General features: G+C 38.1%; 1 long non-coding RNA gene across 2 annotated transcripts; it reads right to left on the bottom strand.

Moving 5' to 3' along the window:
• Positions 1-5,560: 5,560 nt before the first annotated feature.
• LOC118153559 (uncharacterized) lies at positions 5,561-68,468 on the bottom strand. 2 transcript variants are annotated; one of them, XR_008481206.2, is made up of 4 exons: positions 67,157-68,468; positions 57,706-57,796; positions 56,276-56,582; positions 5,561-7,288 (listed from the first exon to the last, which is right to left on the bottom strand). It is a non-coding gene; the product is annotated as an uncharacterized LOC118153559 (long non-coding RNA). The 2 variants fall into 2 exon arrangements; XR_013536317.1 differs by lacking the exon at positions 5,561-7,288 and adding an exon at positions 53,007-55,301.
• Between the last annotated feature and the right edge of the window lie 53,428 nt (positions 68,469-121,896).

Raw genomic sequence — 121,896 nt, 5'->3', positions numbered from 1 at the left:
CATCCATTTTTCTTCCTGACCTTTCCTATAACTATGCTTTTGTTACATTTTCTCTTTCGAGAAGGTCACAAGGAGGGGCCCTAGTCTTAGTCCTCAGTCCTTAGTCAGCATGCCACACTTCGGATTATTTTCTCTTTATCTTTCCTCCACCCAATAGAGTTTAACTCTCCTGGATGTCAATTTTCTCCCTAATAAACATCCTACACACTAAACAACTCAGAGTCAGAGTGTATCTGGGATATACTTCATGAGGTTGGTGCAAATATTATATCCATTTTACAGCTGAGCAAACTGACAGTAAGATTAAATTGTCTTCCCAAGATGCTGTAGTAAAGAGATGAGAGAACCAGGAGGTAAACCCAGAAAGCTTGACTTCTGAGCCTCTACCACAACAGCGTCACTAACAAACCAAGGCTATTTTAAAAGGGGGCGCTTAAAAACAAGGATCAGTGATTTGATTCTGCCCCAGGAAACCTCTGGATAGCTCCTGGGATCCTTATCTGCAGAATAAAAGAAAGCAGGATCGGGCAGAAACAGAAATTGAGCTGCCATGAAGTTCCAACAGAGGTCTCAGCCAGTGGGGCTCTCAAGAGCTGAAGTAGCCCTTTAGTTGGGGTAATGGGCCTGGGCCTTTATGTCCCCACAGTGATCAGTTACTGGGTGCAGGCTGCCCTTGACAGGAGATCTGACCTAAGGGGCATCTTCTGTAGCCTTTCCACGAATGGAGAATAAGTTCTCAGTTCCTGAATGGAGATTTAGCTGGACATCACAGCATTCACCCCAGAGTTGTTCGAGGGTGACCACATTCCAGTGATTAGCCTACAGACACTTGCTCAATAAGATAAAGCCATTTAACAGCACTTATAATAGGATAGAGCATTCCTTTTTATTGTTGTTAGTGAGCTTGGTAGCAGTGATTAGGAGTGCCTGGGCATGATGAAAATATAATACCCTGTAACCTGATCATACCCACAGGCTGATGGGCCCTCATCAAATACCTGCTACTAAAGCATTGTCCAACTATTTAACTATTATTGATTTAGCCTCTCCCTAAATAACATTAAACTATTCAAATAGATGACATAATTCAAATGAACAGTAAAATTAAAGATGTATACATACTAGCAAGCACTTAAGGAAGGAATTATACCAATACACTACAATCTCTTTCAGAATATTATAAGCAGAGATAATATTTCCTCATTCTATAAAGCCACCATTATCTTAACACCAAAATCAGACAAATTTTACAAGAAAAGAAAGCTATAGACTGATAACTCTTGTGAGCATAGATGGAAAAATCCTAAACAAAATTTTAGCAAGTCAAATCCAATAATGTATAATGAGAATTATAGACCATGACCAAGTGGGAATTATTTCATGTATACAAGCTGGTTGAACATTCAAAAATCAGCTAATATAATCCATCACATTGATAGGCTAGAAAAAATCACATGATCATATCAATAGCTAAGGAAATGGCATTTGGCAAAATGCAATACCAATTTATGATAAAATCTCTCAGTAAACTAGGAAGAGAGGGAACTTCCTCAACCTGATAAAGAATATCCACAAAAAACCTTACGGTCAACATTACAGTTAATGTTAAGATACTAGAAACTTTACCACCAAGATTGGGAACAAGACAAGGATGTCACTTCTCGCCACTCCTTCTCAACATTGTACTGGAAGTCCTCTCTAATGCAGTAGGACAAGATAAGGAAATAAGAAGTATACCAATTTGGAAGTAAGAAATAAAACTATCTTTGTTCAGAAATGGCATCATTGTCTATGCAGAAAATCCAAAAGAATCAAAATACAACTTTCAAAACTGGTAAGTGATGATAACCAAGTTGCAGGATACATGGTTAATATACAAAAGCCAATTGCTCTCCTAAATACCCGCAATTAACAAGTGGGATTTGAAATTAAAAGCACGATGACATTTACATTAGCATCCCAATAAATACAATATTTACACACAAATTTAATAAAATATAAGATCTACATGAGGAAAACTACAAGCTGATTTTAAAAAATCAAAGAACTAAATAACTGGAGAGCTATTTCATGTTAGTGAATAGGAAAACCTCAATCTAAAGTTTATACAGAAAGACAAATGACCCAGAATAGCCAACACAATACTGAAGAAGAGCAAAGCTCGAAGACAGACACTACCCAAATTCATGACTTACAGTAAAGATACAGTAATCAAGACAGTGATATATTGTTGAAAGAATAGACAAGTAGATTAGTAGAACACAATAGAGATCCCAGAAACAGACATTCATCAATACAGTCAATCTTTGACAAAGGGCCAGAGACAATAAGAAAAAGTAAAGACAGTCTTTTCAACAAATGGGTCTGAAATAACTGGACCTCCATCTACAAAAAACATCTGAATCTATATACAGACCTTATATCCTTCACAAAAATTAACTCAAAATGGACTATAGACCTCAATGCAAAACACAAAAATTTAAAAGATAACATAGGATAAAACAAAAATGACCTTGCATGTGGAGATGACCTTTTGCTACAAATCAAAGGCATGACCCATGAGAGAAATAACTGATAGCCTGAATTTAATTAAAATGGAAAACTTCTACTCTGAAAAGATAATGTTAGAAGAATGAGAAAATAAGCCACAAACTGGAAGAAAATGTTTGTAAAAGACATATGATAGATGAAAGTAAACCAAAATATTGAAAGAACTCTTTAAACTCAACAATAAGAAAACAACCCAGTTTAAAAATGAGCCAAAGACCTTACAGAACACCTCACCAAAGAAGATATAGAGATGGCAAATAAGAATATGGAAAAATCCTCCATATTGTATGTCATCAGGAATATCCAGATAAAAATAAGATATGACTGCACACTTATTAGAGTGGCCAAAATCCAGAACACTAACACTAAATGCCAGTAAAGGCACGCAGCAACAGGAATTCTCATTCACTTCTGGTGGGAATGAATAATGGTACAGCCACTTTGGAAGATGGTTTGGCAATTTCTCACAAAACTAAACGTACTCTTATAAGATCCCGCAATCATGCTCTTGTCTACCTACAGGACTTCAAAACTTATGTCCATGCACATATATGCTTATAGAAGTTTTATTCATAATGGCCAAAACATTGGCTTTGGAAGCAACAAAGATATCCTTAGGTAGGGGAATGGATAGATAAACTGTGGTAAACACAGACAACAGAATATCATTCAGCACTAAAGAAAACTGAGCTATGAAGCCATGAAAAGGCATGGAGGAATCTTACATGCATCTTAATAAGTGAAGGAAGCCAATATTAAGACTACATACTGTATGATTTTAATTACATGACATTCTGAAAAAAGGCAAAGCTAAGCAAACAGTAAGAGGATTAGTAGTTGCTAAAGGGTCGGGGTAGAGGGAGGGATGAATAGGCAGAGTACAGATTTTTAGGGCAGTAAAAATACTCTGTGTGTATCCACTGCAATAATGGATATATGTCATTATACATTTGTCCAAACTCATAGATCCACAATACCAAAAGTCAACCCTAATGTAAACTATGGAGTTTGGGTGATTATAATGTGTCAATGTAATAAATATACTACTCTGGTGGGAATGTTTGTAATGGAGGAAACTGTGCAAGTGTCAGGGCAGGGGATACATAAGAAATCTCTATACCTTCTCCTTAATGTTGCTGTGAACCTGAAACTTCTCTTTTAAAAGTCTATCCTATAACTAACAGTAATATGTGTATATGTATAACATATTGCTGCTAACTGTAGATTTTAACTATGCACATACTTACATAAACATATACTATTTTTTCACTATCAGCTCTCAATTCATCATACCAGTGAGCTATGAATTGATGCAGTGTGTGCTTTGGAGGTTCAGCCTCAGGTTACATGTCCCAGCTTCCCCACTCCCTTTTGTACAAAAGGAGGTAGCAAGTTCTCCTCATATTTGAAATAGCAGTTTAAAGATAAAATACAATTTCACTTAAATATTTATTTTTCTTATTTTTCTAGAGATCTTTTAAACATCTGGCCTTTTTGAGGGGAGGGAAATAAGAGTTCCAGCTAACAGACCAGAATTTTGTAAACAGATATTTCATTTTTAGTGAAAGCAGGCCTGGGGATCCTGGAAACCCTTATCTTAGTGGACATGAATCTGTTTACTCTTTGTTCAAATAAAGTTGGTTATAAGCTGTTCATTGCTTCTGGACACAAAAGTACTAGAACTCTGATTCCTTATACATAAGCCCCAGCAGAGGCAGGCTTTTGCAGTGAGGGGCAGGACTTTGGGTGGGGGATGTGTATGGTTATGGACATCTGGGCAGTCCACTGAGTGGGGAGCTTCTGACCACAAGGGGAGGCACTAGGTGAAGGCAGATTCTGAAGGCACTGCTATCATTCTTTGAATTGTGGTCAAGATGACATCTTGGGAGGATATGATTAAGCCAGATACATTGACAAAGTAAATAAAGTCATAACTAAAAAGATTTATTTAAAAGATTAAAAGAAAGTTTATAACCTGCTGCAGTAGACACTGCAATCTTTCTTCAAGAAAGTACTTGTTGTCCAGCTCCTGGGAGTGTGGTTAGCAGATGCCCTTCAGCTTTCAGTATCTTCATGGACTGCCTCAATGGCAGAGATCTGCCCTGTTGCAGTTCACAGTCCTTCCCGGGGCAGGCCACATGCAGTGATTAACTGACATGAGGATATCAAGGCCTGGCCATCTCAGCCCAATTAGGTGCAACTCTGAAGGGCCACTCTAGCTCCAGAGCTTCATGTGGGGTTGGCCATGGCTGTCTTTAGGACTGCACTACTTTTGACTTCCCTCACTTCTCACTCCTTTATCCCGCCCCCCCATCACAGCATTCACTTTCTGGGAAACCTAAGCTGTGACCAGAGCTAAGATAATACAGTGCTCAGTAGCCAATTTCGTTTTGGTCATTCTCCAGCCAGTGTTAGAATTCCTTTTTAACACTATTTTTGGGTGGAACCCTCTCTATTTATTATTCCATCTTTGGACCACTATAACAGAGAACACTGAAATAAGTAAGTGGGACCACATTAAAATTTAAAACTTCTGTTTGTCAACAGAGTATTAAAGAGTTAAAAAGAAAGTATTGGAATAAAACAAGATTGGGGGAAAATATAAATCTGTATCTTTCATATATTTAAAAAACCCCTGCAAATTAATAAGAAAAAGACAGACTCCGCAATAGAAACATATACAAAAGACTTGAGCAGACATTTCGTAAAAGATGAAATCAAAAAGTAAATAAATGTGAAAAGTCGCTAGACTTCACTAGTTGTCAGGAAAATGAAAATTAAAATTTCACAGTGAACTACACAGTCACCAAAACTAAAATGAAAAAACAGAAAATACTATCTTTTGTTGAATATGTCAAGCAACTGGAAAGAACATATGTTGCTAATATGGTGCAATCATTTGAGAATGCTGGGTATATATATATATATATATATATATATATATATCCAATGATCTAGCAACACCACTGCAAGGTATGTATCCAATAGGAATAATAAGCAAGACAGGAAAACAATCTAATATCTACCAACAGTAGAACAGACAAATAAATAATACAGACATATAGTGGGATACTATACAGCCGTGAAAATGAACAATCACCACACATGAAACTGCCTCATGCGGATTAATCTTACAAGCATAATATTGAACAAGAGAAGCCAGCTTTTTAAAAGGACATCTCATATCAGTTCAATAATAAAGTTCAAAAACTGACCAAACTAATTTTTAGTGTTAGAAATCAGGGTACCCCTTGGGAGGGGATAGTTTATGGAAAGAAGTATAAGAGAAACTTCTGGAATGTTAACAATATGCTGTTTCTTAATCTGGGTGCTGTTTACACAAGTGTCCTCAGTTTAGGAAAATTCAGTGAGCTGTATTTTTTATTAAGTGTGTACTATCCATAGTACTTCAATAGAAAGGATTATTTCAAAATTAACTTGTAGAATGAATATTTGTTATTTAATTACAGTGAATCTAGGTTCATTTTAGACAGTAATTGCTATTTTACAGTAGTGGCTTCACCAAGTTGTTGCCTTTTTCCATTTCTTTCACATGAATATTGATTTCATTAATAGTCAGGTATTATAGTAATGAGCATAAGCACATAAAAAGGGCAACTAGATTCCATCATTCCAAGGTGTGTGATGATTTTGAGACCACTTTGCTGAGGTATAATTGACACACAGTAAGTTACCCTGTTTTGAATATGCAATTGAAAAGTTTTGATACAAATGCATATAGCCACGCATCATTTAACAACAAGGATATATTCTGAGAAACGCATCCTTAGGCAGTTTCATCACTGTGTGAACATCACAGAGTGGACTGACACAAACCTAGGTGGTATAGCCTACTACACACGTATGCTATACAGTATTGCCGTTGCTCGTAGGCTACAAACCTGTACAGTATATTACTGCACTGACTAGTGTAAGGAAATAGTAATATAATGGTATTTGTGCAATAGAAATTTGTTTTGGCTCCACAATAACCTTATGAGACAGATGTCAAATATGTAGTTTATCATTGACCAAATGTTATTATGTGGTACATGACTGTATTTGTAAAACTGTCAGCACAATTAACATGGTGAACACACACATTACTCTCAGAAGTTTCCGTGCGCCATTTTGCAATCTTTCTATCCTGTCCTTCTACCATCATATTATACATACTCTTTGTTTAGCTTATTTTACTTTGAGCTTTACATATGTGTTATGTGTCTCAGTGGTTCATTCCTTTTTATTTCTGTAGGATTACAATGTATGTATATACTAAGATTTGTGTACCTATTTGCCTCTTGATGGACACTTGGGTTGTTTCCAATTTTTCATAATCACAAACCTGCTCTGAATATTAAAATCTTTGTATAAATATAGGCTTTCTTTTTGCTTGGGTAAATACCATGGAGCGGAATGGTTAGATCATAACGGTAGGCATATTTTCAACACTTGTTTGTCACTTGTTTGGAAGTGGCTTGCAACCACCACCTTTATCTTTAGAATAATTGGTCTATTCCATTTTGCTTTCTGAGTGGTACTTTTCTACCCTCTGATTATCTGATTACCTTTCTTAGAAAAAGAGTTGTATAAGGAGTTGTTTCTACTTACTATTTTGTAGTAAATCTGCTTCCCTGTGGAAAACTGAAGCTATCTTCTTTGTAGTGAGTTGTAAATGCAGAGGCATCTCTGGATTGGAAGTGTTTAACTTTTTTGTCTGTTTGCAGGTTCCATATTCCTTGGAAGAGTAAAGACATTTTCTCCTCTTAATAACGTTTGTTAAATTTTTATTTAAATTTTCCTTTCCTCATTCATAGCATTATACCCCTGATATCTGAATAAAACAGAAATGTATTAACAAAAGAAGACTGGGCAATATTTAAAATACCTTCTTGAAATAAGCAAGGATTAGGAAGAGAGTGACTAGCGTTGTCCCAAGTGTTCATACTTGTTTACTGACTAGAAAGGAATTGCACAAGAAGTCCTAACTCTAGAAGATATGGTATCTGTGCTGTATACCCAGACATACCTCCCACCAATGGATGATGGGAACAGCACACGTGCCGCTCCAAGGACAGAAGACAGCTCCCGTATTGGTCCACACAATCTGACATCCCTTTCTATTGGTAGGACTGACTCAAACTTATTTCAGGCAGAAAGGGTGGATGGAAAATATAATGAAGCCAATTTGGGGATATGTTTGTTGGCTAGGAAAGAACATGATCATCTAGAAGATTGTGTCCAGATCATGGTCAAAACACTGATGACCACCAGCAGAAGTTATCACTCATGGGAACAGGCCTTAAGGGAAAATTACATAGTGTGGGACTCGCAGGATATTTTTATACAAATTAAATCAAATTAAAATCAAAAACAATGATTATCTTCACATGAGAATGAGAGTAATATAAAATCGGCCTCAGAGATGCCCTTTACCTGGTACTATGAAAAAAGTATGTCTGCTTCTAACCATGAAATAACACTTTATCTGCTCTCTGGATCTCATCCTATTCCTCTTAAATCTATTTTCTTTTTTAAAAGCAGATTTGAGATATAATTGCATACTACAAAAGTCATTCATTTAATAATTACATACTATAAAATTCATTCATTTAAACCATACAATGAAATGTTTTTAGTATATTCACAGAGTTGTGCAAATGTCAGCACAATACAATTTTGGAACATTGCATATTTTAAAAAAAACAAAACATGTCCACTGGCAGTCACTCCCTATTTCTTTTTCCCCTAGCCTCTGGCAACAGCTAGTCTACCTTCTGTCTCTATAGATTTGCCTATTCCAGCTTTTCACACAAATGGAATCACATAATAGATGGTGTTTTGTGATGAGCTTCTTCCATTAAGTATAATGCTTTCAAGATTCATATTCATATTGTGTTACATCAGTACTTCGTTACTTTTTATTGATGAATATGTCATTATGTGAATATACCATATTTTGTTTATCCATTCATCAGTTGATAAACAATTGAATTATTTCCACACTTTACCAAGAATACTGCTACTTTGAGCACTTGATGAGTTTTTGTATAGAAGTTTTTTTTCTTTCTCTCAAGTATATACTTAGGAATGGAATTTCTGGGTTATATCACAGCTCTGGGAAATGCCAAACTGATTTAAAGCGTGACTGCACCGTATCTCATTCCCATCACCAATGGATAATGGTTCCAATCTCTCTATATTCTTTCTGATACTTATCATTTTCTATCTTTTCTTATTCTACCTATGCTAATGGGTATAAAGTGGGATCTCTTAGTGGATTTAATTTGCGTTTTTCCAATGACTAATGATGGTGAGCATCTTTTCATGTTTTTATTAGTCATTTGCATATCTTGTTTGTAGTAATGTCTATGCAAATTATTTACCTATTTTTAACTTACTTTTCAATACTGAGTTGTAAGAGCTCTCCGTATATGCTAGGTACGTGTCTCTTTTTACAAATTTGATTTGCAAATATTTCCTTTCATGCAGTGGCTATCTTTTCACTTTCTTGATTGTATTATTTGCTGCACAAAAGATTTTGATTATAATAAAGTACAATTTACCTGCTTTTTATTTTGTCATTTGTGTTTTTGGTGTTATATCTAAACAATCATTGCCTAAGTCAAGGCCACAAATATTTATTCCAAGACTACTTCTAAGAATTGAGAGTTCACACTCTTAAATTAGGTCTATGATTCATTTTGAGTTAAAGTTTTGTATTTTGTGAAGTAGGAATACAGCCTCATGATTTTTGCATGTGGATATCCAGTTCTCCCATGACTGTTTGTTGAAAAACTGTTCTTTCTGCATTGGCTTGCCTTGCTATCTTTGTTTAAAAGTCAGTTGAGCATAAATTATAAGGGTTTATTTGTAAACTCTAGATTCTATTCCATTGAGATAGATAGACAGACAGACAGACAGACAGACAGGTAGACAGATATCCTTACAACAGTACATGCTATCTCAATTGCTATGGCGTTGTTTTGAAATTTGGAAACTGGAATTCTTCAATTTTGTTTTTCTAGGATTGGTTTGACTATTCTAGGTTTCTTGTATTTCCACATGAATTTTGCAATCAATTGTTAATTTTTGTGAAAAGCAAAGTGGGATTTTCTTTTCTATAAGAAAGCCCATTAGAATTGCTGCATTCAGTATCTCAATTACTTTAAGGCATATTGTCATCTTAAAAATATTAAGTCTTCTGGCTGGGCACAGTGGCTCGTGCCTGTAATCCCAGCACTTTGGGAGGCCGAGGTGTGCAGATCATGAGGTCAGGAGTTTGAGATCAGCCTGCCCAACATGGTGAAACCCCGTCTCTACTAAAAATATTAAAAATTAGCCAGGTGTGGTGGCAGGTGCCTGTAATCCCAGCTCCAGAGGCTGAGGCAGGAGAATCGCTTGAACCCAGGAGGCAGAGGTTGCAGTGAGCTGTAATCGTGCCATTGCACGCCTGCCTGGGCAACAGTGAGACTCTGTCTCAAAAAAAAAAAAAGGTCTTCTAATATGCGAACACAATATATCTTTACATTTCATTGGCTCTTAATTTTTTCAGCAATATTTTTTAATTTTCAGCTCACAAGCTTTTAAGCTTTTGCCAAATTTATTTTGAATATTACAGCATTGAAAAAAATTGTATTTTTTTGAGTTAGAAAGAGCTCCCATTTTTCTATACTTTGAAAGAGATTGTGAAGGATTGGTTTTTATTATTTTTGGATGCTCAGTAGAATTCACCAGTGAAACCAACTGGTGAATTTGAAAATTTTGTGGAAAGTTTTTTAATTTAATAATTCAACTTTTTATACATAAATTCAGATTTTCTATTTCTTCTTCAGTCAGTTTTGATAGTTTGTGTCTTTCTAAAAATTTGTCCATTTGACCTAAATTACTTACTTTGCTGGCATAGAATTGCCTATAGATGCCTTGACAATCCTTTTTATTTCCGTAAGGTTAGTGGTGGTATGTCCCCTCTTATTCCTGACTTTAGTAATTTGAGTGTTCTTTTTTTTATTTTGTCAGTCTAAAAGAAATTTGTCAAATGTGTTGATCTTTTTAAATAATTTTTGTTTCATTGGTTTTTTTCTTTTGTCTAATTCTTCTCTAGTCTTTACTGTTTCCCTTTGTGCTAGCTCTGGGTTTAATTTGCTCTTCTTTTTCTAGTTTCTTAAAGTGGAAGACAAAGTTATTGAATTTTTTAAATATTTGCATTTATACCCATAACTTTCCATGTGAGTTCTCCTTAACTGTACACCATACATTTGGTATACTGTGTTTTTGTTTTTATTTATGTCAATTTTTAAATTTCTCTTGGATTTTCTTCCTTGACACATTAGTTATTTAGGGGTATGCTGTTTAGTTTCCGCATATGAGTGCACTTCCTGAATTTCCTTCTGTTATTGATTTCTAATTTGATTCCTTTGTGATCAGAGAATGTATTTGATATGATTCTAAACTTTTCAATCTATTGATAATCTGTTTTATGGCTGACTGCATGGTCTATTATAGAAAATGCTCCATATGTGCTTTTGAAGACTACGTATTCTGCTGTGTTTGAGTGCAGAGTTCTATAGAGATCTATTGGGTCTAGTTACAGTGTTATTCAAGTTGTTTATACTCCTGTTGATCTTCTGCTTTCTTGTTCAGTCCATTATTAAAAGTGGGTTATTGAAATCTCCAGTTGTTATTGCTGAATTGTCTATTTTTTCCTTCAATTCTGTCAGTTTTTGCTTTTTGTATTTGGGGGCTCTGTTTTAGATGCATACAGGTATGTAATTGTTATATCTTCATGGTGAATTAGTCTTTTATCATTGTAATGTGTCTGTATTCGTCTGTTTTCCTGCGGCTGATAAAGACATACCCAAGACTGGGAAGAAAAAGAGGTTTAATTGGACTGAGAGTTCCACATGGCTGGGGAGGCCTCAGAATCATGGCAGGAAGTAAAAGGCACTTCTTTCTTTCTTTCTTTCTTTTTTTTTGAGACGGAGTTTCGCTCCTGTTACCCAGGCTGGAGTGCAATGGCGCAATCTCGGCTCACTGCAAACTCCGCCTCCTGGGTTCAGGCAATTCTCCTGCCTCAGCCTCCCGAGTAGCTGGGACTACAGGCACGCCACCATGCCCAGCTAATTTTTTGTATTTTTAATAGGGACGGGGTTTCACCACATTGACCAGGATGGTCTCGATCTCTTGACCTCGTGATCCACCTGCCTCAGCCTCCCAAAGTGCTGGGATTACAGGTGTGAGCCACTGCGCCCGGCCCAAGGCACTTCTTACATGGTGACAGCAAGAGAAAACAAGGCAGATGAAATAGCAGAAACTCCTGATAAAACCATCAGATCTTGTAAGACTTATTTACTACCATGAGAACAGTATGGGGAAAACTGCCCCCATGATTCAAGTTATCTCCCACTGGGTCCCTCCCACCACACATGGGAATTATGTGAGTACAATTCAAGATGAGATTTGGGTGGAGACACAGTCAAGCCATATCAGTGTTTCTCCTTATTTCTAGGAACATTTTTGTTTTATTATCTATATTGTCTGATATAAATTACCAGACTAACAATCATTCACTTCATGTATCTTATAGTTGTTTTTTGGATGGTGTAACTTTTATTTGTTTTACTTTTGACCTATGTTTAATCTAAAGTGTGCTTTCTCACAGATAGAATCCAGTTGGAGCTTCTTTGTTACTTTTTAATCCAGTCTAAAAATCTGACTTTTGATTGGATTGTTGAATCCATTTACATTTAATATTATCATTACATACTTGGATTTTACCTCCATTTTGCATTTTTTCTATATGTTTCATTTCAACTTTGCTACTCTGTTTTCTGCCAGCTTTACTGAGGTATAAAAAATTGCACACATTTAACATAGACAATTTGATGAGTTTGGACATATGGATACACTTAGGATAATATTGCCACAGTTAAGGTAATAAGTATATTCATCACCTCCAAAAGTTTTCTTGTGACTGCTTGCTTAATGCATAATATGATATTACTAATTATAGGCACTGTGTTGTACAGCAGGCCTCTAGAACTTACTCATTAGTATAAATATAAATTTATATCTGTTGAACAACTCCCCATTTCTACCTCTCTCATCCTCTGTCAGCCACCATTCAATTTTTTACTTCTGTAAGTTTGATTTTTTGACACCTTATAAGTGGAATCATGTGGTATTTATCCTTCTGTGCTTGACTTATTTAACTTAGCATAATGTTTTAAAGAAATATCAACATTATCACAAATGGCAGATATCTTTCTTTTTAAGGCTGAATAATGTTCCATCATATGTATATACAGTTGACCCTTAAACAACACAGGTTTGGACTGTGCAAGTTCAGTTATAAGTGGATTTTTTCAACCAATGAGGGTAAAAAACACAGTAATTACTTCCACCAAGATGGTAGAATAGTAACAGATCCAGAGCGTAGTTCCCAGTGAGAGCAACACAGAAGGCTAGTGATCTTCACATTTCCAACCAAGGTATGAGGTTCATCTCCATGGGACTGGTTAGACAGTGAGTATAGCCCAAGGAGGGCAAACCGAGGCAGTGTGGGACACAGCCTCACCAGGGAAGTGCAACAGGTGGAGGGCCCTCCCTCCTACCCAATGGAAGCCATCAGGGGATGTCTCTGACCGAGGCAGTGTGGGACACAGCCTCACCAGGGAAGTGCAACGGGCAGAGGGCCCTCCCTCCTACCCAATGGAAGCCATCAGGGGATGTCTCTGACCGAGGCAGTGTGGGACACAGCCTCACCAGGGAAGTGCAACAGGCAGAGAGCCCTCCCTCCTACCCAATGGAAGCCATCAGGGGATGTCTCTGGTCATGCCGCAGTTCCAGTTCAGATGCTGCACTTCTCCTGCGGTCTTTCCAACCCACAGACCAGGGGATTCCCACCTGCCAACAGGTGCCGCAGACTTCCAGGGCAAATCTGGGTGGTCGATTCAGCCGGCATGGCAAGTTCCCAGCACAGACCTGAGCAGCTGTTTTGACTGGCACCTGGAGTGCCTGCAGACAGAGTTGCCCTTACCTCTGAGAGAAAGGGGGCAGAAGGTGGGGAGCCAGGTGATCTGGCTCTGTGGGTCCCACCCCCACAGAGACCAGCAAACTGAATCCCACTGGCTTGGGATTTTCACAGCCAGCACAGCAGTCTGCACTCAACCCTGGACAGTCAAGGTCAGTGTGGGGAGGTATGTCCCCCATTACTGGGGGACATCTCTAACCTTACCTGTGTAAACAAAAGCACTGGAGGGAGCACATGGCAGCTCAACAACACCTCTGCAGACAGACTGTGACTAGACTCCCTCCTTAGGGGGCAGAGCATCTCTGAAAAAAGGCAGCAGCCTGTCAGGGACTTATAAATAAAGCCACATCTCCCTGGGACAGAGCACCAGGGAAAAGGAGCGGTTGTGAGTTCCACTGCAGGAGACTTAAACGTCCCTGCCTGGCATCTCTGAAGGAGCAATGGAGCTCCCAGCACAGCACTTGACCTTTGAAAAGGGACAGACTGTCTCCTCAAATGCCTCCCTGACACCTGTATATCCAAAGAGTCATCTCATACAGGAAAGCTCTGGCTGATATCTGGTGGTACCCTTCTGGGATGAAGCTACCAGAGGAAGGACAAGCAGCAATCCTTGCTGTTCTGCAGCCCCTGTGGATGATCCCCAGGCAAGCAGGGTCTGAAGTGAACCTCCAGCAGTCCTACAGCAGAGGGCCAGACCATTAGAAGGAAAACTAAAAAACAGAAAGAAATAGCCTCAACAACAACAAAAAGGATGTCCACTCAGAGACCCCGACTGAAGTCACCAACTTCAAAGATCAAAGGTAGATAAATCCAGGAAGATGGGAAGAAACCAGTGCAAAAAGGATGAAAACACCAAAAACCAGAATGTCTCTCCTCCAACGGGTCACAACTCCTCACCAGCATTGGAACCAAACTGTACAGAGAATGAGCTTGATGAACTGACAGAAGAAGGCTTCAGAAGGTGGGTAATAACAAACTTCTCTGAGCTAAAGGAACATGTTATAACCCAATGCAAAGAAACTAAGAACCTTGAAAAAAAGGTTTGATGAAATGCTAACTAGAATAACCAGCTTAGAGAAGAACATAAACAAATCGATGGTGCTGAAAAACACAGCATGAGAACATCACAAAGCGTACACAAGTTTCAATAGCTGAATCCATCAAGCAGAAGAAAGGATATTGGAGATTGAAGATCAACTCAGTGAAAGAAATAAGAAGGCAAGATCAGAGAAAAAAGAGTGAAAAGAAAGGAACAAAGCCTCCAAGAAATATGGAATTATGTGAAAAAACCTAATCTACATTTGATTGGTATACCTGAATGTGACAGGAGAATCAATCCAAGCTGGAAAACACTCTTCAGGATATTATCCAGGAGAACTTTCACCACCTAGCAAGACAGGCCAACATTCAAATCCAGGAAATACAGAGAACAGCACAAAGATATTCCTCAAGAAGAGCAATGCCAAGGCACATAATCATCAGATTCACCAGGATTGAAATGAAGGAAAAAATGCTAAGGGAAGCCAGGTTGGGTTACCCACAAAGGGAAGCCCATCAGACTCACAGTGGATCTCTCAGCAGAAACCCTACAAGCCAGAAGAAAGTGGGGGCCAATATTCAACATCCTTAAAGAAAAGAACTTTCAACTCTGAATTTCATATCCAGCCAAACTAAGTTCATAAGTGAAGGATAAATAAAATCATTTACAGACAAGCAATTGCTGAGAGATTTCATCACCACCAGGCCTGTTTTACAAGAGCTCCTGAAGGAAGCACTAAACATGGAAAGGAACAACCAGTACCAGCCACTGCAAAAATGTACCAAATGGAAAAGACCATCAAAGCAATGAAGAAACTGTGTCAACTAATGAGGAAAACAATGAGTTAGTATCAAAATGGCAGAATCAAATTCACACATAACAATATTAATCTTAAACGTAAATGGGCTAAATGCTGCAAACAAACCACACAGACTGGCAAATTGGATAAAAAGTCAAGATCCATCAGTGTGCTGTATTCAGGAGACACATCTCACGTGCAAAGACACACATAGACTCAAAATAAAGGGATGGACGAAGATTTACCAAGCAAATGGAGAGAAAAAAAAAGCATGGGTTGCAATCCTAGTCTCTGATAAAACGAACTTTAAATGAACAAAGATCAAAAGAGACAAAGAAGGGCATTACATAATGGTAAAGGGATCAACACAACAAGAAGACCTAACTATCCTAAATATATATATATATACCCAGTACAGGAGCACCCAGATACATAAAGCAAGTTCTTAATGACCTACAAAGAGACTTAGACTCCCACACAATAATAGTGGGAAACTTTAACACTCCACTGTCAATATTAGACAGATCAATGAGACAGAAAATTAACAAGGACATCCAGGACTGGAACTGAAATCTGGACCAAGTGGACAGGATCTAATAGACATCTACAGAACTCTCCACCCCAAATCCACAGAATATCTATTCTTCTCAGCACACTTACTCTAAAATTGACCACATAATTAGAAGTAAATCACTCCTCAGCAAATGCAAAAGAACAGAAATCATAACAACCAGTCTCTAGGTTCACAGTGCAATCAAATTAGAACTCAGGATTAAGAAACTCATGCAAACATACACAACTGCATGAAAACTGAACCTGCTCCTGAATGACTACTGGAAAAATAATGAAATGAAGGCAGAAATAAGATGTTCTTCGAAACCAATGATAATGAAGACACAACATACCACAATTTCTGGGACACATTTAAAGCAGCGTCTAGAGGGAAATTTATAGCACTAAATGCCCACATGAGAACTGAGGAAAGATCTAAATTGACACCCTATCATCAAAACTAAAAGAACTAGAGTAGCAAGACCAAAAAAAAAAAAAATTCAAAAGCTAGCAGAAGACAAGAAATGACTAAGATCAGAGCAGAATTGAAGGAGATAGAGACACAAAACACCCTTCAAAAAAAATCAATAAATACAGGACCTGGTTTATTTGTTGAAAACATCATTTTTGTTGAAACATTATTTTTGTTGAAAACATCAACAAAAATAGATAGACCACCAGCCAGAATAACAAAAAAGGAAAGAGAGAATAATTGAATAAATGCAATAAAAAAATGATAAAGGGGATATCACCACCAATTCCACAGAAATACAAACTACCATCAGAGATTACTACCAACAACTCTATGCACATAAGCCAATGAATCTAGAAGAAATGGATAAATTCCTGGACACTTACACCCTCCCAAGACTAAACCACGAAGAAGTTTAATCCCTGAATAGACTAATAAGAAGGTCTGAAGTTGAGGTAGCAATTAATAACCTACCAGTCAAAAAAAGTCCAGCTCCAGGCAGGTTCACAGACAAATTCTACCAGACATGCAAAGAGGAGCTGTTACCATTCCTTCTGAAACTATTCCAAACAATAAAAAAGAGGGAATCCTCCCTAACTCATGTTATGAGACCATCATCATCCTGATACCAAAACCTGGCAGACACACAACTATAAAAGAGAATTTCAGGCCAATATCCATGATGAACATCAGTGCAAAAATCTTCAATCAAATACTGGCAAACCAAATGCAACACCACGTCAGAAAGCTTATCCATCACGATCAAGTAGGCTTCATCCCGGGGATGCAAAGCTGGTTCAACATACACAAATCTATAAATGTAATCCATCACATAAACAGAACCAAAGACAAAAACCATGATTGTCTCAATAGATGCAGAGAAGGTTTTTGACAAAAGTTAACAGCTTTTTATGCTAAAAACTCTCGATAAACTAAGTATCGATGGAATGTATCTCAAAATAATAAAAGCTATCCATGACAAGCCCTCAACCAGTATCATACTGAATGGGCAAAAACTGGAAGCATTCCCTTTGAAAAGTGGCACTAGTTAAGGGTGCCCTCTCTCACCATTCCTATTCAACAAAGTATTGGAAATTCTAGCCAGAGCAATCAGGCAAGAAAAAGAAATAAAAGGTATTCACTTAGGAAAAGAGGAAGTCAAATTGTCTCTAATTGCAGATGATATGATTGTATTTTCAGAAAAGCCCATCATCTCAGCCCAGAATCATCTTAAGATGATAAGCAACTTCAGCAGTCTCAGGATATAAAATCAATGTGCAAAAATCACAAGCATTTCTATACACCAATAACAGACTTAAAGAGAGCCAAATCATGAGTGAACTCCCATTCACAATCGCTGCAAAGAGAATAAAATACCTAGGAATACAACTAACAAAGGACGTGAAGGACCTCTTCAAGGAGAAATACAAACCACTGCTCAAGGAAATAAGAGAGGACATACAAATGGAAAAACACTCCATGCTCATGGTTAGGAAGAATTAATATTGTGAAAATGGCCATACTGCCCAAAGTAATTTATAAATTCAATGCTATCCCCATCAAGCTACCATTGACCTTCTTCACGGAACTGGAAAAAACCACCTTAAACTCCATATGGAACCAAAAAAGAGCGTGTATAGCCAAGACAATCCTAAGCAAAAAGAACAAAGCTGGAGGCATCATGCTACCTGACTTCAGACTATACCATAAGGCTATAGTAATCAAAACAGCATGGTACTGGTATCAAACAAAGATATAGACCAATGGAACAGAACAAAGGCCTCAGAAGTAATGCCACACACCTACAACCATCTGATCCTTGACAAGCCTGATAAAAACAAGCAATGGGGGAAGGATTCCCTGTTTAATAAATGGTGTTAGGAAAACTGACCATTTATTTCAGCAGAAAGCTGAAACTGGACCCCTTCAAAAATTACACCCTATACAAAAATTAACTCCAGATGGATTAAAGATTTAAACATAAGGCCTAATGCCATAAAAACCCTAGAAGAAAACATAGGCAGTACCATTCAGGACATAGGCATAGGCAAGGACTTCATGACTAAAATACCAAAAGCATTGGGAACAAAAGCCAAAATAGACAAATAGGATCTAATTAAAATTAAAACTTCTGCACAGCAAAAGAAACAATCACTGGAGTGAACCAGCAACCAAGAGAATGGGAAAAAATTTTGCAAGCTACCCATCTGACAAAGGGCTAATATTCAGAATCTACAAAGAACTAAAACAAATTTACAAGGAAAAAACCAAACAACCTCATCAAAAAGTGGGTAAGGGATATGAACAAGCACTTTTCAAAACAAGATGTTTATGTGGCCAACAAACATATGAAAAAATGCTCATCCTCACTGGTCACTAGAGAAATGCAAATCAAAACCACACTGAGATATCATCTCATGCCAGTTAGAATGGCAGTCATTAAAAAATCTGGAGGCAGGAGATGCTGGAGAGGATATGGAGAAATAGGAACGCTTTTACACTGTTGGTGGGAGTGTAAATTAGTTCAACCATTGTGGAACAGAGTGGCAATTCCTCAGGTATCTAGAAATAGAAATACTATTTGACCCAGCAATCCCATTACTGGGTATATACACAAAGGATTATAAATTGTTCTATTATAGAGACACATGCACACATATGTTCATTGTGGCATTGTTTACAATAGCAAAGACTTGGAACGAACCCAAATGTCCATCAAGGATAGACTAGATAAAGAAAATGTGGCACATATACACCATGGAATACTATGCAGCCATAAAAAAGGATGAGTTCATGTCCTTTGCAGGGACATGAATGAATCTGGAAACCATCATTCTCAGCAAACTGACACAAGAACAGAAAACCAAACACTACATGTTCTCATTCATAAGTGGGTGTTGAACAATAAGAACACATGGACACAGGGAGGAGAATATTACCCACTGGGGTATGTTGGGGTGTGGAGGGCTAGGAGAGCAGTAGCTGTGGGTGGGAAGATTGGGGACATTTGGGGAAATATCTAATATAAGTGATGGGGTGATGAAGGGAGCAAACCATGGCATGTATATACCTATGTAACAATCCTGCAAGAGCTCACATGTTCCCCAGAACTTAAAGAATAATAAATATATATATATAATTATATAATCTAAAGCCTGTTTATATAAAGGGCCTAATTTTCATACAAAACTAAATATGCACATATTTTGGTATCCTTTCTTTTTAATACCTTTATTAAGATATAATTTACATACCACAAAATCCACTGATTTAGAATATAAAGTTCAAACGTTTCAGTATATTCACAGAATTATATAATCACTCGATTAGCATCATCTAATTAGCAGATATCCACGTATTCCCTCCTCAGACCTTCACAACCACTCATCTACTTTCTGTCCTTACATATTTTCCTATTGTAAACATCTCATATAAGTGAAATCACATAATATGTGTCTCTTGTAGCTGACTTCTTTCACTGAGAATAATATTTTCAAAGTCCCTCCAAAAACATTCAATGGAGAAAGGACAGTCTTCAACAAATGGTCATAAGAAAGATGAGTATCCACATAAAAAAAATGAAATTGGACCTGTATACCATCTATAAGAGTTTATGAATAATGGATTAAAGATCTAAGCGTAAGACTTCAAACTTTGAAATTCTTAGAAAAAGTCACAGAAGGAAAATATTATAACATTGCATTTGGCAGTGATTTCTTGCATAAGACACCAAAAGCACAGGTAGGAAAAGTAAAAATAGATAAATTTGGCTACATCAAAATTTAAAATGTCTGCATCAAAGGACACAATCAGTAGAATGAAAAGGCAACCTACAGAATGGGAGAAAGTTTCCATTCTGCAGAAAATTTGCAAAACATATGTCAGATAAAGGGTTAATATCCAGAATATATAAAGAATTCTTGTAACTAAATACTACCCCCAAAAAGCAATAAAAACCCAAAAATGAATAAAAACCAAAACCCAAAACAGTCTGATTTTTAAAATATACAAAGATCTTGAATAGCTATTTACCTAAAGATGGTACACAAATAGCCAAAAACACGTGAAAAATGGTAAACATCACTAATCATTAGAGAAATACAAATCAAAGCCACAAGGATATATCACCTCATACCCATTAGAATGGCTACTATATAATTCTTTATAATTATATTATACATATATATATTTTAAAATGAGAAAACAACTATTGATGAGGATGTGGGGAATTGGAGACCTTGTGCACTGTTGGTGGAAATGTAAAACTGTACAGCCACTATGGAAAACTGTATGACAGTTTCTCAAAAAATTAAAATTGGAATTACTATACGATTCAGTAATGACATTTATGGATATATATCCCAAAACATTGAAAGAGGGTCTTGAAGTGATATTTGCACATCCATGTTCGTAGCAGCATTATTTATAATAGCCAAAAATTGGAAGTAACTTAAGTGCCCATTAACCAATGAATGGATAAACAAATTGTGGAACATACATACAACAGAATATTATTCAGCATTAAAAAAGGAAGAAAATTCTGACATGCTATAACAGGAACAAACCTTGAAGACATATTTTGAGTGAAAAAAGTCAGTCTCTCTCCCTCTCTCTCTCACACACACGCGCGCACACACACACACACACACAATATTGTATGATTCTACTTACATTAGGTATGTAGTATAGTCAATTTCATAGAAACAGAAAATAGAATAGTGCTTGTCAAGGGCTCAGGGAGGGGCAATGAGGAATTGCTGTTTAATGGGTGTAGAGTTTCAGTTTTGCAAAATGAAAAAGTTTTCCAAGTAGATTGCACAGCATTATGGATGCATTTTTACACTAATGAGCTATATACTTAAAAATAGTTGAGCCTGTAATCCCAGCACTTTGGGAGGCCGAGGCGGGTGGATCACGAAATCAAGAGATCGAGACCATCCTGGTCAACATGGTGAAACCCCGTCTCTACTAAAGATACAAAAAATTAGCTGGGCATGGTGGCACGTGCCTGTAATCCCAGCTACTCAGGAGGCTGAGGCAGGAGAATTGCCTGAACCCAGGAGGCAGAGGTTGTGGTGAGCCAAGATCGCGTCATTGCACTCCAGCCTGGGTAACAAGAGCGAAACTCCGTCTCAAAAAAAAAATAGTTGATATAGTAAATTTTATATGTATTTTACCACAATTAAAAAATTAAAAAGGGAGCAAGCTATGCAGAACAGGCTATGAGGTAGCTCTTGTAGAAATAGAAACCATCCCTATCAAGGGAACATGATTCTGTATATGTAAATCTGAAAATACTGTCACTCTGTCAAAGACAGGAGATCGAATGCTTAGCACCAACAAAAGATAGGATTGTGGGAGATTCCCTATAGAAATTTAATGGCTCACCTGGGAAGAACTTGAGGTTTTATTATGAATGTTGGTGCTCAAGTGAAAAAAGATTCATTTAACACTCTTATTCTACCATTGGGGTTACTGGGAGCTTAAGAGCTGGCTTCTCCCACCCCCTCACATCAAGTCAGAACCACACTGTTGACACACTATATAGATGTACATAATACAGGCAGCCCTCAGTATCTATGGGTTCTGCATCCATGCATTTAACCCACCACAGATGGAAAACGTTCCAAAAAATCGCATCTAGACTCAACATATATAGACGTTTTTCCTTGCCCTTATTCCCTAAATAATTAAATGTAACAACTATTTATATAGCATTTACATGGTATTCAGTATTAGAAGTAATCTGGAGATTATTTGACATATACAGGAAGATTTGCAGAGGTTATATGAAAATACTACAACATCTATATCAGGGTCTTGAGCATAACTAGATTAAGACTTTCATAGGCAGTCTTGGATGCAATCCTCCACAGACTGAGGAATGACTGTGGTCCCATGCAGTCTTGCCACTCATTGAAGAGTTATATTGGAAACAGATCTACCTAAATATCAGGAAGCTTACATCTACAGCCTGGAATCACAAATCTAGACTTTCATTCTCTCAATATTGAATAAGCATAAAACCAACATCACGAATAAGGACTACCAAGACGAACATGTAGAAAATCCAACCCTGGAAGCTGAAGTGTTACTACAAGAACAAAGGAGAATTTGTCGGCACCAACATTTGAATTTATAATGACAGACAGTTCATCCATAAAATAAGAACAAAATGCCATGAAGAAATAAAGAGCAATAAAAATGCCTAGGATTTTAAAACATAGAAATAATAGAAGAACTTGAACATAAAGTTGAGGAAATTTCAAAGAACATAGAGCAAAATAAAAATGGAAATTATGAATGAAAAGAATTAGATACATAGGTCCAATGGCCAGTTAACAAGTACCATAAAGATAGATTTCAGAAATGGGCACATAAAAACGTTTTCTTCTTGTAAGGGAAGATGTTTAGGGTCTTCTCTTTATCCCTGGAATTTATACATTTCATCTAGATGTTTCTATAACTTTTCATTATTCTTCAAAGTTACATGTGGGATATTTTAATTTGAAGACTTAAATATTGCTTTGGTTATGTTTTTTTTTTTGTTAATTCCTTGAGTTTCCCTTCTCCTTTTCCCTCTCTTTTTGATCTCAGATTGAAATTAGATTTTGTTGAACTGTCATTTAACTCTCACTTTTCTCATATATTTCTTCTCCATTTTGTTGGGGAAGATATTCCTCAATTCTATCTTCCAGATGACTAATTCTAACTCTACAGTGTTCTGCCTTGTTATTTATCCATTTCCTCAGTTTTTTACGTTTGATAAGGAAGTTTAGAGTATTTTTAGCTTTTCATTTTCAAAATTTGTTTTCAATCTCTACTATTCTTTAGTGGAATCAGTATCCTTTCACATTTCTTCAAGTCTTATCTATTTTGTGTATTGTATTTATTTCAGCCAGATCAGTTGTTTCATTTGTTTGATTTTTTTTTTTTTTGAGCAACAACTGACTCTGAATAAAATAGATACAATGCATGAAATAGGTAAGACTTGAAGAGATGTGAAAAGATGTTGAGTCCATAAAAGGACAGTAGGCTTTGTGCACCCCAAAGTACATTATCCAAACTCTGCTGCATAGTTACATGTCACAGAGCTTGGGATGAAGTAGATACTAAGTAATAGTGACAAGGAAACACATTCAATCTCTTTAAAATATACCAGTCCTTGAATAATAATTTCTCTACATTGATTGTAGTGGGGAGAAAACAATAACAGGGATGGTTTCTGGATTATGAGATCCCAGAAGCATAATAAATTAACCAGATAACTTGAAAGTCTTAGAAGATAATTTTAACACACCAAGAAACAGCTATTCTCCCCTTATTTGATGGGAAAGGATGGACACTGTAAAGACACGTAAGCTCTTGTGTGACTTCTACTCAGGGCCTATGCACAGTGCTCCATGATTTTGTAGCCTCTCAATCTCCAATAGCCATAGGATACCCTGAGCTGAACAGAAAAGGTCTGGAGAAGCTGTTGCTATAAATTTGCAATTCCACTGGGAGTCCACTACCCTGACAGATCAATCAGAGGAAAGACACAGCCAACTGTGAATTTCTTGTTTGGGAAAAAGAGTGTCAATAGAGAAAATGGCAATATTAAACAAAAAGAAAATATGAACGGCATTGTAAACAGGGAAGGAGAGGTACACACTAATTGCTGGAGTACAAATGTGTACTAAAAATTATCTTCAAATAAACTAGAATACTCAATTTCTTTAAAATGTAGCCAAGTATTCCTACCTCTGTCTGAAATCCATTTGACCTGTTATATTTTTTTAAAATATTAAATAATAAAAACACCCTCAATTCACTTTTGTTTGTATGTGCTTCATAAGAAAGTCAAATCAATTTGGATTATTTTGGGCTACAAATAACCGAAAACACAAATCATGGAAGCTCAAACAAGATGCAGGGCCATTTTTCTGTCACGAAAATAAATCCAGGGGTACATCAAGCAATGACATTCAGAAACCCAAGGATTTTTGCTTATTTGTTTGTTCATTTCTCAGCTTCACCATACTTAACACTGGCTTCCATTCACAAGAATATGACATGGCCATAGCCAGCACATCTCCGCTGTTGCTCTAGCCATCACATCTGTATTCCAGGCAAGAGAAAGGAGAAGGGAAGTAAAGGAAAACAGATACATGTTTCAGTTTTGTCAGCCCCTTCTATAGAACATTTTCCAAAAACCCTACCAATAACAACCCTTTTGGATTTTATTTGTTACGTGTATCTGCAACGGAGACTGTGAGATGTAGAATTTTAGTTAAGTGCATTGTCACTCCCAATAATATAAAAATTCTATTAGGAAAAGGCAAAAGAAAAGGGTAGATAAATGGTGTTTAGGCAACTAGCATCCCACCCATGTATACACTACAAAAGTAGCCATATAGAAATAATCCTTATTTGTTACATTATAATTTTCATAAGATTTATATGCCAGTGTACCTGCCTTGGCATTTTCTAATAGTTTTGGGATCAATTACCATTTAGTGATTAGTCTCTGGCTCAGTACTTTCACATATATTATTTCACATACTTCTTTTTTTTTTTTTTTTTTTTGAGTTGGAGTTTCGCTCTTGTTACCCAGGCTGGAGTGCAATGGCGCGATCTCGGCTCACCGCTACCTCCACCTCCTGGGTTCAAGCAATTCTCCTGCCTCAGCCTCCAGAGTAGCTGGGACTACAGGCGTGCGCCACTATGCTCAGCTGATTTTTTGTATTTTTAGTAGAGACGGGGTTTCAACACGTTGACCAGGATGGTCTCAATCTCTTGACCTCGTGACCCACCCACCTCGGCCTCCCAAAGTGCTGGAATTACAGGCGTGAGCTACCTCGCCCAGCCTATTTCACATACTTCTTAAAACAACCTTGTGAACTTAGATCTTATTATCATCAATTTACAAATTAGAACAGAGGTTTAGTGTGATTAAAGATTTTGTCTAATGATACAAGGTTAGGAAATGCCAGAATTAAATCACCCAATTCTAATTTCAAGACTATTTCCACGATATTACCTCTCCTGGCAGAGTTTATATTTCCTTCTCAGGGTCTGTCTTGCAGCAGGGAATTATGTAATGAATCCCTGACTACCATCTTATCCATCCGGCTTAGTTTCCTCAAGCTCATTAGCTAAAAAGTATTTATCTCTTTTATAGTGTTTAGAAAAACCACCAAAATGTCTATGTATCAAAAATAGCAAAAAAATATCAAATCATAGGTAGAAAATATTAAGTCCTATGGCAAAGAGATATGTAGAAAGAAAGCACTTAATTTGTATTGACTTAAATTTCCTATGCAATTGACTTAGTTTTTATTAATTTATTCAACATGACTGCCAGTAAAGTGAATCTCTATAAAGAATTGGCCAGCTGTAATGATGCACGTCTGAGAAGTTACAGATACATCCTTAGTTAATGGTAGAGATTGACCTCCTTGCTCTTAGGTACTCAGAAACATCTGAGTACTCAGATTTCATGAACACAACTTTCTTTGAAGTACTCTGATTTTTGATATACAAACAAACAAATAACAGTCATGAGTATTTCAGCCTGGGGCAGCTGGTAAGGAGAATTACCCAAAGAAGCATATTAGATGCAGTAGATTTCAACCTCAAAATATCTGTCTATGAAGTTTGCTCCCAGGTGAATCTAAATTAAAACTACAAGATGATTTGAACAAAATATGGAAAATAGGAGCGAGATTAAGGGGCAAATAATGGAGGATTGCTAGAGGCCTTGTCTATTAAGAAACATAATTGATATTGATTAACACTTAGATCAATAGAAAAAGTGTTAAGTAATTCAGAGGAAATGTATAAGGGAAAAGAAACATATGTATATATAAACCTCAAACACTGAAAAAGTACCGTGTCAGTCACATTAAAGGCAGCATATAAAAAGAAACAAGAAAACATCAAAAAAAGAGTACATTTTTAAACACAAGATGTTAGAAAAATGATCAAATACGTCAGTTATCAAAATAGATATGAATAAAATTGCTATCTGGTTAAATATGAGAATGAAAAGCATTTTTTTCTTTATATATGCTGAAAAGGAACAGTAAAAGATTTTTTAAAAAACAACTTCATTTTCAATGAAATAAGGAAAAGAAACCTGCCAAAAATAAAAACTATAAGGTAGATGTGCCCATAAACAGTGCTACAGCTGACACAGAACCCTTCAGACACCGATCAGGAAACAGGTTTCCTGCCTGATGTGGCACAGTATTCAAAGGCCTGTCTTGTGGTTCTTTGCTAGTAGTAAAATCAAACTCTGTGGACTGGGCATGGCAAAAGGCAAATGATGTCCCTCAAGAGACCCAACCTGAAACCAATAAACACCAGGAAAGGTAAAGTTGAAGGACAAATACATATGCCATTTCTAATTGTCTATGACCTATCCTGGTAGTCCAGAGACTGCTGGAGGTGAGACACAGCCAAGAAGCAGAAGAGAAAGTCATCCCTCGGTTTCAGCACAGGGGGTGTGACTAAATATGCACCACTGTGAGCTACCCAGAAATGGAAAGGGCTGTGCACAGGATTAGAAAAAAAAAAAAAAGATTTGGTGAAGGGTTCAAAAAAACAGATTCAAACAGAAATTTCAAGCTGTTCCAATTTCTGACCCTTTCAGGGGTAAGTAACAAGAAGAAAAGAACCAGTTATGGACTTATAAACAGAAACACAATGTAAAATAAGGGAAGAAATATCAGCCAAAGACAGAGGAAGCACACACAACCTAGAGAAACTAAGGAAACCCAACAAACAGATTGCCATAGTAAGACAAATTATAAATGAAGAATAGCACAAAACGTAAATATTCAAATAACAGGAGGAAGTAAAAAGTAAGCCTTCTAAAAAGAAGATTAAAAAATTAAAAAATAGACAAGAATGGAGGCATGAGAAGTTCCACAGATCTGCTCCCTAGCCAAACAATCATAACTGGTGAAAATTATTATTTTTTAATGTAACGTCTTTGAAAATTGTTCTAAGGGCATGCAGAAAATGAACAAACATTTTTTAAGTCTACTTTTAAATCTTGGTAAGAACACTGAGAATTTGAGGCACTTGAGCCATGACCTCCCTACTCCCAGTTCAGCATGACAGAAGCTTCAGTTCCCAGTAAAGGGTTACTATATCTCCCCAGTAGGAGCAGACTACCAGTATTTACCATCCCCTCCCAATTTCATGCAACAGAGGCTAAATTTCAGGCTAGTGCAGCCAAGAGTTTACATACTCCATTCTTTCATTCAGGCCCCACTCACAGTACTGAAGCTCTGCCCCAGGCTCAGCAGGCTGAAGTTACCAGGCCCCTAACACCCTCATTCCAGCTCACTCACAGGGTAGAGGTTCCACACTGTGAGAAGCTAGCTAAGAAGACCAAGAGCTATTTATTGCTACTTAATCAGGAATGTTACTCCACGAGAGGAAAGAGTCTTGTTCCCACCATCTTCTCTGGAGGAGTAGCTCAGAGATATTTCCCAGGAAGACAGGCAGACCATAAGGACAGAGAACACCTAACCTCTCCTCAAAGGAACTGACTTTCTATAAAACAGACTATGGGGAATTTCAAGCCTAAAGGCACTTTCAAAAAGAGAAGACTTTGATTGTAAAGTTTAACTTTTTGAAAGCAACAAGCTAAACTATACACCAGATAGATTGTCAGAGACAACTAGAGAAACAGCCAAGAAGTCATTTACTGTGGTCAGAGCAAACCTAAAAGATTGGCCTATAACCTAACCCTGCAAAGAGATTCAAGTTTAATTGGAGAGACTATGGATTCATCTATGTCCAAGGGTACTGATGATAACAGCAGAGCGATCTGATGGCAATTAGAGAAGCCTAACAGCTGGGTATGATAGTAATAAAAGCCGATAGCTTAACAGAGAGATCAGGGGAAGAGATATTCCAGAAAAGCTCTGGTAAAACAACTGTCACCAGAGGGTGCCTGTGTATGTGCTCAAGGCTGTGCCTTCTGAAGAGCAATATTTGAGGCCTCACAGCAGAAGGAGGAATAGGCTTCACTAAAATAGTCCAGACATGTCATCAAACAAATAAGCAAACAGCAACAATAAAAATAATATGCCCTACAGGAGGAATCAATAATCAGAGTTGCTAAAATATATTATCTAAATACTCAGTTAAAAAAATAAGACATACAAGAAACAGAACATATACAGAAAAACAAAGGCAGAAATAGCTTGAGAAAGGGCCTAGATGTCTGACTTAACAAAAACTTCAAAACAGCCACTATAAATATGTTCAGATAGATAGACAGACACACATATATTACAATGATGAAATCCACACTTGAAGCAAGAAAAGGTACCAAAAAACAATTTTCAAAAAACTGTGACTACAGAAAAATCTTGATGAAATTACACAAGTGAAAAGGGCAAAAATTCTAGAATATTGGAAGTTGAAACAGAAGATATATCTCATACACACAATCAAATTCTCTGATGAAGAGAATAAGAAAAAAAATGAAAAAATATATAATACAAGAAACCTTGCTTGAAAGAAGGATATGAATCTGCTGCTTTAAAAAGATTTGTTCCGGGAAAAACAAGCAACACCATAATGAAGTTAATGGATTTCAAAGAAAATGGAATGATCATATGCACATCCATATTCTCTTTGCCCAGTGGAAGAAACATTTAGTCTAACAGAAGTATTTTTCAATTTAAATTTTAAAAAATAAATTCTAAATAACTTTGAAAAAAGAGGAAAACAAAACTGAATTTCTACACACTGGCAGAATAGACATATAGATCAATGGAACAGAATGAAAAGTTCAGGGAAAAAACTCATGTAACTACGGGGAAATGATTTTTGGCAAGTGTGTCAACATCAGTCAATGGAGAAAAAAAAGAGTCTCTTTCACAGTGCTGGGACAATGGATATCCACAAGCAAAAGAGTGAAGTCAAATCCTTACCTCACATTATATGCCCAAATTAACTTCAAATAAATCAAAGACTGAAATATCAGAGCTAAAACCATAAAAACCCTTAGCAAAAAACATGGAGATAAATCTTCAAGTCCTTGAATCTAGCAATGGTTTCTTAGATATGACACCAAAGGCATTAGCAACAAAAGAAAAAAAATAGATTGAACTTCATAAAATTAAATTAGTTTTGCATTAAACAACATTATCAAGAAAGTAAAAAGACAATCCACAGAATGGGATAAAATATTTCCAAATCATATGTCTGAAAAGGGTCTAGTATCCAAAAAATATAAAGAAGTCTTACAACTCAACAACAGAAAATGACTCAATTTAAAAATGGGGAAATGATTGAATGATATTTCTCTAAAGAATATGTAGAGATAACAAACATGTACATGGAAAGATATGCAACATCACTAGTTGCTAGGGAAATGAAAATCAAAACCACAATGAGACACAGCCTCACACTCACTAGGATATGGTTATATGGCTATAATAAATTTATAAAATGGAAAATAACAAGGATTACTGAGCATGTGGAGAATAGGAATTCTTGTACATTGCTGGAGGGCATGTAAATGGTACACCCACTGTAGAAAAAATCTGGAAGTTCCTCAATAAGTTGAACATAGAATGAGTATATATGACTCAGCAATTCTACTTCAAAAGAAGTGAAAACAGGTATTCAGACCAAAACTTGTATGTGAATATTCGAAGCCTCTCATTTACAATAGTCTCCGTTGTTTCCAAAATCAGATAGTTGGACTAGTTTATACCAAGGGTCCCTTCCAACACTTGCTTTTGTAATCATTATGTACATGAGCACTACTGCCATTAACAACAGTCTTTTTTTCTTTCTTTAAGAAAGTAAGATTGCCTCACACAGGGGTTACATTTTATGTTTTTAACCTCAAAGAGACATTGGAAGTGTGGGCAGATTGGAAATGTGGATCTCATTCATTGTTAGGTAATCACTGGCAGAGTAGTTGGTAATTTTTCACATATGGTCTCCTCTCTTTCCCTTATGTAAGTGTTTCAATATCTCTTTCCAGAGAGATAAATATATTCAAAATTTAGGCTCTAAGCACTATATCAGCTGTCACTTCAATTTGAGAACCTCAGGTATTATTATGTAAGAAGAAGCCTGCCTGCTCTTCTTAATACTTTTCCTTAATCTCTAATTTCTGGAATATAAGTGGAATATAAGAGTTCTGACTTGAAGGTGAAAAATCATTGTGATCTGGTTTATGAACTGACAACACAGAAATGCAAATGGGGAGATTGGTAAGGTAAAACATTTTATCCATAATCAGAAAGTCCATCCTTACCAATTCCAGTTTCATGAAACTGCTCTCCAAGGGCTGCACTCCTTTCAATCCAACAATTACCTAGCCTGGTACAAAGGTAGGTCTGGATTTAAGCAAGGGAGAACATTTGCCTCCATTTCATCCCTGGATAATCAAAACCTCAACCAAAAGATTGTCTTTGGTCAAATGAAGAATGCTCACTTTTGCTGCCTCCCAAGAAAATGACCTCGTTTGTATTTGTGATGGAACTGTGGAAAGAGTTTGTCGCTTCCCAGCTTTTACTTTTCAAAGGCTCACTGACGTTCTCCAAGCTCCATAATAGTTTTCAGTTCCAACCCGTTAGTTCTGAGACAGCTTTACAAAGCCATTACAGGGAAGACAGAAAACAGCAATCCACGTCTCCCCTTTGTGGACAAAACAGAATCGAATCATCTTCAGAGGGTAGAAAAACCACATGAACTCAGACTGCTCAAATAATCCAGTGCATCCTAGACAATCTGAAACCAACACGCCTAATGCAACACGGATAATTTATGAGACACTGTCAGGGAAAAAGAATAGCATGAAAAGTAACTTAAAGTTCAAGAAAGCCCACACTCCACTGCTGGGGGTAACCCCGCGCAGGGCTCCACAATGTTCCCGCATTGTTTTGTGCTGACTGCGCCCAGCTCGCGGGGCTTTTCATCGGCTCTTAAATCCACTGCTGCTCAAGCATGAAATATCTTTGGATTCCATTAAAAAAAAAAATGTGCTAACAAGCTGTTAGACCACATTTTACAACAAACGCATCAAACTGATGACTTAGCTTCAAAAATATGAACTAACCGAAATAATAAAGGCTTTGTAGAACTTGGATAAATGAAGTGATTACCTCACAGTGAGGGAGATCTGTGGGGCCCATCACTATGTAATCAAAAGAATAAGTTCCTGGTCCTCAGAGGAACATTCAAAATGCTCTGCCTTTGCCTCCCTACAGTCCTGAGCCCAAAGAGTTTGGACAGGAGGAAAAACAACACAGGTACAAAAAAAGAAGCAGGCAGGGGTAGGAGAAAGAAAGAAGTTCAGTCAGTTCTTTGATTAACAAGACTTCTTGCTGGACTTAAGTACAAACAGCTGCCTAGACTCCAACAGCCAAGCCTAAATCTAAACACTCCACTGTTTACATAACCCAAACTTAATCAAGCGACCATCTAATCCACCAATTTAAAGTATCCCTAAGAGTTTCAGTGTAATGTTGGTTTTCTTGCAAGCCCAGTCCATCAACAACCTGTTTAAAAATGCCAGCGATTGCAGCTCTGTTTCCATTCTTGCAGCATCTCCTGCCTGGTCATGCTCCAGGGATGTTTAGGAGAGAATTGTTAGATGATGCGGGGTCATAAAGTACTTCCTGTTATTCTTTGGTTGGCATAGTGCACTGTATTTGTTTATGAAATCCAGAGTCGAGGTTGTATTTGTAAGAAAGTTTGGTTTGCTAAGGTATAATTTTATAGCAATATTGTTACTAATAAAGAAACACACTTTTGTCAGAAACTGGACAACTGCACATCAAAAAATATCACAGGAGATGTGCTCTGGGGTGACCAGTGAAGGTAATTTTCATGAGGAAAAGGATGAGAAAAGGGAACTTATCATGATAGATACTAGAAAAAGGAAAATGCTCGTGAATATGAACTGAGGCTAAAATGTCAAATACCAGCGGAGGCTAAAATCAAAGAACTTAGCTGGGTTCCAGTGTAAGGCAGTCAATACGGAACCACGGAGACTATGGCAGGTTTCCATCTAAAGAAGGTACATGCAACCTAACTCCAACCCACTTAAAACAAAATGAAACATGTACTGAGACATAATTCACATACCATGTAATTTACACATTTAATGTATGCAAATCATTTTTAGTATAGTCACAGATTTTTGTAACCGTGATCACAATCACTTTTAGAACATTCTCATTCCCCAAAAGAAATCTCGCGGCCGGGCACGGTGGCTCACGCCTGTAATCCCAGCACTTTGGGAGGCCGAGGCGAGTGGATCACGAGATCAAGAGATCGAGACCATCCTGGTCAACGTGGTGAAACCCCGTCCCTAATAAAAATTACAAAAAATTAGATGGGCACAGTGGCACGTGCCTGTAATCCCAGCTACTCAGGAGGCTGAGGCAGGAGAATTGCCTGAACCCAGGAGGCGGAGGTTGCGGTGAGCCGAGATTGCGCCATTGCACTCCAGCCTGGGTAACAAGAGCGAAACTCCATCTCAAAAAAAAAAAAAAAGAAAGAAACAAATCTCGCATACGCTTTAGCAATCTCTCCCTCATATCCCTCCAAATGCCCAGCCCTGGGAAACCACTAATCTATTATCTCTACAGATTGGCCTATTCTGGATATTTCATATAAATGAAATCATTCAATACCTGGTCTTTTGTAACTTGTTTCTTTCATTCAGCATAATTTTTTTAAGGATTCTGACTAATTTTTTGCCACAAATGAGGCCCAGTGTGGCCAGATCTTTCAAATTTTCAGCGAATTTGGAAATAGGGATTCTTATGTGAAATTTCCCAATGATAAATATTGGCCTCTAATTCAGATTAGATGCACACTGTACAGTCTTCCCCACAGTGAAAACCAAACAAATATACCTGTCCACTGATTTCATACACAGACCACAATTTTGTTCCCTCTGGGGTTCATGAGACAGAGGGAGGGGAAAAGAAAGGGTGAAGCAAAATTAAAGAAGGCAGGAAAGGGTCTAACACACCTAGGCAAGAAATAAAGATGGCAAGATCTGGAGGGGAGAGGTGAGAGACTTCTCATAGAGCAAGCAGTCCGATTCTGAATTTGGTTAGTCTGGGAAAAGCTCAGTAGACACCATGACCCTCCACAGCCTCAGCCAGGCTTGCTATGTATGACTCTGCCCTGGGAGCAGGGCATCTGGGGTATCAAGAGCAGGATCTTACTTAGCTGCCCATATAGGCCCTAAAAAAAACAGCATGTCTCTAGAGAGAATGAGAGTCTGGCACTTTTAATAAGGTAATTCATTAATTCTTTGTGTTTAATTATCTCTGTAAAACCTAAACTCTTGAGGAAATGATGCTAGATGTTAAGTACCCAGAGAAAAAGAGAGAAAAGAGTTTCTCGCCAGGCGTGGTGGCTCAAGCCTGTAATCCCAGCACTTTGGGAGGCCGAGGCTGGTGGATCACGAGGTCAAGAGATCGAGACCATCCTGGTCAACATAGTGAAACCTCGTCTCTACTAAAAATACAAAAAATTAGCTGGGCACGGTGGTGCGTGCCTGTAATCCCAGCTACTCAGGAGGCTGAGGCAGGAGAATTGCCTGAACCCAGGAGGCGGAGGTTGCAGTGAGCCGAGATTGCGACATTGCACTCCAGCCTGGGTAACAAGAGTGAAACTCCAACTCAAAAAAAAAAAAAAAGTTTCTCAAGGAAAGGAGAAGCAAATGGAGTGGAAAAGGAAGGACCTCCAGACTGGAAAAGCAGGGCTAGTTGGTGGGTCCCACTGAGAGCATCATGGAAAAACCTCAGAGGAGAATAGCTGCTTATCTAGAAAGCGGCATATGGGGTTACCAATGTAAGTTAAGAATTCCTATGCTGAAATTTATCATGGCGCAAAAGCGAGTCCTTTAAGTCCCATGAGGGCTTAGCTAGGAGAGAAGATTGGCAGAATCTTGATGGCCTGGAGTAGAGGAGGCTCTTGGCTCTTCTGGTTTGATATACGATTTTCTGGGAAGATTATTTCAATATATTCTATACTATACGTACTACACGGGCACACCTTATTTTATTGCATTTGTCTTTGTTGCGTTTTTCACATATTGCATTTTTACAAACAGAAGGTTTTTAGCAACCCTGCATCCAGCAAGTCTATCGGTGCTGTTTTCCAAGCAGCATGTGCACACTTTGTGTCTCTGTGTTACATTTTGGTAATTCTCACAATATTTCAAACTTTTTCATATTTTTGTATCTGTTATATTAATCTGTGATCAGTGATCTTTGGTGTTACTATTTTAATTCTTCTGGGGCACCACTAACCACGACTATAAAAGACACTGAACTTAATCCATAAATGTCGTGGAGCAGTTATAACTGCTCCACCAAGAGGCTGTTCCTCTGTCTCTCTCCTGTTCTGGCCTCTTTTTTCTCTGAGACACAATACTGAAATTAGAGTGATTAATAACATATGGCCTCTAAGTGATCAGGTGGAAGGAAGAGTTGTAAGTCTCTCACTTGAAATCAAAAGCTAGAAATGATTAAGCTTAGTGAGGAAGACACATCAAAAGTCCAGATAGGCCAAAAATTAGCTAAGTTGTATCAGTTAGCTAAGTTGTTAATGCAAAGGAAAAGTTTTTGGAAGGAATTAAAAGTGCTATTCCAGTAAACATACAAATGACAACAAAGAGAAAAAGCTGTGTTGCTGATATAGGGAAAGTTTGAGTGGTCTGGATTAAAGATCAAATAAGCTACAATATTTCCTTAAGCCTCCGCTTAATTCAGCTTAATTCAGAGCAAGACTTCCACCTCCTTCAATTCTAGGAAGTCTGAGAGAAGTGAGGCAAACGCACAAGAGAAGTTGGAAGCTAGCGGAGGTTTGCTCATCAGGCTAAAGAAGCTATCTTAAGGTGAAGCAGCAAGTGCTGATGGAGAAGCTACAGCAAGTTACTCAGATCTAGTGAAGATAATCGATAAAGGTGGCTACTCTAAACAGATTTTTGAATGGAGATGAAGTCTCCTTGTCATGAAGAAAATGTCATACAGGACCTTCATAGTTAAGAGAAGCCAAAGCCTGGCTTCAAAGGTTCAAAGAACAGGCTGACTCTCTTCTTGGGGTTAATTCGACTGGTGACTTTAGATTGAAGTCAATGCTTATTTATCATTCTGAAATGTCTAGGGCCCTTAATAAATATACTGACCTACTCTGCCTGTGCTCTAGAAATGAAACAACAAAGCCTAAATGATAGAACATCTGTTTATAGCATGGTTTACTGAAAATTGTAAACCCACTGTTGAAATTTGCTACTCAGATAAAAAGATTTGTTTCAAAATCAGTGACAATGCCTCTGGTCACTCAAGAGTTCTGATGGAGACTTACAAAGAGCTGAATGTTGTTGCCATGTCTGCTAACACAATGTCCAATCTATAGCCCATGGATCAAGGAATAAGTTTGATTTACAAGACTTATTATCTAGGAAATACATTTTTAAGGTTATAGTTGCAATAGATAATGACTTCTTTGATAGATCTGGGCAAAATAAGTTGCGAATCTTCTGAAAAAGACTCATCATTCTAGATGTCATTAAGAACATTCACAATTCATGGGAGGAGGTCAAAATATCAATGTTAATACGAGTTTAGAAGTTGACTCCAATCTTTATGGATGACTTGAAGGGTTTCAAAACTTCAGTGAAGAAAGTAATTGCAGATGTGACAGAAACAGCAACAGGACTGGAATTAGAAGTGGAGCCTGCAGGAGTGACTGAATTGCTGCAATCTCTTGATAAAACTTTTTCTGATAAGGAGCTTCTCATGGATGAGCAAAGAAGGTCTTTTCTTAAGACAGAATATACTCCTGGTGAAGATGCTCTGAATATTCTTGAAATAACAAAGGACTTAGAGTATTACGTAAATTTAGTTGATAAGGCAATGGCAGGGTTTGAGAGGACTCCAGTTTTGAAAGAAGTTTTGCAATGGGTAAAATGCTATCAACATCACATGCTACAGAGAAATCTTTTGTAAAAGGAAGACCCAATTAATGTAGCAAACTTTATTGCTGTCTTATTTTAAGAAATTGCTCACAAGTAGGTGTTGAACAATGAGAACACATGGACACAGAGAGGGGAACATCACACACCAGGGCCTGTTGGGGGGTGGAGGGGTAATAAGGGAGAGATAGCAGGGTGTGGGGGTATTGGGGAGGGATATAATTAGGAGAAATACCTAATGTAGATGATGGGGGAATGGATGCAGCAAACCACCATGGCATGTATATACCTATGTAACAATCCTGCACGATCTGCACATGTACCCCAGAACTTAAAATGTAATAAAAAAAGGGAAAAAAGGAAAAAAGAAATTGCCACAGCCACTCCAGCCTGCAGCAACCACAATCCTATCAGTCAGCAGCCATCAACATCAAGGCAAGACCCTCTACCAACACAGAGTGTGACTCCATGATTGTTAGCATTTTTTAGCAATAAAGTATTTCCAATTAGGGCATGCATTTTTTAGACATAATGCTATTTCACACTGGTTAGATTACAGCAGAGTGTAAATGTAATTGTCATATCTACTTGGAAACCAAAAAATTTGTGTGACTCACTTTATTGCGATGTTAACTTTATTGTGGTGACCTGGCACCAAACCTGCAGTATCTCCAAGGTATGCCTGTAGTTTATTTCATGAGTGCCTATTGTTCTAGAAAAAAAAATCCCATATCCCAGGGCCACCAAATTCAATCTACTGTCAAGATTGAGTTTTTCAGAGGACAACTTTATGGAGGTAGACAGTATCTTGTAATCTTTGGGGAGATAAACCATCATTAGAATCCTATTTGAAAAGCCTGTTACCTCTACTCATTTACCAGAGGTCTGGCATTGAGGACACAATGATTTTCTTTACTATTTCTAGGATTTACTCTCTTTAGGAATTTCCGCTTGCAGGTTTGCATTGGATTTAACATTGGACAAAATTCGACTGCATTTTAAAAGTGTTTATTGTCTATGGATCCTGTGCCAGAATAGTTTCAGGAAGGCATCAACTTTACCCTCATAGAATTCACAGTAAGGCAGAACTACACACATTTTACTATAGTTTATTTTGGGGACACCATGAAAATGAACAAAATGCTAATAAGGTATTAGACTAGCAATAACCTTGGATATTATCCCCAAATGAAAACCTTACCAAGTGATTCTTTAAAGTTTGTTAAATCTAACCATTTTAAAAATAAGTATTAGAAGTATTATCATAGGTAAGTTAAACAACAAAATAAATAGAATTAAATGAATCATTATATATCTTTATCCCATGTAGCTGCAGTGTACATCTTCATTGTGAAAATATATTGAATATTGACTACACTTAAGTTCGTATTTGATTATAATAGACACTCAAAAAGTAACAAAATATAACAATTACAGAGGATATAGTCTTTGAATGCAGCATGTTTTTAATTAAGTTTGTAAATTCTAAAGTATTCTCTTAAGTAATTCACTGTCAAAAAGGAAAATCAAAACTATAATTTGCAGTATTATGAAAGTGGCAATTTAAATCATTGAATGAAATTAATATCAAGTAATAGTTTGGAGATGTAAACTATTTATAAACATATAAACTTGGGTCAAAGTTCTGAGATTACAGACATAAGTCACTACTCCTGGATGAAGTCATTTAAATATAGATATTTTATCTAAATATAGATATAGAAAGTTAAAATTTCTATATATCATATATAAAAATGTTAAAAATTTATTGGGAAATATATTTATAATGACAAAGAGTTAACACCTTTTATTTATAAAATATAATATATAACTTGCTAGAAAAAGATAAATGTCCCCAAAAAAGTTCATAAAATATAGAAATAGACATTAAAAAAAAAGACTCTAACAACTAACAAACATAAGAAAAACCTGTAAAAAGTCACTAGTACTAGAAAAAAATTCAATTCAGGAAAAGGAGTTACCACACACCAACAAAAAAACTGGCAAATAATTTCTTTAACTCTTCATTTGGATAAGGAAATGCATGGTCTCAGATGGACAGCTGGTTGTCTTATAATTTGTACCATGATACCTGCCATCTACAGCCAACTGCCATGGCTGGCTATGGCCACCAGGGCTGAAGCACAAGCCATTGGGAGCAACTCTGCTGCCACTAGCAGCTAAGCTGCCACACAGATTTGTATGTCCTAAGAACAGACTCCCATACCTATAACCACCGCAGCCAAGGGCTGCCTCAGCTGTGGCCAAGGTGTGAGCAAAGCATGCACTTCCCAGCTGCCTGCCTATGGCTGCTCCTACTGAAAACAACTGCACATAGCAGGGTCTCAATGCAGTTGCTACCACCCCCACCCAAGCATTTCATTCCTGTCTACCTATCACCTCACCACTGCTGACCACAGCCAGTGCTTACATGCACCACAAGGAAACCTGAGGACAGGTTCAGCCAACCTGGCACCACCATTCCAGTGTCCACAAACAATATTCAGGGACCTGGGAATTGCCCATCCCTGTCTACCACTACTGGCACCTGAGCACTCCTCCCAGGGGATTGAGGTCAGGCCCACCCAATCTGCCACTATCACAACTACCACACAACAAAGACCTTGCTGGGCGGGGGTCTGGCCCAGCCAGTGTGTCATAGCCATTGCCACCACCAGTGCAGGCTGCTTGTTCCATTACTGCTACTGACGTTGCCCATACCTTACCTGCTGCCCAAGAACCAGAGATCATGGCTACCTACCCAGCAAACTACTGCCACTACCAGCCCCCAAGGAAGCCACCCGGAGGCCCAAGAATTACCCCATCTGGACCTGCTGACACCAGCGCCAGTATATATCACCCACGGGCCTAAAGACAGGACAGGTGTGCTTGGCGCACCACAGCCACTAAGGCCCAAGAACTGCCCCAGATGGCATTGCAGTACCCAGAAAAATTTCACCACAGCCTCCACTAATAACCACCCCTTAAGCCATTGAGGAAATAGCAGACACCACTGACACTGTTTACAGCTGAAGAAATCACGAAGCACCTACACTACTGCACATACCCAGACACAAAGCCAAAGTGCCCTACTCAGTCAACACCATGGACACCTCTCCAGAAAAAAGTCCTCACCTATGAAAGTAAATTCAAAATATTAGAATAAGTGACTATTACTTCAGATGAACATGTATCAACATAAAAACAAAGGAAGCCTGAAAAAGCAAGGAAATATAATGCCTTCCAAGGAACACAATAATTCTTCAGCAATGGATTCCAATAAAAAAGAAATTTATTAAATTCCAGGAAAAAAATTAAAATACTGGTATTAAGGAAGCTTAGTGAGATGCAAGAGAACACATAAAAGCAAGGCAAAACATCAGAAGAACAATTCAGGATATAAATGATAAATTTACTGAAGAGATGGATGTCAAAAAAAGAACCAAACAAATTCTGGACCCAAAGAATTCATTGAATAATTATGAAATACATTTGAAAGATTTAACAATAGACTAGCTCAAGGACAAGAAACAATCTCAGAACTTGAAGACAGGTTTTAAAAAATAACTCATGAAGAGAAAATTAAGAAATAAGAATGAACAGACCTATGTGACATATAGGACACCACAAGGCAACCAAATATTCGAATTTTTGGAGTTCCAGAAGGTGAAAAAAAAACCGCTAAGAGAGATTTTTGTGTTCTCAACAGATAAAAATTTTATGTGAGGTAATGTATGTGTGTTAATTAGCTTAACAATTCCACAATGTATACATATATCAAAATATTATGTTGTACACCATAAATATATATAATTTTTGTCAAAAAATAGATAAATAAAAATTTTTAAAGTAAAAATAGAACTACCATATTAACCAATAATCCCACTTCTGGGGATATATCTAAAGGAAATCAAATCACTGTCTCAAAGAAATATCTGCATGCCTATGTTTGTTGTTTGAGCATTATTCACAGTTGCCAAAATATAGAAACAATCTAAGTATCTGGATACAGAAGAATGGATAAAGAAAATGTGTTACATATACACAATGCAATACTATGCAGCCTTTTAAGAAAAGGAAATCCTGTCATTTGCAACAATATAGGTAAAACTGGAGGACATTATTCTAAGTGAAATAATCCAGGCACAGGAAGCCAAATACTACATGACCTCACTAATAGGTAATAAAATAAATCAAACTCAGAGTAACAGAGAGTAGAACAGTGTTTAGCAGAAGATTAGGGGGTGGGGAGAAAGGGAAGATGTTAGTCAAAGGATACAAACCATCAGTGATGAGTAAGTTCTGGATTTCTGGAGACCCAATCCACAGAATGGTGGCTGTAGTTAATAACAATATATTATATGCCTGAAATTTGCTGAGAGAGTAGATCTCTAGTGTTCTCACCACAGAGAAAGAAAATAGTAACTAAGTGAGGTGATGGATATGTTAGCTTGATCGTGGTAATCATTTTACAATGTGTGCATACATCGAAACATAACATTGTACATGTTACATATATACAATTTTTGTCATTTTTCCCCCAATAAAGTTGGGGTTGAAAGTTCAACGAACTCCCCGAAAGTCACTGAGGCAATATAAGGTGAGCTCAGATTCGTAATTAACTCTGAGTCCAAGGAGTCTTTCTGTTAATCAGTATGTGATACTGCCATAAGTAATATGTAAACTCTTAGCCTCATTCTTTTGATACTATCATCTCTTAAACCTAAATAGTCCCTTCTTCTCAAAAATCTCCAAATACCCCCAGAGGGATCATACTATTAATTTTACAATGTCAGTCCAAAGGTTACCATCTTTGACTTATGAATGGTGATGCTGAGGCTTGGAGACAGAGAGACCTTAAATTGCCCTGATCAAACTCCATCTGAATCAAACCCCATGTTTTCTGCCTTCCATTTCTGTCCTCGTCACTGGAATATTGAATGTACAAGGTTTATATATTACATGTTTAATGAAGACATTATATATATAATGTTATGAAGAACAAAATACTGACGTGGTAAGTACATTCAATATACTAACTTTGAAAAAATTGTAATATCTAGGCCATCTATAAAGTGCTCTCCACCATGAAACCTCACTCCCTTAGAAAACCAAATTCTTGTAATGGAAAAAATGATTCAATTAAAATAAGAACATTGTCCAGGAGAAAATAAATCTGGGATCAATAGAGTGAGGTTTTCCTACACTATTTCAAAGATCCCTGGTTATTACCAAATGTTTCAGTAGCAACAGAAGTTAGATAAACAAAGCATAGTAGTGTACCTTACTCTCAAAATAATCTGAACAATTATGACTCAGAAAAGAGTCATACTGCAGACTTGAAGAAATAAGCACAATGTGCTCTTGTGGCTGAGAAGCCTGCAGAATCCTAAACTGCATGGAACAGACTATTGGAAACAGAGAAGAAAACTTTATCCACCCCCGCTATGGAAACATGGTTTACCCACACCTGGAGCTATGTGTATCATTTGGTCATCATCGCTCAAGAAAACCAAGAACTGGAACGGAGACAACCAGAGAAGAGCTGTTAAACTGAACAACGGGCTTCTTTACGAGAACAGACTAAGAAATTGAATTCTTCTGTTTGAAAAGACAAAGTAAAATATAGCAAGGAGTCTAAAATCTTAAAGTGTGTGGCTAACAAGAATATAGACTATACCGTCAACATTTTAAAAAGTTAAATCTAATAGAGAAAAATTCTCTTTGGTGAATAAGCATATCAAGTTCATTATCCCAAGAGATAATGCTGCAGGTCACAAACATAAGTACTTTTAAAATATTACTTTATTGATAACGCCAATAATTCAGTCAGGAGACCAAGAAGCAACTGATCTGTGGATGACAGCTTTATGATAGGATACTAAGGAGACCAGAGATTGTTCACCCATGTTTTTAGGCTTCTAAAATTTACATGAAAGGCAACCATGAAATTGCTTCCACAAGACATTCTTTCTTACTGTTGCTGAAAACAGAACACCATACTCTTAGTAGAAAATTAAGTCAACTAAAATTAACAAACTGTAAGACTTTGTCAAGATTCCTTCAAGGAGTTAAGTCCCTCCATATAATACCAGTAAGATCTGTCTTCTAGCTAAACTCAGTTAGTTCGAGGTGCTCCTTAACAATCGTCACTCGCAGTGATATGAATGGAGCACAGAAATCCTTCCTTGTAGTATAAAGATTTGTGAGCGATTATCTGAAAAAGCCATCTGATTAGTTGATCATGTTGGAACTGCGTGTAATTCTCAGTGAGGTCTCCTCCCTTCTGTCCACGTTCCCCTCATTCCACTTCTCTTCTCTCAATGGATGTGTGAGGACTGTAACCAATATAGCCAGAGCCTTTCCATAGCATTATAAAAGTTATCTCCAAAGAAGGATCATACAAGAGGCTGAGCAAATCACATTCTTGATGAGCCAACTATCCGAGTGTCAGTACATCTTGCATATATGGGCTAAAGCTTTTTTTCACAGCACAGAGGTAGGAGAAACAATCTTCAGAATCTTGAAGGCAGGTTCTATAACCAACTTAAATTTGGATTCCTCTGTTACCGGAAATGTTATTGTGACATATATTTGGTGGATTGAATTAAGAAAGGTTAGAAGTAAAGCCAGCCAGAATGTGGAAGACAAAGGGAAAAATCAGAGGGAAGCTGCAATAAATGAACAGCCACGGACAGAAGAAAGACCAGAAGATACTTACAGAAGAACATGAATGTTTTAGCTTTGCCTGCTATTTTATTTTAATTGAATTCGCTTGTCTTTTGAAGATCACCTGCTGGCAATTTAAGAAAATAATGAACCAACTGTTTAGATCCAAACATTCCTCAATAAAACAAACCAGGTTTTAGAGCTGTGTGTGAGCTATTGCTATTAAATGGGAGAAATGAGCCTGCTTTAAGGAGAAATAATGTGTTTGGCTAATGTCTACAGGTTCTCTTCAGTAAGCTGCGATTAAAATGACATCTCCAGAGGTGTACTTGTTTGTTTGTAAGATTGTTGCTTTAATTTAGTCATTACGTCTAAAGTTTCCAGGGAAAAAACCCGAAGGGTAGTTTTCCCCTTAAATATAATGTGTTTCATTCTTTGAAACATTTATTACTACTGGCCTTGGAATCTGGCTTTTCTATTATTTGGGGGATGGTTGGCTGTTTTCCAGGAAGGCAGTTTGATGACTCCAGGACACCAAGTACCCAGAATGGTTCTACTGGGTAATTCAGTAAGTGCCAGGCGTTCTCCCTTAAGACTATTAAATGTGAACCTTGCATTCTAATGTGAATGGACAGAAGCTATTTTAATAGTGGACCCTTAAAATAGTGAAAATTGCAGCCACACAAATGGAAGAGACTGACAATCCAATAACCAATTGCATTTCATTTTGAAACAAGTTACATATTCATTTCAGGCAAATTGGCCTTTCTGATTATGATTGCTTGGGAATGGGGCCATAGAAGGATAGAAAGTAAACGATCTCAGGAGAATGCCAGGCAATGAAATCGGATTCCAATTCACTAATTGTGCTGTTAGGAGGAAGGAGCAGAAATGTACTAGCGTTACATGCCCAGATATTTCAGTTCTTGTGTGAGTGGGTACACAGTCATTATCTTCGGTGCTTTTGCCCATCAACTTCCGATGAAAGGTTTCTGCTAGGAGTAATACTAGCTGATAAGATTTCACTGCTTTTCCATTTATCAATCTACAAAGTAATGATACTACTTAAGATAAACAAGCCCACCCAAAGGAAGCCACGGCAGCCATCTTGCCTTAATAAAGCTCTGTGGCCTTGAAATACTCCCATCTGGAAAGCTCAGAATTTACTCTAAAACCTTTGCCACAGTTTTTTAAAATCCTTGGGCAAATTATCTCAAGCTTCAAGTTAAAGGACAAAAAGTTTAAAACTCAAGTAATTTATGAAACATGTATCTTTCATTTCTATATCAGCTCAAGGCAGCAGTTAAGATTTGTCTTTGCTTCCCAACAACACGGAGGCATTATTCTTCACTTTAGTTTTAATATATATAAAGCAACTGAGGGGCCAGAGGCATTAAATAACTTTTCCAGGGTCACACAGCTAGGTAGGAAAGGACTGGAATTTGATTCCCCAGTTATGCTCACTATCATGAGGAGAGCCATTGGTTCTTGTCAATAAAGACTTAGTATGAAGTCCGTTCTCAGCATTTTAGGATTTCTTTTGAAAAAATGGCGAGCTGTTTGAAGTTGACCGCATTTGAGTGCACTCGACAATAATTAACAATACTTGACTTAGGATGGGATTATGTCCCAATAAGTCCATTGTAAGTTGAAAATATCACAAATTGAAATGTATTTAATACCCCATAAACCCATTGTAAAGTCAAAAAAAATCATACGTCAAGCCATTGTAAGTCAGAGACCATTTGTATTCAAAAGATTTTTAGAGGCCAATTGAGTACTGTGACATTTAAGGCACTGCTCTCGACACTGAGCTGAGAGTGGGCGGGTTTACTCTCTGGACTTTAGAACTTAAAGACACACAAAAATCAAAATATCACATTTTTATACTAGAATATTAAACAGCACGGAGAACTAAATTTCTGGCTTATAGTCACACAGCCAGTTTGTTGTAGAACTGAAGCTAGAATTCAGGCCTCTTGAAATCCAGAACAGTGCTTCTCCCATGTACAATCTGAGAAGCACAAGACAACTCTTAGCCCTGAAGGAACTTGTAGTCTAACTGGGGAGACAGATACAAAACTATCAGATATATATTTTTTTACAAATGGAACAAAATTTAAATTCCAACTAAGATGATGAGCCAAGTTGCCAGAAGAGTAGATTATGGACAAATAAGGCTATAATTCATAATTCAGAAGAGTGAGAACTTAATGTAGGCTGGAAAGTCATCCTCAAGAGATATTGAGCCATGTAAAGGAGTCTATAGAAGATACATGGGGAATTACTTACATTGTGGAAATTATGTACTAATAAGTAAAACTACCAAAACTGTCACACCAGAAAGACAAAGATTACAATGGAGAGCCAAGTAGGACTTCTCTGAGCCTCCTAGCCTTGATAATAGCATGCATCACTCTGATTTACTTGTGTTTCTGTAAGTTTTCTCTACCAGCGAGTTCTCATTATGGTACCTGATACATATTAGGAGTTGTAAAATACCTCACATCAATAAACAAATGAATGGAAACTTTGATTAGAATTATGAATTAGATAACACCAGAAAAGAAAAAAAAAGATAGTGCTTTCAGAATTAAAAAAAAAAACAAAGTAAAAGACTTCACTCACTTTCTGTTCATATCCAAAGTTATCAACAATCCCAAAAAAGCATAGATAGCATGTACTATCATCATAGTACTAATAAGAGCCAGCTTATCAGCTCACTGACATCATCTAGCAATGGTAAATGGCTTCAGATTGTGGAAGGCATTCGCCAGCTAAAAGTTCCTTTCCAATTTGAGGTAGAGGAGAGGTGTTTAAAAGAAAAAAAAGAGGAAGGAGATTGAGGATGTACATTAATGAAGGATTTTTCAAACATCCATACACACTTTGTGATAAAATGCTTCTAAGCTGGGGTCATTTCCTGTACAGACAATGTAGCTTTTCTTAGACCCATTCTGGGTCTAAAAATTGCTGCCTGGCTGAATATCTAAGCTAATCAAGACTATGTTCCCTCAGCAGGTGAGGGATAAACTGAACACCATTTAATCAGGCATAATGAAAGGCTAAGCCTATAAAGTAGTGCATGATTAACCATTTGGAGGGGTCCTGCCAAGTCCACAGTGCTAGTAGTGGAGCTCTTCTTTCATACACGATGCAAATGTAATTCATTAGTAGGTACTTAACGCTAACCTATGCTGAAAAGAAAGCCTTGGTGCTGAGCTATACTGAAAAGTTGCTGAAGTATAGTACAGCTTTGCATTAAATGATTAGTTTTATCTTACATGGGAAGACCAAAATAATCACCCTCCTTTAACAGACATATGGGGTTAAAATTACTCAGCTCACATCTTTTGTTCTGAAAAATCTTCATGTTATGCTAGCTAAAGTGGGGATGGGACAGAGAGTCCTCAGATCTTTGGTTGAATAGATATTTAGATAAGCATCATGTAGTTGTTTTACCTGTGTAAGGACACTTATTCAGACTGGGCTCAGAAAAAGTATCTAAGTTTATGTACTGCTTACCTTTACTACAGCAGTAACACAGAGCCTTGTCAAAAGCATTTCTCAATGAACGTTCATCAGCAGCCCAGAGAACCAGCAGGGAAAGCATGAATGTTGATTGCAAATGTTGAATAGGACAAAACAATCAAAAAGTGGGGAACGGACCAATCAGAGGCAGTGGGAATCATTGTCTATAAAAATAACTGTGTGCTTTTTCTTTCAAGTAAATTATGTACTCAAAATGGATGAAGTAAGACCAAATGGTGACCCCTAAATCCAGCAAAATCCAGCAATGCACTAAAAGCTTGGGAGTATTTACTGGAAACTCCTAAATCATATATATTTAAGGTATAAACATGTTGTCTTTATATACAGTTAGTTAAATGCTTATCATAGTTAAGCAAATTAACCTATCCATCACTTTACACAGTTGCCTTTTTGTGTGTGGTAAGAACACCTAAAATCTACTTGCTTGGCAAATTTCAGCATACGGTACAATATTGTAACTATAGTCCCTAAACTGTATATTATATTTCTTAGAACTTTTCATCTCACATAACTTTATATGTTCTAATCTACTTCTCATTTCCTTTCTCTCCCTACCCCTGGTAACCAACATTTTACTCTGTTTCTATATGTTTGATGTTTTTTGCGATTTCAGATGTAATTGAGATGATGCAGTATTTTACTGTATAACTTAAGCTTATTTCACTTAGCATAACCTCCCCCAAATTCATCCATGTTGTTGCAAATGGCAGCACCTCCTTTTATTTTAGAATGAATATATATATGCATATGTATACATACCACATCATTGAGAGACACTTAGGTTGATTCCATGTCTTGGCTATGTGAATAATGCTTCAATGAACATGGGATTGCAGATACCTGTGTGAGATGCTGATGTCATTTCCACTGGGTACATACCCAGCAGAAGGATTGCTGAGTCATATGGTAATTGCAGTTTTAATTCATTGAGGAACTTCCACATACTTTTCCATAATGACTGTACCAATTTACATTCCCACTGACAGCATACAAGTGTTCCTTTTAACCCACAGCCTTGCCAACACTTGTTATCTTTTGTCTTTTTTATAATGGCCATTCTAACAGATGTGAGTTAACATCTCATAGTGGTTTTGATTTGTATTTCCTAGATGATGAACGATGTCAAACATTTTGTCATACTGGTCATTTGTGCTCTTCCTTTGAGAAATGTCTATTCAGATCCTTTACCTATTTCTTAAATCAGGTTTCTTTTTTTCTGCTGAGTTTTGTGAATTCTTTATATATATATTGGATATTAATTCTTTATCAGATAGATGGTTTGAAAATATTTTCTCCCAATTTGTAGACTGTCTTTTATTAATTATTTCTTTTGCTGTGCAGAGTTGTAGTTTGATATAGTACCACATGTTCATTTTTGCTTTTGTTGCCTGAACTTTCAGTATCATATCTGAAAGATTATTGCCAAGACCAATATCAAGGAGTTTTTCTCCTATATGTTCTTATAAAAATTTTAGTTTCAGGTCTTTTCAGGTCTTAGGTTTAGGTCTTTAATCCATTTTGAGTTGATTTTTGTGTGTGGTATAAGGATCCAGTTTCATTCCTTTACATGTGTATGTCCAGTTTTCCTAGCACCATTTATTGAAGAGACTCTCCTTTCCCCATTGTACCTTCTTGTCAGCTTTGTCAAAAATCAATTGATCATAAATGTTCAGATTTATTTCTGGGCTCTGTATTCTGTTTCATTAGTCTACATATCTATTCTCTCTCTCTTTTTTTTTTTTTTTAGATGGAGTTTCGCTTTTGTTGCCCAGACTGGAGTGCAATAGCATGATCTCAGCTGACTGCAATCTCCACTGCCCAGGTTCAAGTGATTCTCCTGCCTCAGCCTCCTGAGTAGCTGGGATTACAGGCACCTGCCACTATGTTCAGCCAATTTTTTGTATTTTTAGTAGAGACAAGGTTTCACCATGTTGGCCAGGCTGGTCTCGAACTCCTGGCCTCAAGTGATCTGCCTACCTTGGCCTCCCAAAGTGCTGGGATTACAAGTGTGAGCCACCATGCCTGGCCTTACATATCTATTCTTATGCCAGTACCATACTGTTTTAATTAATATAGTTTAGCAATATGATTAGAAAACAGGAAGGCTGGATGCAGTGGCTCATGCCTGTAATTCCAGCACTTTGAAAGGCTGAGGTGGGAGAATCTCTTGAGGCCAGGAGTTCAAGACCAGCCCGGGCAACATGGCAAGACCCCACTTGTACAAAAAATAAAGCAAAATAAGAAATGAGAATGTTTGAAGATTGAAATAATATCAAATATCTTTTCTGACCACAGTGGAATGAAACTAGAAATCAATACCAGAATAAAAATGGAAAAATTTATAAAAATGTGTATACAAACACAAGTTGAACAACCACTGAGTCAAAAGAAATTTTAGGCTGGATGTGGTGGCTCAGGGCTGTAATCCCAGCACTTTGGGAGGTTGAGGTGGGCAGATCATTTGAGATCAAGAGTTTGAAACCAGGCTGGTAAAACCCCATCTCTACTAAAAATACAAAAAAAGGAAAACTTAGCAGGGTTTACATCTGTAATCCCAGCTAGTAGGGAGTCTGAGGCAGGAAAATCAGTTGAGCCCAGGAGGTGAAGGTTGCAGTGACCAGAGATTGTGCCACTGCACTCCAGTCTGGGCAACAGTGTGATACTTTGTCACACACAAAAAAAAAAAGTGTGATGGGGGGCACTGGGAACGGTGGCTCATGCCTGTAATCCTAGCACTCTGAGGCTGAGGCGGGTGGATCACAAGGTCAGGTGTCTGAGATGAGCCTGGCTAGCATGGTGAAACCCTGTCTCTACTAAAAAACACAAAAAATCAGCCAGGCATGGTGATGCACACCTGTAGTCCCAGCTATTCAGGAGGCTGAGGCAGAAGAATTGCTTGAACTCAGCAGGTGGAGGTTGCAGGGAGCTAAGATCACACCACTGCACTCCAGCCTGGGTGACAGAGCAAGACTCTATCTAGGAAAAAAAGGAAGAAATTTTAAACTATTTTAAGACAATGCAAATGAAAATAAAACTCATCAAAACTTATGGGATGCTGCAAAAGCAGTAATAACAAGGAAATTTTTAGCGACAAACACAAAGAGGAAAGATTTCAAATAAACAACATAACCACACATCAAAGAATTAGAAAATGAAGAACTAAGCCCACTGTTAACAAAAGGAAGGAAATAATTCAGATTAGAGCATAGATCAATCAAATATAGAAGAGAAAAACTATAGAAAATGATCAACAAAACTAAGAGCTGCTTGAAAAAAAAAATCAGCATCTTCTTAGCTAGAATAAGAAAAGGGAGAAGACGCAAATAAATAAAACCAGAAATGAAATAAGAGACATTACAATGAGTACCTCAGAAATAAAAAAGATTATAAGGGATTATAATGAACAATTACACACCAATAAGTTGGATAAACTAGAGAAAATAAATTCATTCCAAAGAACATACAATCAACCATGCCCGAATCTGGATAAAATAGAAAGATTGACAAACCAATAAAAAATAAAGAGACTGAAGTAATAATCAAGTATCACCCAACAAAGAAGAGCCTAGGACTAGATGGTTTCATGGCTGAATTTACCAAATTGAGGTAATTAACACCAATATTCCTTAAGCAATTTGAAAAAACAGAAGTAGAGGTAATACTTCCAAACTCATTTTCTGAGGCTGACATCATCCTGATACCAAACCTGTGGTACCTAATACCAGAGGAAAAGAAAATTAATGCTGGATATAGAGGAAGGGGGAATGGAGGCAGCAAACCACCTGGTCGTGTACGCACCTATGCAACGATGCTACATGATCTGCACATGTACCCCAGAACCTAAAGTACAATTTAAAAAAAATATAGAAAGAAAATTATAGGCCAATGTCTCTGATGGACATTGATGCAAAAATCCTCAACAAAATAGTAGCAAATTGAATTCAACAATACATCAAAAAGAGTATGCCAATGATCAAGTGGGGTTTACCCCTAAGATGCAAGTTGGTTTAACATATATCAATCAATGCTATACCACATTAACAGAATGAAAGATAAAAACCACATGTTCATCTCAACGAATACAGAAAAAGCATTTGACAAAGTTTATTATTTCATGATCAAAATTTCTCAACAAAATAGATATAAAAGAAAATTTTCTCAATATAGTAAAGGCCATTTATCAAAATCCCATAGCTAACATTGTAATCAATTGGGCAAAGTGAAGGCTTCTTCTCTAGGATCTGATAAAAGGCAAGGATATCCACTCTGGTCACTTCCATGCAACATAGCACTGGAAGTACTAGCAAGAGCAAATAGACAAGGAAAAGAGATAAATAGCATCCAAATTCAAAAAAATGAAGTAAAATTATTCCTATTTTTAAATGACATGATCCTCTATGTAGAAAAACCTAAACACTATATACACACACACACACGCACAAATCTGTTTGAATGAATAACGAATTCATTCAAAGTAGCAGAATACAAAACTAAATATAAAAATTACTCACATTTATTTACATCAATAATGAATGATCTTTCTGAAAAAGAAATTAAGAAAGCAATCCCATACATAATAGCATCAAAAAGAATAAAATGTCTACTAAAACCATAACCAAGCAAGTGAAGGAATCTGTACACTGAAAACTATACAACACCGATGAAAGAAATTGAAGAAGATACAAATAAATGGAAAGATTTCCCATGCTCATAGACGGAATTGCTATTGCTGAAGTGTTCATATTACCCAAAGTGATATACTGATGTATAGTCCCTATCAAAATTTCAATGGCGTTTTTTGCAACAGAAAAATTTTTTTGTTATAAAAATTCTAAAATCCAAATCACACACACACAAAAACTAAATAGCTGAAACAATCCTGTGATCTTGAGAAAGAAAAACAATGTTAGAGGCATCACACTTGCTCGAAACTTTTTAATAAAATAACTTTCTCAGTGAACTTTTGAAAAAGTATGAAGATAATTAATTTTAGGATAGTATTCTTTATCCACGTATTTAACAAAGGAAAACCTTTCTGTTTATTTCTCTGATACTGGCCAGAAATTTGTATTACATGGGTAGTGTTTACCTAGAGAAATATTGGGCAGTCACTTGAGATATCTGAACCAGCCAGAGTTATATGAAAAGAAAATAATTATGGCCTTACTTGCAACCAGGTTGCAACATCTAACCTGGGTGCACACAGTTCTCTACAATCTTACTTGCTGGCAGTTCTCTGCCCAGGAAATCCCTCTTCCCATAACCCCCAAAATTTATTTCTCCTCTGAGAAATACAGAAATTGCTTGTATTTTTAAAATTAGATACATTTACCAACCTCTGGCTCATGAAACAAATGCCTTTTCAGCTATAGAGCCCTTCCTTCTCTTGTATACTCCAGAAGAAACTATTTAAAAAAAAAAAAAAAGGTTTTTTATCTTTTCTTTTTTCAGGGCTTTAACCAGAGTACCTGCTAAGGACATTTGCTGAGTCAGCACATGGTAAGTGAATATGCCCTGGTGTCCTCATAAGAGACTGAATTTTTCATGCACAGCCAGGGAGAAGGTAAATGTGCCAGGCATACAAATAGCCCACATCTGGCATACCTCTGAATGAAGGCACTTAGTACAAATTCTTAAGAATATTATTATATTACTCTATCTATAATTAAAACCAACAATCACATCACCTGGGATGATTTTCTCTGGTGTGACATGTTTCTAATAGCCACCAGCAGAAAAGCCCCATGCCTGCCTCATGCATGGGGCAAACTCCCAGAAAAATCTTTTAATTCAACAAAACAAAACTGCATCTGGAAAGTTTTCAGCAAATACCTCAGGCCTCCAGGAGGTTACTTAAAAGCCTTTTCTTTATAGATTCTAAACCCAAAGCAGAGCACCATTTTTATTCTTTACTAATTCCTCACAGGATCTGTGCTCTTAGGCACCTACTGAATTTCCATATTAATGAACTAAGTTCATGCTGCCCCTAAGAGCTGAGTAACAAATATACCTTTTCTGGAAGCAAGAGGGACAACATATCCTTCTGTAAGTTTTTTACTTTTTTATATTAAACAATTTCAAATTCACCAAAAAATGCCAAGAATAGTACCAAGAAATTCTATATTCTTGGCATCCAGATACCCCAGTTGCAATATTTTCATGCATTTACTTTATAATTCTTTCAATACACACACACAGCCTAGGCTGTTCCATCACCACATGAAGGGCAATCGCCTTGGAACAAGAAAGAAAGTTGTCATGCCTTGTAACAAGAAATAAGTATATATATATATATATTGTAAATTTTTTCAGAACCATTTGGCAATTATGTATTTCCTAAGAACAAGGACATACTCTTATATGAGCAAAGTGTAATTATCAAAATTAGTACATTTATAACATAATTCATATCATATAATCTAGAATCCATATTCAAATTTCATGAATTGATCCAATATTGTCCTTAATAGCTAAGCCTCCCCCAAAGTCCAGGATTACCTATGGCATTATTATTTTAGTCTTTTTTAAGAGACTAAATGGAAAGAGTCCCTCAATGGTTTCTTGTCTACATAATATTGACATCTTGGATGAACAGAAGACTGTTATTTTATAACTTGTCTCTTCATCTGGGTTGATCTGATGTTTCCTAGGATTAGGTCAGTTTACGAAAGTTTGACAGGAATCTTACACAAGCAATCATTACATTTGTAATGTTCTCATTACATCCTATCAAAACATAAAGGTCAGTTGGTTCCATTGTTAGTGATGTCAGCTTTGATTACTTAGTTACTGTGGTGTCTACCAGGTTTTTCCACTGATACCTTACTAAGCTTCATTTTGTAATCAACACATAAAATCTAGAAAGATAATTTAAGACTAGGTAAATGTCCTCTTTCTCATCAGACTTTGACCTAATTTTTTAGTATCCATTGATAAGTTTTACAATATTGGGATTGTCAAAATCCTTCATTCTGGAGAAGGGAAAGCTCTTCCTTACAATAGAATGCCAAATAGAAAATTCACTTTTAAATTTTGAAGTTGGCAAACACAACCTGACATCTGCTTTAGCAGCTAACTAGGATTTTCTAGTTGGCCTCTGTTATCTTTGTAGAATCATAAATGGGCCTTTTGTTGAGGATTCTCCAGGATATAGCAAATTCTTTTTGCATCGCAGAGTTCCATCATAATGGGGATTATCAATATATCTATCTACCTATTTTAACAACATGTATGTAGCATATACTACATGCTAGGTGCCCTTTTAAATGTTTTACAAATGTAACTCTTTTAAGAGTTATTATCATGGCCCAATCAGGAGAAGTAGGTACTAATATTATTCCCATTTTACAGATGAGGAAATGAAGGCAGTCAACTCGAATAATGTGTTCAAATTCAAGCAGTTGTCATGAACCAAAGCAATGTGGCACCCAAATTTGTCCTCTTAAACCATTATAGATGCTGCCTTAGCACAGGTCCTCAAATTCTTTCTTCGCCAAATTCTAAGATCCTTTAAACTTGTATCAGTGAAAATAAATTACCACTTTCAACAACAAGCAAGTGGCTTGACACTTTTTAATTAATGACACCAAATGATATTGTTGCTAGTGCTTCCCCAAAAGAGAAGGACCATAAAGACAGAACCAACCTAGAAAACCCATTTATGGGAAGAGTTGAAGATTAATAGAGCCAAGCCAGGAAGGTGGAAGCAAATCCGTGCTGGAAATTGAGGGAAGAATTGCTTCCATATGGCCTCGGGGCACCTGCCTTAATCCCTCCAGGTATAGAAGGAGAATGTGAGTTTCTGAGGCAGTCCATTGGTGTTCCAAGGCCTGGGAAAGAGGCAATGCAAATTTCGGCAACTCATGCTGATAGAGACATACTGAGGAGTAGGAACTATAATTCAGGTGGCAATGGATGGTGTGAGGTTTGGGACATGAGGCAAGAATGTCAATAAAAGCACCAGGGTCTCATGCTCCTCAGTCTCCTCCACCACAAGTGACTGCCTGGAGCAGTTGAAATTCCAACAACTTTACTGATGGGGCTCAGAGAAAAATTGGAGCTCTCCTAGCCTGTGGAGAGGGACGCTCCTGTACATCCTCCCCATTGCCTTTCTCCAAGCAATGTAATAGCCATTACAACAAGATCAGTTGGGTTATATTTGTTCAGAGAAAGTGCTTTAGAATGTAGATCACAGGTTTGCAAACTTCTCTATAATCCTACTAGACACTGTGTGTTTGAAGTCTTAGGAGAATAAAGTACTCATCCCTCTATAACCACTCCAGGCTAATTTTTAATTGTTTATATTCTAGGCTTTCCTGGAGACCTTAATTCAAAGAAATAAGAGTGGAGTCAAACTTTACAAAATAACTGTTGAGCAACTAAAATATGATGATTTGAATTAGCATCTATTCAATAAAGAGTAAATCATAAAGCACAATGAAGAACTTGTGTATATTCTCTGCTCTAGTTATTAGTAGCCTCTCCCAAGGTAAAAGATGACAGAGAAATGGAAACTTCCCTCTGGGCCTCCACCATATGTATCCAAGTCTCCAAGGTGTAAATGATATGGTAGACATAGCACTGTTCTCCAAATCTTCTTGTGTCTATGGGGTGTGTTCCCTCAGCCTTCTTGTAGTTGAATAGAGACATAGGACCAAATCTCATCATGTTCTGTGGATATAAAGTCAGCGTGTCACTTCTGGGCCAAATCGTGCAAGAGTAGGTGTGAATTCTCTGTGTGCTTTCTTAAAGGGTCTCCAGAGCTCTGGAGGCCTTGTAATAATGGAATCCAAATGGAAGCAGCCTAGGCTGTTCAATCACCACATGAGGGCAATTGACATGCAACAAGAAACAAACTTATTCCATTAAGGAATCACCATGTGGAAATTTGTTTGTTACTGCAACCCTGACTAATACCATCAAAATACATTGATTTGGAGCACAGAAGCATTCCATTAAAATTAACATATACATGTGCTGAAAGCAGGTTCTCAGATAGGTTCTCAACTAGGGGGTGTATTTATTTCACCCCACTCCCTGGGAATTTGGCAATGTCTGGAGATACATTTGGTTGTCACAGTAGTCTGGTTGTCATAGCAGGAAGGGGATGTACTTGCAGTGGGCCAGGAATGCAGCCAAATAGCCTGCAATGCATAGGACAGCATCCACAACAAATGTCAATAGTTCTGAGGTTGAAAAACCCTGGTCTAAACAAAAAAGCTAGTATCTTCATTTTATGTGGGAAATTACTTACTTGCTACACAAAAATCCACCAAAAAAAAAAAAAAAGACGCACAGATGCCTATTATTTTGTAAAGGTTAGCCAATGATCATATTTAAAAGAATTTTAAAATTTATAACAAATTTCTATTTGTGTAAAAAATCAACTACTCTGCCTTTTCTCCATTTTCACAAAACAGTGAAACATCAGACGGCAGTTCAGTTAGACCCCTCTTGTCTACTTAGCAAGTATTCATTGCTTCTCTTTTAATAGATTCAGAAATTCATGCTGAAGAGAGATTTCTTAACTGAATCCCCTCATTTTTTAGAGAAATAAACTCTAGTCCAGAAAGGTTAAATTATCTCTAGTGCTCATTGGTTGAAGAGTATAGCAGAACTAGAAACAGGTATTTCTCAATTCTCACCTGACTGTCCTTTCCACTACATCACACTGCTTTCCTTCATCAGAAAATGTTAGGTCGAGGTCTGAGGCAGGTAAACAGCTGCAGGAGCCATAGGTCGGGTTGGAACACTGGTGGAGCATCATGGTCAAGAAGGATGCATAGTTTCCAGGTGAGAGTGCCTGGTTTCGACAGGAAGGGCAGACTAGGAAAGGCAGGAAGCCTGCACAGTGAGTTCACCAACACGGCATGTCCCCAGCCATCCACTGCTCCATAGACCCACTTGGCCACATCTCTGCATCACCTTTTCTCCCTGGCAGGTCACACAGACCTGCAAGACAAAAGTGAACTGCAGCTTGGCAAGAGCTGTGAGAAATCTGACAAACTCACTGAATGAAAGCAGGACGTGGAGTTGGGATATCTAATTCCAGCTCTAATTACAAGTTATGTGGCCTCCATCAAGCTTCCATAGGCCTAAATTTTCTCACCATGAAAGGAGGGGCATGAATTAAATAATAATAATCATTATTACATTATACATAATAAAATAGCAGCTATTATTGTTGAGTACTTTCCCTACACCAGGAATGGTGCCAAATGCATTTTATTACATACAGAAGACCAATCTGGGCATTATTTCACCCTTTACAGAGGAATAAACTGGGACTCAGAGAGGTTTTCAATATGACAGCATGATAAATAAGAACAAGGATTTTAATAAAGGTCTGCCTGGCCACATACCCAACATCCTTAAATGACTGTGCTTGGCTCCCCACCACTCCTCCAGCTCTGTACCTCTGGGATCTCTCCTTAATTATTTAAGTTTCTGTGAGTGATTTGTAAAATCTCAATCAATTTGAAGCATAAGCTTGGGTCCTTCAGGTGAGTTTAACCCACTTAGCATTTTTATTCCTCATCCCCAAATCCTAAAGGTAAAATGGCTTGTTCATAAACCTCACTGTGTTTGGCTCTCACATTAGGTAACAAAGAAAATGCAAATAAATATTTGGAAGCCAAAAGCTCACAGGATCCAAAGTGAAATCAAAGATCTGCAGAATATCAAGGTGAGCTGAAATATACAGGGTAATCCAAAACATAGTTTCTTTTAGATGGTCTTTGTTTACCGGCAGGGCCAATAAGGTTCACTTTCTGTTGGATTATGTGTGTGCATTCTACTTGTCTCCAAAAATAAAGAAAATGATGGTTCAGTACAAATACACAGCAAAGGTCTCCTTTGGATAACCCCCAACTTCGCTGAGAGAGCAGGTGTTACCCTGTCCCACAGCATTTAAAAAGGATGCCCTAAACTCAAATTCCTTTGCCCCTACCGTCCCGTCCGTATATTTGGAAATTCTTCCATGGTGGGAGAGGGGAGGTGGTGGTTCAGATTACCTTTCTCTGAGTCACCTTTTGTTGCGGTGTTCTGCTTCTAGTTAATTTTTGAACTCTCTTACCTCACAACCATTGGCTGATGTTCATGCTCCTCCATTCTGTGCTATCCCATATGCCAATCGATTTAATCTGTTTCCTAGAAGTACCACTCATCTAAGGCCAAAGAATTGTGTCAAAGAGTTAGGATGATGGTAGGACAGGAGAAAATACATAATATAGAACAGAAAACAGCTTAATATTGTATTAGCCGACAGTGCTGTTAAAAATACGTGAACTACTCTCGCATACTGGAATTGGCCATCATCTGTCATTGGGTCCCTCGTCTCCTCTGATTATCTTACCTTATTCTCATTAATTCTGCCTTCTTCCTCTTGGTCTGTTTATAGAAAGAAACTATATAGTTTTTAAAAATGTTGTCATATGGTACAATTTTGTTCTTTTGGTCTCAGTTGGGCCCATCATGTGAGATTGTGAAGTTTGTCTGAAAGGCTCAAGGTGGTGAAATCAGTAACCAGCCCAGGTTGGCACACCCCAGAGAACTTTTCCTTGGGAAAAGTTGGGCCTCAAGGAGGTTTGTGTTTGGAGTGACACATGTTATTACAAAGCCTCCAGAGATAAGTGTGACAGAAAGGGTAAGCAGGAATCCAGACAGCCTCTCTCTCACTGCTGGGGAAGTTTCCGGTTTTCATTTCATGTTTTCAGCACTTCTCCTGTGTTCAAATAGTGTAAAACATCTCCCAGTATTGTATTCCTGTGGGATTCAAGTTCAGAGAGTAAAAGTGATCCAGTAATAAAGATATACAGAGTATATGCTAAACACAGACTGGGTCCACTTTCACCATTTGGCAGAGAGTGTACATTTTGATTTTTAGTTACTAAATCATACAAATAATTGGAAGTACATAACATAAATAAGATAAAATAATCATTGGAATTATTTTATTTTGAATCAAGGTGAATTAAAAAGTAGACACCTACACAAATAGAAATGAGATCTACCTAAACCATGAAATCTTAACTTTTCAGGTAAGAACTATTTGGATGTAATAAATGTTCACGTGCACCATTCCCTTTCAACCATTCTACTTTTGGTGACTTCTAATCTTTGTCATTTCATCCTCTGAGCAGATATAGGGAAGAACAAAAGCTAGATTTCTAATGAGAGGCAAAGACTTTGGGAGATGTGTAAAGTAAGAGACCTTCAGAATTGTGGATTACCTGTTGCCTCCCTCTTTAGAGCTGGTCTCTGCAACTCTCCTCCCCATTCACCACCCCTGTTCCAGGCAGCTCATGAAACACAGGCTCACTGATTAGCAGAGGGGGAAGCCAGCCAATTTTCTTTTTATCCAAGTCAGTGGCTATAAGTCACTCAACATTTACAGCAGTTCTCTTGAGACCTGAGAGCTGACCTTATGCTTTTAATCTGTTGGGAGGTTCCTGACCTCATCTTGTCCTTCACTCTGGCATGGTTTCTCCAGTGGTAACTAGCAGTGGCTGAGATAAGGTTCATACATCTTAGATTTCACTACAAATGTGAATCTGCCTGGAAACTAAAGCCAAACTCTTTTCTGCTGTAGCCAGTGAAGTCTGAAGTGTAAATTCACTTGTAGGTAAAAGATGTTCACTTCTCTATCTTCTTTCCTTAGTTCTCTAACTTTCTAACTTATTTCTTAGGTAGGTAACCCAACCACACATTGGTGCAAATAGCCCTCATGGCCTGATTGGGATCACTTGCAAAAGGTGTTGAGAGAACCGCAAGTAGGAATAACCCACCTTCTGTTTCTGTACTGGCTCCTAGCAAACACACCCTTATGTGCATGTGTGTCAGAAGTCTTTTAATAGGGACTCGGGGCTTGGCTTCCAAGCCAGACTCTGCCACTTATTTTCTGTTCAGTTATGACATGGTCACTTAACTTTTCTAGATATTAGATTCTTAATTTTAAAAACAACAAATGAGGCCGGGCGCGGTGGCTCAAGCCTGTAATCCCAGCACTTTGGGAGGCCGAGGCGGGTGGATCACGAGGTCAACAGATCGAGACCATCCTGGTCAACATGGTGAAACCCCGTCTCTACTAAAAATTACAAAAAGTTAGCTGGGCACGGTGGCGCGTGCCTGTAATCCCAGCTACTCAGGAGGCTGAGGCAGGAGAATTGCCTGAACCCAGGGGGCGGAGGTTGCGGTGAGCCGAGATTGCGCCATTGCACTCCAGCCTGGGTAACAAGAGCGAGACTCCGTCTCAAAAAAAAAAAAAAAAAAAAAAAAACAACAAATGAGAATAGAAGGCCTAGAAAGGATAATATCTACAGCTATTACTAAACAACTACATCTACAGTGAGCCAGTTCCATTCCTTATCAGGCATAGTAGGAAGCACCTCGTTGCGCTGAAACCTAAATTAGAATAAATTATGATTTACCAGAAAACTCCACTAAATCCTCAAATCCCTCAGCCATGGGCAACCTAAAAGATTTCTGGACTCCTGATACGAAATGCAAGGGTTTAGGGATTCTCTGTGACCCTATTCACACAGTGAGTCACTGAACCATGATTCACTTGTGCTTGGGAGTTTGGCAAAGAATGGCAGGACAAGGAAGGATGTTTTTCCTCTGTGCCCCAGGATTCTGAATCATCAGGTGTCTTTCCAGCCCCATTTGTCTCCTGAGAATGATTGTGCTCTCTGGTGTATGAAGCTCTATTGTTTGAACCATGTTAATAAAATTGGTCTTTCAGACACCAATTATGGGACCCATCTGTAAAGTTCAGGATGAGCTAGGTTATGCTGCAGTAACAAAAACAAAGAGAACTCAGTGGGCTAAAACATCAAAGGTTTAATTTATTGCTCATACTACATGTCCATCATGGGTCAGCTGGGGGCTGAGTTCAGCACTGTCTTCATGCTGGGAACCAGGCTGACAAAAGAGCCTCTATTTGGAATATTTCTGGCCACCCTGGCAAATGGCAAGAGAGAGAATGGGGAATTTCACACCGACTCTTAAAGCTTTCTCCCATAGGTAACTTGGAATCACTTCTCATGTCCTTGGCTAAATCAGATAATATGTGACTATACCTGACATCCAGATCTAGAAGGAAAACAGGGAACATTTTTTATTAACACTGGTAATGACCACAGAGACTTTCTTCTGTTTCAGCATACTCAGGCACCCTGTTCATGTGATGGCAAACCTATGTAGACAATGCTCACATATGGCCATATTATTCAGCTGTAAAGACCCAAGAAATCTACCATATCCTCACGTAATCCCTTTTAGCCCTCAGGAGACTTGAAGACCATATCTCCTGATCAACGAGAAGAAAAAGCTAAGATATCACTTCTGACTTCCTAAAAAGGTGCACTTGGCCAGGCATGGTGGCTTACCCCTGTAATCCCAGCACGTTGGGAGGCTGAGGTGAGCAGATCATGAGTTCAGGAGTTTGAGACCAGCCTGGCCAACATAGTGAATAAAATATATTCTCTACTAAAAATATAAAAAATTAGCTGGGCATGGTGGCAGACACCTCTATTTCCAGGTACTTGAGAGGCTAAGGCAGGAAATTGCTTGAACCCAGGAGACAAAGGTGGCAATGAGCCGAGATTGAACCACTGCACTCCAGCCTGGGCAACAGTGCGAGACTCTGTCTGGAAAAAAAAAATTGTCCTTGGAAATACCTTGCAGAAAATAAAGCTGGCAAAGTTGCTCTGACAGAGGAGGAGGAACAATAAAAAACCTTGAATAAAACTTTCTATTGCTTTTTGCTCAAAGGTGGAGTCCTAAACAATCCCAAATATATTAGTGTTGGGGTTCAGGACATGCCACCCTAAAACATGACTGCAGGAGACTAGAATATGCCATGCTATAATATACCTGTTTAGTATATAGATTATTTCAAGTCGGTTATTTTGAGAAACTGCAGACACAGAAGCAGCACTGAAAAGCTGTTCTTTTGCAAAAGAAAGTTACATCTATAAGGAAACTTTTATTAGTAAAAGTGTCTGTATCAGGAAGAGAGCTGCTCTGAGATGACTTTTATCGTCTGAGATACTTTTATCTATATAACAAGGCAATCTTTATTCACCATACGTTTCCTCCTCCCCCTCCAACAATTTGTCTCCACCACTCCTCAGAAGCCCCAGGCCTCTATTCCTTTCTGTACCTCACTCAGGATGCTGCCATCTGAGCTTCAATCTGTCATCCAAAAGACTACCAGGATGGAGTAATAGAAAGCACAGCTTTACTGGTGATATCAATTTGCAGGTAGAAAGAGAAAGTCTCCAGCATGGAGAGAAGGTGCTCTCTCTCTTTGAAGAGGGGAAAGACAGATTGGATTTTATGCCTCACAGGGCCAGTATCACACATATTCAGCATGTTTGGAGGGAAAGCTATATATGTTTATGAGGGTAGCTGAGTGCAGGTGCAATGGGTAAACATATACATAACCATAGAGTCTATGTTCATTTTGGGGCCAGGTTTTAGTATTAAAATAAGGTGGAATTTGATTTTTGTGTCAAAGGTGAATTACAGGACAGAAAAGCAATGTGCATAGCCTTTATAAGTAGCTAAAGCTGGCTTGAGGTCTGAAACAGCTTATTAGAAAAGAATGTTTGTAAGGACGGTCCTCTGGCCAATCAGAGTTGCAGTGGTCTGGGTTGTAAATCAGCCTGATGGCTTCTATGATTAGGAAGTTTAGCAAGGGTGTGTTTTTTCTTGTAGTTGTAGGAACTTAGAAACTTGCCTTGCTAGCTGAGCCCAGAAACCTCCAGCCATAGGTAGCTTTTGTTTTCTTAACCCTAGGACTCATCTTAATTGATAAAGGGGCATCTATTTTGGTCTCTCGATCACAATTATATCCTTCTTTTTTGAGTATCACATTTTTGTGGGACTTGCATGCATATGTGAGCACACATGTAATTAAAATGGTTTTTCTCATTTTAAGCTGTTTCGTATCAATGAAATTCACAGCTCAGCCAAAGAATCTAGGGGGCTTGAGGGAAGCCATTTTTTCTTCTCTAATACCAAACGCAAGCTGAATCTACTTTCATTCTTTTGCTGTGCCTGTATTTTGTTTTTTACTTACTGAGTCGAAAATATAATTGGAATTGGGTGTGAAGAGATGTAGCAAATGAATTTTTAAAAGTGGAGTTATTTTATTCTGAATCATCAAATTAAAAAGTAGGTCCATATGCAAATGTAAATGAAAATGCAGGAAAACAGGGCATTGGTTCTAACAACATAGAAACGCTCTAGCTGCTTCACAGCACGGGCAGGACTTGATGTTGTCACTCTTTTTTATATTTTAGCTATTCTGGGTTTTACTTGCATCTCACCGGCAACTAAAAAAATTCAGCAATCTTTTCTTGAATTGATTAAAGAAGAGTAGAGTAGAAGACTCCCGAAGGATTAGAGGGCCAGCAAAGTCTTCTGAAAGACGGGAAAAGGGATGATATTTTGAATCTGAGATTTTCAGAGCTGCCTTTGGATTTCACTACAGAGCAGAGAGGCTTTTTCTTAAAATTGTGCTGAAATCTCTCCTAACCCAGAAAGAGGTGGAGAACAGTGCAGTGTGTGTGATCATCCCAAGTTCTCTCAGCAGACTCTAATGGCCTGACTCCTGCCATCATCATGAAAACATAGAAAGCTTGGTTTAAAAAAAGAAAAGTGTAGGCAATGCCAGCCACTACGACGAGAGCTGATTGGCTCCTATTTGCCATCTCCCACCCCTGGCCTGCTTACCTACCTGGTCACAGCTGAGGCAGGAGGCCAGAACTGATTTAAGAGGCCTAGATGATAACATCATGAATTTTTAGGTAAAAGGAACTTTCATAAAACAACAGTGGAGAATCTTCTACTCTCAGAGTAGTAACTATTCCTGGAAATGACAAAGCTGGGGAAAGTTCACTTAGATTGATACTCGATTTTTCAATGAATAATAAGTATAATGTTTTAAAATACTTAAAAGTGTGTGAATATCTTATTACCATGCAGATCTGGGGCACAGCAAATCAACAATAATTCAAAGAAAACTGTGGACACTATTTAACAGATGTCCTAATGATTGCCTACTCACTTCTACTGTGAATGACTCTTAAAATTTATAGAACTTGAGCAACTTGAAGAATGTCCATGTTACACAAATTCAAAGATCTCCAAAGTTCTTTTTTTGTTGTTGTTATTTTGAATGACAAAGTACATAAGGAAGAAGCCACACTTCTGTGTGCTTATTGTAAGGAAAAGTTACATGTCTTCTTTTGAAACAAATGCAAAGTTGTGATTCCTGTGAATTTGGGCTTTGGGAAAATTGTTTAGGTCTTCTTGCTCTCTGTTAGAAGCTGGAATAACATTTAAGCTTTACCAAAAGCCAACCCTAGCTCACCTTGCAACTGACTGCTAAAGAATTCCCCCAAGATAAAATAATCAACTCATCTATAAAAAATAATTATTTAAGGAAGAAGAGTTTGTATTACAGAGATAACAGATGGGCAAGTCTTTCCATTTTTAAATAAAAGACACAGGGATAACTGTAGCTGTGGCTACAGATACACTGTTGCTTTATTACATTATAAAAAGAAGGAAACATCAACTGAGAAACTATGTATTAGGCAAAGGTCCATTATATTCAAGAAGTTAGAGAAGTGTCTAATTGCTATACATGTAATTTAAATGAACTAAATGAGACTTCATTTTAATTAAAAGGCTTTATAATTAAAATTAATAAAATAAATTTTTGAATGTTACAGAAAGTTTATTTGTAAACAAAAACTAGAATCTAGATGAAATCTATATATCATGTCCACCATCCATTCTTGCCTCTGATTAAGTTCTAAAACATTTAATTAGTTTTGTATTTTCCAGTGTTACTATGCTAATAATGGTTGGGATCCAATGTTCTATTATTTCACAATCCAAAAATAGACAAATATTACAGTCAACCAAAACTAAAATGGGTAATATTGATGAAAGTGGAAGTCAGAGGTTGGAAGAGAACAGGCCCTTGAGAAAAATCAGGTGCCTCTGCCCACATCCAGGAGCACCTCACAGAGGGCAAAGAAAGGCCAAGTGGTCCTTCAAACACTCTAAAGTGCTACTTTCTAGGTTGACCCATCAATCCACAGGGCAAGGCACTGCTGAGCATTATCTGCTGAGATGCCCTCCTCAATGAGCCCTGTGTCAGGAAATATTATCAGGCAGTTTCTAAACTAGGCCATAATCATCACTATTCTCTTGAACTCTGAGGCCCATCCAATCTACATCAATGTACAATGTTAAGAATCTCCATAAGATACCAAACAAACACAACAATGCCTTTAAAGATATCCCAACTCGTCTTGGTTCAGTGAGTTAGTGATCCGGGGATTGAGAATATGTAGGGGAGGAGAGATGAAATCTCTTGGTTTGGGTCCTGATGACTACACAAAGGTTGTTTAAACATTCCAAAAAATTTACAATACAGGTAGTCAGGTTGCAGACTTGATTCACACTAGAAGTAGAAGGAGGAGGTAAAATAGAAGGAAAAGGCAGAGGGGAAGAAATGGCATGAAGTGGGGGTCAGAAGTGAGGGGAGTGAAGGTCAACCTATCAGCACTTAGAAAATTGAGGGAGTCCAACTTGTTTTCAGAATCCCGTAAAAGTTGGAAAATGAAGAGCAGGTTTTTTGGTAAGAATCAGGAGGTTGTAGGAGTCGCAAAATATACACCTTCTTTATGACGGACCTAGCAATTTGTCTAGTTACACTTTTGCTATTTTCAATTATTTTAAGAAATGCCAACGAATTTCTAATATTAATAGGTGTCCCTACTGGAGAAGGAAATGGGTAGAAGGCTACGTTTGGCCCAAGGTTCTTTCTGAGATAGAAAAGCAAGTGCTGCCGGAATTTGTTTTGTGTGTATATCTGGAAACACAAACAAGAGAGGCTGGGAACGGCCACCTGGAGGAATGAAGATTTCAGGTGCAGGTGAACAAGGGCATCCAGAGGGTGTAGCTCAGGTAACATGCCTTGTAATACTATTCAAAGCCTCTTACAGAGATTTGAGTAAATATTTTGTGCTGTTGGGGTTATATTAAGGTTTAACTACATTTAGAGCTTTATCATGGTCACTGTTAACATAATTAATTGGATAAGTTTCCTAGCTTTTCTAAGCCATGATTTCATTATCTGTAAATTAAAGTAATAATAGGGCCAACTACATACCGGTTTTTTCAGGTTGTGTGATATGTGTTAAAGGTTTAGCATATGTGGTCCTTTGAATTATTGTTTCCAGCTTTTCACCCTTCTCTGTATCTATACCTTTTCCCATGTGACAGCCATTCTTTAAACTAAAGGCAGAGTTTATTTTCCTGTGCCATGGATGTCAAGGTTGGCCATGGAATTTTTTTTACCAGTGGAATGCGAGTAGAGCTTATAGCATACATCTGCAGAGGAATATCCTGTGGAAGCTTGCAACGTCTTCCATGAGTAGACTATGACCCTGGTGGCTGCTGCCTCTTTGTTCTGGGGTCCAAAATGGACACTCATGAAACACACCTGAGCTAAACCTTCATAACCTTCAATGTGTGAATAAATATTTATTGTATGCTAGCGAGTTTTGGTCTGGTTTGTTATGTAGCAATAGTTGACTGATACTATATTATCTTGGGGTGTGGCCTGGGAGTCTGCATTTCCAAGCCTGCGTACAATAATAGAACTTGTGAAACACTGCATTATTCTTACTGTTCTAAAGCAGCCCCACTTTAAAACGAGCCACCTGAAACTTACCTGTAACAGGTACACATTCATAGCTGGTTCACTTGTGGGAAAAAGATTCTTTCTTTGAAATGTTCCCAAATGTTCTCTCCTACACTTTTGCCAAAGATTATTTTACCCCCCTTTCTCCACAAGCCTCTTCCAAATAGATTTCCTTTTCTCTCTTTTCCCACATATTTTGCATACATGAAGACAGTATACAGAATACTGACATTCAATATTTTGATAAATTGATATTTACTCAAAATTTTGTCTCTTCCCTGTACATTTTGTTAAAAGAAAAACTTTAGATGTTTTAAGTTAAATTCAAAATTAAACATAACAGAGTTTGATTAAGCAAAGAATAATCCGTGAATTGGACAGCCCCCAAACCAGAATGGTTTCTGGTCAACTCTGATGCTGCTACATGGTCAGAGAGGACTTGTGGACAGAAAAAGGAAAGTGATGTACAGAAAATTGATGGTACAGAAATGGCTGGTTTGGTTACAGCTCAGTGTTTGCCTTATTTGAATATGGTTTGAGCAGTTGGCTGCCTGTGATTTGCCGACACAGTGATTGGTACAAGAGGTTACAGTAGGTACAAGAGTAAGTAACACATCCAGTTAGGTTACCATTCACTATATACAGAGCAACCTTTAGGCCAAACTTAAAATACCTTACAGGAGGTAACTTTAAGCTAAACTTAATTTAACCTCTCCGATACTGGCCTTAAGCCTGACCTCTTCCACAAGCCCACTTGAGTCCTCTAGTCCATGCTGATCTCCCCTTTCCCTGATACCTGTCTCTCGTCATCAGCACTGAACAGCGGAGCCCAAATCCATAATAGTTTCATGAGTTTCTTCCTTCCTCCAAGCAGAATCTATCCTTCCTCCTTCTGTATTTCCCATAGTCTCTAACATAAAAAGAGATATAGAGTCAAGGGTTTCACGTTGAACCAAAAATCAATACTCTATTGACTTCATGGATTTGTAGAAACGCACTCTGGTGAAACTGAATGTTTCATTTATAAAAGAAGTTAAAACTTATTCCATGGGACAATGAACATGAAATTATATCTAAAACAGGAGAAGAGCATCTTTCCTTCTTCCTTGATACTGGTCTTCCAACATCAGGTTTTGTGTTCTTATTTGGGAACAGGGTCTGTGAGTTTCACAAAAACATTGTAATTGTTTCCAAGTTGGAAAAATGTTTCGGTTTCCAAAGTCTCACTTACCCCAAATAAATCTGCCCTGCTCTCATTTTCTTTACCTTGAAAGATGTGGAGATGTCTGAACCTTAGTAGGGTTTCTGCCTGCAGTTTCAGGAAGTAGCAATGTCTCATAACTTAACCCACAGCTTAAGATTCATGAATACAGCTAAGCTGAAAATGTGCTGCTGAATTTGATTCATAAACAATTTTAATCTCCTTTCTGGTTATCGTTCTTTCAATCAGATGGACAACTATTTATGAAGAATGCCATTCAATCATCATCTAATTTTGTTAGCCATTATTTTTGAGATTGATGGAAAATAAATATCAACCCAAAGAGGTGTTTACTTCTAGTTTAATATTGTATGAATCTAAACATTTTTAATCATTTTTTATTTTGTCTAGATTAAATTTACATTAACGACTTTTAAAAAATACTATCAAACTGTTAAGCAGTATCTCCTAAAGCTAAACATATCTGCCCACCAGACAGCATATATACTTCTGAAAGTCCTGGGCATATGCACCAGAAATGACAGTATATATACACCAAAGACTCGTATAAAATTTTCACCGGGGCTGCAAACTGGAAACAATCTGATGCTCATAAACAGTAGAATGGATAAATTGTAGTATATTCACATGATGAAATATTACACAACCATAAAAAAGAATGGGACAGTATGGATGGATCTCATGGACATAACTGAATGAAAGAAACCAGACCCAAATGAATAAATTCTGTATTATTCCATTTATGTGAATTTCAAGAACAGGAAAAATATATCAACGGGAATAGAAATTAGAATAGTACTTCTTGGGGGTAGGTTTGGGTATTGATAGAGAAGGGGCAGCAGGGAGCCTTTTGGGCTGCTAGAAATGGTCCATATCCTAATTTGGATGATGGTTACATTAGTCATGTATTATAAAAATTAATTAAGCTATAGACTATAGTGCACTACGTATATTAATAATATCTTTAAAAAACAGAAAAGAAAATTTCACCAGGAATTAGGGGAAAAAAACAAATATTTAAAAGCCAGTGTTCATAGCTTTTCACGTTTAATTTTCAAGCCTTATTAGCTTTCACCATACCATGATATCAAATACGCAAACAGATATAACTAGTCGAAGAAGGGTTAAGCTTCCTCATGAGACTTTGTGATCTGGTAAAGCTGTCATTTACTTATATACCTAGTCGAGGAGTGTACAAAGACCTATATCAACAAAGACAAGCCATTCTGATGCACTGACTGACTAAATATCCATCAGTGTTATATCCCATGCCAACCTGCCTACAGACTGACAAGACAGTGTTAATGCCTCAGCAAGGGAAACAGAAACAAAGGCAGGGCTGACGCTGCCTCACAATGAGGGCCTATTCTCTCCCTTGCACCTGAGAACACCAGTGAACTTTGTCATTGTTCAGCAGCAGAAACACTGCAGTTTCTCTCATCCTTAGCTCTTCATCACATGACCACATTATTTTCTTACGAGGTAACCCTTCCCTGTGTCCCTTGACAACAGAATCCTCCAAACCCATAAACTGTGTCATCAAGATTGACCAACCAGAGGTCATCGTTCCTCACCGCCCTCCTTCATCCTGAGCTGTTTGCTCTTATTGTTCACTTGAGAAAAAAAAATTTTAAAAGAATGAAAGGAAAGGAAAGACAGCAATCCAAGTCCAGTAACAAGCAGCACAAAAGATTCATTTGTGAAGGGCAAAGATTAACAAGACTAATAGCTCTAGGGGGTTGGGGAAAGTCTGTCTGATTCAGAAAATCAACAGGGAAAAGTTGAGTGTAGACAAATTGCTTGCTTCAAAGGGAATACTATGTGGGAGGGGATGGAAATAACTCCATTCCGGGAGCCTGTTTTACTTTCTGTGGTGTTATGCCAACAGATGCAAGGACAGCTTTCGTGGCAGAATAATATGCCTGTGATAAAAGCCACTGTCTCCTTTGTCCAGACACTGAGTGTTTAGCCTTTGGTCTAGAACCTTAGACAGTGAAGTCTCGATTCATTGAACTATTTAGTTATTAAGTCTTTATCAAATTGTATTTCACGTTGTACACTTATCTAAATAGGGAGAACATACTCTTCGCCAGAAGTTACACAGACATTTTCTTCACCTGTAACTTGAGTCCTGGAGTTACATGAGAATTTGTATTATCTCCAAAAGGTGATCTTGAGACATCACAAAATCCCCAGTTAAAGTTCCTAGATTAATGCTTTGGAGAAAATGCTTAACCGCTAGGATTAAAACAAAAAGGGTTTGCTGGTTAATTTTCAGTTTATTATGATTCTCGCATTGATCCAGCCCTCTAGATAATATAGAGGAGATGGTTGTTGTTACTTTTCTTAAGGGTTTACTTAAAATACTAAATGAGCAGAACTGCATGGAGATAAAAGTAAACAACACATGAAATGAGAACATGGCCAACTGGTTTATTCAGACTAATGAGATTTGGGTAGAAAAGCCTCTACAGGCTTTTATCTCCTTTCTTTCTTTATTTCTTAAAACAGTGTCTTACTCTTCTCACCCAGGCTGGAGTGCAATGGCACTATCAGACTTCACTGCAGTCCCAAACTCCTGAGCTCAAGTCATCCTCCCACCTCATCCTTTTAAGTAGCTAGGATCATAGGCATGTGCCGCAGCGCTTGGCTAATTTTTTTTCTCATTTGTTTGTAGAGATGGGGTCTCACTATACCAGCCCAGGCTGGTCTCAAATTCCTGGCCTTAAGTGATCCTTCAGCCTCCGTCTCCCAAAACACTGGGATTACAAGCATGAGCCACCATGCTCAGCCTAATTCTTTTCATTATATTCTTCCACATAAACTGTTTTCATAGATAAGCAAGAATATCCTTCCTAGTATAGTTTAACAATATACAGTACATTCTTCTAAACAAGGAAGAACGAAATATTTTTGTGGCTGATCCCATTTAGAGTTACTGTTTGACCCTCTATAAAAGCACTTTTCAAACTTTGATGTGAGTTAGAAAAACTGGAAGTGATTATTAAACACATAGATCCAATATTTTCAATCAGTCGGTCTGAAGTGAGTGTTGCAAATTGCATTTCCTTGAAACGCTCCAGGTACTTCTGATGCAGTAGGGCCCACAGACTGCGCTTTGGGACTCAGTAACTGCTGACCACGTTCCAACAGTGCTGAACTACTGTGCGTTGCTCCTAATGTCACTGACAGTTCGAACATTGAGACAGAAGTTTGAAAAATGCAAGACACATAAACTGTGCCCTATCATATCTAACACTAAACTAAGGAAAGCTGCAGTGCACAAATAGAAACATGCGTACCTGGTCATCAGATCAAGGTCACAATAAGTCCCCGCGTTCTGCCTGCTGACTGGATTCAATGACAAATCTACCCCAGACTTCCCTTCAGAAACTCTCCGATTGAAAACGCCAAAGTAACTTAATTGCATTGGAAGAATGAAAGTGTTTGAGAATTATCAAGAAAAGCTGAGAATCTTACTTTTTCCCCAGTGGCCCTTGCCCCGAAGTTAAAAACATCCTACAAATACCTACGTATTTATAGAAAAAGCAAATGTGAGAAGCCACCATCATCTTACTGAGAGTATTCCACCTTCCCAACATTGGATGGGTTTCCACAATCACCTTTGCTTTGTATCACAAATCGCAGAAAGCAGATGTTTCCAAGATAAGAATGTGAAACTCTGGTCCAGGGAAGCACCCTGCGTCAGGCTATAAATTCAACTGTACTGAGCCGAATGCAGCGGATTTATTTATTGTTTTCCTTCGGTTTGCCTACTTGTCCTGTGAAAATTGTTCCAACAGCCTTCCCCAGTGAAAGGACTTCAGAAACAGGAGCTGTCTTCAGGAAAGGAAAAGTGAAGTGTTGATATACTGACCCACAGGGCACAAAAGCCCACTGACAGATGGCATGAAACAAAGCAAAGTGCTGAGAGGATTAAACACCAAAGGATTTTATGAGCAGTAAAGGCGGTAATGAGTCCCTCTGGAAAGCGGCCACAACATACGAATAGGTGCCATCTGATCTGTTAAAGCGCACAGACAGACAATGTGAGAGGTAAACAGAATGCCCAGAACATATTTGGGTAAATGGGGGAGATGATCACCATACAAACAGCCAAGTGCTCATGCTGCCAACACATCTCTTGGCCTCTTGAGGTTGGGTTTTGAAAGCCTAAGAGGGTTATGCTGATTTCAACATACTCTCTTATCCTTGGGATCTGGAAGGCAATTATAAAGTCATCTTTCATGAGCAGGCTATCCCACAAATGCTACCCGGCTGCTATTACGCCTGACAGTTGGGCCAACTTCTGGTTCAAGAATAGCTCATTTGTCAGTGTCTTCTACTCCCTGCTATTGTGAAAGTCAGAATTAGAAGGCATTGCGGGGACGCCAGTTGAATCACTTTGAAACTGTGGCAGTGGTTTGTCAGGGAGAGAGGGGACTGCAGGCCCCAGGGGCCAGGAAACGTTTGTGGGTTGCTCCAGAGGAAATGCCCACTTCTGGAAAGCTGTCTGTGGGATTCCCTGAAATAAGATGCACATTGTAGCGACACAAATACTTCTAAGATCTTTTAGACTCATGGCCCCACTCTTTGTCCCGTTTTGCAGGGCCTCACTCTCCCTTCTCTTATACTGTATTTAAAGAGTAAACGAAACAAACGAAATAGGAATCGTACCATGGCCCTCGGGAGATGCATAATAGTCATTGACAAGTACCCAAGGAGTCTTCCCATGGCATGCAATGAACACGCCATGTGCCTTCAACCATGACTTACGCAACAGCCTCTGAATCACTCCCATAAAGAAAATGCAAACATATTTTTCTTTTAGACTAGGAGTGCCCACCCTGAAAATGCACACAAGTAACCTAACACAGGCAGCTGCCTTTTTTTTTTTCTTTGAGACAGAGTTTTGCTCTTGTTACCCAGGCTGGAGTGCAATGGCGCGATCTCGGCTCACCGCAACCTCCTGGGTTCAGGCAATTCTCCTGCCTCAGCCTCCCGAGTAGCTGGGATTACAGGCACATGCCACCACGTCCAGCTAATTTTTTGTATTTTTAGTAGAGACGGGGTTTCACCATGTTGACCAGGATGGTCTCGATCTCTTGACCTCGTGATCCACCCGCCTCGGCCTCCCAGAGAGCTGGGATTACAGGCTTGAGCCACCACGCCCAGCCAGGTAGCTGCCTTTATAAGAGATGGGAACTTTATACTGAAGCATCATGGCTGCCCCATAGCAGCAGCAATTTCAAGGGGCTTCAAATCTTTAAAGAACTTCATGGACGGTCTGTGTTTCCTCTTCTAATCTACATCTACTGAAAGACATTATAAGTCAAGTTTTGGCTTCTGGCACCTGATCACTGTGGATCCTTAAGACTCAACAGATCACGGTCAAGGCAGTAGGATGATGAATCAATGATTTATCCATTATGGAAAACACTCAGCAGCAGTAAAAGGAACCATACAACAACATGCCAGTGTGATTATCATAGGGTCCTAAAGTAAATGCACTTTATTGAGAGGTTGGATTAGATACAGAGATACGTTTCATCTCCTTCAGGGAATGGCACCAGCTTCCTTTGACATAATTAGGTGTGGAATGGTCTCTTTCTACCTTACATATGCTTGATTATATATATATATATCATTTATGAGGTGTGAAAGTTTATGAACACATAAAATATATTTTGATTACATATAATCTAATATGTATTTGCCCTATATTTGTTTGAACCATATGAGATTGCTATTTTTTTAAGATTAAAAAAATATTTTAGCTGGGCATCAGCAATTTCACGTGGCTCAATCCAATTTTGTATGCATGGTGGTCATTAAACCACTGTGTCTTCTCTCCAAGCCCAGCTTCTAAACTCTGATTTGGATGCTGAGGCTGGGACTCTGCAGACTATATTTCTGTGTTGCAGCCAGCTCTTCGTTGGGCTAAGCCAGAAAGGGGTCCCAAAAGAATCCTGCAAGATGGGAAGGGGAAGATAATCTTGCCTCTTTCTGTTGGCTTGCTGTTCCTGTAAGGCTACTGCTAGCCTTGCTACTTTACCTGGCAGTGGCTTTTGATCCCGGCCTCCAAAAGTGTGGGTTATGTATTTATTTTTGGCCTATGCTCCAAGAATGAATCCTATTGCATGTCCTCAGATCCAACCCTGCAGGGTCACCCCTCTAAGGTTCTCATAACCTCAGGTTCTTCTCTTGGTTCCCATAGTCTAAGAAGTGGTAGACTTAGACTACTATGCTTACAATACCTGTTTTTTCTGTAACAGATAATAGTCCTCCAATATCTGCTTAACACATTTCATACATTAAATTTTCTTTGCTAAAATAATTGGTATAGTATCTGCTTTCTTGACTAGATCATGACTGATATAGTATACATACATATTTAAAATGTCCATTTTACATATGCATGGTATAAACATATGGAGAAAAATGTAGAGACATAGAGAAACAGAAAAGTTTAAAATGACAATGATGCTCTACAATATTTTTTTTTTTTTTTTGAGATAGAGTCTCACTCTGTCACCCAGGCTGGAGTGCAGTGGCACCATGTAGGCTCACTGCAACCTCCACCTCCTGGGTTCAAGTGATTCTTATGCTTCAGCCTCCAGAGTAGCTTGGATTACAGGTGTGTGCCACCATGCCTGGCTAGTTTTTATAAATTTTTTTAGTAGAGACAGGGTTACACCATGCTGGCCAGGCTAGTCTTGAACTCCTGACCTCAAGTAATCTGCCCGTCTCAGCCTCCCAAAGTGCTGGGATTACAGGCATGAGTCACCACACCTGGCCTACACATTTTAACATACTCAGACAATACTGGTATTGAAACTGTGTATTTACTGAAGTTCAGCCTCTCCCAAGTCCACTGAAAATGTACCCAAGTATCAAGAAAACTGTGTTGTCTTTATACTAACACAGTTTAAACATCATTAGGCTGCCTCCCAGCCAAACTAGAAAGATGACGATAAGTAGTGAAAAAATAGTCATTTTTAATAGTCAATTAGATAGCTGATTTATTCAGATATTTCAACCATATTTTTAAAAAAATTAACTCTGCCCAGTTTTGACACAAGGGCTTTCTAAGTTACTCACCCTAAATAATAGGGCTGTTGCTTTCAGCAATATGCTCACTTGCCCTCCACAAGCTTGGGCTGTGCTGGGAATCTGCCCTACCTTGGGTCATGCGGAAAAGAGGTTGACTCTAACACAGTTGTCCAAACTTGCTCGCACTCCTTGTGACTCTTACTAAAGGACTCAGCTTTCCACAACAGAGGGACATCTTTTGTGTGGCCAACCTTTCTACTCCTAATTTTAACACACAGATCACTCAATAGGAAAGAGGGATTTTAAAAGGGTCCAAGATAAGCACATGGTTTCCACTCAGCAGCTACACTGACCTCAGATCTATTTCAAGAAAATATTTCATACTACACGTATCACATTGAGAAGAAAGGCCATTTTCTAATCAAGACATTTGCCATTTCCTCTTAAGGATGTTCACATGTGCACCATAAGGATGATGTTTCATATCACATATGTGCTGACATGTCCAACTGATTCTCCTTCAGTAACTAAGGCTTGTGCATACTGTCTAGTACACAAATAGACACTCACACACAACACACACTATACTCTCAAAACATAAAAACCAATTTTAAAGTATTAAATAACCTCAAGAGTTTTTAAAAAAAATAACTAACTAATATATACAAAACCATCCAACACCAAAATCATTTATTAATAATGGGTATCATTCACAATATATAAAGAATTGACAAGCAAGTTGGGTTTCTCACCTCCCTCAATTCTGCCCCGAGATAAAAAGTCTGCCAAGCATATAAAGGCACATCCAAGATTTGAGTCTAAGCTGAGGACATCTCAATCATAGCAGATATCTTTAGCCCATCCCAGAGGGCAGCTGGAGCTTCCTCAGTTCTCAAATGCGCAACAGTATGTACATCATTCTGCCTGAGGGTACAACAAGGGATAAATGGGAGTTAAATATTCCAACATCTTTGCCCCGGGGTGGAACAATTCAGAGGTCCCTCGCAGGAGTGAAGCCCATTGCCCCACACTGTAACTCACTGATAAACACTTGCTTTGTTGCCTTTCCCATCTTACTTCCCTACTTTCACCCTTCCTGGCATCACCTTCCAAATAAATATCTGAACTCAAATTCTTGTCTCAAAGGCCACTTTTGGGAAACTCAAATGGAGATAGCCACTTAACATCTGAGGATCACCCTCGGCCCAAACATGGCACATCTCATGTTAACTGTTTCTCTTTAAGCAATTTTCTTTTTTTTTTCTTGAAATGGAGTCTCACTCTGTTGCCAGGCTGGAGTATAGTGGTGTGATCTCAACTCAGTGCAACCTCTGCCTCCTGGGTTCAAGCTATTCTCATGCCTCAGCCTACTGAGTAGCCGGGATTACAGATACACACCACTACACCCAGTTAATTTTTGTATTTTTAGTAGAGACAGGGTTGGCCAGGAAGGTCTCAATCTCCAGACCTCATGATCTGCCCACCTCAGCCTCCTAAAGTGCGAGGATTACAGGCCTGAGCCTCTGCACCAGGCTAATCCCTTCTTCTTTCCTGAGAAGATGATTTCTAGAATCCCTCATCGTCTCCTCACTTTTGGTGGGAGATCCATTTTCTAGTTTGCTCTTCACCTTCAAAAACAGGGGATGGCAATCTGTACAAGAAAGTTTGCTTTCCTGCTGTACTTAAAATCAAATTTTAGCACTGCAGCTCCAGCCCAAGGTAAATGCCTATGTGTGATGGATGGAAAGTCAATACCATCTCTCTCACAAAATGAACAAAATACTCAACAAAAAAATTACACGTGGTGTGCACAAACTACTCAAGTTACTAGGCATTCACCGGGCTCTCACATACCTTCTTTATCTCCAAACTGTGAAATAAAAGAATACAGTTAGAGTTCAGGTCATTTCAATATGTTTCCTACAGTATGTAATAAGGCTCATTAAACTACTATATAAGGAGTGGCAGTGGGTACTCATCATCTCAATCTGATGGCCTCTATCTCGTGCTAGTATTCAGATATATTTCCTAGAAGAGCTACACACTTAAAGTATCATTTTTTATCACCTCCAAATATATCAAAGAGTGTCAGGGTCCTGCTGTTCCTTTGGCAGGTGACAGTTAACATCTGCTTCTCACAAGTCTGATTTGAAACTCTATCTCCAATGATCATTCTTATCTGTGTGGCAAAGCTGGTGCTGTGTGCTTAAGAAGGTGAATTTGACAATGTGTTACCAACTGCAATAAATGAGGAAAATAAGGTAGGTTTTGGGGAGGAGGTCCTCAACCTTGAGTGTGCAAGAAAAAGTTCCAGTTACCCAAATTTTGTGGGACATCAGAGAATCCCTGTGATTTTTGATACTTTGAAACCGCTACATAGGAAATCTTTCACATAGCCTGACTTCCACGTACTGCAGAGAACCATGAGAAGAGAGCCATTTAATGGCATTGCAATCTTGAATCTCACAGAAACCACTTCTACAGCTTTAGATAGATCTTTGCTTGCCTCTACCCTTCATTTCTTTATCTGTAGAAAAATACCACCCATCCTACCTATCTCATAGAAAAGGGAAAAATAACTGTACACAATTTAAAAAAATGAAAAGACATCACTGTTTGGGGTACAAGAATCCTGTGATGCAGAAATGCCAAATAGCTTAAATAAAACATTCTTAGAAGCCCTTTCCAGAAGAATTAATATTTAAGGGGAAAAAAAAGATAAGAAAGGAAGAGGGCAAGGGAGGGAGGGAGGGAGGAAGGGAAGGGGAAAAAAAGCAAAGTAGAATACGAATGAAAATGTGGGTACATTTTGTCTATGAGAAAGAGAAAAAACATTGAGGAAAAACGTTTACTTTTTTTGGAATTAGAAAGTAATTGAAATTTCGAAAAACTCAATGAAATAGAAATGGAAATAATGGACATAATGGTGTAGAATATTTAGAACCATGAAAAACATTGTGAACAGTATCACATCACACTGTGAAACTGATACTGTTTGATGTTTGCTCATGGTTTAATCTTCCTTGGGAGTGCTAGAATATTTTTTAAATTATGGTATCAATAGAACCAAGAATATTCATAGATGATGTCTTCAAACACACTCATTTAATTCTAATTGTGTTGTTATATTGATTATTAACGCCAAACAACTGCCAAGGTAACCACTGAGCCCTTAGCTTAGCATGAACTGATGACATCATCCCTCCTCTACCACAAGTTTCCCAGCTATAGCCATGGAGTCTATCTCAAAGTTGCACTTTTGCCAGGATTGCCCTGGCCCAATTCTAGCCCTTGGCTCTTTGCGTAGAAGAGGCTCTAGTTCTGCAGTAAGCGTCGTTAGTCTACTGCTTGCCTGTCACTTTTCTCCAAGTACCTACCACTGTTCTAATTCCAGTGGTGCCAAGGTCAGGATCTCAGCTTTGGTTCTCTCTCAGAAAACTTGAAACCAGCTTAAAACTCAGTCCTCACAGCTGGTCCTTCATGACCTGACACCAGGTCTTTTGGTTGAGAGCAGGATTTCTTCTAGACCCCACTTCTGGCTGAAAATGTGAGCTTTATGCTCTGCTCTTGTTTCTGTTTCATGCCTCTCTCTGCCATTGGCTCCAAATGCTGCCTTTTTATCAAGACGATTGCCTGTCCATTGCTGCCTCAATTTCCCCATCACCTTCCTCATTGCTGCACATTTATCTGGAATATTAGACCCAGTCCTGTTTGTTTTAAAAATAGAAAAAACGAAAAAGAAAGAAATCATTGTTTGGGGTGCAAGGAGCCTGTGACACAGAAAAGGCCTCCCAGTGCTGACTTGACAGTAGACTAGGCACCCAAATAACCAAACTCCTATGAGAACCTTCAGCGATGCTTTGTAGAGCCACTGGACTTCAGGTTTCCAGTCTTCCAATCTAGACACAGCAAGATTAAGGCCAGACCTGTGCTCCAGTGTCTTCAAAAATTGAGTGACTAAAGATTCTCCCCAGAGCATAGGAGCCAGCATCCTGAGTGGGATTAGTATAAGCCTTTGGGTAAAGCCGTAGACATGAGTTCTCAAGTGAATGTCTTTTAACATACATTCTGTGATTTAAAAATAAAAATAAAAGCCTGAGAACAACTGTACTCTCCAGTTGGTAAACCTTAAAATTTAAAGCCAAGCAACAGGGATAAAAGCATCTACTCCCCGCAGTGCTTTCCCACTCAGACATTAATGACACTTCTTGAGCTAGTTCCTGGAACCAAAGGCTGTTTACATGATCAAGCCCCACCCCAGCACTTCAATATCCATAAAACTCCAGTGGCATCCAGCTTGTACTAAAAGCATTTCCCTTTTTCAGTCTGTCTGGACATTTAAATTTAAGGGCCAGCCTTCAAATACCCAACCAGCCACCACATGTGATAATCTGACTGGATCATCTAAAATAATTCGATGGGCTTTCAATAAATATATTTAAAATTTTTTGACTTCATTCATATCTTAGGATAACCATTTCTACCTTATCAAAGGAGCATGTGCCTGCTTATTTTAGAAGGCAGGAAGGTAGGAAAACAAGCAAATATTCCTAATCGAATAAAGCACTTCACTTAAGTGAAGTCTCCCTAAGCTTTTACCCATGGCCCTGCCACATCTCTGGACAGTAGGTCTGAGCCATCTATTTACAGTGCCCTGGAAATAGACCCACTTGCCAGAATCCAAGAATCAACGCTGTTCTGTAAGAGTCCATGGTTGAATTTAGCTGTATACTCTAAGTTGATAATGTCTTTTGTAGCAGTTCTTTCTTGTTTAAAAAACAAACAAAAAGTACCTGACATACACCTGGTTACTCAGAGGGCAGCTGAAATGACATTGCTCTGGGACCTAAAGAATGGAAGAATATTCACATTGAAATCCTCAGGTCCCTAATTGCAATCAGTTCTAGTCACACTGGGCTTTGTGCCTTTCTCATCAACCTCCACCCATCCTATTCCACAATTCTAGTAAATGGAACTTTCTCTAGCCCCCATTTCTGAGCCTTAGGATTGGCTGGTGCCTCTAACACATCCGCTGGTGTTTCTAGGAATTATAGTTCTACAGCAAACTCCAGTCCCTGTGGACAGTAGACCTATCGCCTTTCCTTTTTCTGGCTTCTGTCCGCCTTCTGAGACCCCGACCTTTCTCTACTGCCAGTTGCGCCTGATTCTCGCTGACTTCCTTCCTGATGTTGTGGAACCTCCCCAGACAGTCTCCCACGGTGGATGCTCAGCCTAAATCTAAGCCTTGGCCTATTCCACTTTTGATTGAGCCCTGCTTTTCCTACATCTGAATTCAATTTGTGCATGTGTGCAGCAAATGTGTGTGCATGTGTGCAGGAAATGTGTGTGCATGTGTGCAGGTCAGTTTTGAAAGGGAAGACAGTTAAGGTCAGATTCTAGATAATCTAGCTTTTATTCTATATTTGCACAATTTCTAAAGTGGTCAATTCTTCAAAGTCAGAGACACAACTACCAACCATCTAACAGATTCCAACTCTGGGGAATTTTGTTTCACAAGAAGAAAGACTTTTCAGGGGAATGATTTATGTTCACACGGCCTGAGTACTCTCTGTTGAGATCTGAATTTCCAGGGTGAAATGTATCTCTTGGCTGCTTAGAAGTCTCCATGTCTCTAATTGTGCTCCTAGCTTGGAAGCTGTTGGGGTGCTTGGACCCGCAGAGAATTCCTAATGTGTGATGCTTCAATGGGAAGTACTATTTCAATAGCAGAAGGCCAACACATCTGATGGGCAGACTGCCCACTGGGCCATCTTGTCTGCCAGCACTCCCACATTTATTAAGGTTCTTTGTGCGATAAAGAGGTTGGACACCTGGATCCCTCCAAAAACAAAACAAAATTAAAGCTGCAATTACCTGTCTGCCCTGTGCAAGGCAATCTACCCTGCTGTCCTTTTGGTTTTACTGGTGACAAGCAGATGTCACCCAGAGCAATTTGGAAACCTGAGCAAACAGAATTCAGATAAGGTTCAAAAGAAGAACTTAATCCAAAAGTACAACCTACCTGCCAGACAGTGAATATAGAAGCTAATAGACAGGGAACTGGAAACAAGCAAAGAGATTCATTATACTGACTCTCCTGGGCCTCAACCCGCCAACACTTTTTCTTCTGCTAGCTGAGGCTGCCTCCTGAGCTGCCAGCTAGTCTTGTGCCAGATTATGGAGGCTTCATGGGAATATAAGGTACTCTATAAAACTCTTGGAAATAAATTTTAGGTGAGATTTGCTGCTTCAGATTTAACAATTGATCTTCCACTTGGACCCTACAATCAAAGCATCATCTTGGGTCCCTGTTGAGGCCCATACTGAACTTCCAGGACATAGAGATCTGAAGCCCACCTCAGGTCTGTGGAGAACTCTCTAAAAAAACTATTGCTGCATTTTATTGATGTGGAAGATACTTTGCATGCATGAAGCGTCATATAATGACCTTCCTTTTGTGCTCAGCTCAATCCACATGTATTTTGAGTCTTCACAGAGTATAGCCACAGAACACCTTATAGCATGCCTGACTGATGATCCCCTGTTACTGGATCTGGGTCTGCTCCTGAATGTCTCTCTAATTCTTGGTTCTATCTTCTCCCAGATTACTTCTTTTAGTTTCAACAACATTTAGCGTTTCTGTCTTCCTGAGAAAGCTACAATACTGCATTCTGCCTTTGATTCCAGTGAGTTGTTTATGAAGCTACCTTGTCTACTCTTTTCATAAGTTCCTTGAAGACAAGACCAAATTTTATCATTACAGTTTCTACGATGTTTTAAGTGGGGTTTTTTTGTACACAGTAGATGCCTAATAACAGATTGTGAGATTGCTAAATAAATAACTGAATGAAAACGTAAATCAGAATCACTCATCTTTATCAAAAAGAGGTGGCTGTGGCTTTTGATATAGTAAGGAAATTTACAAAATATGGAACAGATAGCATACATATTCAACAGAGTATAAGTCCCTCAACATCTGATCACTTACACAAAGGAATGCACGTCATCCACAATGGCCTGGAGCCTTAGCTGGTTCTCTAAGGGATCATAATGAGTTCTCTTTCTTTACAAACAAAGAGAAAGAGGAGTGCTAACTTGGAAAAAAAGAGATTTAAGTTCAAAAAATATAGAATTTGAGAGTGAGGTGACTCTGATAATGATTTCATTGTAGTACTTGACCATACCTTACATATGAGATTGGTAATTTATACCAGGAAAAGTAAAAATGGCTAACAGCGCCAGGTACTGTTGTAAGTGATTTACATGGAATAATTGATTTTACCCTTACAAACTTCCATATGAGATTTGTACTATTCCAAACCAAATTTACAGCCTAGGAAGTGAATGCATAGCAACAAAAACCCAACAAACAAAAAAAGTAGAATGAGAATTTATAAAGAGAATAATATTAATGTTCAAAACCTTGACCCCAAAATTAATATAATTCACAAGAATCTAGAGGATGAAGGGGGATGGAATTAGGGGAAGTATCAATGGGATATTCTTTTAACATTTTGTGGTAGGTAGTCAACAGATTCTCATATTAAAATATTAGTTTAAAATTGATGAAAACTCTAAAAATCCAAACGCCTCACATTTTTCATATCTGTTTGTTTTTTTCTGATAGGATTTTAGAAACTAATATCTGTAATTAAAACTATTTTTTGAAGTTGAGTAACTTGTTCCATTTTGCCTTAATTACTATTTCGTATGATAAATTCAAGTAGTTTGCTCAAATAACATGTATTATATTAACTCCTCTCTTTCTCTTTCTCTTTTTCTCTCATGCCAGCACCTCTGAAACATCCAGTACAATTAGCATTTACTTATTTCTGCCAGTATGCCGAAAGTCCTCAATTTATGATGATTTAACTTATGATTTTTCAACTTTATAATCACATCCATACAGCCAATCTGTCTTTCATTTTCAGCACAGTATTCAATAAATTACATAAAACAGCAGTCCCCAACCTTTTTGGCATCAGGGACAGTTTTTATGGAAGACAATTTTTCCATGAACCACAGGGTTGGGTGGGGGGGGGTAGTTTTAGGATGATTCAAGCACATTACATGTATTATGCACTTTATTTCTGTTATTGTTACATTGTCAAATAATATGTAATGATATAACTATATAATCACCCTAATGCAGAATCAGTGGGAGCCCTGAGCTTGTTTTCTGAAAGCAGATGATTCCACCATTTTAAAGCTATGGTTTTCTTCAGGGGAAACAGTGGCAGATCATCAGGCATTAGATTATCATAAGGACCATACAACCTAGATACCTCATATGAGCAGTTCACAAGAGGGTTTTTGCTCCTATGAGAATTGAATAGGGTTCCCTCGAATGCACAGTTCACAACAGAGTTGTGAATCTTCTATGAGAATCAGTCCTTTCAGCTGCTGATCTGACAGGAGGCTAATTCAGGCAGTAATGTGAGCTATGGGAAGCCTCTGTACACACAGATGAAGCTTCACTCTCTCACCAGCCACTCACCTCCTGTTTTGTGGTCCATTCCTAAAAGGCCATGGACCAATACCTCCATGGCCTGAGGAGCTGGCAAACCCTGGCATAAGATGTCCAACACTTTATTATACAAGAGTCTTTGTGCCAGATTATTTTGCCCAGCTATAAGCTAATGTAAGTGTTCTGAACATGTCTAGGGTAGGCTAGGCTAAGATACAGCAAATACATTCTTTTTAAATTTTTTTTTCATTTTTATTTTTTTAAGAAACAACCTTTCTCTGTAGCCCAGGCTGGCGTGCAGTGGCACAATGATAGCTCACTGCAGTCTCAAATTCCTGGGCTCAAGTGATCCTCCAGCCTCAGCCTCCCAAATCTCTGAGATTACAGGTATGAGCCACTGCACCCAACCTGCATTTTCTACTTATCACGTTTTCAATGTATGATGAGTTTATCAGGATGTAACCTCATCTTAAGTTGAGAATATGTATACACTGCATACTAGGTAGGGTGGAAACTAAAAATAAATATAAGATAAATAAACTCTACAGCTAAGACTATACTTGGAGAAAGAAATGATGTCTCACATCTTATCATCTACAGAAGGCAGCTGGAGGTAGAAACAGAAACTTCCAGATCTCCATTTGGACTAGGTTCTTCCCCACTTTGTCTGTGGATGCTTTGTATATGTTCAAGTTCTCATCGTTCTCACAGGAAACTTGAAGCTAAGCATTAAACATTTGATTTTTAATATTTATATCTCACATCTCTTTTGCTGGTCTAAATTGAAGATTTCTTCAAATTAGTAATTCCCGTATTTTCACATTCATTAAAATCCAACCATATTCCAAGAAGTAAATGACTCTCAGTGTGGTTGGGAGAAACTACACAGAAGAGAGAACAGATGACTGCTGTGTGTGCCTGGGGTGCAGGCCCTTGCCCTCAGAGCTGAAGCTAAACCCAGGCTCGGGTTACCCCCTTTCCCATCATCTCGCACCAAGGCAGAGTCACTTTGCTGCAGCATCTGCTCATCTGTTCTCTTCTTGCCTAGTTCACAAAGCAATGTATGAGGTTTCCTTTTCTTGGACACACAGGTTTCACTGGAGAAGAAAGGGTTTAGCTTTTCTTCTTCCCCATTGCTCCAGAGAAAGCTCAGCATCAAGAAAATAGAATGACCATTTCTGGGAATGAGGTGAGGGGGAACAAAGGGCCTGGGACCACAGATGAAGATTGAGGTCTAGGACTTAATGAGAAATCAAAAGTCACTGAGAACCACCCATCCCCCTCCACACAATGAGCAACCTCATTTGTAAGTTCAAGGCTCACATCTTTCATTCCTGCATGACAGAGAAGTGAAAGAAGGTGTCTTTTCCATGGCATGAGAGGTTCTCACCAGTCCACAGGCTCATTTGGGAAAAGAATGAAGTCCGTGGGACATACATTTACTACTTGCAAACAGGGCTTTAAAGTGACCCAAAGTGTTGATAATATTAAAAAAAAAAAAAGGTCCTTCCTTCACCATCATCTGTTCTTCATAGGAACTTGGGTTACTATTTTCAATAAAAATTGCTATTACATTTACACATAACAAAATAGAGAAAAATATCAGTACTATAACAATCACTTTAAATCTATGGTTTACTTTAGGGGCTTAGATTATAATAATTTAGAGTCTCTAATTAGAGATCATTCTTTATTACATTCTCTACTTATTCATACTTGGAGTTTAATTTATATTTATAACAATATTCAAATAACAAATTGAAAAATAGATTCGCTTCAAAATATTAAACATAGGGAGACCAGTTATGAGACTTACTGCATCGTGCAGGGATCAGGGTATTGGCAATGGGTATGAAAAAGACTAGAAGATAAAGGTTAAAATAATAGGAAATTATGCCTGTTTGGATAGAGAAATTGATCTAAAGGAGTGGCATGGGGCTAAATAAAACTTTAGCATCTACTGCCCATATATACTCATATTGTCTTTATGTCTCCTATAAAAGGAATTGCCCAAATACATTAGTTTTTTGTATACTTCATTTCTCAGCTAAACACCAGTGGGTGATAACAAAAAACCTCCAATGCAAGGGAGCTCAAACAGTTTTTCATCAATACACACGTGAAAAGCATAGAAATTATATGTTCGAAAATGATGCAAGGCGCAGCATTTTCCAGAGTTTATTGGGACAAACAGAAGAGCCAGCCATTGTCTCCAGTACTTGCCTCCTTCTCATGATCCAAACTGAACATTTCTATCCCAACCAGAAATAAAGAGATTATGTTCTTTAAAGAAAAGAAATCAATTGTGATATCAATAAGATGAACCAGGAGAGGAGTAAAACTTACATTCGAGTAGCTGTCCTCTCATCCCTTCTTTCCTTTACCCCACATCACAAAACCTGGTGAAATATTACAGCCCAGCACATTTGTCTTCATGAGTCAGACCCAGTGGATAGCACATCAAGTTAGAATCATTATCATCATGCTCAAAAAGCACCCTGACTTCAGAATGTATATGAGACAAAGAGAAATTGCTACACTGCTAGACACTCTGCTGACCATCCAAGAGTTATAACCTAAAATGGATACTTTGGACAGTCAGATGACAGAAGAAGAAAATGCTAAATCACAACACCAAAGAACAATCAAATACTCTATCAACTTCAGAGTGAAGAGAAGTATTAGGTACATGATCAAGAGCAGTTATTGAATCAGACATGTAACAAGGCAAAATCGATGTGGATCCATTACAAAGTGAACTTAAGGATTTGGTGAATCTTTAAGAACCCTTTTTTTTTGAGACAGTTTTGTTCCTGTTGCCCAGGCTGGCTTGCAGTGGTACGATCTTGGCTCACTCAATACAACCTCCGCCTCCTGGGTTCAAGTGATTCTCCTGCCTTAGCCTCCCAAGTAGCTCTGATTACAGGCGCTCACCAACACAACTGGCTAATTTTTGTATTTTTAGTAGAGATGGGGTTTCATCATGTTGGTTAAGCTGGTCTGGAACTCCTGACCTCAGGTGATCCATCCACCTTGGCCTCCCAAAGTACTGGGATTACAGGCATGAGCCACCACACCCAGCCAGGAATAAAGTTTCTTATTCCTTGTTCTGTTTTATCGGGGAGGTCATCTGGCATGGTACATGGACTCTCAGGGCTGAGAGGTAAATACCCGAGCTCTGTTTTTGGCTCTATTGTTAACTTGTCCTGTCATTTTAAACGAAGTCTGTGTCTCCACTTACCAATTTGTTAAATGAAAGAGTTGAGCCAGAATAGACATTCCCAAACTGCTTTGCAATTCATAGAATCAAGAGGTCCATATGGAGCTGAACTATATGTAAGAAAGGAAACCATACACAGGAGGAGAAGGTGAAGATGAAGGGGCAAAGAAGATGCTCGGATACAGTCCCATCCCTGCCTCTGACAGGGCTACTTCAATCATCTCACTTTTAAAATATTAGCCTTCCTTCTAACATGTCTTTTAAAAACCATGTTGCAATTCTAAAGATGCATAAAAATCACTGGAATTAATAATCACTGAATTAGGCCTTGCAATTCCATCTTACTGCTTAGAACATTTTATTTTCTTTGGTTTTTATTTTATTTTGGATCCTGAAAAAAGCACTTTGTATCATTTTTAAAGAACCAAAGTTTTAATTCTCATTTTCATAGCGATTTCAGTATGTGTCCATATGGTTTGTCTGACTGAACTGTTGATTGTATTATTAGGTACTGAGCTGATACTGACTGATGATATGATATGGGACACAAGAAAGCTTTTGGTAGATTGATTCCACACCGTGAAATCTTGGGAAATGCTGAACATGAAGCTTCAATTACCCTGGCTTTAAATGAATGGGGTGATACTCCCCGTTAAACATAATAAGTACTTTTTGCATCACAAGCCTTCAGGTGCTTCCTTCTTTGTTTGCGTCTAGTCCTTTCCTAGCCCCTCCAGTCTTGCACTACTGCTTAGAGAAGACTAGCAGCATTCTTCAGCAGAATAGCTCATCCATCTAAATTACACTTCAGTCAATGGCTAAGATCTGCTACGCCTATCAATAAAAAATATATATTTCTGATGACCGTGCAGGGAATGTGCATTTGGGTATCTCTACTGGTCTGCAGAACCTCAGCAGAGGAGTAAACAATGGTTGACTTCAGTTTTGCTACTGACACTTACTACGGAGTTGCGTGGCAGCCAGAATTAACTCTGCCAGTGGTGTTTGCTCACCTGTCCCTGTCTCCTATGTCACTTCCTGATGAGACCTCCAGCATCATTTCTTCTTTACAAGCAAAAAAAAAAAGTCTTTCACCCAGCTTGAAATCCATATGAAAGCTAGCATTTGTAATTCTAGGGAGCAGATGTACAAAGAAAGCAACTGATAGCTGACTCAGATTAGAGGGCTGATTCAACTGCTACAAATTGCTTTGCTTTTAGGTAGGGGAAATTAGCAGGCAGTAAAGCCATGCCAAGCCAGAACCTAAGCTTCTCAAATGTCACTCCTTGCACAACATGAGTCTGCCATGTTCATTGCCCACTACTCACTCTGTCTTGAAATACTACATCATAGTCTAGTGAGAAAAGCCCTGGGGCTGAACAGCCAAGTTCTAATCTCCACTTATGTCTTAGTTTCCACCTTCTCTGTGGCACAGTTTTTTCCTCTTAAACATCTCTGTCCCACCTATTTCTTTCCGGAGAGGAACTAAGATGAGGAGGTAGTAATAAAGACCAAGTCACATAATTTTATTTCCAGAATCTATTATGCAAAACAAACCCAATCCCCTTCACCATATCAAGTCTGAATTTATCTGGTCCTCCTAGAACTCTCAGCCATAAGAGACAAATAGTCTTATAGCTAGTAGACTCCATTTATCATCCTTTTATCACCAGCTAAGGTTCTTTTCCTTAAAGCTTCTTTCTTAATTATCAGTAATGCTTAGGCCCCCCTCCATTTCACCTAGTCAATCAAGGTCTGTGCTTTTCCTAGGCATGCCCAAAGAAGCATCTTATAAATTCTTTAAGCTGGCGGAAGGTACAGTCAGCCTTAAGATGACCTGGGCACAACTAGTATCATCATCTGGATCTCTAAGTAAGTGCCTTAATGCTCTTCATCACCTGCCAATGCTTTTTTATAAGAATGGGGCCTGGAAAAGCCTAAAATGGATCCAGTCACCTACAACTCTATATTTCACTCCAAATTCCATTAAAAAATAAAACAAGTCGTTTCTTACAGACATCATCTAAATATTACAAAGCTCTTACCCCACCCTTCTTTTACAAAGACTCTGCAAAGGAAGTAGGAGGCACCACACAGCACTAGTTCCTCCTTTCCATCTCTATCCAGGTAGTGAGGGCATCCTTCTGCTGGTTAAGATGCTGTTAGGTGAACTCAGCAGGGCATAGGAGGTCAAGCTCTAGATTTTTACAGCATAGTTAGGTTGAAGTGTAAAAATGTGAAACAGGACATAATACAAAAACTCATCTTGTCCATCTCCCTCCCTACTATATTTACTGTTTTTGAAACTGAAGTTGTTTTAGGAGGCTCATTACAACCAGGAAAATAACTTGATCTTTATAGGTACAGACACACAGTCTAGTCACCTATAGGAACAAATCCTCAACATACATGTAGCAAATTCCAACTCTGGAATGTGTTCTTTTGAAAGTGAAAGTGCAGGTCTGTATAACTATATTCCTCCCTCCTTCCCTCTAGCTTTTTTCATGATAGGATCCCACTTGAACACTCCACTGCAAATATTATAGACTGTTCTACACGGCTAAGTGAGAGCAGATGTATCTCACTTTATTACTCAAAGTGTGGTCCTTGAACCAGCAGCGAGGACATCGTCTGGGAGTTGGCCAGAAATGCAGACTCCTAGGCCTGCATTTTAACTTTTAATTTTAATAAAAATCTGAACTTCTATTCTGCATTTTAAATTTAATCAAAATCTGAATTTTAACAAGATTCCCTAAGTAACACATAAGTACCTTAAAGTTTGAGAAACAGTGTTGATAGCAATGGTTCTCAAACTCTGCTTCCTGTTAGAATTTTCTGAAAAATTCTTTAAAATCTCAATGACTAAATACCCTCAGCCAAAATTAGTAAATTGGAGTCCCTGGGGGGTGGAATCTAGACATCGGTAGTTCTTAAAACCCTTCGTGATTCTAATGTGCATCCAAATTTCAGAACTGGCATGTAAGGTACAAAGATGACAACCCATAGATTGGTGTCTTTAGGTAGTAGATATGGGCAGAACAGAACTGAATGAGAAATTAGAGAAATGAGACTTTTGAGGCACACTTCCTATAAAGTAGATAGGCCCCAGACTCCCACGTGAGAAGAGTGCACAGTATGAACCCATGATATCCTCTCACGACTAAGGCCACCTTGAAGACTGTAACTGTCACATGACATGCAGATTGCTGTCAGAAGTCCTCAATAAATATGTGCTTTAATTGAATGATGTTTTAATGGTATAAAAATGGAGACAATCTTCTCTCAGTCATTTATCAAATTGGACTGATTTTCTGAAATGTTAAAAGCTGGGAGATTTATCTACATTTTCTTTTATCCTTTCAATAAACCATCAAGGTGGTTTTTATTATTTCCATTTAAGTAAACATATTATCAGAAAACTAAGGCTTATGGGTATAAGGAAACTAAAGCTCTGACACTTTGTGAGTTTTCTCAAGTTAAAACAACTGGTAGTAAATTGAAGAACAAAAATAAAACTCCGTTCTCTGCAACTCAACATTGCAAACTTGAGTGCATGATGAGAAAGAGAAAAATAGCCCCTGACTGCCAGTCTCAGTGTTGAGAACATAGCTTTGTGTTCCCAGCTATGTCATTATTCGGTCCTGTCACACATACAAAATTTCCCAGAACACCGAGATCAGATTAATCCACTCTGTGACCATGATGGATCAAGACCAAAAACGAGACCACTCCACAAACATGTGAGCACAGATAAAAACATAAATATTGTCCAAGTCAGCATAATGACCAAATACTCCTATATCCTGGCTAAACCGAATGGCTGCTGATTCCTCACCAATTACAGTCTTAGCCTCATTTAATCTCTTTTGCCTTCTAAATAGGATCAAGATATCTAATCATAGAATTATCTCCAGACCCAATCGAAAACCTGCTTCCCGACAGCCTCTACTTAAAAGCAAAGCTGTTCTTCCTTAAACTCTTCCTAAGATCACCCAGCACAAGCTAAAATCCCGTAAGTCCTTTTAGCACCTACTTAGCAAGACACTGAAAGGTTTCCCATGCCGTTGTCTTCCTGTTGAGTTTATTTTAAGCTGATAACAACTTAAGTTCAATCACATTCAACTCTACACTTTTTATTTTCCCCTCTTTATACTTTGTTACTGATGTCACAATTTAGATCTACTTGTATTGTGTATCTATTAACATTACTATATTTTTAATACTTTTTAAAATTAGTATACTAGAATTAGAAGTGATTTGCCCACCACTGTTATATTAACAGAATATTCTACATCTGTCTACGCATTCACCATTAGGAATGAGTTTTATACTTTCTCATGCATCATATTGCTGTTTAGTTTCAAGTTGAAGAACTCCCTTTAGCATTTCTTGATTAGAAATGATTAGTCCTTGATTAGTCCATGGATGTTTGTTGAGCTGAATAAGTTCTCATTCCACTTTAGCCTGACATTTTCATCGAATAAAAGAACTGAACCCTCCCTAGTGGTAGTAACTATGTTCTCCATGCAATATAATACAGATACAGGTTAGTAAATCTTGAAAACACAGATCTAAGTAGAAAAGGAAATTCACAAACAAAATGTTGACTCATATTTTTTAATGACCAATAGAAGCTACAACTTAACATTCTCTTTAGAGAGAGAGTGCTGAAAGACAGAATATCACATGATACATTCTGTGTTTGCTTTAGGAAGGGTGAGGTGGAATGGTTGTCGGCTGGGGAATTTATAGGGTGACTAACGAGTATTGAGGAAGCCATCTACCACAATAATTAAGCACTGAGGCTCTGTAATCAGGAAGAACTGTTCAAATTCTGCTTTCACCACTTAATAGCTGTGTGTCTTGGGGGTGTTACTTAACCTCTTTGATATGGCACTTGCCTAACACCTGACAAGCTCTCAACAAATGTCTAGAAAATTGTTCTTAACCAATAGCTGCCCATTTCCCTATCTTCCTGAAACGTCTACTGTTAGTCTCTCTCTTTAGGTAGGAAAATGGAAGCCAGCTATGGAAATTAAAACATTATATAACAAGCTTAACAAATTTTGTCATTCATTTTCAGAATGTAATACTGTGGGGTAAATAAAGATGTACCGTTAGAATATTGTATATCCAAGGAGAAGAGGAGTATATAAAAATTGGAAGAGTCGTGGGAAGAAAACTTCATTCATTTCTCAGTTGTTCCTAGGGCCATCCAGTTCTCACATAAACCCCACTAAATACCCAATAAAAACTTGGTTCAAGACAGCTGAAAGAGAAACAGAAGGAATGAGTGTGTTTCTACATTTATAAACAAAAGCATGATGCAGCTCAAGTTTTAGGAGTCACCTGGACTTCTATAACATTTTAATACCTTCCTTAGCCTAAGTTTCGTTTTTTCTATTTCAAAGAAATGTAGAATAAAAATAAAATTTAGTGAGCTTCCAAAACATTGTGCTAACTGAAAAGTCACAAGGAACCACATGTTGTATCATTCTATTTATTTTAAATGTTTAGAATCAGCACATCCCTAGGGTCAAGAAATAGAGTCACAGTTGCCCAGGGCTGGGTTAAGGGATAGAGGAGTTGGGAGAAGTGAGGAGTGGTGTGTGAAATGTCAGCAGTGCAGATGTTCCATGAAATAATTGTTAGTTTTATATGCATATATTCTTTACAAAGGAAGACAACATTAACAGGAAATGTCTCTGCATGTCATGCAAAGTTGCCTATAATTTTTCTTTTACATTCCCCTTCCCTAGGCAGAGAGCTATAAGTAAATACGGAAGTAAGCAATGGGCAAATTGTTCAATTAATATTGGTCCCTGCAGGCATAATGCTTTCAGTGTGGAATTGTAGACAGATGTTAAGCAAACAAATATTCAAATAAAAAGAAGGAAGTACAATATTGTGTTGAATGATCATGACAAAGATCAATTATTGGGCACTTGGCCAACTCAGCATCCTAGTACTACATTCTCCCACTATTTATGCCTCTGTGGCTGCTCTGGGCATGTCTTGTCATCAAGATACTAAGTGCTTTGAGATGGAAGCTGTGCCTTATTCATCCCTGGGCCCAGTGCTCAGAACAGTAGTATGCATAAAATAGATTCTTAATATACATAATTGACTCCATACCCCAAATATAAAAATCCTATTATTGCTGGAAATACACAGACTTTGGCTGAAAATATTGAGAGAGGCTGTCCTAATCAATTGCATGCCTCAACAAACGGATTACACATAGTCATTCCTCACTCTTTGCAGGGGCATTGATTCTAGACTCATTGCAGATAACAAAATCTCCATATGCTCAAATCTCTTACATAAAATGTAGCAGTATTTGCATATAACCTACACACATCCTTCCTACTTTAAATAATCTCTAGATACTTATAATACATAACACAATGTAAATGCTATGTAAATAAGTATTATACTGTATTATCTAGGGAATAATGACCAAAAAAAAAAAAAAGTCTGTTCATGTTCAGCACAAATGCTTTTTATTTTCAAAATATTTTCAGTGGTTGCTTGAATCCATGGATGCCAGAAGCCATGAATATAAACAGCCAATTGTATATCCAAACAGAGAATATGAGCCTCTTTATTAGTAGACGACTTTTTAAATCTTTGGCTAGCTATTACTAGTATAAGTATCTATGACTTCTGTAACATTCTTTTTCCTCTCTCTCCTTGTGAGACAAAAACTGTAGCTTCTGCATTTAGAGTCTGATTTTTTTCTTTTTTCTGAAGAGGCAATCTTAATCAATGTTTCTCAAATTTTAATGTGCATATGAATTATCTGGGGATCTTGTTAGAGGGCAAGGTTGGATTCAGTGGATCTGCATGGGCCTGAGAGTGTGTGTCGCTAAGGAGCTCCCAGTTGGTACTGATATAGCTGGCCAGAGACCACTCTTTAAATAGCAAGGCAACAGATCTCAGCACAGGATTGCTGCTGTTGCCTCCATTACAGGGAACCTTTCATTTATTAAAATGCCAAAGTAGCCTCAAGTCTTTCAAATAGAGGTTGGGAATAGGGACCAAAATGTAAAATTGAGCTTTAAAATGGAGACCTTTTTACACAGTGATTTGACTTTATTATTTTGAGACAGGTTTTTACTCTGTTGCACAGACTGGAATGTAGTAGCATGATATTGGTTTATTACAGCCTCAACCTCCTGTGCTCAAGGTGATCCTCCCACCTCAGCTTCCTGAGTAGCTGGGACTACAGGTGCATGCCACCACACCCAGCTAATATTGTTCATTTTTTGTAGAGATGAGGTCTCACTATGTTGCTTAAGCTGGTCTTGAATTCCTGGGCTCAAGCTATCCTTTGAAAGTACTGGGACTATAGGCATGAGCCACCATGCCCAGTCTACACAGTGATATTAAAACATTTCAAGTAGGGAAATTTCATAGGAAAAATCCAGATTTTTAGTTTTGCGTAAAAGTCAGCAACACTGCTCTATTCTCCCTCTCTCCCACAGGATACCATGGTCCCCACAGACCACTGGCCTCCACAGATATTGAGGGCTTTGTCCCCCATCTAAACATTAAGGAAATAAGAGACTAGTTCAGAACCAGCTGCCTTCTCTAACAGAGTTAACAAAAGAAGGTACAATGATGGGGATCATTTATAATCCAGGTGTTGGTCATTGTAAGATAACATGTTTGGTGACTTACAGAAATTTGGCTTTCAAGTTTAAATCTAAGTTCTTGAAAACTCTCTTTGATATGTTTTCAAAATATTTTGAAATTCAAAAAGAAAAGTAAAAGAAACCAAGACTCCTCTGAAGAACATTAGCAATTTCTAGAAAAATCAAAATGTATTTGAATTTCTGAGTTCATAGTGTCCTGGTTGGGAATCTATGACCTCACAGTCTCTGGTCTTTGCCCAGCCTTGCTGACTTACCCCCAGTTTCATTTTGATAAAAATAAATTCCAGTTTGGTTGAAACCATGGTAAACAAATTCCTTCTCATATCACTTCCTGTTTTCCCATCGCTTAGGACCTTGTTCTTTGTTTATGGAAGGTTAAGAAATTTTCTGACTCAATGCTTTCTATTGGTTGATCTTCATAGAGAGATATTCTTCATTATCATTTTCGCTCAGCAGAACTTGGGATGACATCAAAATGTCTTCCACCACTTACTCAAAAATCCTCAAACCAATAAGCACATAGTGAGTCTTTGCTGTGAACATTATTTAAAAAACATACCCAACGTATGTTATTGTATACTTTTCCTGTGAGAGCCAGAATTAAAAAGCATACTGATGGAATGTGTAATGTGTGGTGTGGGGGGAAACTGTGACACTATAAATCAAATAAACTCCTGGTGACTTCCAGGAAGTAAGTACTATTTGAGTACAAACACTTGGGCATTTATTCATTTATTGAGGATTGTCTGAGGTTAGATTTCCCAGAAGCAATGAGATATGAGAAAAGGGTCCAAGTGCAAGTTGATTCATTGGGTGGCAATCCCAAGAAGCTCTGGGCAGAATGGGGAAGTGAGGCAGCAAAGAAAAGGAAGTAAATAAATATTTTGTTGTTAGGCAAGTTACCTCTGTGGGCACCTGGAGCTTAATCTAACTGGAAAACTCCTGGAGAGAGTCCAGAATACATTCCTCAGAATTACTCTACCCAAGGGGCAAGGAAACCAGGGTATTTATACACAGCCCACACCCCCTTCTGTCATTGCTTGAGAGTTGCTTCTCTGGCACTAACTCTTTGGCATTCCTGGCTTGCCTTGGTATTGAGCCTAGTGGGTAACTTCAGTCAAAAAAGCCCCAAGGAGAGTCACAGGTATCAGCAAAGTAACATCCAGCATGGAGAGGTGAGTGCAGAGAGGATGTGAACAGAGCACTCACCTCTGTCCATGATTCTGCATAGCTGTTCTTCAATGGAGCCACATACTGTCTTTGCAGCATCATTCAGGACCTGCTTCAATTTATTCTCAACTTTGTTCCTAACCTTTTGGCTTCCACTCAGCTCTGAATTTCACCGCCTAATTCTAGATTTGCTCATGCCCCTGGATATGTTGCCTAAGCCTGGTTTTCCTGGATAGATCTTTGCTATTTTGAGAGTACAAAATGCACCTGCTGCAAGGGCCATCTGGTAACAGACACTTATCTAGGCACTGGGATGAGCAGTGAACAGGTAGCACCAGACAAGAAAAACAAAGCCACTGCCTTCAGTAAAGGACATCCAAGATTTCTCTAAAATGCTGACATTTTAACTGACTTTGATAAAAATGAGTCAGCTATGCAAAGACGTAGGGAAAAAAACATTCCAGGCAGAGGGAACAGCAAGTTAGAAGCCCTGAGATGGGAGTGAGACTCATATTAAAGGAGCAGAAAGAAAAGGCAGGTCCTTGTTGCTAGAGTGTAGTGGACGGGAGAGTGGCAGTTGTTGGAAGGGAGGTCATGGATCTAACCCAGGGTACAATGTGAAGCCAGTGGAGACTACGCACAGCAAGCAATAATGTGATTGACAAGGACACACACTACGTGGCTGCCATTAATACCATTCCCACATGTCCAGGTGAAGGGACTGTCCATTATGGCTTTAACACTTCATTCTAGTTCATTGTTGACTGTTGCTTGAATGGCACAGATTATTTGCTTACAAAAGTGGAGCCTGAGACCTAGATCCCCAAAGGAGTGTGAGGAGTTTGGGAGACTGAGAAATAGAAGGAAGACATGCCAATATAAGGGGCATTATTGAGGTCACCCATATGGGCAATTGAGACTTGTTTTTTACGCCTAGAATAAGTGCTCAATAAACATGTTTAATGACTGAATAGGCCAATAGAATTAGCAATGGAGACAGAGGGTCTTTGAGCTTCCTGATTAGTCACTTGTTTGAGTTCAGGATGATAAGCCAAAAAGAGGAACCAAATAGAGTGAATATTAGAGTTTATATGGAAAGGGAAACCTGAATGAGAGCAGCTTTTGGTGGGTAAGGATTCTGTCTTCTGACACATGTTAGCAGGTTCCAACTTTCAGGGATTTATGTCGCTGAATGTCAAGGTGATGAAAAGTAACAGCTACCACAGCTGTTGTTTGTTAAGCCTCCTGCTGAAAGAAACATCTCCACATAGATGTTTTTCAGACATGCTAAACTTAACATATTCAAAACCAAACCCCTAATTTCCACCAGACAATTCAAATATTCTTCCCTCAATCTTTCCTGTCTCAGCTAATGGAATTCTCCTTAACTGTCCTTTCTCATACCCATCAGTAAATCCTGTCATCGCCTGCTTCAAACTATAGCTGAAGTCAAACCACTTCTCCCCATCGAAGCTCTCAGCTCTCCATTCCAAGACAACATCATTGCGAGACTCAGTTTTTGCAACAGCTTTCTCCTATTCCCATCAGAATAATTATATCCCACCAATATCAATTTCCTGGAAGTCTTCTCTGGCCTTTACCTTTTTGACAAGCTCAAAGGTCATGATTCTGCATAGCTGTTCTTCGATAGAGCCACAAAGTGTATTTGCAGCATCGCTCGGGACCTGCTTCAATTTATTCTCAATGTTGTTCCTAACCTTTTGGCTTCCACTCAGCTCTGAATTTCACCGCCTAATCCTAGATTTGCTCATGCCTCTGGATATGTTGACTAAGCCTAGTTTTCCTGGATAGATCTTTGCTATTTTGGGAGTACAAAATTCATCTCACACTGATCTTCCTGGGCCATTATTCCTTAAGTCCCCTAAGTTAGGCTAGCATCTTTGCACCCTGCATACAAATCAGATACCACCCCAAATAACAAACATCCAAGCACAATATAATTTCCAAGGGAAACACCACATGCACAGGAATGAGGACCAAGTTAAGTGTTTTCTTGAGACAAACAAGAACTAAAGGACTTGATGGCTGTGCTCTCCTTCACTTTAAATAGGAATCTTTATATGTCAGCTCCTGCATGTTTGCGCATTTAATTCCCTAAAAGACCTCTATAGCTGTCGGGAATTACTAGCATTACCAATCTTTTTGAAGGAAGTCTGTAAAAAAAGGACTGTCACTACCAAAACTGGGAAATCAAACATCAACAATCAGACAATCTTCAACCTGTTAAATATATATCATTCATATTCTAAGGAACCCACCATTATAACATTGCATCATTCTCAGGTGGAAGCACCAATTTCGATAATTTATCCTCAGATGAGATGTGGTACTCTAAAAACTAGCAACATGGTATGCATTTCTACTTTTTAATTTTTGCATATGGGTAACCCAAAATTAAGGAAAAGAGAGCGGGTGTTTTGTTTGCATACGTAAGAGTATCCCTAGTCCAATACATCATGGGGAGTTGTATTCCAAATTCTTTGATGACCAGGGTTCTTTAAATAACAAAGGAAATCACAAGTCTTCCCATGTTCAAAGTTATGTTTCCAATTTGTTATACTCAAAATGGATATAAATGAGTATAAAATTTCTGATTTAAACTTATTTTCTTTGAAGACTTTATAGGCTTTTTTCTCCTGAAGTATATTGTATTTCTTATGATTTACTTATGTTATTCATTAGTTTGAAAAGGTTTATTTATATTGCTCTAAGTAGCTAGAAGTTATTCATTTGCATGTTCTGTAGTATTCCAATTCATCAATAGCTAACGTTGATTTATCCATTGTACTATTAATAGACATGTGGGATGTTTTTCTTTGGTAGCTGAAACAATATAAACAATGCTGCTGTGAACCTTCATAGCATCTCCTTCAGTAAAACTGCAAAAGTTTCCCTAGCATCTAGACCTAGCAAGAGAATGGCTAGGTCATAATGTGTGCCCATTTTGGACTACATTAGATAATGTCAAACTGTTTTTCAAAGTGGGTATAAAAAATTCCCACGCCCACTAGCAGTGTAAGGGTTATCATTGCCCCACTCTTTATTGCCCTTCATATTATCTGAGATATATATATATAGTTCATTTTATTATATAACATATAATAAACAAAATGAACATATATATAAATAAAATGAACTATATGTATAATTGTGACTCATTGTATATTCAATAGTATTTTCCTGATTATTAATGAGGTTTCTTTGTGGATTTTTTCTTTTCTGAAGTGCTTATTCACGTCTTATGCCCACCTTCCCATTAATTTTTCTGATTTTTAAATTGATTTCTCAGTTTTTCATATATTCTTTATATTTCATATTTAACTTCTCTTACATGCTGGCTAGTCTTTTGCTCTCTTTATTTTCTGGTTACTTTAATATGGGCATTTGTATTTATTTTATGATTATGTGGAATAGATCACTGACCACCAAAATCTCTGTTACTCATGGGAGCAGAGCTACACTACAGTTTCCCAGACTGCCTTGTCATTAGGCAAGACCACGTACCTAAGTTCTCTCCGGTGGGATGTGAACAGAAGTAATGTGGGCCTTTCTCAAGCTTGGCCCTTAAAAACTTCTATTATATTTGGGCTCCATGATGCTCTTTTTTATTTGTCTAGTGGCCTGAGACAGCCATATCCAGGTTATCCTTGGAAAGATACCTAATGAAGAAAGAAGCATGGCCTTCAGCCTATACCCATGAATAACTGACCCAAACACAAGTCCTTCATTGTCACCAAAAAGGAGATAAACATTTTTATCCATAAGCCATCAAAATTTGGCTATTTGTTACTATGCAATCTTACCCTAATTAATATGTGTCATTTATCTTGTTTTAAAAATTCTTCATTAGCACTAGTAACAAAGATATTTTCCATGTTACTATCTGAAAACATTACTGCATGTTGTTCATATTGAATATTTAATCCATCCACCTGGAGTTTATTTTTTATAGATGGTGCAAATTGGAAAAAAATATTTCCAATAATGGGAATAATTTTATTTCTTTTTCCCCATATGGATATCCAGTTTCCCTAGCACAATTTATTGAAAAGTTTGTTGTTTCACCACTGATCCATAATCCAATCCTGCCATATTTTAAATACCATGGAAGTATGGTCTGTTGGAGTGCGTTCTATCCACCATAGATTTGCTGTATCAAATAGATTTGTTTATCCCTAAACCAAACCACACTTCCTGAATTTCTATAGCTTCATGAGCCTTCATACTTTGCTGTTTTCCTGAAGAGTGCATCATATATTCTTACCTTTAAAAGAAGTATTTAATTTTTAATCAACACATTTAAATTATACAGTAAGTCTTCATTTAACATCATCGATAGGTTCTTGGAAAGTGTGACTTTTAATGAAACAACTTACTATATGCTTTGGGGACTTAATTCATATTTATATCAGTCTATGGTACAATGAGTTTTGTTTTCCTGTGCATTGTTTTGCTTAAAGTCTCAGTTTTCAAAAACGTATCAACACTGTTAAATGAGGACTCACCATACATATTTATGGTTATGATTTGATAATTTGATACACATCAATGTTTTTTAATGTCCCAATCAGGGTAGTTAGTATATCCATCACCTCATGCATTTATCATTTCTTTGTGGCCAGAATACACACAAGTCTTTCTTCTAGCCATTTTGTAATCTACAACATTTTACTGTTAGCCATAGTCACTCTGCTATGCAATATGGAACCTGAGGGAGGAGGAATACATTCCAGTGTTCTATATTGCACAGCAGAATTATTAACCAACTTTTCCCTAGTCTCCCCCTCTCCCAGTCTCTTGTAACCACTGTTCCACTCTCTGCTTCTATGATATCTTTATTTTTTTAGATTCCACACAAGTGAGATTATGCAGCATTTGTCTTTTTGTGTCTGGCTTATTTTACTTAGCATAATATCTTCCAGGTTCATCCACAATTTTACAAATGACAGGATTTTCTTCCTTTTATGAAGCTGAATAGTATTCTATTGTGTATACATATCAGCTTTTCTTTAACCATCTGTTGTTGGATATTTATGTTGATTCCTTATCTTTGCTATAAATAGTACTACAATAAACATGGGAATGTGGATATCTCTTTGACATCGTGATTTTATTTCCTTTTGATATATATACCCAATAATGGGGTTGCTTGTTTATATGGTAGTTCTATTTTGTTTTATTTCAATGCATTTTTGAGGAACATGTGGTGTTTGGTTACATGAATAAGTTCATTAGTGGTGATTTCCGAGATTTTGGCGCACCCATCACCTGAGCAGTGCACACTGTACCCAGTGTGTAGTCTTGTATCCCTCACCCTCCTCTCACCCCTGAGTCCCCAAAAACTAGTGTATCATTTTTTTTTTTTTTTTTTTTTTTTTTTTGGAGATGGAGTTTCACTCTTGTTGCCCGGCTGGAGTGCAATGGAGCAATCTCCACTTTTCAGGTTCAAGTGATTCCCCTGCCTCAGCCTCCCAAGTAGCTGGGATTACAGGTGCCGGCCATCACACCTAGCTAATTTTGTATTTTTAGTAGAGATGGGGTTTCTCCATATTAGTCAGGCTGGTCTTGAACTCTGGACCTCAGGCGATCCACCCACCTCAGCCTCCCAAAGTGCTGGGATTACAAGCATGAGCCACCACACCCAGCCTATTGTACCGTTCTTACGCCTTTGCATCCTTATAGGTTAGCTCCCACTTATGAGCGAGAACATACGATGTTTGATTTTCCATTCCTGAGTTATTTCACTTAGAATAATGGTTTCCAATTCCAACCAGGTTGCTGCAAATGACTATTTCATTCCTTTTTGTGGCTGAGTAGTATTCCATGATACACACACACACACACACACACACACACACACACACACCACATTTTCTTTATCTACTCATTGATTGATGGGCATTTTGGCTGGCTCCATATTTTTGCAATTGCAAATTGTGCTGCTATAAACGTGTGTGCAAGTATTTTTTTCGTATAATGAGTTATTTCCCTATAGGTAGATAACCAATAGTGGGATTGCTGGATCAAATGGTAGATCTACTTTTAGTTCTTTAAGGAATTTCCACACTGTTTTCCATAGTGGTTGTACTAGTATACATTCCCCCCAGCAGTGTAAGTGTTTCATTTTCACCACATCTACACCAATAGCTACTATTTTTTCGAATTTTTGATTCTGGCCATTCTTGCAGGAGTGAGGTGGTATCATATTGTGGTTTTGATTTGCTTTTCCCTAAAAATTAGTGATCTTGAGCATTTTTTCATATGTTTGTTAGCCATTTGTATATCTTTTGATACTTTTCATGTCCCTAGTTCACTTTTTGATGGGACTGTTTGTTTTTTTCTTGCTGATTTGTTTGAGTTCAATGTAGATTCTGGATATTAGTCCTTTGTCAGATAGATAGATTGCTAAGATTCTCTTCCACTCTGTGGATTGTCTGTTAATTCTGCTGATCATTTCTTCTTTTGCTGTGCAGAGGCTTTTTAGTTTAATTAAGTCTCATCTATTTATCTTTGTTTTTGTTGCATTTGCTTTTGGGTTCTTGATCATGAAGTCTGCCTAAGCCAATGTCTAAAAGGGTTTTTCTGATGTTATCTTCTAAAAATTTTATGGTTTCAGGTATTAGATTTAAGCCTTTGATCCTCCCTGAGTTGATTTTTTTTATAAGGTACAAGAGGAGGATCCAGTTTCATTCTTTTACATGTGGCTTGCCAATTATCCCAGCACCATTTGTTGAATAGGTGTCCTTTCCCTACTTTATGTTTTAGTTTGCTTTGTCAAAGATCAATTGGCTGTTAAGTATTTAGTTTTATTTTGGGGTTGTCTATTCTGTTCCATTGGTCTCTGTGGCATTTTTACACCAGTACCGTGTTGTTTTGGTGACTATGGCCTTATAGTATAGTTTGAAGTCAGGTAATGTGATACCTCCAGATTTCTTTTTGCTTAGTCTGGGTTTGGCCATGCAGGTTCTTTTTGGTTCCATATGAACTTTAGGATTACCTTTTCTAGTTCTGTAAAGAATGATGGTGATATTTTGATGGGAATTGCCTTGAATTTGTAGATTGTTTTTGGCAGTATGGTCATTTTCACAATATTGATTCTACCATCCATGAGCACGGAATGTGTTTCCATTTGTTTGTGTCATCTTATGATTTCTTTCAGTGGTTATTTTGTAGTTTTCCTTGTAGAGGTCTTTGACCTCCTTGGTTAGGTATATTCCTAAGTATTTATTTTAATTTTTTTGCAGCTATTATTTAAAAAGTTGAGTTCCTTATTTGATTCTCAGCTTGGTCACTAGTGGTGAATAGCAGTGTTACTAATTTGTGTTTATTGATTTTGTATCTTGAAACTTTGCTGAATTCATTTCTCAGTTGTAGAAGCTTACTGGAGGAGTCTTTAGGGTTCTCTAGACATATGATCATATCATCAGCAAACAGTGACAGTTTGACTTTCTCTTTACCAAATTGGATGCCCTTTATTTCTTTCTGTTGTCTGATTGCTCTAAGACTACCAGTACTATGTTGAATAGAAGTGATGAAAGTAGGTATCCTGTCTTGATTTTGTTCTAAGGGGGAATGCTTTCACTTTTTCCCCATTCAGTATAATGTTGGCTGTTGGTTTGTCATAGATGGCTTTTATTAGATTATGATATGTCCCTTCTATGCCAATTTTGTGAAAGTTTTAATCATGAAGAAATGCTGGATTTTGTCAAATGCTTTTTCTGCATCCATTGAGATGATCATGTGATTTTTGTTTTTAATTCTGTTTATGTGGTGTGTTACATTTATTGGCTTGCATACGTTAGTTAAACCATCCCTGAATCGCTGGTATTATCATTTTGATATGCCTTTGGATTCAGTTAGCTAGTATTCTGTTGAGGATTTTTGCATCTATGTTCATTGGAGATATTGGTCTGTCATTTTCTTTTTTGGTTATTGTCTTTCCTGATTTTGGTATTAGGCTGATACTGGTTTCATAGAATGATTTAGAGAGAATTCTCTCTTTCTCTATCCTGTGGGACAGTGTCAACAGGATTGGTACCAACTCATCTTTCAATGTTTTGTGGAATTCAGCTGTGAGTCCATCTGGTTTTGGACTTTTCCTTTTTGGCAATTTTTTTATTACCATTTCAATTTCACTGCTTGTTACTGGTCTGTTCAGAGTTTCTATTTCTCCCTAGTTTAATCTAGGAGAGTTGTATATTTCCAGGACTTTATCCATCTCCTCTAAGTTTTCTAGTTTATCTGAATAAAAATGTTCCTAGTCGTCTTGAATGATCTTCTGTATTTCTGTGGTATCTGTTGCAATACTTAGCATATTTGAATCTCTTGTTGGTTAATCTTGCTAATGGTCTATCAATTGTACTTATCCTTTTAAAGAACCAGATTTTTGTTTCATTTATCTTTTGCATATTTTTGTTTCAATTTCATTTAGCTCTGCTTTGATCTCTATTTCTTTTCTTATGCTGGGTTTGGGTTCGGATTGTTCTTGTTTCATGAGGTGTTCCTACCAGTATAACCTTATGTTGTCTATTTGTGCTCTTTTAGATTTTTTGATGTAGCCATTTAATGCTATGAACTTTTCACTTAGCACCACCTTTGCTGTATCCCAGAGGTTTTGATAGGTTGTGTCAAGGAAAATGTGGCACATATACACCATGGAATACTATGCAACCATAAAAAAAGATGAGTTGGTGTCCTTGTAGGGACATGGATGAATCTGGAAACCATCATTCTCGGTAAACTGACACAAGAACAGAAAATCAAGCATCGCATGTTCTCACTCATAGGCGGGTGTTGAACAATGAGAACACATGGACACAGGGAGGGAAGCATCACACACTGCAGTCTGTTGATGGAATAAGCGAGGGGCAGCAGAGGGTAGGGAGGTTGGGGAGGGATAACATGGGGAAAAATGCCAGATATAGGTGATGGGGCAATGGAGGCAGCAAACCACATTGCCGTGTATGTACCTATGCAACAATCCTGCATGATCTGCCCATATACCCCAGAACCTAAAGTACTATAAAAAATATATTTTAAAAAATTATAGTTCAGTTCAAATAATTTTTTTCATTTCCTATTTGATTTCATTGCTGAAACAATGAATCACTGCTCCAACAATCATTCAGGAGCAGGTTTTTTAAATTCCATGTATTTGCATGGTTTTGAGGGTTCCTTTTGGAGTTGATTCCAGTTTCCTTCAACTTGGTCTGAGAAAGTACTCCAAGTAATTTTAATTTTCTTAAATTTATTGAGACTTGTTTTGTGGTCCATCATATGGTCTATTTTGAAGAATGTTCCATGTGCTGATGAATATAATGTATATCCTGCAGTTGTTGGGTAGAATGTTCTGTAAATATATGTTAAATTCATTTGCTCTGGCGTATAGTAGAAGTCCATTGTTTCTTTGTTGATTTTCTGTCTAGATTACCTGTCTAGTGCTGTAGGTAGTATATTAAAGTTGGTGGATCTATTTTTAATTTTTTGAGGAAACTCCACAGAGTTTTTCATAGTGGCTGTATTAGTTTACAATTCCACCAACAATGTGTGTTTCCTTTTCTTCACATCTTTGACAACACTTGGGTGTGTGTGTGTGTTGATAATATCCATTCTAGCTGGTGTGAGGTTTCCTCATGCTAACTCCCTGTGGTTTTGATTTGTACTTCTCTGATGACAAATAATTTTGAGCATTTTTATATACCTGTTGGCCATTTATATTTCTTCTTTTGAAAAGTGTCTCTTAAAGTTTCTTGCCCATTGTTAACCTAGTTGTTTTTTGTTTTGTTTTGTTTTTCTGGTTTTGTTGTTATCGTTGTTTTAAGTTCCTTATATATCCTGGACACTAGCCACTTTGCAGATGAATAATTTGTAATTTGCAAATATATTCTCCCATTCCATAGGTTGTATTTTCATTCTGTTAATAGTTTTCTTTGCTGTGTGAAAACTTTTTAATGTAATTTCATTTGTCTAATTTTTGCTTTGTCAAGTGTACTTTTAAGGTCTTATTTTAAAAATCATTGCCCAGCTCAACATCATAAACTGTTCTTCCTGTTTTCTTCTAGTAGTATCCTGGCTTTTAGTTTTACGTTTAAGTCTTTAATTCATTTTGAGTTCATTTTTTAATATAGTGAGAGGTAAGAATTTAGCCTCATTCTTCTGTATATGGATATCCAACTATCCCAGCACCACTGATTGAAGAGACTTTATTTTCTTCAATGTGCATTCTTGGTGCCTTTGTCCTAAGTCAATTGATAGTAGATGTGTGAATTTATTTCTCGTCTTTCTATTCTGTTCCATTGAAATATATGTCTGTTATTATACCAATAACAGGCTGTTCAGATTACTATAACTTTATAGTAGATTTTGAAGTCAGGTAGTGTGATGCCTCCAGCTTATATTCTTTCTGCTTAGGATTGCTTTAGCTACTGGGGGTCTTTTATGGTTTCACATGAATTTTAGGATTGTGTACTCCATTTTTGTGAAGAATACCATTCTTATTTTTATAGGGATTGCATTACATCTGTAGATCACTTTGGACAGTGTGGGAATTTTAACAATACTAATTCTTCCAATATACGAAAATTTGATGTCTTTTTTTTTTACAGATAAATATTTCATTTTTTTTCTTTTTAATTGCATTTTAGGTTTTGGGATACATGTGCAGAACATGCAAGACAGTTGCATAGGTACACACATGGCTGTGTGTTTTGCTGCCTTCCTTCCCTTCACCCACATTTGGAATTTCTCCCCATGCTATCCCTCCCCAGCTCCCCCCCACGCTGCCCCTCCCCTATTCCCCCAATGGATCCCAGTGTGTAGTGCTCCCTTCCCTGTGTCCATGTGTTCTCATTGTTCATCACCCGCCAACGAGTGAGAATATGCGGTATTTCATTTTCTGTTCTTGTGTCAGTTTGCTGAGAATGATGTTCTCCAGATTCATCCATGTCCCTACAAAGGACATGAACTCATTGTTTTTGATGGCTGCATAATATTCCATGATGTCTATGTGCCACATTTTTCCAGTCCAGTCTATCATTGATGGGCATTTGGGTTGGTTCCAGGTCTTTACTATTGTAAACAGTGCTGCAATGAACATTTGTGTGCATGTGTCCTTATAGTAGACCAATTTATAGTCCTTTGGATATATACCCAGTATTGGGATTGCTGGGTCAAATGGAATTTCTATTTCTAGGTCCTTGAGGAATAGCCACACTGTCTTCTACAATGGTTGGACTAATTTACACTCCCACCAGCAGTGTAAAAGTGTTCCTATTTCTCCACATCCTCTCCAGCATCTGTTGTCTCCAGATTTTTAATGATCACCATTCTAACTAGTGTGAAGTGGTATCTCAATGTGGTTTTGATTTGCATCTCTCTGATGACCAGTGATGATGATCATTTTTTCATATGTTTGTTGGCCTCATGCATGTCTTCTTTTGTAAAGTGTCTTTTCATATCCTTTGCCCATTTTTGGATGGGCTTGTTTGTTTTTTTTCCTGTAAATCTGTTTGAGTTCTTTGTAAATTCTGGATATCAGCCCTTTGTCAGATGGGTAAACTGCAAAGGCTTTTTCCCATTCTGTTGGTTGCCGATTCACTCTAGTGACTGTTTCTTTTGCTGTGCAGAAGCTGTGGAGTTTGATTAGGTCCCATTTGTCTATTTTGGCTTTTGTTGCCAATTCTTTTGGTGTTTTGGTCATGAAGTCCTTCCCTACTCCTATGTCCTGAATGGTTTTGCCTAGATTTTCTTCTAGGGTTTTTATGGTGCCAGGTCTTATGTTTAAGTCTTTAATCCATCTGGAGTTAATGTTAGTGTAAGGTGTCAGGAAGGGGTCCAGTTTCTGCTTTCTGCACATGGCTAGCCAGTTTTCTCAACACCATTTATTAAATAGAGAGTCCTTTCCCCATTGCTTGTTTTTATCAGATTTGATGTCTTTCTATTTATTTTTATTCTCTTCAGCTTCTTTCATCAATGTTTTATAGTTCTCAGTGTAGAGATCTTCTTCGCCTTAGTTCAATTTATTCCTAGGTATCTTTTTATAGCTAATAGAAATATTTTCTTGATTTATCTTTCAGATAGCTCACTATTATTATATAAAAATGTAACTGAGTTTTGTACATTGATTTTGCAGTGTATACTCTACTGAATTTGTTTATTAGTACTAACAGTTTTTTGGTGGGCTCTTTAGGGTTTTCTATATTGAACTGCAATTAATTTTTAGATTAATTTGGAAGAATTTATGCATTTCCCTATTCTGTCATCCAATTTGTGAATGTGGCATATCCCTTTATTTAGCCTTTAATAGTGTCTCTGAGTTAATTTTTGTAACTTTATCCACCCAGATCTTTCACATATGTTGTTAGATCTTATCCTAGTTACCTCACATTTTAAATTTCTTGTCTGATTTTTTATTTTAATTGATTTTTCTTTTATATCTAGCAATCTTGTTACATTCTTACTAGAATATGGTGGTATATTGGAAACAAGGCTCTTTCTGATTGCTGATTTTAAACATTTAGGTTATCTATTAACTTCATTGTGAGGTTGCCAAATGTCCATGTGAAACTACACAAAATGTTCTCCCACTGCTCAGGTAGGAAGTTCTGTTCATGTATATAAAGTGCTGCCTACTCTACTTAACAAGAAGTTAATTAGGAATTAATGTGGAGACTTCTGGCCTTCATGTAACCCATTATTTTCCAACTTTAATTGACATCTGAATCACCTGTGGGGCTTATTAAAGACTGATTGCTGAACCCCACCTTCAGAATTTTTGATTCTGTAAATCTGCAGTGGGAATTTGCATTACTAACAAGTCCCAGGTGAAGCCAATGTTACTCTTCTGGGGACCACTCTTTGAGATGCACTGATCAACTGAACAAGGATCCCCAGCAAAGTTTAATGGATGGGAGCATTCTCAGCCAAAGCAGGTAAGAGTTGTGTGTATTACCTGCTACTCAAGGCTTGGTTTTCATTCTGACATCATACAGCTAGTTCTTGACACAGGTATGAGTGTTTAGTAAGCAGGGAAGGAAAATACTTTACAATCCTCTATTGTGTTTCCTGAAAGTGAATAGGTTTAGCAGAATCATGTCATGACCAGCTTGACCAAAGGATGTGCAAAGAGGAAAACATCCAGGGCACACAGGTGAGCAAGAAAGCAATCACAGAGCAGGATCAGCTACTCATCTCAGGGCATTCAAGTGGATCCAGAGAAACATCAGAGGTGACAAATGGTGACTCTCCAATCCAACAATTTGAGTCCAACAAGGTACTAAACGGTAAAAAAAGAAGATTGGCTTGACACAAAAGTTAACAGACATGGAGTTCATGTCTGTTAACTCAGTGCTATGCCACCCACATGCCTGCCTTTTGGGCTGTGCTGCAGTCTAACATCTACTGTGCTGCAGTCACCCCATGACTTTTCTCACCTTGTGGCTACTGCTTGCAAGCTGTCCCCACATTGGCCCAAAAAAAAAAAAAAAAGACTGGACATGACAGAAAAGGGCTCATGAAGAATGGTGAGCTCCAGATAGGTTCTAAAGAGTCAGGAGGTGGCCAGGCATGGTGGCACATGCTGGTAGTCGCAACTGCTTGGGAGGCTGAGGCAGGAGGACCACTTGACCTCAGGAAATAGAGGTTGCAGTGAGCTAAGATTGCACCACTGCACTCCAGCCTGGGTGACAGAGTGAGATCCTGTCTCAAAAAAAGAAAAAAGAATTAGGAGATCCTTTGGCAAAGAGTGCTGAGAGAAGTCGGATAGGACAGGCAGTAGGATGACATTGGTCAATATATTGCTGCTGGCTAAATCGCGTGCAGAAAGACCAAGAGTCACTTTGGCCAGAAATAATTATTTGAGGAACTTTGTAGGAGATTAAGTAAGAGGACTGGCTTGACTGATATTTGGGATGATCTTAAATGCTGTAAGACTAAAGAGTTTTGAAATTATCCTGTGGGCAATTTGATAGTGCCAACAGTTTGAGAATGAGTGAAACAAAAAGGAAACATGTGAAGACCATTCTGACAGACTCAGGTATGCTATTGAAAGGAAAAGTCAACTGTTAGGAGGCTACTAAAATAGGCTGAGGATGACAGATAGTAAGGACCTGAACTCAATTTCATTTACTTCATTGATGAAAGAGACATTAACCATAGACTAAGTACTTGCTGGAAAATAATACAAGTGGATAGAACTATAGGAAGAAAACCAAGACACTGTGTCCTAAACACTGGGCAACATGCAAAAGGAATACAAATAAGAATTTCTTTTCTCAAGAGTAACAGCTTTGTGGAGACTACATCTTTTCTGGCAGGATTAACACTGACCAGGGCATTTTTGTGGTTCTCTTAAGGGCACTTTAGCAGACTTTTGCTTCTTTCACATTTATCTTCCCCAAACAGCTCCCTGGAATTTCTGATGGTGGTGATGCCAAAAGGATTCTTCCTGTAAATACTCAAGTCTTACTTGCTAGAAGTTTCCTAGGATTTTTTTTTTCTTTTTTGCCGAGTTGACTGACAAAAACACGTGAAACAGAGAAGAGGAACTGTAAGTCAATGTAAGCTCCCTTGAAATCATACATGGCATGTCTCTTTGTAAGCAGCATTGAGGCTCCTGGGTACCTTAGGAGAATTAGATTCTGCAACTTTGTTTCAGTGAGTAAGTTATGGTTGTGTTAACACAACAAATACCAACTACCAGATGGGAGCATCCGAGCTTCAGCTAACAATCCGTGGGCCAAACAATGAACTGATACCCACCATTCTGAGTTCTTAACAAGATCTCCTATTGCATACTGACTCTATTACTCCTGGACTTGAGCAAATCAGATGTTAGTCTGCAGCACAGACCAAAAGGCAGGCATATGGGTGGCACAGCACTGAGTTAACAGACATGAACTCCAGAACACTTTAATAAACTGAGTCATTCAAAGGCTTGGGCAGGGGGAATAAGCCATTTAACAGGAGATTAAATAGGTTCCTCTTACCTCCTGGCTTCCTGGAAAAGCCAAACCCAATCAAATTCCAGTGGTACAAACAGGGCCACATGGATAATTTAGGGGGGCCATGGTGGGGAGGAATGCTTTTATATTAAAGGCAGTGTTTGTCTCTAGCCTTCTATTACCTACAAACCAACGTGGTTTCAATTTAAGCTCCTGTTAATCTTGACCATTTCTTTCAAGTGTTTCTTATTTAAAATAGACATTCCGCCCTGAAAATTTTAATAACATTAACTGTCAAAGCCAGCTGTGATGTGTTTGCCCTTCAGTCCTCAACCAGATGTAGATATTTCTGATCATCGATGCCCTGTGTTTTTCTCCCTTTCCCTCATTAAATATATCATTCATAAAATACAAGTCCAACAGAAAATGCTTTTGGCTGATAATCTCCTATGAAGGAGTGAGGAAACAATAGCCAGGGAAACCCACAGATCATGGCAGGTCAGCCATCCTCCCAAGAGGATTACATTGTTGCACTGGTACCGTAATGAGGAGTTACTACTTTATGATTTCTTCCACTGTCAGAGCAGACGTTTTTGCCACACAGGCCACAAAAGACAGGACAAGAAAGTGAATGTCAAGTTCCTGTCTCAAACCATATGCTTAAATATAGGTTTAAAGGGTATTAAAGCACATGAACTTCAAAGTATTTTCAAAGAATGGCCGATAACCAGGTGGGCCATGTTAGAATTAACCATATCCAATGAGCTGAGCATGCCTCCCTAAAGAAGTACTAAGACCATATTAATATAAGAGAAAATCAAGTATTTTCCTTTAAGTATCCTAGCAGTCATGACTGCTTACAAAATTCACCTTTGTGATGGATACTTAGTGTATTTGAAACCAATGAAGGCAAGTCCGGAAACAGCCAGTAGGCAGGAAACTTCAGCCTCTTCACTTATAAGCACTAGAGAATTGCTCGACCAGAAAAGAGCTGCTCCTGTCAAGAACTCTGGCTCTAATATTAGCATCCCATAGGCACACTGACCTATCTTTCTGAACTCACCATCCACACACCCCTCTGTATAAGCCTTGTCCCTGGAAGCTCATCTACCCACCATCACCTGATGCTACCCTGCTGTTTCTTCCTCATCAGCCTGAACTTTTTAACTCTCAAATGCATGCATCTCTTCCCTCTAACCCAACTCTAGTTAACCTTCCAGACCTATCTGGCTCACATTCCACCACTTCTGTGATGAGTTAAAAGACCACCCACTTCTAGACTAGCAGGTCACATGTGTCAGAACTCTTCACATAACATATAAAGCATATCCTTGGAATATTGTCTCATTTTTTTCTTATACTTATTTTGAAAAATTGTGACTTTCATATTGGTTTCAAATGGAGACATTGAAGTGAAATATATCACAAAGGCATGATGTATAATGCCTATAAAGCAGCATGGTTTCCAAATTAGTAGATGACTTACCAAGTGATTGGCAATGTAATGTTATTCTTGGCTCTACTGTAGCTGAGACTAGTGATAACTAGTCTGATCCATGTACTAGTATATGATAACTAGCACAGATAACTCATACTGATCCACGACACAAATATTACTGTCCAACTAATATTAGTAAAAATAAGTAGTAGTAAAATTGGTTAGAAGGAAAAAAATATCATCAACAAGGTAGCATATTGGGTCAAAGAAGATAAAATGTCATATGAACAATATTAGTTCTGAAACTGGTCCCAAAAAAACAAGTTTGTGACACACGTGTGAAGAGCAGCATAGGTGAAAAAGACTGAAAGATCATAGACTTTTGTAAATTCATAATGTGTCAGTCAATTTTATGACTTCCAGTCTTTGAACCTTGGATGGCACTGAAAGTAGTATGTCCAAAACAGAGACGGTTGTCACAACCCCTTGAGCCCTGTCCCATCCCATATTGCTCATACACTGAGTATGAAATTTAGTTCTTTTAAAAGAAACATGCCAGGCACAGTGGCTCATGTTTGTAATCCCAACACTTTGGGAGGATGAAGCAGGAGGATCAATCACTTGAGCTCAGGAGTTCAAGACCAGCCTGGTCAACATAGGGATTCCCCCACCTCTGCAAAAAAATAAATAAATAAATAAAACAATTAACTAGGCATGGTGGCATGTGACTGTAGTCCCAGCAACTCAGGAGGCTGAGGTGAGAGGATCACTTGAGCCTGGAGATAGAAGCTGCAGTGAGCCATGACTGCACCCCTGCACTCCAGCCTGGCCAACAGAGTAAGACTTCATCTCGAGACTTAAAGAAACAGAAGCATATCCATTCTACAGTCACCATAAGGGTAATGAAGAACATGAGGAACTTAGTGATTTCAGTCAAATGCAAAGAGGTCTTGGAGCAAATCTATCTTCAAATTCTTACAGGGTTGTCATAGTAGTGAGAGATTAGACTTGTTTCAACCAGCTACAAAGGAAGTAACTATAATAATTATGGAAGACATGATAAGACAGATCTAGGTTTAAAATAAAAACTTCTTTAGGTATTAAATCATCCCCAGACTGTCTAAACTATTTCAATTTCCTCATTGCTGCAGGTAGTGAAGACAAAGGCATCTAACCACATGATGGGAATATTACAGATAGAAGGTGAACAAATAGAAGAAATCATCCAACCTAGCAATTCTCTTTTATGAGGAATGGTGGAAGAAAACTGTATATGAAATAAAGTTCACTTCTTCTGATTTAAATTCTCACAGAAGCCAAGTTTTTGGGTTTCCACATCCATCAAATCATACACACTCCACCTAGAATGAGTCTTATTTCAGAACTGAGATGTTTAACAACTCCTCCTTTTATCCTGAGAATGATAAGCATGGAAACATTGTTATCACTAACTTTCAACAATTTTCTCCCAAACAACATGGCATAGTCCATGTGTCTTAACAAGATAGGTTCATGTCTTTCAGAAGTTTCTTCACAATTGCTGGTAAGAAAATTATACGTAGCACAGGGAAACAACAGATGCTGGTGAGGATGTGAAGAAATAGGACCACTTTTACACTGTTGGTGGGAGTGTAAATTAGTTCAACCATTGTGGAAGACAGTGTGGCAATTCCTCAAGATCTAGAACCGGAAATACCATTTAACCCAGCCATCCCATTACTGGGTAGATAACTCAAAGGATTATAAATTATTCTACTATAAAGACATGTGCACACGTATGTTTATTGCAGCACTGTTGACAATAGCAAAGACTTGGAGCCAACCCAAATGCCCATCAATGATAGACTGGACAAAGAAAATATGGCACATATACACCATGGAATACTATACAGACATAAAAAGATGAGTTCATGGAAGCCATCATTCTCAGCAAACTAACACAAGAACAGAAGCCAAATACCGCGTGTCCTCACTCATAAGAGGGTGTCAAATTCTACCAGACATACAAAGATGTTCATTACAACAATGAACATACTAGGAAGAAAAAAAAGTAAAGACCATTGATTGGGGGTCACCAGTAACATTTCTAAAATTTCTTATGCTTGGAATCATACCAATGAATTGGCAAACTTACAGATCTTGGGCTAGGGACTAAAGAAAGCATTTCTGGGCATCCATAAATATAGAAAGTGATCCCAGAAAATAAACCAAAGAAAACATTTATCTAATATATACATAACAAATTAGAATATGTTGCCTTTTAATTGTACATATAACCCACGGACTTCTGCTTAATTCCCTTATTCCCCTCTTCTCAGTTAATCACGAATTGGACCACTGATATCCATCCAACAAGCTTCAGTTCTCAGATGAAATTAAAGATGGGAGGTAAAAAGTAAATTCAGTATCTCCACCCAATGGAGCTCAAAATCAGGTCATCCACCCTGCAGGGTAATTCAGAATTATCCTCGTGATATATCCTTTAATGCTCTCCCCATAGCTGGGCATTCAGAGCAATCTTCTGATGGTCATAAGTTGTCATGTCCTGCTTTCCAGACTCTAATGAAAAATATTCATTCCCTATTCTGAGCTCCTGTTCCACCCACTCACACAGCCATTTTGTATTTGACCTCACTGGTCTCTTACCAAGGCCCCTGAGCATTGCTCCAAGTTGATATTTTTACTTCGGTGATCTCGCTTTCTTCAGGGATATCTCCTTTTTTATAGACCTGTTTGCCCTTTAGAAGGCAATGCCCTGTACCTACAGCATACCCCAGACACCACAGGTACTAGACACTATTGGTGGCCCACCCAGATCCCTGTTACCCCAGCTCTGTGGTGTGTACTATGAGTCACAGATGGTCCCTTATTAGAGAATTGCCCTTGGCCAGAAGAAAAACCTCTAGTGGATGCCTGGGAGGTAGGGAATATCCTGGGAGGCTCTGGGAATATCCTGCAGCCAATGATTGGCTCATATAAGGTAACAAATGCTCAGCCCCTTTGTCCCAAAGCAGGAAAACTGTGAGATGCCATTCATGTTCTAGAGTTTTCTATTGGCTCAAACGAGACATTAGCTGAACCCACATCTTTGTTTGGCTCCCTCTCCTGGTTTTGTTACTTCCTTACAGATTTCTCATGAGAGTTTTTCCCTCATTAAGTCATTTCCATAAGAATCTCCATCTCAGGTCCTGTAGAACCGGACCTAAATGCAATGCTTTGGCTATCTGGGTACCTTTTCTTCTGTCAACCTCACTTTTGTGCATCTTTCTCATCTCTGTGGAAGGGTCTAAATGTCCCATTTTCATCTTCTCTGCCTAACTCGGCTACATAGACATGAGAGTCATTGCAATGACATTTAATTCCATCACATAGACATCAGCCGCATAGACATCACAGCCCATGTCTCTTGGAAAAATACCAATGGGAAACGACCACTAACATTTTCTCTCCCTCTGGAGAACACTGAGCATTCTTGAACATACTTTACTCAATAGTTTATCATAGATATGTGCAATAACAATTAAAATTAATCTTTTTACTTCAAATATGGAGAAACTATGTATCATAAAGACAGTAGAAAATCTATTATTAGAAGAAAGTAACACAATAATTCAGTGACCACCCAGGAGCTGGGTTGATCTTTTTGGTCCACTTCTCCTCTTTCTTCTCTAATCCCTGAAACTTCCAGTAGCTCTTTCAGAAGAGTAGTCTAAACACACCTAAAACACAAATCTGTTGTGGACATTTTTTTACTCAGCTTGTTACGAAAATGATGGTTCAGAATGTGAGCCTATAGCCATGGTCACTGACTTTGTGTAACTTCTCTTTTCCTTGATGAACAAACCATGCAAATACATTTTGGCTAGCTTTATTATTAAAAGCTAAATTTCCAGAATTTCTGCATCTAACAGTTTTAATGGTTCCCACACAAAAGGCATTTCCCTCAGCACAAGTCTATGTTTGTTGCAATGAAAGTAACTTAGCAAAATGTGCTTTTACCAAGGGAAAATAATTAGAGTTACCTGATTGCTGAGGGGACGGGGGGTCATCCTTAGTGTTCACATGACCAATTAGTGAGCACCATGTTGGTTATTTCAGCAGAGAGGGTGATGCTGAACTTTGCCCTACATGTAGAGAGGCAATTGAAGAGAATGTTACTACAAACATACTGTCAAGGTTAAGTGAAGAATCTCAAATACCTATTCACGCAAGGTAACGTGACCTGTGATTTTTAGGGAGAGAAAGGGAGATAGTAATATAGTCTGGCAGGCATTATAAAATGGTTAATATTTTTGCCAAACTGTCATCACAACAATAAAAAACACCAAAGTTCAAGGTTCTAATTCCAGCATTGCAAACATAGCCAGGATAGCAAGTCACCCAAATGCCCATTGATGATAGACTGGACAAGAAATGTGGCACATATACACCATGGAATACTATGCAGCCATAAAAAATGATGAGTTGGTGTCCTTTGGAGGGACATGGATGAATCTGGAAACCATCATTCTCAGCAAACTGAGACACAAGAACAGAAAATCAAACACTGCATGTTCTCACTCATAGGCACGTGTTGAATAACGGGAACACATGGACACAGGGAGGGGAGTAACACACACTGGGGTCTGTTGCGGGGGACTAAGGGAGGGACAGTGGGGAGTAGGGAGTTGGGGAGGGATAACATGGGGAGAAATGTCAGATATAGGTGACGGGGATGGAGGCAGCAAACCACGTTTCCATGTATGTACCTATGCAACAATCCTGCATGATCTGCACATGTACCCCAGAACCTAAAGTACAATAAGAAGAGCTAGTTATGGCCATAAAAGGCTGTACATTCACAATTGCGGGAGAAAAAAGTACATGTCATAGGAATGTGAGATTTTACTTCAAAATTAGAAAAACGAGGAGACTTAACTGGCTATGATATTATTAAATAATCTTTTTCCTATATTTTAAATTCTAGAAAAAGAAAACATGTAAAATCTCAAAATAAATAAAAATCAATTGTATGTCCCATCAGATAAATAAATAAAAGAATAAAAATACATTTCAACCTCCCCCCTTACGAGATGAGAGGATAAACTACGTAGAAGTGCATGGTCACATGTACATACATACAGTTGTGCTAAAAACAAAAACATATAAAATAAATTAAAATTATAGTTTTTAATTTGGATAACTCAACTATTTGTTGAGAGAGAGAAAAATCTGTATGTGTTGATTTGGAATAAAATCTAAAAGATGGAAAGTATAAAAGGCAAATTGATAGAAAATATAATAGGAAAATATGATGCTTTCATTAAAAAAAACCACTGTGTGTAGGTACTTATTTTTAAAAAGGGGAATATTTTTAAAATACTCCAAGGGACATATACCAAACGATTAATACAGATTATCTGGGTTTGTGCAAGAATGATGATGGAAGGGGACCAAAAATACTATTTTTAATTTACATACTTATGACTCATTTGAATTTACCAAAACACACATATATTGTACAACAATAATAAAGACTACTTAGAAAAAAAACACAATTGAGGTCGTAGAGAGTTACATGAAAATTTGGGAAATATGCTATAATGGAAAGAAACATCAATGAAACTGGAAGGAAAATACTTGGACTCTGGGATGCATAAGCTCTGTGAGGACAACTTGCAGAGTCTTGACTTAAACTCTTCAATATATAGGGGTCACCAAGCCATGCTAGTATGTTAGAACTTTAGTCAAATTTCCTTTCATTGTTTAGGTAGTCAAGTTTCACCTCATGAGGTTGTAAAGAGTTGAAATGTGTTTCCCACCATGTATGTCAAATGTATGTTTGACCTCTTCTACGTAATACCTCACTCCTGCCAGCAGAAGAAGATTTCAGAAGAAATATTTGCTTTCCTGGCTTTGAAACTTCAAAATCAACAAAATATTATATCAAAAAATAGTCAATATACTACCAAATTATTATAAAACAAACACTTGTGCTCAATTCTAAAATAAATAACAAGCAAAGCAGAGAATGGAAGGGAGGAAGAGAAAGAGAAAAAAGGAAAGGAAAGCAAACTCAACATTCCATCTATTATTTTGTATGATACTTTTATTTGAGCCAATTTTTGACATGATCAGACCTTCTTCTTAGATTTCCTATTCTGGAATCATTGCTAGGAAAAGGCAATTGTTTAGTTATAATAAATTATTTCCTTTGAGATCCTTGTTCCTAGACACCCCCAGCAGCAATATGAAACAGCTTTGGTGTCCTTGCCAGGTTGGGAGTGGTGCAGCTGAAATACTCTACAGCATACGCAATTTCTGATCTCTGCACTTACTTGTCAAAGTAAAAACTGAAACAAAATCTTTGAAATAACACTGTGAAGCCCATTTTTCAATCAGGGACTATCTCCAAATGGAAACAAGCTGGCTATACTGGCTATACCGTTTAACTACAATTTCATTTCTGGTTTATATCTAGCCTGCCTGAAAGTTTGGAATATTATACGGCACAAGATTGGAATAAAGTATGAGAGAAATGGATAGTTCAATAAACAATAGTAAGTGCCTAATCCTCCAAGAAAACAGATTCTTTAAAAATGACTGGCTTTTCTGTTAGACTCATCTTAAGTACTCCCAGAGGCAACTCTAGCTAAATGAATCTCAAGGCTTTCCCTAATTATTTAAGTTCACCCCTGTCCCCAAAGAACCATAGTGTCACAGTAGAGAACTTTGAAAGAAAACACAACTTTCCATTAAAGATCTAAAAAACATTTCCCAACAACTAACTTCAGGGGTAGAAAGAAGAGACTGCACTTGATGTCTCTCCTATGGTGGCAGGTGCCAATATTAATGTTGTTTTTTTGTTAAATTTTTGAATTACAATGTCACTTAATCTCATTAGGGTAAGGCATGACTCCCTTGAGCTTCTCAATGAGGCTACCCCTCAGAGAACAGAGCCTATTAAGACCTGCAGACCAGGCTGGCGAGACATTTGTAAACCTGGCTGGTTTACATTTCCAACTAGATTCATGGGCCCAAGCATCACCCTTGTATACTTCATGGTCCTTTGATTTTACCTGATTAGGAGAAGTGACTCATGGTTTAAAGAGAAAAAGAACTCTGGATATTCAAAGCCAAGGTCTAAGATATGTTCACTGAGAGATGCTCATCTTATTTGCATGAGTCTTAGGTAAAGTCAGAAAAATGTGAAAATGTAATGGAAAGAATATAGACCTTGAGTTTAGAGAGAAATGATTCAAAAGCCAATGCCATCAAATTTTCCATCTACCAAACAGGGATTATAATAACTTGGATAAATGCTAAAAAGGGTTAGGAGCTTATATAATACCTGACATAAAGAAGGCTTTTAATAAATGACATCTATCATTATTACTACAATTATTAAAGTGTGAATTTCAACTATTTGCTCTGTATTTAACTTTTACTTTAAGAAAAACGTAGGCTGAGCACGATGCCTCATGTCTGTAATCCCAGCACTTTGGGAGGCAGAGGTGGGCGGAACACAAGATCAGGAGATTGAGACCATCCTGGCTAACATGATGAAACCCCATCTCTACTAAAAAAAGAAAGAAAAAATACAGAAAATTAGCCAGGCGTGGTAGCGTGCACCTGTAGTCCCAGCTACTAGAATCGTTTGAACCCAGGAGGCGGAGGTTGCAGTCAGCCAAGATCACACCTCTGTGCTCCAGCCTGGGCAACGAAGCAAGACTCTGTCTCAAAAAAATCAAAACTAAACAAAAAAACATAAGCTCCTCCCTCTAATATAGTTATGCCAAATTAGCTGCCAGTTAACCTGGATTCAAAACTGACTCATAAGTCATATTCTAGGTAGAAATGCATATAAATCATGTAAATTGCTACTTTAAGCTATTTCATGAATATGCCTTTTATGATGTAGGTTACCTAGGACTCATTATGTCTGTTCTGCCACATATCACCACTGTTCTTTATTGCCACTACTATGAAATAGGTTTCCTCTGAGGAGTCTTGCCACGACACTGTTTGGCCTTCTCTTGGCACCAATGTATGAATATTAAGTCATCTCTTCGCTTTCTCTTGAGAACAGGACAATTAAAATAGTGCTACTTTCCTTTATCCCAATTATGAACTCAGACTAGCAGTGCTTATTGAGATGTTCTGGGTTGAATTGTGTCCCTCAAGAAGCTATTGAAATCCAACTGCCAGTAACTACAAATGTGACCTCGTTTGGAATGTTACCTTTGCAGACAATCAGATTAAGATGAAGTCATTAGGGTGGGCCTCAATCTAATATGATTGATGTCCCTATTACAAGAGGAAATTTAGACACAAAGACAGACATGCACCCAAAGAGAACACCACGTGAAGACAGTGGCAGAGGTCCTTGGCATCTACAAGCAAAGGAATGCCAAAGATTGGCAGCAAACAACCAGAAGCCAGGAAAGAGGCATGGAGTAAGTTCTCCCTTGCAGCTCTCAGATGGCACCAACCCTGCCAGCTCCTTGATCTTGGACTTCCAGCCTCCACAACTGTGAGACAATAAATAGTTGCTCAGTCCACTCAGTACTTTGTTACAGCAGCACTAACAAACTAATACAGAAGTTGATTTTTCCATCAGGTATTTTAATATGTTCACGTTATTTTTTCTTATGCCATTCTTAAATTTGGAGATCTATATTTTAGAGCACTTGCATAGCTATGACAGTGTCTACGGGCCACAAGGATCCATAACTTCCAGTTGGAGAAACAATATAAAATGGAACTTAATAATATCAATACCACATGTTACATGCATCCCTCCCCTTCTCCTGGAAATGTAGTCCAAAGGCAAAAGACTTACATTAGAAGCTCTTTGGCATTATGCCAGAATCATGCACCAAATATTCTAAAGGGCAGAGTTCAAAGGAAAAAATCCTAATCATCTGCTTTTTTAAAGCAGTCACATCCATTACATCGCAGCCCTTCCTCACAGTCCAGCAAGACCACACACTGGTTACCATTTACCAATACAGCAGTGAGTTACTGTAGCACTGGAGGCTGACATCGGTTTTACAGTCTTAAATGAAAATTTTCAAAAAGCCACTAAAAATTTGAAAAGAAAATCTGATCTCCATCAGTTTGTTTCCTGCATTTAGCAGAAACCTGCTTATTTGTTTAGTTCTGGGCAGGAGATAGTGCTTCCCTTGATTTTTTTTTTTTTAATATTCCAAATGCTTTGGTCTGAAGCCTTCAGGCTCTACTGCATTCTGTTTAGCCTATATTTAGAATAAAGCAAACACATGTAATTCTTCAGAACTAAGCACTTCTTCCAGTGGGCCCTGGAAAATTGCTAACCCCAAAATAAAACAATACCGCTTTCTTTAAATACTTCTGCTTACACTTACAGTGAGGAGATATTGACAGCACGTGTCAGTTTGAGTGACGGAAAATAAATAGAAGTGAAAAAAACAGGGACTTTTGCAATTAAAGCCAGATTTATTTAGAGGAAATACATGACAAGTATCGTTATTTTTCTTTAATAGCAATCTCAGAATATCTCACCCATGAAGAAAAGTTATGATGTCATTTTCATGACTTCCAAAGGTTTATTAACAAACAGCTCTCCCAGATCTGATCCTACTGACCACTGACTCTAAATGCAGGCCAATGAGGAAAGGTAAGAAGACAGCCTGGTCTACTGAGAGAGACAACCTACAGTAAGACAAAAATAAACCACAAGCTAAAGTGACACCATCTCTGCAAAGGTCTAAATGTACTCTCCACAAGCAGCAGCATCTACAAACACTGGAGGAGTTCACAATAGGGAACCCTGTGCAAAAACAGCAGGAAATTCCATTAAGTGTTCTTCACGTTTTTCCCACAGCTCCAGACCTACCACAAGTTCAAAGTTAAGAACGTAAGCAGAGAGTGAGGGGATATTTTGTTCGCTCTGATCCCATTGTTAGGCGAGCTTTGAAAACTCACAAGCCTTCTGGGCCTTGTTCTCCCCTTCTGTGAAATGACTGCCTTGGATTAGAGAATCTAAGGTTAATTTCAGTGTCACAGTAAGGGGGAATTCAATGATCCGACTCATATTTACCAATTACACTGGCTTTGACATTGTCAAACCAGCCATTCATATATATATATGATTGCACTTTACATTCTGGGGTAAATGTGCAGAACATGCAGGACTGTTGCATAGGTACATACATGGCAATGTGGTTTGCTCTTTCCATTCCCTCAGCACCTATATCTGGCTTTTCTCCCCATGTTATCCCTCCCTAACCTCCCTACTCCCTGCTGCCCCTACCTTATTTCCCCCCAACAGACCCCAGTGTGTGATGCTCCCCTCCCTAGGTCCATGTGTTCTCGTTGTTCAACACCT

This window comes from Callithrix jacchus, chromosome 5, assembly GCF_049354715.1.
Source record: "Callithrix jacchus isolate 240 chromosome 5, calJac240_pri, whole genome shotgun sequence".
In the NCBI taxonomy this organism is placed as follows: domain Eukaryota; kingdom Metazoa; phylum Chordata; class Mammalia; order Primates; family Cebidae; genus Callithrix; species Callithrix jacchus.
Note: the sequence above shows the minus strand (reverse complement) of the source record. Positions and strands in the feature narration are given on the sequence as shown.